This window comes from Podarcis muralis, chromosome 1 (assembly GCF_964188315.1).
Source record: "Podarcis muralis chromosome 1, rPodMur119.hap1.1, whole genome shotgun sequence".
Lineage (NCBI taxonomy): Eukaryota > Metazoa > Chordata > Lepidosauria > Squamata > Lacertidae > Podarcis > Podarcis muralis.
In genome coordinates this window covers 78999983-79135734 of record NC_135655.1, presented here as the reverse complement: position 1 = coordinate 79135734, position 135752 = coordinate 78999983, and the positions used below count along the sequence as shown (strand labels likewise).

The following is a 135752-nucleotide window of genomic DNA, read 5'->3' as shown; positions in this document are numbered from 1 at the left end:
ATTGAACATGCACAAGTGATGTCTTGTGAAAGCTCAAAATGGAAAAGGTTTGTGGCTCAGAGCTTGTGTGTGTGTCCCTTTACTCTGCCAATTCTGCTCAAATTGGATCTGTTCCTGCAGCCCTTTCCTTTTGGTTGCTATCATCCTCACTAACCATCTCTTTGTTTTCACGCTAGGCTTTTATGTCACCTTAGTGGTGTCTCGATGGTGGGGACAGTACGAGAGCATCCCATGGCCTGACCGCATCATGAACCTGGTCTCAAGTAGCGTGGATGGGAAGGACGAGTACGGCCGCCTCCTTCGGCGCACGCTCATGCGCTACATCAATCTGCTGGGTGTGCTGATCTTGCGCTCGGTCAGCACTGCTGTCTTCAAGCGATTTCCCAGCATCGAACATATTGTGACAGCAGGTACTATCCATCGCAGTGATGACCAACTAAGACAAAATGTGCTTACAGTGATTCCCATCCTACGTGCCACAAATGAAGACGTCCAGGGGGACCCTTTTTGAGATGCTAAGAGTTGGTTAGAGGAGGGAGGGAGGCAATCTTGCTTGTTAATTACATTTATATCCTGCTTTTTTTTCCTCCAAGGAAACTAATAGGCAGCGTACAGGGTTATCTCTGTTGCTTTTTATTCCTACAACAGTCATGTGAGGTAGGTTGGATTGAGAGACAGTGACTGGCCCACGATGACTCAGTGAGCTTTAGGACTGAGCATTGATTTGAACTTGGGTCTCCCCACTTCTAGATTTAATCTCCCACACTACACTGGCTCTCAATCTTTGATGCCTTCAGCCTATCAAATCTAAGGGTTCAGAACAACTGGGCAAGTTATAATTGTTATGGGACCCACTCTGAAGCTACTGTTAAGCTCTTCCCACATCTCCAAGTGGTTAGCAGTTCTGGGGGTACAGCACATATCCAGGTTTGGTTTCCTTTGGAAGGTGGTCATTGGAAGCTTTTGGTGTTTTGTACGGTATTGGCCCAAATATACGCCACACTTTTTTTTCTCCAAATTCTGACCATGAAAAGTTAAACTGCGGCTTAAATTTGTGACTTTACAAAAAATGGGTTTTACGATATTGCTGCTGAAACAGACATACGGTAAAATGGAACAGGTGTGAGTGCCTGCAGAATTTTAAGGGAGAGGCTTATATTCAAGTATTGTCTCTTTTTTCTTCCCCACCCCCCTTGAATTTTAAAGGTGCGGCTTATATTCGGGTACAGCTTATATTTGGGCTGATATGGTAATTTCTGTGTTTATTTACAAATACATATTTGAATTTGTGCTGTCCATTGTGTTATTAATTTTTACTGTTTATTTTTAAGGCGCTTCAATATTTTGAGGTCCCAAAAATTGTTTTTGAGATCAACAGGTTTATTTCCTCTCCAAAATACAACCTGCGTGATGGGATTTGTGTAAACTGTCCTCCTTCTCTCCTCCATCTTCTTGTCTGCATAGGCCTGATGACTCCAGAAGAACACAAGAAATTTGACAGTTTAAATTCACCCCATAACAAGTTCTGGATCCCCTGCGTGTGGTTCTCAAACCTGGCAGTGAAGGCACGTAATGATGGAAGGATCCGTGACAGTGTGCTCCTGCAAGGCATCTTGAATGTGAGTTCATGATATGCAAGTGGGTGTCAGCCAACCATGCTGTAGTTTCCTGAACAGAGAACATCAGGTCTCTCTCCAGGAAGGAGCAGAGGCAGAATACAGTGGTACCTCGGGTTAAGTACTTAATTCGTTCCGGAGGTCCGTACTTAACCTGAAACTGTTCTTAACCTGAAGCACCACTTTAGCTAATGGGGTCTCCTGCTGCTGCTGCGCCGCCGGAGCACGATTTTTGTTCTCATCCTGAAGCAAAGTTCTTAACCTGAAGCACTATTTCTGGGTTAGCGGAGTCTGTAACCCGAAGCATATGTAACCTGAAGTGTATGTAACCCGAGGTACCACTGTAATTGCTGCAGGCCATCAAGGATGGGATATGACGATAGGCAGCTTAAGACCAGACAGGACAGTGGTATGCGGGGAGCTGCGGACCCAAAACCTTCTGTGTCCCTACTGACAAATAACAAAACAATATTGCAATTGGCAGTGCTCACTTTGGGCTCAGAGAAGGCAAGTCAATGGAAAAGATCAAGCAGGGTCATGTGAGTCTGTGATGTGCTTCAAGGACCACAAGGAGGAACCCCTCGCAAAGAGCGGAAGGATGAGAAAAGGAGGGAGAACTGCTTCCCTGGGTGCTTCCACACAGCAGCCGATTGTGACTCAGTGCTGCTCATGAACGCAAGTTTTTCACAGTGTCCACACAATTTCATCCTCGTTAAAACACCACCCCAGCCTCCCCATTTAATCTGGATTTACCAGTTCTGGATTTATTTATTTTTAACTTAATGGGTTTTCCATAGAAACAATAAAGCCTGATTAAATGGGAAAATACAGTGGGATGGCAATTTGATGAGGACATTGTGAGAGAGACACTCTTAATATTTTTGCATTCTCCCAAGTTTCCTCTTATGTCTACAAAAACAGGACTTTTCGTGTTGCGGCATCTGCCCTCTGGAATGTGCTCCCAGTAATCATCAGACAGGTGCATATAGTACTAGCATTTAAGCATCTCCTTAAAACGCATTTGTTCATCCAGGCTTTCCATGAGAGGCAATCCAGTTAAGCCGAGTTATTAATCTGATTCATTGATGCATTATTTGTAATTTGATTTTATTTATCATTTTATGTTGTTCACCGCCTCAATATGTTTTAAATGTTTGGCAGTATACAAATATTTGCAAAGAAACAAATAATAAAGGAAAAATGGGGAGGGGACCTCTCTGGCGGATCATCTGTACTTTTATCAGTACTTCTCCTTCCCTCCAACAGGAAATGAACACTTTGCGCAGTCAGTGTGGGAGACTCTATGGGTATGATTGGATCAGCATTCCATTGGTCTACACACAGGTGAGAACTGGTATATATTCTCCAGACAAAATTAAATGAGTCTTGGTCCCACTTAAAATCAAGCTAGCTCACTTAACACTCATTTATTTCAGTGGGATTTAAAATAATCAAACTTGCTATCAAAATGCAAAGCAAGCTGGAGCAAGTCCTGTACAAGGAAGCGTAACAACATTTGGGGCTTTTTAGTTTAGGGGAAAAAAGGTGAGTTGAGGAGAGGGCAGTGGTGGAGCTTCATGCTCCGGCATGGGGGCGGGGTGGAGAGCAGGTGGGGGCGGGGCTGGTGTGCGTCCCCAGGGTGTGGCGCGCCGCCCGCTGGGGTGTGGCACATGTCCTGGAGGTGTGGCACTCTGCCTGCGGGGGGCATGGCAGCCGGGATGGCACCCCACCGGGATCGCACTGCCAGGGGTGGTACGCTCCCCCCGTACTCCTCTTCCTCCGCCAGTGGGAGAGGGGACATGAATAGAGTGGGTCCCCCCCTTTTTTCTCCTAATATTAGAATATCTGGGGTTACGCCAAAAAGCTAGATGATTGGAGTTTCGGAGCAGACAAAAGGATGTATTTCTTCGCACAGTGCACTATGGAATTTGCTCCCACCAGATGTGGTGAAGGCCACCGACGTAAAGTGGGATATGAAAAATTCATGTAGGATAAGGCTGTCAGTGGCTGCTGCTGGTCATGGTGGCTGTTGCTACATCCAGGAGCAGAGACAGCATGCTTCAGAATACCAGTCACTTGGCAATGGCTGCAGTAGAAGGCTGTTTCCACATGCCCTGCTTGTGAGCATAGGCATCTGGTTCACCACTGTGGGAAGTGCAGTGCTGGGCTAGATCAGCCTTTGGTCTGACCCAACCGGGCTCTTCTATTATTAGCCTCAGAATACATCCAAAGTCCTCGTGTACAAATAAGTACCTGCCCTTAAACCCCTTCCACTTGAATCTCCAAGTGGGAGGGGAGGTTATTGGTTTGTGGTTGTTTCCTTTGCTCTCATTTTTATTGTGTGTTTTGTGTTTTTATCTTGTATTCTTTATGTTGTGAACCGCCCTAGAATCTACAGATGAGGGCTGGTATACAAATTGAAGAAATAAATAAAATTGTTAGCTTTCCCCACCACAACCACAGATATGCATACTGCGCTCATGATCTTCTGTAGCCTTCACACCCATTCCTTGCATCACCTTCTCATGTAACCTTTGTTATGAATCCCATACACACAACTCTAGTGTGCCAGACGTTGTATGCTCAAGTCACAACGTCTTATGCGGTTGCAGTCAAACACATAGCACATAATAACTCCCCATACAATGACAGGGAATTTTCATGGCTAATGAGTTTGGGTCCTTATTTTCTCTGAGTACATGCTCTTTTTCTCCTTGAGCATATCAAAACTTGCCCTACTGGCTCACTCCCATCCACTGAATCATGTTTTTGCCTGAGCCCTACAAACACAGCTTCACAGCTCTTGGCATGCTGTTCCTGCCCTCTGTGCAAAAGGAAGGCTGTTATCTACATTAGACACCAGGCATGTTAACTGCTCACCACCGCCCAAACTGCAGCCTCAGGGTAGACGTTATGGTGCCAGCTTCCTCGCATGTCTTATGCAACCCTGTTGCTTAAATAGTGCACTCTGCCAGACTCTGTTGTGCCGAGAAAAAGGATTTCAGGTTAATGGAAGGTATATATCGAACCCTGCAAGCCAGGATGAAAGGCAGATCAAGGCAGATCAAGGCTGTACATGCACAGTCTGTTTCCAGGAATTTGTTTTCTGCATAGCCATAGGGACTTAAATAATGACAGGTGGCATTCTGAGCCAGATTTTGGATTGCAAATGATGTAGAAATGATATGGGACAATAACCATGGTGCCTTTAGCGGTCCCGTATATTGGAAAGATCAAATAGTGAATTGTAAAACTCAAAAAAGCTAAAGAATTAGTAGAGAATTTAGAGCCAGAGTAGTTCTTTTGAGGCAAAAGGGACGAGGAAGTGAGACAATAACTGAGTTCTTCAAAATCTTTGGGGCTTTCCAGACAAAGGTCCTTTTTCATGGAAATATATCCATGCTTTCACCTAGGGCTTTTCTAATACTAGCCACATTTTAAAAATCCCCATAGATCTTCCCAGTGTGGAAGCAAATGGGCCTGAACTTGCTGCAAGAAGATAACATGGTTTGTTGTTTTTTTGTATTGAAACTGTACGAGGGATTCACTCAAGTACTGGAAGATGTGGAAGAAGAAAAAAAGGAATGAAAAGAACCAATGGAAGGGGTTTAGAACGGTGGTGCTTACCCATGTGGTAGGCAGGTGGGTGAGGGGCAGGTGATGTGTCTTGCAGCAGTCTCATAGGCATTTCAGACCCCATGGGTACATGTGGCATCAGTGAAAGGACAGCAAAAGAGACAGAACACAGTTGTGCTTGTTGAGGGCAAGAAGCTTGCTTTCTTGGGTTAGTGACTTTAGTCTGGGTCATAATGATACTACCCCTGCAGAAGCACTTCCTTTTGTGAACCATAGCTCAGTAATGGCTGTGCAACCCCCACCCCAATAAGCCACGGTGTCTTAAAAGGCCCTAACACACTCTGTCTCTTTCTCCAAGGTGGTCACAGTGGCTGTTTACAGCTTTTTCCTGGCTTGTTTAATTGGTCGACAGTTCCTGGACCCTGCAAAGGCATATCCTGGCCACGAGATGGATCTCTTTGTGCCCATCTTCACCTTCCTGCAGTTTTTCTTCTATGCTGGCTGGCTAAAGGTCAGTTCAAAGGAGAGGGTGTGGATTCCCCCAGGAACTTCTGCCCATCAGGATAGAACTTCCGAAGTTCTTTTTTAAGTAGCTGAGACACACCCTGAAGCCACTTTAGACAGAGGCAAATCCAGGTTTTATAGAGTGGCCAAAAGTCCACGTGATGGCGGCAGACCTAGATCTTCAAACATAGGTCTGCCCATCCATGGGTAACTGGAAGATGGTGGATGATTTAAAGGACCAAAGGGGCATGCAAATACGAGGTGCTGTGCCTTCTGTTCCAACCACCACTCTTACCTCTGCAGGCCATCCCATCAAGAGGTTTTATTTCTAGTGAGCTACCTTAAAAAATATATTATTAAGCTGCTGGAGCTGGCAAGGTCTTCTTCAAATGAAATTGTATTGGTAAGGCAGTGCATAGCAAGCAAATACATCAGCATCTTACTTTCTTTTTTTCTTTTTTTTTACAAAGTGCCAGATCCTTTTGGTCTGTTAACCTTGCCTTTTAATCCTGCTGACTGGACAAGATAAAATTGTCTTAAATATAATAGTGAAGCCCATTTTTAAAAGCAATCTGGACCATCCTTAGTTCCACAACTAAGGAGCTATTTTCATTTCAATTCATTTAATTTAAAAGCATTTCTAAACCGCATAATATGTAACAATCTCTAACCAGTATATAAGAGTACAAAACAAAAGCAATTAAACGTTATTGTAAAGCTAAAAATACAACATATATACCAGTAAAACAGCATTATGAAAACATAAACAGGATTTCAGCAATAACAGACCAACCTTCTGAGTCAAGGAAAGCCTAGGCTAACAGGTATGGGTGGTATTCAGCTAAGTTTTACTTGACTTAGTCATGTCCATTAATTTCAGTGGGTGTACTCTGAGTAAAGCTTCATTACCTACCAACCTATGTCTTCACAAGACATCTGAAACAACTGATGGATGAAATTTCATGTCCAGTGCTGATCAGCAATGCTTTCATTGCACACATTTCACAGGTAGCTGAACAGCTCATTAATCCATTTGGGGAGGATGACGACGACTTTGAAACCAACTGGCTCATTGATAGGAATCTGCAGGTGAGTCTGAGGCCTGGCTATTACAGAACTCAGGGAAGGTCTTTCTTACGCTTCCCACAGGGCAGCTCTTTCCCCTTTGAGGCTCAACATTCCTTCTCAGCGATTCATTAGACATCCAGCATTCAATAAGATGAAATCATGGCTCTGAGAAAAAGCTTCATATAGCATTAGCAGGTCTCTGAGCCAAGCATGACTTTCTTGGTGTGTGGCTTTGTTATCAGAAGGCCTAGTGTGCGTCTAACTTAATGTATGACATTTCCAGATGTTTCTATATCAAAATTTGGAAGGAGGCTTCCTATACTCGCCCCTCCTTGAGCTTTCACTCTTTATTGTACCTTTGATCATTTGCCTGCTACTCATGATCTCATGCTGCTTCCTGTACATCAAAGGCAGCTCATAATCAACCTTTCCTCCTAGGCAGGCCCACACAACTTGTGGTCCACCAAGCTGAGCATAGCCCCACTCAGCCATGAGCTGAGCCTACTACAGACGCCATAAACCTCCAGCTTTTTTTTTTTTGTCTGCCTGGGACTCGCCCACTCAAAAAAGGAGAGGGTTATCAAGACTCCAGCAAGCCACAATAACATAGTTATCTTAGTGAGCTGCTCTATTATCATAAGCTCTCCAGCACTCTCAACTGAACACAGTCATCGCCTCAGCCATTCTTAAATTGCAACCGCCCCCAAATTATTAGAAATGGATGTTTTCTCAGAAATGGAAGAATAAGAGCAAATGCATTCACAGTGCCATTGAGTTTTGACCCCATTGGGCCTGACATATATGTCTTGTCTATGCAGGTCTCCCTTATGGCAGTGGATGAAATGCACCAGGACCTGCCCACCCTGCAGAAGGACCCATATTGGAACGAACCAGACCCACAGCCACCCTACACAGCAGCAACTGCGGATTATAAGCGGACATCTTTCCTGGGCTCGACCTTTGACATCAGGCAAGTGAAGCTACCTAAAGCAACCCTTTCCTGACCCAGGAGATGAAGTAGGCGTTTGCCTATGGAAGCTCATGACATTATACACGTGTTTGTCGTTATAGTTCCACAAGAGTTTTGAGAATTACTAGCAGAAAACCCAAGGAGGAGATAAAATAACATGTTGCAGTGGGGAGTGCTCCTGTTCAGGGTTCCAGCCAGCCAGCCATGCCCTCTTCCTGCACACAAAGTATTAAACAAGAAGAGGACAGTGTTCAACAGAACATATTAAAAAAAAGCTTAAAACATTTTGTACTTCCGCAAGCCTGCTCTTGTGCATGGATGATGCCATTTGGGCTACGTAAGGAGAATGAGTTTGCAGTTAGCATATAATTTGACATTCCTCCAATGCTCACACCACTCTTTTTACATCAGCTTCTACCAGAATGTGTCATTTGGCTGTTTTGAGGTGCTGTGGAGCTTGTTTTTGCTGTTGCTGTGGCTCCAAGCAGAACCTCAGTCACCCAAACCACAAATAGCCAAATTCTTTGTGATATGTTGCCAAGACTCACCTCTTTAGCTCTGCCACACCTCACCTTGTGGCCTGCAGGTAATCAAGTGAATACCACTGGCCAAAGTAATCAAGGTGCAGACTGCCAAATAAGCTGTTTATGAACATCTTCCTCCTCTGAGGTGTTTGAATAAATAGGACTGTGCTATATGTCATGCCTGAGCAACTTGTAACATAGGTCAGCTTCTCCTGGTGCAGGATTTTCATATTTTTGTTTTGTAAGCACACATAGAGCCGGCCCTATCATTGGGCAGAGTGAGGCAGCCACCCCAGGCAGCTGATTTTAGATATCATAAGAAGGCAGCAAATTGTTAGTGATTTATTATTGTTTGTTTTTTTTACTGCCAAGGAGTGGGGAGAGCTGGTTGTGGAATTTTTTTTTGCCTCAGGTGCCAAACTAACTTGATCAGCTTTGGATATGGCACCCCTTGACGAGGAGGAATTTTGCAGCAAAATGTCTTGGGCCAAACCTGGAAGTAAAAAACAAGCATGAGTAGACATGCTAGTACAAACACAGAAGTATTCCTACTGGGCACAAGAATCGTTGGCTGGCATGGTCAAGCACCTACCAAGTCCCATACGTCAATAGTTGAGAGCCCCCTGGTCCCACCCCTTCTCCTCTTCCTTGCTGCTGCTGCCCACTTGCTCACCTCTTCTCTCTCTCTCTCTCTCTCTCTCTCTCTCTCTCTCTCCCACAAAGGGGGTGAGCAAGTGAAGAGCCATGTTAGTGAGGAGCAGCAATCTGTGCCACATTTGCTTACTCACTGGTTCTTCTCTGACTGGTGAACACTGAACAGGTGACAGCAATAGTCAGGGGAAGCAGCAGCAACAGGGGCTGGAAGTGGGACCCCTGACGTAAGTTGGAGAGAGGTGGTAAAGGGGCACTGAGGCTGTTTTCTCTCCAAGGGCTCTCCAGAACATGGAGATGGCACTGTTCAGAGTGCACCCAACATAGGAGTTTAGAGCCACCCTACATGTTCTAATCTCTCCAGTCACTGTGTGCAACTGCCTGTTTCCCTTCTCCAGCATGCAGAAAGAAGAGATGGAATTCCAACCCCTGGAACAGATTAAAGAGAACGAGGAAGCAAACCACTCCACCCCATTGCTGGGCCACATCAGCCGCTTCCTGAACGTCCAGTCCCCCACTTTCCCCAGGTCGTCCAGAATGAACCTGATGCGCCGGAGGAATGACAGTGTGCCTTCTTCCCCTTATTACGCCTACCCAGATGTGGGCAAACCCGGCAGCCCAACCAGTATCAACCAGCAAAGGGGAGACTGCTCCCCGGCAAGCTTCACCTCCCAGGACCAATGGGACAAGGCGGCCAGCAAGCTGAGAGAATTTGACGCCTTCATGTCCACTCCGTTCTACGAGAGGCCTGGCTTCTACAGCGCCCCACAGACGCCCATCAGCTCCATCCCCATGATCTTCCCATCCAGACGTCAAGGCCGCAAGAAGCCGCCTGCTCTCTCCAGCATCGCCGCCTGCTCCTCTTCTTTAAGGGACAACTCCACCAGCCAATCCCCTGGCAGAGCCAGCGACATGGACAGAAGTGAGAACTCTCTTGGATCGGGAACTAGAGAAACTTTTGTTTGGCCAACGGAGAAAGGCCAGGCTTCAGACTCCTTGGCGGTGACCATTGAAGAGGTGGCAAAAAAACTGACCAATGGATCGAAGGAGATTGCCCCTTTGGGAAGCCCAGGAGGGCCTCTGTCCTCAGCGAGCTCGGCAAGTCCCAAGTTTCCTTTCTTTGCGGAGTCCCCAGATCCTGAGATGCAAGCAAACGTCAAGGGTCTGAAAGGCCACCGGCAGCCCTGGTTTACACCAGACCACTCAGCAACTCCAAACCCAGACTACCCCACCTACCTCCACTCCTACGGTATCAAGACCCCTAGCAGCAATGGCCCTCCCACCTGCTTTCCCTTCACACCCTTGACATCCCCAGTGCTTGAGAGATCCCGTCTGGGCAAAGCAAACGCTGCTGTTGGCTCTGCCTCGGCGGCTTCTCCTGGAGGCATGGAGCAGGATTCGCCAACAGCGCCAGGGGCTGCCAGAGATGCAGGAAGTGGAGTCACCAACACTTTTCATACCAAGGATCAGAGAAAGGCAGCCAGCTCTTCTCCCAATGACTCGGGCATCTCCCTAGCAGAAGGAGACTTTGTCGGGCTGATGGAAGTGATCATGGAAACCAGCGAGAGCACAGCTGATGAAGGGAAGGAAGCAGAGATAACTAAATGAAATGGGCTCACAGATGCGTTTCAACTAGGATGGCATGATTTTTAAAAAATGAAGCTTCATGGGTGCGCAGCCTCTTAAGAGACACTGGAATCACATACAATGAGCTACAGAACAGCTGAGAAGGCAAAAACATTGGGTTGAACAGATCACACCATAGATAATGCATAGGCTTTTGCTTACATGCTGGTTAAGAGTCATTCAGGGCACTTGAGCACCACACGATTATGAAACCAGTTCTCATTCCAGCAAGCCAAGGAGAGTGTGGGAGTCCCAGAAATATCCCAGTTGCTCCCAAAGCACAATCCCATCCTTGAGCGGAGGATCAGCAAGCATCAGACAGCAGTACTAATTGGTCAGTCCCACCATTGCAAGGAAGAGGCCTGCCCAATGTTCTGAGACAATATAGACTGATAGAATCTTTTTGAGAATGAGAGTGAAGTTTGCTTCCACTTCTAACACTGCAGGAAAAATTTGGTCTCAAAAATTTGGGCAGCACACACACAACAGCACTTATGGATAGAAAGATTAAGGCTGTGGTTAAAAACCACTTGCTTGATAAGCATTAAGAGTTTTTTGCTGGCTGCCTAAGTCAACTGTAGGACAGATAATGAAGAAGCAGTTTCGCTGAGTGGCCATAGCTTGATTACACTGTCTTTTGCGCTATATCCCTTTACAGTGGTGCCTCGCAAGATGAAAAGAATCCGTTCCGCGATTCTTTTCGTCTAGCGGTTTTTTCGTCTTGCGAAGCAACCCCATTAGCGGCTAAGCGGATTAGCGCTATTAGCGATTTAGCGCTATTAGCAGCTTAGCGGGCTTGGCGGCTAAGCTGTTAAAAGGCTACTAACGGCTTAGCGGCTTTGAAAAAGGGGGGGGGAAGCGGGGGGGAAATGGCGAGACTCGCAAGACGTTTTCATCTTGCGAAGCAAGCCCATAGGGAAATTTGTCTTGCGAAGCGTCTCCGCAACGGAAACCCTTTCGTCTTGCGGGTTTTTCGTCTTGCGAGGCATTCGTCTTGCGGGGCACCACTGTACTAAACACACATTAGCAATAGACAGCATCACAGCTTTTATTTGCCTACAATCTATTTCTAAAAAGCAGGTGACAAGTCAACTGAAGAAAAAGTTTCAGTTCCTTGTAGCTTTAAATAGCACGAACAGAAAGCACAGCTAGACAATGCCCCTGTTAAATTACAGAGAGTTGGATGTTTTGATCTGGCTATGTTTTAACACAGGATCTTGAGCCATTTACAGGTCCAACAAACGGCTCCTGTCAGGATATAGCAATTGCTGTAGCAACATTCACGGGGGCAGGAAGAGAATCACTTACAATTTTGGGTGTCAGCATTTGCAGAATCTCATGCTCACTAAACTGGAAACCTTGAAAAACACCTACAGTTCTCAGGGTATCAAATGAGGACCACCTCCACTTTTTATTTTCTGCTACTGCTCTGCTGTTGTGGTCTAGCACACCACAAACACTGGAAACCCATTTGGGGTCATTACTGAAAGTTCCAAGGAAGAAATCCCTTCATTCGATCTAATCCATTGGTTTTGGCATCCGCCTGTCTCGGTAGACAGTAGGAGAGTGCGCCTTCGAGGGTGAAGTCAAACGGTTGGAGTTGCATCACCTGTTGTGGTTGCAGAGACTGATAATGGAAGGGACATGTTTTGTTGCAGCTGGGGCAGATGGAAGGCATCTGGTTTAGTTACTTACAGGTGCACCATGGGGTTTCTTTCTGCACTTCTCCCAGCAGTCATTCATCCTCTCGTAGACACACAATCTAATCCACAGATAGGGAAACTGTGGTTTTCCAGATTAAGAGTCTCACGCTGTACCGACTGCTCGTATGAGTCACAGCCAAGATGGCCAGTGGTCAGACATGACTGCAGCCCAACATCTGGAGGGCCCCAGGTTCCTCATCCCTGATTTAATCTGTTCTCTGAGGAAGATTAACCTTTTTTCCAGTTTACAGGAGGGATTAAGATGGGTCAGAAACATACCAACTGTAAAAGCAGTTATTAGTAAAGCAACGGACTTCAAAGAGTGTAATTTCTTTCCATTAAGGGTGGAGAGGCTTCAGGCATGCTTTAGGTATAAGCAAGGCTGCCTATATTCCACACAAGAAAGATTTCAACATAACCTGACATCAGCTATCATTAAAGGAAAGAGGGAAAAACCAAGTTTCTAAACCTTTTGGATAGGAACCTCTCCCAAATATTGTACTGAGGACACAAGATTAAGACAGAAAATCCCAAACAGGGTTCTGTCGTGGACATGAATCAAGTTCCTCAAACTTCCCCCATAACTAGCACAAATCCAATGGTTGTTAACTGTTTCCCTCCAGATATGCTTAACTACACCTGCATCATTCTTAACCTTTGACATGAGTCTAGAATTTAACAACTCAGAGCTGCCCATCAAAGGTATGGAGTGCATGAAACAAACGGCAAAACTACTCTGGAATGAACCATTGTTTCAAAAATTCATTGTGGAAAGGTACATTTCATGGCAGCTATCAATCCTTTATCCAGAACTGCTCCAAGGAGAAAGTTAAGATCCAAACTAATTCATTAGCTGTGACATGATTTCAAAGGATCTTAGGAGAGTGGCTAGAGCAGATCTTGTGATTTCTATATAGTTTATTGGAGTGCTTTAAACAGTTTATAGTTCCTAAAGCATGAGTTCACATCCTTCACTGAACTTACTGGAAAAGGAATGGGCTTGAAAATGGCTGACAGGAGCAGGACACATCCAATTGGAGTTGTGTGGCAATTTTGTACCAGAGACATTCATGTATGTATGCATATGCATATTTTGAGGGCCAAGGCCCAGAAATACCATACTAACAATATCCGCAGTGGGGTCTTATCCCACCCTTCCTTAGCATTCCCAACCGTCTTCATTATAAGGTGGCAGAGTAGCATTTCATGTAGTGATTAACTTGCCAAGCCTCACTGAAGAATCAATTTTTAGAAAATAATTTACCCAGACATGTCGCCAGGTTCATAGTTCAACACTCCTCCATGAACTTTAAAAACAAACAAACATCCCACTTGTTAAAATTGACCCTGCCCCCTTATGAAAACGTAGCTCATTTCCACAATGGCATGACTTTGAAAGATTTAAGCTACATGTATAATTTAATTTCTCTGAGGTAGAGGTCATATTTAAGTGCTTTTATATGGAAGACACAGGATGAGAGTCCAGCAGAGAACAGAACATTCAAGAAGTCTGAAAACATGCACAGCATGTCTACTCAGAAGTACCACTGAGTTAAATGGAGCATACTCTTCACACGATATTCCTGTATCCCAGGGGGTTGGGCTAGATGACCCTTGGGGTTTTCAAACTTTATAATTTTATGAGAGCATATAGGATTGCAGGGTTGTACAAGTCCCAGTGTGGGCAATGGAGCAATTTCTAGAAGTTTAAGCCCCTCCGCCTCACTTAAAAGGCCAGTGGGATAAATGTGAAGGCCTTGTGGTGGATCTTGGGGGCGAGAACTGGGTGGTATTCCTAAAAAAGAAGGTATAAAAGATTTATTAAGTTTGGAAGAAACTCTGCTTTCACTACTTTGTCAACACTTGACCTATATACATACTATAGGACAACTGAAATTTAGTGGAACCAAATCACTTTTATTGGGCATTTGAGTTACAACACAAAAAGAACAATAGATGGTTTTATACAGTTATGGACAATAGTATGGATAAACAAAAAACAAACAAACATGCACAGCTGAGTAAGAAGGTAAGAGTCCCTGCTGAAGCATTCACGGGAGGTTTAGTTTTCACTGTCACTTTCTCCCAGGGTGTGCTTGTCAAAGAGATACTCTGCCATTCCAGATTTTGGTGCCCCCATCTTGCGCAAGTTGGTCACATGGTCACCCAGTTCTTTGATGGATTTGACTTGCTCATCCAAGTAGTGGGTCTCAATGAAGTCACATAGCTGGAAAATAAAACAATGTATTAGGCACACCACACTATTGATCCTGCCAGCAAAGCAAAGCAGTCCTCAAAACTATCATCAAGAAGTCAAGGTTTCCTGATGAAACCATGAGCAAAGTCAGCAGTCAAGGTACTGCCAGTAGTTTAAGCCTGGTTTGACCTTAAAATGCAGCTCTGCCTTCAGAGTCTCTTTGAACAGATGTAGCACACAAGTAGCGTGTGGGGTTTTTGTTTTTACGAACTCCCATTAAAGGAGAGCAGCTCAAGAATTAGAGCACAATCTACTACTTGATCCAGGCAGAGATGCACTCCACGCTAAAAATGAAAAATCTGTATCAATGAAGACCAAATTCTGTTGCATGTATAGACTACGCAGATTTTGCAATCTGTCCTGCAGTTTTTGCTAGGTACTAAAGAAGTAAGGACTCTGAAGCCCCACCCCAGCCTCTAAAACAAAAGAAAAATATCTGAAAGCTTCTCACTTCTGCAATCTTAGTATGCAGTGCAAAAATATACCTGGAAATGTGTGGGCAGGCATAAAGGCTAGAAACAGTCTCTTTAAATAAAAATGGCAAAAAATCTCATCGTGTCGAGTTCTCTACCCACACGAACACATTCTGTAGTCCCACAGCTTCTCTGAACACACAGTTCCACCTACCAGCGTGGAATTCCAATACAGCTCAGTTCTTTTACTGTTTCAAATTTCATTTACTTCTTGCTTTCTTTCAATCGCAGCAAGTATTTGAGCATATCATTTACACAGACAAACATGCTATTTCCATTAATTTCCAACTTACATGGGGGTCATTTTTGTCAGTTGCCAGCTTGTGCAGTTCCAAAAGTGACTGGTTCACATTCTTTTCCAAGTGCAAAGCACACTCCATTGCTGTCAATCCACTCTCCCAGTCATCACGATCTGGTTTCTAATAAAAGCAAAGGAAACCACTCTCAAAGCTGAACCACTGGAATAACAAGGATTATTAGTACAACATACGCCTAACAGAATAACTGGCAGGTATTTACAGGACAAATTTAGGGCCCTTTATCTATGAATACACTTTAGATTAAATACTTCATTACAGGGCATGTTCCAACGCAAAATGTGTCTATTGCAATGTCCTCCAGCTCCTGAAACTAACTGGCTGCTTCTAACCCGGCTCCAGGCACTGCCAGATTCCATCTACCTCTCCTCTCATCCCTAATAGGAAGGAAAGAGCAACAAAAACTACAGCAGCTAGCTAAACACGCCCATAAACACCCAAATGCTCTGAAAGAGCCAAGCGCTGATTTAAACTGCTCTTGGTCACACCTCAAGTTTCTTGTGATTAGACTTTCCCCTTACTTCCCCTGCCCCCCCGGTCAATACTTTTTCCTTTGACACAAGTCACTTGCTTTATCACCGAATACTGAAGTTATATGGAACACCATGTATTTATCTGCAGATTAGAGCTGTTCCCTGTTTATTACATAATCACCAGAAGATTGGTTGATGTTGCAGTTTCCATGGCAACTAAATTCTCAAGCTGTATTTTCACTGCAGAATGAAGGGCATGTTCCATTTTGCACATATCTTTTAGCCAAGCACTGGTAACTCAAGACACCTCAAGCCACTTTAAGCTTGAAGGAACTTTTTCCTGGTCAGCTTGGCCAGCAAGACCACCTGCAAGTTGCAAAGGACTATAGGAAATCCTAGGTAGCTAACACTTCATAGTGTACAGGCTAGGCCTGGTGGGACCCACTTTTGGCCTGTGTGAACTGACCCTAACGTTCCTTTTTCATGCAGAGGTGGTAAAGCTGTATTTCAGAAAAGCTGGCCCTACAGTTAGAATTTAGCGGAGAAGGCACCACAATAACCACCCTATGGCTCCTTGCCACACAGTCCGAAAACCACTACTTCAAAGCAAGACATGATCAGCAACTACACATAGTGCTGCAGATTATCTACTGCTGGACTGTACCACTTCCTGTGCCAATCGGTCATGGGGAGGAAATCCAGTTTTGAATCGCCCTCATAACTCCATGCATAATTAAAATGTGAATGTTGGTGAGGGTGTTTAGTTTCAAATTACCTCAAAGTAGTTTTGTACAGGCAGCAAGGAATTTGTTTACACAAAGGGATATTTCCCCTCCCTCAACCCCACCGTGGTGTACAGGTATAATCTAGCAATGCTACATCCTATGAGGTCAGTTATTCATGAACTCTTCTTAAGCAGATTTAGTTTCTGTAACCTCTAGACTAGCTGTGGATTTTGCATTTAATGATACATTCAGTCTTTGGAAAGCACATTTTAGCTCTTTTCATAATTTTAATCTGGATCCCAGTCCAGGAAGCAACAGTGCTGTATTTACCACACTTTTACAACTCACTTTGATGTCCTGCAAGAAGATGCGGCCGCCTCTCTGGTTCTGCAACTTCATAAGTTTCTCTGCATGCTCACGCTCCTCGTGGGACTGGTGAAGGAAGTACTTGGCAAAGTTCTTCAGGGCCACATCATCACGGTCAAAATAGTAGGACTGAAAATAAAGTTCAGATTCATTAATTTGAATCAGGGAACCATGTATTTCAACCATCAATGTCCATATCACTTGACATATGCAGGCGGAAACTTGCTGCTACTGGTTGGCAAATTTATTTTCCTACATGGCAGTTCTTGAAACTACTGATCAACTAATCTATCAAACTTGGCCACATTAAAGGTTTCCATTACTGTATTACTTGTTTCTGGTATACCACACATAGGCTCAAGAGTCTAGAAGCACTGGAGCTCCAGCCTCAGTCAAGCCACAACAAACTAAAGTGACCTCAATGTGGAAAATCTAGTTGACTTTATTATTTAGCAGTAGTGGTGAAAAACTGGCCCTTAACAGAACAATGGTGCTTGCTGAACACTTAAAATGATTAACATGGTCTAGGAGTAGGAAAATAACTATCAAAGTGAAAATTATTGATAAGGCTAGTTATGAAATAAATCATGACACTCCAAAGCAGGATCGGAAACCTGTGGCTTCTTTGACACCATGTTGTCTCAAGAATCCAGCCCTTTATAGTCAGTTTTGAGAGCCCAAGTCTAATCCCTCTAATACACTTGTAAAACATAGTCCAGGTGAATAAATTAGTTTTAACAGGACTGTGGAAGCTCCAACAGCAACTTTATAGGTTCTAACTTGCTCAATTGTGTAATTTAGTTGTTTAAAGCACTACTATTCATTTGCTTACAAACTAGTTGTATGTTCCGTTCTACTTTCCAACTAACGCTGATAAAAGCTCTAGGGTTGAAGGAGTCATCCTAGTCCTTTAGTGGAGTTTGTAATATGGCAGCCTGCTTTAATTAATGCAAATTGAACCGTTAATGCATGTTGAAATAGGCAGGCCAATCTGTTATTTGCTTATTAGATGCTGCCAGACAAATAATCAAGCTTGTTTTACTATACCAAGCAACGAGCAGTAGATTGCTCACACGTGGTCCACTTATCAAAGTTCTCAGCACATTACAGTACAAAACAGTGGGCACCAAGTGAGAGTCAAACATTTTCAAGTTAGGGTCAGAGAAATGGCTTGTAACTACACCTACACCGGAAATGACATACTGTTTTAAGCTTCATTGAAGATTCTTGGCATTAACAAGCCCACGAGTCCCACCCACCCGCCCTCCTCCTGGCAAGTTTAAGATAGCCATCTTGAAGTCCTACTGTTCTCCACCTTCACACAGGCTAGTACAAACATTACAGTGGAAGCCTGTTTATACCAAATGCGTATGTGGAAGGACTGGTTAAAGATTAACTTTTAAAATGCAATCCCCTTTTATTCAGAGGCAAGCATACAACCAGCTGCTTATTTGTGAGTCCATCCCATGTTGCCTCCTACCAGGGCTGTGTCAAAAGGTGCCCCCCCCCCAAGCTGCTTTCTGTCCTCCTCGCCGGTCCCAGCAGCGCAGTGCCCAAATGTTTGCCAAACCCCAGCGGGCCCGGCCTGCCAACAGGGCCGCCCCCCCCCCCGAGCCAGTGGCGCAGAAGCTGCATTGACCTTTAAGCCGAGCACGGAGCATCACGGAAGGCCCCGCTGGGCGCTCGGCAGGGCGCACCGCGATGCGCTTCTCGCTCCCGCCGCAGGTGTGCGCAGCAAAACTGCCGCTCGGCAGGAACGGAGAACCTAGAAAACCGCTACAGCGCAGCGGGAGCGGATCAAACCTCCCGTCTCAGCACTGGGCTCCCAGCAGCAGCCAATGAAACAGCATAGAAATACTAGCTTCTAGGATCTTTTTTTATGGCGGTTCTTCGACTCCCGAGTCGATTCATGCTCGGAACGCGTTGCGCAAGAGGCTGGCTGCTCCAAGGGGAGAAAAAAGGAAGAAGGAACGGAGCGCCTTGCGGCTCCTCGGAAAAAAACAAACCACCAGATTTATTACGACATGAGTAGCGAAGTAGCCCGCGGCTGAAAAAAACCTGTTGGGCCTTTTAAGGCGTCACAAGACGTTGCCGTTTTATGCTCCAACGGGCAGAGGGCAAGCCTCTCTGCACCGTCTGCAGAAGGGCAGCGGAGCGGCTCGAAGGGCGCCGCGATCTCCTCGGGAAAGGAAACCGCTCGGTTGTTTACAGCGAGGAATCCCGAAGGGATCCGCCTGCAGGAGCTCGCAGGCCTCGCTCGCCCTCCAAGGACAAGCCAATGCACGGCTAGTAAACAGAGACGGAGGCGGCGCCCCCGGGGAGGGGAGGGGAGGGAGCTCCAGCCGCCGCCGCCGCCGCCGCCTGCATTTCCTTCGCCCCCGCCTCCAACAAGGCACCATTCCCTGCTCCAGTTCAGGACCCCCGCCCTCGCCCGCCTGCCCAGGTCGGAGCTCACCATGCTGAGATACACGTAGGAGGCGTAGAGCTCCAGGTTGATCTGCCGGTTGATGGCGGCTTCGCAGTCCTGGTGGTAGTTCTGGCGCACCTGGGAGGGAGACGAAGCCATGGCAGCGCGGCTGGAGGTGGTGCAGCTGGGTCGGACAGGCGGAGGCGCGGAGGTCGGGTGGGCCCGAGCAGGGGTGGGTTCCGTCCAATCACTGTTGAAGCAGGAACCTCCTCGGCCGGGTCTGGAGGAACGTTCTAAAGCCCTGCGCCTTACGTAGCTGCCGTATATACCCGGACCCCGAGGCTGCGTCACAATCGGAGGCGGGAAAAGCCACGCCCACCGCCGCGCGAGGAGCGGGGCGGAGGGAAGGAAGGGGAGCTGCGCTCCGATCTCGCGCCTGAAGAGTAAGCGTGACGCAGCAGTTTCTCGGGCGGCGAGGGGGAAGGCGGCGGGAATGAGAAGAGCGCTCCAGCTCCGGGGAGAAATCGCTGACTCGTGGTGTTATTCGAAATTCAAATAAAAGTTGCATGCTGAAATATGGGAATGAAAGACCCGAAGGCGGTGGTATCCTATAGAGAAGGAAGCCAGTTAACGCATAACCCAAAACAGTGCATACGTGAGCGCGCGCACATATACTTCTGGGAGTGTAACATCCATAGGAGCCAATTTCTAGGTGCCCCCCCCCAACAAAAATTTTGAGGGAACCATTCAGATAGTGTGTGTGCGCCGCATCATGTGATCGATTATGCAGGGCGGGGCGGGTAGGTAAGCCCCGCCCCCCAATATTTTATTCCAAGTTGGCATCCGCAGTAACATCAAGTGATGAACTGCTACCCAGAGACTGGAAAAATAGTGACGCAAAAACTTCATCTCTTCTGAGAGAAGAATCATTGTGATGTAGTGCAATGGTTCTAAAAGTGGGTTGCAAGCCAGTGTTGGCAGTGCAAAGATCATCTCCAACCTTCTCTGGGTGGTGGGCATCTTACCAGCTTGAAAGCAGAGTACCCAAGCAACTAGCTGTTGAATCAGTGCGTTATTTCAATGCAAAGGGAGGTAGAGGGGCAACTGCCTTTTTGCAATTAATTTTTTAAAATTTATAAATGTTTTTAATCCTACTCTTCAGAAGAAGAGTGGGAGAAGGGGGGAAAGGAAACTCAAGACACCAGTTCTTAAAGTTACAGTTCTTTTAACAGGTCAATTATAACAAGTCTGGTAGCCTGAAGGAATGGCTATTGCTAGGTGACCCATGAGGGAGAAGACTAGCCAAAGGTAGCTGGTCTCCCAGCAGAGCGGCTGAAATAGCCCTGTTGCCTTTTCTTTCTCACTACTGTAACCTGATGGAACAGGCAAGGCTGTTCAGGATGCTGTTCAGAGAGAGCCCAGAGACAACTGGTCTCTCAGAGCAGCTGATGGCCAGGTCACAGCTTCCAGAGAGAGAAAACACTTATTCTTCTGTTTTAATGTGTATTCACAGTTCCTGTAAATGTAGCACCTTCTTTTACAGCAGTGCTTTTTAGGGGTTCCTCAATCAAAAAGAGAGTTGGAAAAAACTGCTTTATAGCACTGTATACATTGCACACATACTTCACTCTTTGACAGGAGAAAATATAGCTGTGTACATACACAGTGCTCATTGTACATAAAATAGGCGTCAAGCCAAAATCAATAAGGCTCTTCTGTGAGGTCTGGTGATATGTTCTGCCAAATGATTTTTTAACAAACAAACCTCCAAGTATACATTTTCTTGAATGCGCCAGGAAACACCTTTTCACAATGATGCACTATATATCTGTACTTCTTCTTTTTTTTATCGTCACGTCATCTTCAGCATCCTTCACATTTTCAGAATTTCAAAACACTGGCAGAATTGTGAAATTTAGTTCCCAAGTGAGAAAGTCTTGAACAACAACAACATACTAGTGGGAAGGGAAGCTGCAGAATCAGGTATGAATTCAGAGACGATTCGGAGAGTAGAAAAACACTGTGCACTGATTATAAAATAGATGCCCTTAGTGGCTGTGGATTCCCTTTAAACTCTTATACTGTATTACCAGGGAGCATTGTCAAAGGCCTATTGTTTCAGCTCATAACTTGTAGACTGAAAGCCAGAAAGAAGCAGCAGACTTCAAACTGGTACAAATTAAAAAGGTTTATTCTTGTCAAAGAGAGTAACAGGATAACTAAAGGATTTCAATAGCCGCTTGGTCAGGGTGATGCGATTTGATATTCCAAAAAGGGAAGCAACTCGCAACATGCTGAGTACAAACGATGATGATGATGATTAAAATTTGTATACTGTACCACCATCTGAAGATCACAGGGCAGTTAAATATTGATTGATTGTTTAGAAATGTTGTGGCACCTAACATGTTTCAAGCTACAGCTCTTCCTTGGGGGCAATAATTAGCATGCACTTTCAACATGCAACACTATTATGTATATTTGGTTTATAGCTGCTGGTTTTATTTGTATGTTGATAAATTTTATATTTGTGTTTAGCACTTGATTCTAAATCAATTATTTTGCATTGTAAACTGCTCAGAGGTTTTTGTTAGTTAAGTAATATATAAATATGCTCAAATAATATATCCCAGGAGATTCCTCCATCCTCAAAGATAGCCCATCAAAAAAAGAAGAAAGTAGAACCAATAGGCAGCCAAGCTAAGAGAGCCAGGAAAGGAGGGGAGATAGTGGAAGGAACTTTATAGGACAGTGTCCGCAGTGGGTTAAGAGACAAAACAACAACAACAATGGAGAGATTAGGTAAAGGAGGCAGAGACCTCAAAGAAAGGCAAATAAGAGACAAAATCCCTCATGGGCTTCCATTCACTGAGAAGCTCTATATGTATTCATCAGTTTGCACGAAGGGCTCCTTCTCACATATGGGGAGGAGCGGCTACAGGCATGGCAAATGGGACAAGCTAGTATGTGCAGCCGCATGGTCCTCTTACTCCTTTTGAATATGTGACACACAGACTAGTCCCACATGGGACCCCCTTCTACAACAGCTCTAAGTAAAGGTAAAGGTACCCCTGCCCATACGGGCCAGTCTTGCCAGACTCTAGGGTTGTGCGCCCATCTCACTCAAGAGGCCGGGGGCCAGCGCTGTCCGGAGACACTTCCGGGTCACGTGGCCAGCGTGACAAGCTGCATCTGGCGAGCCAGAGCCGCACACGGAAACGCCGTTTACCTTCCCGCTAGAAAGCGGTCCCTATTTATCTACTTCCACCCGGGGGTGCTTTCGAACTGCTAGGTGGGCAGGCACTGGGACCGAGCAACGGGAGCGCACCCCGCCGCGGGAATTCGAACCGCCGACCTTTCGATCGGCAAGCCCTAGGCGCTGAGGCTTTTACCCACAGCGCCACCCGCGTCCCTAACAACAGCTCTACTGGCTAGCTATTTCCAGGCTCAATTCAAAGTGCTGGTTATGACCTATAAAGCCCTACATGGCTTAAAAGGGTAAAGGTAAAGGGACCCCTGACCATTAGGTCCAGTCACGGATGACTCTGGGGTTGCGGCGCTCATCTCGCTTTACTGACTGAGGGAGCCAGTGTACAGCTTCCGGGTCATGTGGCCAGCATGACTAAGCCGCTTCTGGCGAACCAGAGCAGCACACGGAAACGCTGTTTACTTTCCCGCCAGAGTGGTACCTATTTATCTACTTGCACTTCGTGCTTTCGAACTGCTAGGTTGGCAGGAGCAGGGACCAAGCAACGGAAGCTCGAGGGGATTCGAACAGCTGACCTTCTGATCTGCAAGCCCTAGGCTGTGGTTTAACCCACAGCGCCATGTATTTGAAAGTCTTATTCCCTCATACGAAGCTCCCTATGGCTTTTGCCCCTAGGATGCGTCAAGGAAAGAGTTAAAAATGGGTGTGATGTGATTGGCCAGTGATAATGCAAGGGGGGAGTAAAAGATAAGAGTTGATTCCTGCACGTAAAAATAAACTTGATTATTTGTTTATGTTAACAACTGTCTGGACTCCGTGTGTCCCCGTGAGAAGCGGGGTGGTGGCAACGAAGAAAGCAACTGCAGTGGTGGCACAGGGTCAATAGACTGTGAAACGTCCAGGGGCCGTGTGTGATCGCTACACTCCCCAGCGTTTGAGATCTTCAGGGAAGGCCCTTCTATTGATCTCGCCACCCTCACAGGATCACTTGTGGACAGAGCCTTCTCGGTGGCTGCCCCCAGGTTTTGGAACTCCTTCCCTAGAGAAGCTAGACTGGCTCTCTCTCCTTGTTGCCCTTCCGCAGGCAGTTGAAGCAGTTCTTGTTCCAACAGGCTTTGAGGAATTGATTGCTTTTAATGAAAGGGCTGGTGCTATGCTGTTTTTATTGTAATCGTCTGTTTGTTTTAAATGGATTTTATATATGTATATAGTTTTGTTTTTTCTGTCTTTTTAGCCATTATTATTTTTAATTGTAAGCCACTTTGAGTTGCATCAGGGGAAAAGGTGAGGTATAAATACAACAACAACAACAGCAACAACAACAACTTTAAAGCCATGCCCCCTTGCTGTAGTATCTGCCATCCATACAATTCACTAGTATATCACTTTGTCTGCCCTCCTGACAAGTGGGAGTTCTAGACATTTGGTACACTTGTAGGAGCTCTCCTTATATGCACCAAATGCACAGCTGGCAAGCGATGCAGTCCGGGCATCTGTCAGCAGCAGATGGCCCTGCTTACCTGGTGACACCCTGGCCTCCTGCTCAACATGTGGGAAGGGTGTTTGTAAGAATTCTTCTAAAAGGAGAGGCCAATGGATGGCAGGAAGGGATAAGTAAGCAAAAGAGCTTTGGGTGCTAAGGGGCTGTGGTAAGAGATGCCAGAGTAATTGTTTGAATTAGCCACCCATACGTTTGTCTGCAGTTCTCACAGAATAGCTTTGATCCAGCAGAGCACTTTATGGATCTGACCTTACAGTGTGTTTTGAGAAGAAGCTTTTAGGCGGAGTAACTTTTTTTTAGTTTATTTAACTGTTTGTTTTGAATCTGACATGTCACCCAGACAGGAAATGAGTGTAAAAGTTCCATTGGGTAACTACCGGGGCTGTCACTTGTAGAAACCCAATTACGTCAGGCAAACTGTGCAATGCCCTGTAAGGAACTTTGTGCAACAATGAGGAAAAACAAACTACAGAAATATCACCTTGTGGTGAGTCTACAAAGTACTTAAGAGATTAGGAGAGCATTAGCTGGGTTTTGAAAACGCCTTTAAGAAAGCCAAATCACAGTAAAATGCTATGTCATGTTAAAGCCAATCAGAGTATTAAATATTAAGAAAGCAGAGCTACACAATGCAGAATTCAAACCACAGTGGGAAGTGCCACAGAACCCCACTGGAAGATGAACCAAGTAGCGTTGGTCAATTACTCATCGTACATGACTCACAGGGGTGCTGGTAATAATTTGTACATTTCCTTGCACCAGTCCCTTTGACATGGGTCAGAATTAGGAAAGGTAATGCCTGCCACTGCCCTGTACTGTGAATGAGAAGCTATTGCTGCTACTCCATAAACCCTAATACATAAGCTGCTGTATACAGTGGTCAAGGTACTGTACTGCTGAGAAATACTGGGCCACTTGTTGGAAGTGTCTATAATGTCCAAAACCTGTATTGATTTGCCGATGCGTTTTTTGTTCTCCAGGCCACAGATGCCGCTGGAGATGCTGACACTCTTATTTGCCAGAATGCAAGAGCCTTTCTAGTCCAGGATGCTGTTCTCACACCAGCCAGCTTGAGCCACTGCCTCCTTTTGTTGTTCTTCTACCAGTTCCCTTAGCCTCCTGGGCTGTCTGCAGGCAGGGAGATTGGAAAGCAGTCACCTTGGTGCTGATTTGCTGCCTCAAAAGTATTTCAACGTATGTAGGCACCACCTCACAAGGACCAGACCACCCTACACAACAGAGAGAACATTGTTGAGGGTTCAGTCCCAAGACGAGAAGCAGATGTCCCTCAACTGAGCTGAGGTGTCAGAGGAAAAAATTCCAGAAGCTAAACACAAGAACTCGGCAAATGAGGGGGAAAGATATCTCTGTTGAAATGCCATTACGGAGACTTTCCACTCCCTATAACCACTTCAGCCCCCTTCCAGCTACTGTGCAAACACAACTGGTAAACAATGAGGCTGACTGGTAGGTCTGATGGCTGTGGAAATCTAGCCCTGCCCTTCGCTGCAAGTTAGTGAGAGAGCGCTGCTTGTTTTTAAACAGGGGCCGAACTAGGCAGTGTCATTAAATACCGTATGTCTCTGCCCTTCCTGTGTAATTTATTATGATTTTTAAATGTAAGCTGCAGCAGGGCTGGGGAATTGTCCAGATTGCAGAAGGCAGAAGTAGGGAGCTTTTCCCCTCCCTTCATGAAGTCCTTTGAAGCTATTTGCATAGGGAGGAAAACACCCCCCTCCTTTGGCGCCAGAAGCAGGGGCATGTAACCTCAGGTCTAGTTAAATATCAGCAGTTCCAAAAGACAAGCAGAGACAATAAAAACAGCCGGGAGTCCTCCTCCTACTCAATCGTTTCCTAATCCCCATCCATGTCCCTTCTCCTGCCCCCAATCCCTCGTGTGTGCTGTCAGTCCCTATTTTGTACTACAACCCTGCCCAAAAGCTGAGCTCACAGTGGCCATTCCACATTTCTACTTATTCAGGAATCCACACTTACGCTCTTCATGTGATGAGGGGAAAGCCAGCATGCTGCAACTTGGGCATGTGGGATTTTTTTTTATAAAAAAAGTTACACAAATGGGACTGAAACTGCTGTAGAATATGCAACGGGGTGGGGGAGAACCAGCATCAGCTGAGCAGAAAAAGCCCCCACATATCAGGAGAAAAGAGAAACACACTTCTTGGAAACAAAATCTACCCTTTTTCCCTTATGGGGTATCCAAGAGCCCGTAGAAAGTCCTTACATGGGTTCCCTACTGGTAGGAGAAAATAACTGAGGCCAACCAGAGAATATTGAGAAGCAAAGCAGCTAGTAAGCCTGATCTTTATTGATCTGTTGCAACAGGGTTGCAGGAAAGGAGGAGGACTCAGAACCAAAGTGTGCCTGCCCTTATATAGAGATTTTAAATTCCCTGCCCTGGAGCTCAAGACCACCTCTCCATACATCATACATACATCACAGAAGGGGTGTAACCCAAGACCACCCCTCACAAACATCATACCTACAACACAGCAAAGGTGGTCTACAACAGAAATTTGAATGTTGTTGTTTTTCCTTGTCTGTCAGGTTATCTGATAATGCCTTATCTGATTGCCTTTCCTGGTAGTCTGCCCATTCCTTTGAGGTGGTGATTTCCCAATTCCTGAGACAATGGGAAGGCTCCCTGACCTCCTCCCTCCTTGCAGAGAAAACATTTGGTCAGTTTGGGAGTCAAAATGGTTTCAGGTCAGTCTTCCTGTGCTGATCTATGTATGTGCTTGGTTGGTACATTTATGAACATTTATTATATATATAAGACCTTAAATTTTATTATTACACACTCTTCACAAGGCAGAGTCTAGATAGCTTCGTCACACCAAACAGCACAATTTGGTTAACAGAGCTCAAATCTATATTAAAAAAAGTCTGGGTCTCACATGCAAAAAAAGTAACAGAGTTCTTTGTCCCTTTATTTTGGCATAAGCTGTCATGCAGGAATCGCCAACGGCATGCCCTTCAGATGTTGCTCAGCCACAGCTCTCAACCGTGTGGACAATGCTCAGGGATAAGGAGAGTTGTAAGTTCAGCAACATCTGGAGAGCAGGAGCCATTTTTTGTTTTGCTTTGGCTGTTTATGGGAAGATTGCCAGCAGTCCTCTTTGGGAAGGGGTGGGGCAAAGTGAGGAGGAGAAAAGGGACATCATCACTCCTCACTGAAATGTAAAGTTGTGTGCTAAATCCAAGTTAATTTTTGGTGTATAGACTGAAGACAACTAGATTTCTAGTAAGGAATTAAAGGACATTTCTTTAGTAGCTGATTGATAGGGGCCCAGACTACAGGACATTCTAGCAAGACCTATTTATTCAGTTTGCTCTAGGTTTGACATACTTAACAAAACAAAGTTTTACTCTCACGAAAAGCCTTTACGCTGCAACGTTTTAGAACTCCCCTGGTGGTAGGGCTCTTGCGCTGGATTATCTCCTCATAACGCTAACTCTGTCAGAATAGAGTCTATTGATGAATCTTGTTTCACCATTTTGAAAACACCGTTCCACATAATATACCCAATACCACATACAATTGCCAGAAGGCCCTTGGAACTGGACATCAGTGTCCTGGCTGAACTATGGGAATGGAAACGCTCCTTCAGGTATACAGGGCCAAGGCTTGAACAAGCTTTCAAGTCCCCTAGCTTGGAACACTTTGTTAAGCTAGATGATACACAAAAGCAGGGGTGGGAGATGAGAAGAACAAAAAGTACTAGACTTACGGCAGGCAATCTACTGCATTTGCAGCACCCTTTCTTCCTTAGTCTATCCGCTGAGAGACTTGGGTGCCTTGTCCTTAAAGCCCTTACATATTGTCGAGTCCCCTAACTTTTGGAGTCAGGGGGCAATTTGGAATCTAATAAACTGTCGAGGGCACAAGAAGATACCCACTTTGCAGAAGAAAAACTGGTGATGTTCAGAACTCCTATTTAGCAGACAAAACACCTACACATCCAAAGCAAGTAAGAGACAAAAGAGAGAGAGACAACCCCCCAACAAACATGTAACCTCCCCAAACAAAAACAGACACAACGCTGTTCATAAATAACTGGGAGGATTGAAGACCCCAGTTATAGAGGGTTCAACAGAGTGGAACTATAGCATGGAACTTCAACTGGTGCCACGCAGTTTGATCATATTACATCAATTTTGCATCAGACACTTTAGTTACTCATTCCCAGGCTCAACTGAAAGGACTGGTACTGGCCTCTAAATCCCTGAATGGTGTGGGACCAGGTTAGCTGAAGGACTACCAACACCAGGGATGGGGAACCTCCATTCACAGCACAATGCAAGCCCCAAGGATCCACTGATACTTGGGTTTGAGTGTTTTGCACATAGAGCTATACAAGCCCCACAAATCAGCTGATGGTCAGAGATCCCCCCCCCAAAAAAGTTTTTTTTATTAGATTTCTTATTTGCTCTTCACTGTATGGTTCCAGGGTGGGTAACAGCAGTACATTCATGCAAACAAGTAAAACAGTTTATATAATATTATAAAAACCAAATAAAACGATTTCAAGCAAAAGCAATAAGCTTCAGAAAAATGTCAAGGGACCTAGGAATAGAGTTAGAAAGCCACTACTCTCTATCTTTCACCAAAAATCATTATTCCACTCTTAGGCATATTCCAAATAGTAGCTTTACTAGCTTTCACAGGAGGATACAGTAGGGAATTCAAATCTGACTTATTGCACACTTGGCCAGTTTGTAATGAGAGAGCTTCTGGGTAGTTGCACTAGGCCCCTTAGGGACTGACTGTTCCATCTGTGTGCACCTTCATACGCATTTCTGAACATGTCAGCATATATTACAAACTTTAGCTAGGTATAAAATCATTTTTTATCAGGTGATATTAGTCATTCATTAAATTATGGAGCCAACAGACAAAGAGTAATTACCATCTTGCCAAGGCCTTCTTAGGCTGGCAGGCATTCATGCTGTAGCACTTCCTGAAGTCATGTGCACAGAAGCAATACTAACCCTCTGTAATTATCACTAGGAGACAGAATCACAGAGGAGCGCAGCTTGGGAGAACAAGAGCTGCAAATTCAGTCATCACAGTTTAGCAAGCGGTTGCTGATGGAAGGAGCTACATCTTACTCTTCAGAAACTCATTTGAGTGAGCGGCAGATCCTTCATGACTGGGTTGGTGCAAGGCACACACACACACATACACATACACCAGTCCAGGGGGTAAACGGTAGAATCATTACAGAGTTCTTTGGAAATGCAAAGGTTGGCAAAAGGATACTCAGTGCTCAGGAAGCAGTGCTCCTGTAGAGAATTGCTGTGCACATCCTTTCAAAGCAGCTCTAGGAAAAAAAGCAAAGCACCTTCAATCCTGTGCCATTACCAATGACTTCCAAAAGAGCCAGTATTTCAATTGCATTACAACTGAGCACTTGTTATTCACCCAAAATTGTGTAAGTAGTAGAGAATAAGGAAACACATTCCATCAACAGCCTTGACTCAACATCTGCAGTCTTAATGCAGATTAAGTACAAATTACATGGGAGCCTCTGTGGTCCAATTTATGCAGACAAAAGGAATGAAAGGTTTTTGTTTTGTTTTGTTGATGTCAAAGGAGATTCATGGGATTAAAAAAAACCACATTGTACAAAAAATATGTTTCCAGTCATCTGACAAAGGGCCGTTCTTTCAAAATCCATAGCGACTGATTCAACTTTTTCCTTCCTGCTCTTCTGGCTATGTCATTACGCCAATTCGGATTTCAGCTGACAGGACAAGATTCCTCTGACACAAGACATGAACATTACTTTGACAAACAAGGAATTGTTATGAATGAGTGGGTTGTTGCTCCAAGGCCAATTTGATAGCCATACCTTCAATTTTCTAAGTCCACATGCAGATACAGAGTGTAGCAAATTGAGGAGCTGGAAAAAGGAAGATCTCTTCTTTGGGTTGAGACCACCTGTTCTTCAAAACACCAAAAATCTGCTCCGGGACAGGGGTGTACATGTGTACATTTCCCTATGCCAGCAGATATCCCTGGTAGCATTGGGTGGCTTGCAAGCATTTGCCCCGGAGGGAGATATAAGTATGTTTGCCAATGCAACACAAGAACCACCTGGCTCCTTTTGCCTACTAGTATCACACAGTTGCTAGTGCAAGAGGAGTCTGTGACAGGCAGCAACCACAATCTGCACAGTAGGCTACTGGTTTTTTAGGCAAAGGTGAGGCATGCATAATAGAGAATGCTGGAGAACTTACAATTCCAATAGACTCCCCTACTTCCAAAACAAATAAATCAAGGAAATTACTGTATTTTTCGCTCCACAAGACACACTTTTTCCCTCCTAAAAAGTAAGGGGAAATGTGTGTGCATCTTATGGAGCGAATGCAGGCGGGAGGCTCTGCTCAGTGCTCCCTTTAAAGAGCTGTGTGGAGCGTGTGTGCGGCTCTTGGGGGTTTTTCCCCGAGGAGGAAGAAGGGCAGCTCTGCTCAGAGCTCCCTTTAAAGAATTTTTTTTTCTTGCATTCCCCCTCTAAAAACTAGGTGCGTCTTATGGTCAGATGCCTCTTATGGAGCGAAAAATACAGTAGCTACCAACTGATTGATTAATCTCAAGGCTCACTTTTATAGCATGACCAGTAATATGATATTAGTCTGGATTCACAACTTTTCATCAAGGTTTGCCTAGCAACACAAATTGTGTTTAGCTACCTTCTGTGCCTAATTGCTGTTTTGGACATTGAAACTGAACACGCCTGCTAGGACAGCTCTGGGCTTGTCTCTTCCAAGGAAACGGCCTTGGCATCCTCATGTCGGATATTCTTTGCTACCAAGACAAGGGCATTACTTCTTGATACAGCAGTCCCCAGAGGCAGTTTCAAATAAGAAAAAAAAAAAACATTTGTTGCAATTATCACTTTAAAACCCTAAAGCTAGCTACCTCCATGTAAATAAAGCCAAGGTCACTGCAATACTCCCATTAGATGGAGCCATGAAAAGTGAGTTTATATACTGCCTTTGTCAAGATGACACATTTCCTCCTCAAAATTTCAGAAATAACCATGTGAGCTGTAACATCCCTTGGTTTTACTGCCTTTCTAGGATAGTCATCAAAATATTTGTCTTTTATTTACTTGACTGCAAATGCATGTAACCTTTGTATGTCACACTGAAATCTAACTTTCTGAAGAAGTGAATCTGCGTTCTGATCTGGGCAGGTAAAAAAGGCTTGTCCCCAAGCTACTGAAAATCTGAGAGGATAACATTTGGGAACTGTGTGCTAAAACTAAAGGCTGGTAGCACTTACATAAGACCAAACTCACTTTTTTTTAGAAAGGCAGAGGAAGTCCCATAAAGTATTAATATAGTTTCGTCTGGCAATGATCCATTTGGTTCATACTGAGCAAGAATTTAGTTCACATCATTCTTGCCAATTTGTTTACTTGTTCAGTTATTCCTACTGTCAGTTTGTTTTTTCAACTGCCCTCTTTCTCTCTCACCATTAGCTTGGAAGAACCATTTGTGCTGGTGTGAAGTAAGAAACAGTTATAAACAGTGTATTGGGACCTGAAGGCACAATGGGAAGAGATAAACCTAGCAGTATTGAAGTCTACTACAACCTCTTTCTTCATCTTAGTTGGAAGATTCGGTAAACACCTGCATCCAAAATAAGCAAAGCAAAATTGCCCTGGTTATTTGGTGTTTTTTAAAAAAAAGTTATTGACAGTTTCAGCATTTAAACCTTTATTGCACAAGATATAAAACATTAAAATACCTTACAGATGCATTTTACATAGACATGACAGACAAAAAACAGCTGAGCGCCATAAGTGGTTCTACACAGCTTCAGTGCTTCTTCATACTGTTAGAGGCACGCAATGCTGCTTTGGTACCTGGAAGAGGTGGAGACTGCCAAACAGCTGAACTTGTGCGCTTGAAATACCTTGGCTTACTTTTGTAGAAGATAGCTTCTAGTTTAGGACTTAAGATTACTCCAAAGAACTTGTTGATGTCTGGAGGGTTGTAGTATTGGTATGTAACAGCTTCATTAAGCTGAAGACCTGAGGAAACAAGCAGTTATTCTGTGAGTAATCCTTCAAGTAGCAACACATCTCCACTTGAAGCACTTCTACGTAGGGGGAAAAATGTGAAACCCAATCTATGAGTGGACTCTAGCCAGCAGCTCAATTCAGCTGCAGCACTCACCGGATCTAGGTATGGCTCGGCCTACATACGGAATACCCCACTGTAATTATCCAATAGTCTCCACCACACAAGCAGACTTATCATTTTGATTCAAAAAAACCCCAAAGGAATTAAAAAGCAAGTTTGTCAGATGACCAAATAGAGGCAGGCCTGTAGAACAGAAATTATATTTCAAGCTGGGCCAGTTGGCTACACGATGAATCCACCCCCACCCCCCCCCACCCCGGTAAGATTTTATTAAAGCTTTTTCACAATACAAGAAACTAAATAAAAACAAAAACAAGAGGAAGAAAGAAGAAAGTGCAGAGTCCTCTCCCAAAGGTAGTTCTTAACCCTTGCCACACACAGAAAGCGGGGGACTCTCCCAGCTCTCACCTGGGGCTTGCCTTTCTTCTCCCAGTCTCTCACCCCAGGAGATCTTCCCTTTTTTTGCATCTCACTCAGGGTCCTTCCACCAACCATCAGAAAGAGCATCTCATAGAGAGCAATGAAGCCTACATTGACTTTGCTCTCTCCGTAAGGTTTTGTAGAGGCTCTTGTGTTACCATCAGGGTCTTGTAGCAGAACTGAGCTCTGAGAGATTTGTTTATGTATTTATGTATTAGGGCAGATCCAGCAAAAACCTAGAGGACCGTCAGAATCTGAAGCAAGAACCCTGTAATTTCAGTGATACCATTTTGTGGCCACTGAAAACTCACTCTTACCAGTGGCCCACGCAGGGATGGGTTTCCTGGGCTCGCTTTCGTCATCCGTGGAGTCATCGCTATTCAAGTCCATTCCATAGTCATTGTGGTTGACTTTGAGGGACTTGGTACCTTTCAGACCTTGGGGGCTCATTTGACTAGAGCGGGCAGCAGATTTCTGTAATAAAGACGAGACCTGAATGGATTGGTTAATGTTACAGGTGCAGCAATTTGCCAACAGGGCTCTTTGGCTATACATCTTCCAGTTCCAATGTTTCGACCGGTGCCTTTTAAAGTTTCTTATTATGCAAGCACCTCAAATGACACTGTGGGTATGTCCTCTGGGATCATTAATCACTATGGAAAGCTTATGATTACCATACCTAGAATATTTAATGTGGAAGATGGATGCTCTAATGTGCTTGAAGTTTTTTATTTTATTTTCTGTAATGTGTGTATATTATTATTGTTTATTAAATTTATATACTGCCCTTTATCCAAAGATCTCAAGGGGGTTCACAAGATAAAAAGACAGATTACAATCACAAATAAATAGTTAGAAGCAAAGCAAAACAAAACAAAAACACCCATCCCAAATACATTTAAAAGGCCATAGAATATTAACCAGCCCAAGGCCTTGTTGAAGAGAAACATTTTTGTCTGGAACCTAAAGATATATAATGACAGAGCCAGGTGAGCTTCCCTGGAGGAAGCATTCCGCAAGCAGGGAGCCACTACAGAAAAGGCCTGTTCTTGTGTTGCCACCCTCCAGACCTCTTGCAGAGGAGGCACACAAAAAAAGAGAAGAGAAGAAGAGTTTGGGATTTGATATCCCGCTTTATCACTACCCTAAGGAGTCTCAAAGCGGCTAACAATCTCCTTTCCCTTCTTCCCCCACAACAAACACTCTGTGAGGTGAGTGAGGCTGAGAGACTTCAGAGACGTGGGACTAGCCCAAGGTCACCCAGCAGCTGCATGTGGAAGAGCGGAGAGATGCGAACCCGGTTCCCCAGATTACGAGTCTACCGCTCTTAACCACTACACCACACTGGGCCTCAGATGATGATTGCAGAGGCCAGGTTGGTCTATAAAGGGAGAGGCGGTCCTTGAGCTATTGCAGGCCTGAGCCATTGGTGGTACACTCCAAAAGATAAATAGCTAGGGAGATGCTGGTGACTGCGCCACAGTACTAAAAGGCACCAGCTATGTAAGTTCCTAAAAATTAAGGCCTGAGATTAGTAGTTCCAGTTTGTCTATCACAATATGCCACTAGGGAGTGGCTACTTCAAGAATGAATACATGAATGTACATAATGCAAAAGCAGCCAGTTACATTATACATCAGAACTGAGCTTGTTCCAACATGCTGACACTTTGAAACACCACGAAGTCTAGGACTTCATAGACACACAAGGGCATTGCTATATATAGCGCTCACAGCTTCCTCCTTAACTGGCTGAAAGAAAATAACTCCAGGTCTAACCAGAACAATGCTGAACTGCATATTTGCTGGCTTCTAGTAATCAATCCTTCTCCTGCGCTTTTGTGAGTTATTGGAGCTGCAGACCAGATACTCACAAGGCAACATGGGGGATTATGAAGCTTCACCTCCCTCATTCTGGTTGCTGCCAGGCTAAATGGAATAGCATACCGGTAAGTGTGTGTGTAGGGTGCGAGACACCATTGCTCCAAAGTAACCCCCTCAGTATTAAGAAGTACTGCTTCTTCTAAGTCCTTCCTATGGTGGTGCTACAGCTGGTACTTTTTTCCTTAAAAAATGTTTAGGGGTTCTCTCATTTTGACTCAAGAAAATCACCATTTTATAGTTCAAATTGGGAAAAATAAATACAGTAAATGGACAAAAGTACAAAGATTCACAAAAGGTTAGGGGTATGTGTCCCCCCAGAAAAAAGCACTGGCAACAGCCATGGAGGGGCTGCCCTTTACAGCCAGTCTTCCCAGTCTTCTTTGATAACAGCAGTCAAAGAGCTTAGTTTATCATATTCTCATGCCCCCTTGTGCTCATTTGTTAGAACTGCAGCACCGTTAGAATTCAAAAACAGCTGTAGGTTTCTTCCAATATGTATTCAAAAGAGTGTTATTTTTGATGCCTTGTCTCCTTCAAAGAGGAAGGAAGTGTACAGCCTCAGGAAATGCTTAATGCAGCATCTGGGTCACAAAACTCACTCAAAACCCTATGCCAGTGATTGCCAAGCGGCTGTGCTAGAAGGTGTTGGTAGGGTGAGGGAAGAAGAGAAATAAAAGGTCCCCAAGTTGGAGGCATTTAACATTCAGCAATATACCACCTGGCTGTTCTTGATCTGCTTTAATCACAGTGTAGGCCCCACTGATGCTTTGAGGTACACCACACAGCAAGGACAACTGCAGGACAACTGCTTGCTCTATAGCCAGCAAGTGAGGGGAACTGCAGAAACAGACACTGCCCCATCCCCAAGTGCTTACTTAACAGGCAAAGGGAAGGGAGGGGCAACAGAAGGCAATTTTGGACTGCGTCTGCCCACTGCTCAGGGCATAGGCAGAGTGAATATATCTCCGAGCATAAAATGGAGGACTGCTTTTAATTTCAGTTACTGAAAAGGTATCACAAGTTTGTGAAATACCAACGGACATCCGAGTCACTTTCCAATTCAAAGCCCAAGTATCTGACCACAGGCCTCAACTATCTATCGCTTACCTGGGCAGTTATATTCAACCATTTATTAGCAGCAGGAACTGTGTCCACCTGCACAGCTTTCTTTTCTTGCTGCAGCTCGTCTAGGCGGGTAGAATTCTGTTCATCCTATTGGCAAGATCAGATTTATTAGCTGACCATTCTACAATGGTCTTGGATTCCATTCACTTCAGCCAGACTGCATTGAAATTTAGTTGGGTAGCCTCTTCACTAGAAGACACCAGCAGCTATTTTTTGTAAAGATGCAAAGGGTCTTCAAAAAACAAGTTTATTTTCAGAAAAATCCATTAAGATGCTCCACTAATAAGTCCGTTAACTCTTCCCACCTGCTCCCCCATCATCAGTGAAGCATAATTATGATTGCTACCTTTCCCCTGGGTGACTCCCCAGACACCCATCCCATTCCCTGAAGAACAAATATAAGTGTAAACTCAGTTCTCTTGTAGAGCATATCGTGCAAAAAATGTGCACAAACTTACAGTCTGGTTCAGTATGGTGGGAACATAGCTGCACAAGATTAACACAGCACTTTACAGAATTTAAATGGTGTCAGACAAGTAAATGCTCAATTCAAGCAGTTCCCATCAGCAGTACAAGGGACAAGTTGATGTCCTGCATTTTGAAAATGCATCTGCTAAAATTAGAGGGATTTGTTTACATAGCTGCTGGCAAGTGGGGCTTTATATGCCCACCCCCACTTCAAATCCTGGCTTTCCAATTCCTTGGCGTACCTTCAGATTTTCTTCCTCTTCTGTAACTACTGCTAGCTCCTGGGGTCTCACCAATTTCTCTTTATCATGCTGTCCATGGTGTCTAAAAAGTGAAAGGAGAGCATACATAAACATGCTTACTTATGACTGGATTACTAGCAAGTGTGTGTTAGGCCTGCAGCTTTAAGCAGTTTCCCTTAATTACAGAATGCATATATTACCCCAAAGAAAGCCATATGGTTTTAGAACTGGCCCTTTTACACACAATTTTGGGAAGTCATCAGAATTGCATCTACACTATTCCATCAAGTGTTCCTAGGGTCATCCAACCTTGTAACTGAGGAAGCAAAGTCCTCACCCTTTCCCCTGTTTTGTGCAATTGTGCTCCAGCATTTTCTTAATTTCTCCAACGGTCTTCCACTCTCGATTTTTGTGCCCTTCTTCCTGAAACAAGGAGTACAGAATCAGCACCCACCACAAACACGAAGAGCAGGCAGGGAAATGCCAAATCCCTGTAGTGAAGTGTTTCAACCTTGGGTCCCCAGATGTTGTTGGACTACAACTCCCATCATCCCTGAGCTGTGGCCTTGCTAGCTAGGGATGATGGGAGTTGTAGTTCAACAACATCTGGGGACCCAATGTTGAGAAAGGCTGCTGTAGTACAACGAAGAGAACTCTGCCCCATTATATTTAACTGCTCCTTATGTACACAACAGGAATTGTATTAAGAGAGGTTTTATTGTAACAACGTTTATTAAAAAACTAAATAGCCAAGCAGAATGCCTTAGAAACAAACCAAGCAGTTCAGACAATACTTCTCAATTCTCACCCATACGTGCAACAAAAACCACAGTGGGACGGGTGCTTTTTTCATGGCTCCCCAGGAGATACAGAAGGTAATGCCTGAGCTAGAGGATTTTGCATTTAATATCTCTGAGGGTGTGTGGCAATGGTATTACCTCTTACCCACATGAATGCTAGGAAGCTAGATGCAAAGACATTGGGGTAGGTTTTAAAAACCTACATATTCTCACCACCAAGAGTCCCTCCATATTTTGCTCACTCCTCACCCCTTCTGACAACTCCTTATGGCCTGGCTTTGTTAATAGGAACCAACAGGTAAGCGGAGATTTAAATGCATCTTCCTCTTTCCAAGGGTTTGATACTTCAGGCAACGGCAAATGCACTTTTCAGGATTACAATAAGACGTTGCTCAGGAGTTTGACTATTTCAGTCTCCGGCATGCAGGGCTTAATCCTCCGCCTCAGTTTCATTCTCTTCTGTACACCCTTTCACTTGACATTCAATACAGTGCTCACCATCTGAAGCACCTTCTGTTTTCGCGCTTCTGCTTCCCCCATTTTCTTAGTAGATATTCTTTTCTTGGTCTTTTCCTCTGCTACTTTCTCTTCCCGCACCTGTGTGAAAGATCCTTTCGTATTTTAGTTTTCATATTTCAGACCTCAAGACCATACTGAATAACAATTCATATAGTATCTGGGGGGGGGGGGGGAGAGAACAGAATCCAGTTAAGAATTGTCAACCCTACATGCCTGTGAAGTACAGATTTGAGTTTATGATCTCAGTGCCAAGTACCAAGTGCGATCCTGTAGTCAGTGCCAGACCAGAACTGAAGAGACCCAGATTCAAATCCCCACTGGGTGTATCTCATGAGGTGACCTTGAGCTAGTTGTAGCCTCTCAGCCTCCCTGGCCTCACAGGATTGCCAGGAGCAAGGCTAGGGAACCAAGTGCCCTCCATATGTTCTTGGACTCCCATCATCATTACCTTGGGTCACACAGGCTGGGGCTGATGTGAGTCAGAGTCCAGCAACATCTGGGCGAAAGTTCTTCAGCTCTTGTTAAGAGGCCAAACCAAGAGTAGCCAATGTGGTGCTTTCTGGATATTGTTGGACTACAACTCCCATCAGCCTCAGTCAGCATGGCCAATAGTCAGAGATAATGGGAGCTGTATTCCAGCAACATCTGGAGGATACCACATTAGTGACCCCTGGATTACATATACTGTATACAAAGAATTAACGTTGGGATTGGTAGCCTATTTAATAAAACAAAACCACATCTCTCAGAATGGATGACACAACATACCAATAGGAATCCGCTTACATGCTCTGACCACTGTCATTAAAAGGCTAGGAAGAAAATGGGACCATCTCCCACCTTCTCGCTCCTTTCTTCATGTTGAGATAACTTCTGCTCCATTCTTCTTCTCTTTTCTTCCCCCATCTGCTCCACCCGTTCTCGAGCTTGCAGGGTCTTTCTTAGCCGTTCTTCCCGCTTTCTGTGAGATACAGAGAAACAGGTGTGTTTATAGTAGAGGGTGGAGAACCTTAGGCCTGGCACAAAGCCCCAATTTGGCAAGCAATGCTGCTTCCCCCAAACCACGTCCACCAGGCCCATACCTGACATGTGGTATCAGGTATGGGGCAGGCAGGGAACGCGCCACAGGGAACCTTAACATGCACTCCCAATTGTTCATTAGCAAGGAAGGCTTGCTATCATGGCCATTCAGCCCGCTAGAAGTGGCTGCAGTACAGAGCTCCCCATGGGGAACTTGGTAGTGCTGCCAATCCTTGTAGAAAGCAGGGCTTGAACCAGTTGATTAGTGGTAATTTTATTATTATTACTATTACTATTATTATTATTTACTTATATCCTGCCCATCTGACTGGATTGCCCCAGCCACTCTGGGCAGCTTCCAACATAATTCAAAAACGCAGCAAGCCTTGCTTGACTTCAATTTTCCTTTGTTAGCATGCTGTACCACCAAGGAAAAATGGTTCATCTGACGACATAGCGATCTCAAGTGATTGACAGTTCCCCCCACCCCAACAAATATAGATGAAATATATTTTCAGTGCTATGAAGAGTTTACACCAGTACGTCCTGCCATATTTGAAGAGAGTTCTCTCTTCCTTTGGCATGACCTCCCCCCACAGGCCACCTATGGTCCGCCTGCCCATCACCTGGTGCCACCAGGCTGCTAATTCTTCCCTAGCTTGCATTCAAGCTGGCGATGCAAAGGAAGAATCAGGTCCTCGCTGAGAGTGCACTCCTGAGTTGCCTTCATCCTTTTAGCTGCAACATGAACTTCCCCATGAAGGACATCATATGCCAGGCTTGGGAAAGGTGGTGTAATTTGTATAAATGGCCTGCCATGCCTAGTTTAGACTGCAGGCTGGACTTATCTAGGTGACTGGCCCACAGTTATCCAAACGGGACTGAGGGTGAACAGCTACCTACAGCCTGATCTCTTCTAGTCGCCGCTTTTTTTCTTCCTCAACTTTCTGCTTCCTCTGCTGCTCAGCTTCTTGCTTTTTCCGCAAACTCTCAAGACGCTGTCGCTCCTTTTCCTATGATGTGTAGAAAGTTTAGACTACTTCCGGTTGTGGCAACCATTTATTATTATTATTATTATTATTAGTAGTAGTAGTAGTAGTAGTAGTAGTAGTAGTATTAATTGACCCACTAACCAAGAAAAACAATGTTTTCTCCAACCTCACTACCACGAGTTAAAGCCAGATGAGTACGTGTAGCAGTACTTAGGTACGTAAAACACCAAAACCTTCCAAAAAGATCCATATGCAGCTAAAATGGGTAGCGCATTTAGGGCAGTTAAGTCTTTTTTTAAAAAACAATTCCCAGGCCACAAAATGAGAAAAATAGTTACTTACAACAAACTCTCCCTTTGGTAGGATGAATATGAAAAGGAAAAGAAAGACAAGTTACTTAGTTTCCAAGTCTAAATGCTAACTAACCAGTTCATTAGAGTGATTCAATAGCAGTTCCTTCTGCCTTAGTAAAGGAAAGGCTTGTGAGAAGATGCAAAATGGCCCCGGGGCCCAGCAAATAACCTCTTTACCTTATCAGTAATAACAGAGGAGAGATGAGGCAAATAAATCCCAATTTGCTGCCTTAAAGCTATCAAAGATCCCAAGTTCCACAGCAGGAATGGGAATTAAATTAAACCAAACCAAAGCTGGGAAGTCCAACAAGCTTAATTTTGAAGAGACTTCAGCCATGCTTCAGATAGGACAAAGGGCAGAAGATGATGGCTTGGTCTGACCGGTGACCTCCCAAATTGGTTTCCCCAAGAGTAAGGCAGACCGATCGAACCAACATGCACAAGTGGAGGAAGAAACTTCTCTTGCTGGTATGCGCTGGAAATTTCCCACGAGGCCACTTACAAAGTCCTAACCTTGCATAAGCCCACACTATTAGTTCACCAAACCCAATCCAGCTGGCAGCAGTTCTGCAAGGTCTCATGCAGAGGTCCCTTAGCCCTGCTACGCAAGGTAACTGCAGCTGCCAGGAGCTCAGTGTGTAGCAGACTTTTAACTTGAGCAGCATCCTTGACACTTACCTTGGAGGTAGGCTTACTGGGGGTGCCACGTTTGATGAGATTTTTCATGACACTATTGTGGCCTGCAGACCCTGGGGATTTGAGTAGCTGGCTCTTCTGTATTGTCTGGAAGAAGTTTTTGAAAGGCCGTGCGATCTGTTGGAAGAGTATGGATGTTCTTAGTAGCTGGCCGGTGCTGTGGCATCAGAAAAGGGCCATTATGTTGTCCTTGGCGTTTACTTACCTTGCCTGGGCCAGATAAGGGCTTGTTTGCAGGAGATGTGGGTTTGTGACTAGGAAGAGAAGTGCCTTCATCCTGTGTGTGCTGGGCAGCAGGCAGTTCATCCATTGCTTGTTTATAACTCTGGCTCCTGAAAAGAGCATTAAGTGTATACATAGCAATCCCAATTACATAAATTATCCTTGCTGTCAGAGATCTGAAGACTCCCAACGATTCAGCATGATCAAAAGGTTTTGGGCCTCTTACTCATAGAGGTCAAGGTGCCCTATAAGCTCTCCAGTGAAGCTCAAAAAAAACAGGGGAGGGGGAGAGGGATTACAGAGGAAACCACAAAAACAAAACAAAAACCTAGCAAGCACAAGAAACAAAAAACCTTCTATATATTTTTGAATCCAAAATTTCGGACTCTTCAGATTAGAGTAAAATAACACCTTGATATAGTAACATGTTCAAGAATATACAGTTGTTCTTGGAAGTAAAACAGAATCCGTTCCAGAAATCCGTTCCAACTTCCAAAACGTTCGGAAACCAAAGCATGGCTTCTGATTGGCTGCAGGAAGCTCCTGCAGCCAACTGGAAGCTGCGGAAGCCCCTCAGGCGTTTGGGTTCCAAAGAACATTCACAAACTGGAACACTCACTTCTGGATTTTCAGTGTTCAGGAGCCAAAACATCCAAGTACCAAGGCATTCGGGATCCAAGGTACGACTGTATACTGTTATGCCACATGGTTTCATGATAGCCAATTTTGCCTGACACTTCTAATTCTGAGTCAATGTACATGTACATGTATTAAGCTTACCCATATATCCAAATTTCCTCTGATCTGTTATACTAGGAGATGTTCATTATGGAGCTTTTACCAGTAAAGATAATGGACTGCATACTATTTCTAAGTCCACCCAACTGCCACCGGTGACCCACTGAGTGGAGGGATGGGGTGGGGGGGATAAGAAAAGAGAGAAGAATCTGGCTCACTGGAACTCATCTCCCAGAACAAAGATAAGCTTTCATCAGATATATTTGTGTAACCAATCCCTAACACAAGGCATCATGATACCTTCCAGGAGAACTCTTTCTACCTGAAACAACTTTTGGTAACTGCATTGACTGGAAACTGAGGTGGATTAAATCAAAGCTGAAAAGAAAAAAGAGAGGCCACAGCAGATTATGCTCTCAAAAGAAAACATACCGTATATTCTGCAATTGCTCACGGGGACAGTTCTGGGCTGAATAGTCAGCTCCACAAACCTGGGTTTCAGTAATTTTAGTTTCAGCTGTTTCTGTGGAGAAGGCACAATTAGTTCAATGAAGGGTATTTTCCTGAAACAGTATCACAAAAGCCACCCTCAACTGATGGCAGCTAAGGTTAGGTGGAAATCGTACCATGGGCGCAACGTGTACTCTAGACAATGCTACCCTAGGCATAGTAACAGTATGCCAAGATTCAGGTCTCTTGTGCCTCAATCCTTTCCATTGGAAGGACAAGATGCTAAGCATTTATGCAGTTTAACTTATATGACAGTTCCCCTTTATTCTAAACTTGGAAACACAACCCATATAATTAAAATTCTAAAGAAACAAAAATAGATTTTTTAAAATAAAAAGGAAATGATGCATAACGACGCTATAGTGGGTTGATGGCAAATTCTACCTTTATTTGTTTCACAAAGTTCTATGCTGCGCAGGCAGCTTTGATTGCATGAAGCTGTTTACCTTTATTGCATGATTCCCCTTGCTGCACCTCAAGCGGAACTGGACTTTGCAGAGTGCAACAAATATTCAGACTAGGTGCACCCAGAGCACAAGTCATATTTTGTAGTGTGTTCAAAACCTAAAGGAAAAAATAATGTTTTAACACTAGAGCGACAGTCCTTCCACAAGGTTGAGCAAGCTGAATCCTAGATGAAGCACATGCATAACTTTTATTAAAAGGTAAAGGACCCCTGACAGCTAAATCCAGTCACGAATGACTCTGGGGTTGTGGTGCTCATCTCGCTTTACAGGCCAAGGGAGCCGGCGATGGTCCGCAGACAGGTTTTTTCCAGGTCATGTGGCCAGCATGACTAAGCAGCTTCTGGCACAATGGAACACCGAAACCAGAGCAACTCACACAAACAGTAAAATAAGCACATGCCATTTTTCACGAAGAAAGATGAAAGAGAGAGAAATATTAAAAGACTATTTCCAAGAAAGCAGCTATATAGCACCCAGTGAGGGAACCCAACCAAAGTCAAGGAAATATTCAAACACCAGAAGCAGGAGTCTTGGGATCAGTTTATACTATTAGGAGATCAAATAAAACTTTCTTAGACTAGCACTACAGGCAGTGGTGTCATGGGGGAGTAAGGAGAGAAGGCATGCTTATTCAATTGCTCGCCTAAACAAAGCCTTCCTCCACATAAAAGCTAAAATATCTGGGCAAAGGGTTCAGTGTGGTCATGTAGGTTGGGACTACCTGGCTTAGAAAAGTGGCTGGTGGCAAATAAAAACTTCTTCCCAAGACCACACACGTGTTAAGACTCGGAACCTCCAAGAGGCTCACATCTAAGGCCCTAATTTACTTCTCTACTCAACAGATACAACACTTAGTTTTCCTCTGCATTTTGCACAAGTCTCCAAGTTTTGTTTGGATGCCCTTTAACACAGAGCATCTATCACTAGCCATCCTGACAGAACTAACTGACCGGTCCTCTGATCCAACCGACAGATTCGTACAAGATTATGAGGGAAAGTGACCTGAACTAAAGCAGGTGCAAAGAAAGAGAAGGCAATTCACCAAGTGTAACCCAGTGGATAGCTTATCAATACCTTACCTCACTGGTTTCAGCATTCTGTGCCAAAAAAGGCCTAAGGAGAGGCATTTTGACAAAGCGTTACCCATCCCAACAGAGATCAAAACAATGGCTGCATGAGCAGATTAAAACCTTAAGGCACTTCCAAAGAACAATTGAACAGAAGTTGAATCTTCTGATAAAACAAAGCTGAAAGAACAGCATATTGTGTCCCCAGGTCTAGCAGTTTACTTTTTTTATGCCCTTCAGGGTGCAACTTCAGAAGTTTAAACTGAACATAAGACTCCAAGGAAAGGTAAAGACTTTTTGCAGAGCCACTGGTCTTAAAGTGGACAGTAGAAAACAGGAATGGAGAGCTTGTAGACCTCCACATGTTGTTGGACTCTGGCTCCCATCATCCTTGACCACTGGCAATGCTGGTTGCAATTGATGTTGCAATGACATTAGGAGGCCCACAGGTTCCCCAGTCCTGACGTAAAATGACTTTAAGCTATAGGTTTATTAGGAGCCTCAGATCTGCCAAGGGAGCAATGACCAATCCTTTAGTCAAGTGTGCCAGAAAGACATCCAAAGTGTTAAATAAGCACCATTTAAGCATATATCACAACACATATGTATGCAATGAACCTCTTTATACCCTGGGGACATTTTACCAGTATATTCCAGAGCTAAGGAGCAGATCGCCACATAAATCTGGAAAGGCAAGGAGTATAGGCCAGACAACTAGGGCTTTCTTGTCAATTAGGGCCAAATGCACCCTCTGCCACTTGTGACCTTAGTCAAGAACCAAAGTGCAACAGAGCCTTGAGACTGAGGCTACTCCCAGTCTTTGCTCTTCCACTGTAAACTACAGACAGAACCGCAACTCATTTTCCACATTATGAGTATTTTTCTTCAGTGTACATTCCACTAGGATCCATCCACACAAGAGGGCATGACATAGATGCTGTGGGTAGGGTGTCTGATGCTCAACACACATTAGCAAAACACTTGTAATAGGTGCCATTTTATGACCCTGTTTGTTTGTTTTGTTTTAACTGCCACTAAGACAATTTTCCAGGTAGGGGTGATTTTGGGTTTGGTATTTTTTTATAATGAAAGAGATAAGTGCTAACACATCACTATGCTATAATGTTAACATTTAAAAGGAATTAAAAGGAAAACATATTTCTCTTATTTCCATTTTAGCAACCTTTATAATGGCACTGGTCAGAATTTTTTAAAAAAAACTTTTTTAAAAAATTTAAAGTTAAAGTTATAGCAGAATCTTCCAAAGGGCTTTGATTTCTGTCTGTTTGCCAAAGCTTGCTCACCTAGGTTTGCTGGTTTCATCATCCATGAATATATCAATGGAATTGTGGCCTGGAGAATAAAGAAGTTAAAGAAAACCATTAGTTGAACAAATGCTTGAAGGGTAAAAGTGTGGTTTGCTTCTCTCCCTCCCATTAGCAACTCTGTCAGTCTAAGAGGCAGAACTTTAAACATATCAACAAGTTCTGCTACAGTGAAGGGTGTATGTGTGTGTCTCTCTGGTGTATGCACGTACACATGGACAGAATTAACATACCAGCCCATTTGCTACTTGTCTTCATTCAGCACTTTCACTGTGCATGACAAAGAGCATAGTATGCCACAGGTTTTATTAAATCAGTGTTAGTTAAGGGGAGATGTGAGGCGTGAACTATTAAGGAATACCAGTGTACTTTCAGAGTAGTTCCTAGCCTGCAAAAAGAAGGCAATTACACTGCGTGTACCAGGGTGAGATATCAAGTTTTGAAGGCCCTCCAATTAGGAAGTGACCTCACACTTTCTATATAAGCAGCATATTGGAGATGCCAATTTCTTTCCCATATATCACAAACTTAAAGCTACATATTGACAGCTTGTAGAGCCTTACATCCCAGAAGTGAACAGAATTGTCTTTACTTACAGCTTACTTGGCTAGAGGTAGATGAGGAGTCCCAAACTGCTTTCTTCTGAGCAACGCTCTTGTGGATGGATTTCCGAATCATGCTTTTCCTTTTGTTGGCTAGTGAGTATTTCTCCGCGAGTGACACCCGCCTGCTCTTGCGAGGTCTATTTGGAGGGAGGTGGCCTGACTGAGAGTCTGCAGAAGTTCCAGTGTTGTTCTTTAACCCTCGGGAAAACTCTCCCTCGGGCACCATATTAGTAACTAGTTCTTGGGCAGGAAAGTCTTCACTTTCACACATTGCTTTTTCATTCAAAGATGTGTTTGGAGTGGATGTACGCATTGATCCGACTGCATCTTTTTCTGCGTTTCCCGGATCAGTTGTGTCTGTCAGCACCAGCGCAGAGCTATTTGCTACACCTGCAGCCTCTGTAGCCCCAGGCCTAGCAACTGAACAGCCACTAGAACCCACAGTGATGATTTCAGGGTCTCCATTCATCTCCTCATTCAGTTTTCCTGATAATTCACTATTTTGGCTACAGTCAGTACCAAGTGCTCCACCGCCTGCTGGATACATAGTCAACTTGTCACACTGTACTTCTGAAGTTGGTTTAGCAACAGAGCAGGCTGCAAAACCAGACATGGATCTTGCCATCCCCACATCAATTTTTTTCAGTTTCTCTTCACATGGGGACAGACACTGAGAAGGTACTATCTTTACACTGCTTCGTCTTCTAGACAGTCTTAAAAGAGAAACAAGCAAATAAACTTATTGTTAAAAAAAATTTAAATCTAAAAAAAATGTTTATTCTGTGTTAAGCCACAGGGTGGCACCAGATACTGGGATACAAATTTCAGATATTCCACAGAGCTTTTTTCCACTATAATTGAGTGTGACCACACCAAATCCCTCCATTTTCTTTGTAGTGTTATAGACAGGATAAACCTAGAAATTAATGAATGCTAGGATTTTGGTTATTTGCGGTATGAAGGGAGAATGCAAGCTGCAAATGAATTCCTGGGCTGGCTTATGCAAACCAGCCTGGCTGGCTGGGAGAAGAGGAGACCTGCTAGCATTACAAAAAGGTGTTGAGGGGCCACAGAAGGATCCTTTGGTCTGGGGAGTCAGATGTCACAATGGTTGCCAGGGTAACTGTGTGTTTGAGGGGCCAGGAAAGGGGAGTTTTGAAACAGGGGCTTCTGGGCAGAAGGAGGAGGAAGTAAGGCTGAGGTCCATCTTAGAGAAGGGGACGAAAGGTAGCCTGCAATGCCGTGGGCCATGCTGTACGATCTAGATTCCCTCTATGCAGGCTGAAGGTGTAAATAGGCAAATAAACCCTATTTCTTAAAGCATGTCAGTGTCTGCCATGTCTTCCATTCTCCAAAGGGACACAGACCTTGCATGTGTGCCTGTGGCCCCATGCGCTCTTGCCACTGCTTGGCAGAGAGAGGGGCAGGCACTGGGCTTTTGTAACAATAGGTTACTCCACTGAATAGTCATTGTCCTTATTAGGTGCCCAGCGCAGGGTAAAACTAAGGCTTGATTTAAGCACTGTATGGTGCTGGCTGACAAGTATAATCTAGAAACAGAGAGAGGAACATGATATCAGCAAAACCTGGGAACAACCAATTTAGCAAGTTATAATTCAGTCCTAGGCAAGTACAGAATTGATATAGCTGTTTTAAATACACATAGATGAACATCTAAAAATATTATATCTCTGTGACCTCTGACTGCAATACCTTTTTCTAGTTAGTTCCTTATATTCATCCTTAAAAGTTGAAGATCGTTTCTTCTTCCGATACTTCTTTTGAGAAGGCGTTCTGGGCATCAGCTCAGGCTCAGCACTGAAGTTGCTATTAAAAACAATCTACTGAATAATTGAACTGAACCAAAATCAAAAATAAAGATTGCAAGTTGCATTCAATGTTTGGCATATTCAGAGGAAACCCACTGAAATTAATGGACATTACTAATCCATTGCTCCCAATAGGTCTAGTCTAGCCTCAGCAAAGTATAGTTGGATTCAATACCATACGCTGGTCCCTGTTTCAGAAGAAAATCTTAACTATTATACTGCCATTCTAGCAGGCCAGAACATGTTGCAATACCAGCCAGTTGATAGCAAAAGAACAATATATTCATATGTACCGTATTTTTCGCTCCATAAGACGCACCTAGTTTTTAGAGGGGGAATGCAAGAAAAAAATATTCTTTAAAGGGAACGCTGAGCAGAGTCTGAATGCATCCCAGGCTCTGCTCAGCACTCCCTTTCACGAGCCACGTGGAGCGTGTGTGTGGCGCTTGCGGGCTTTTCCCCGAGGAGGAACAAGGGTAGCCCGTCACTGACGGGTTGCCCTTCTCCCTCCTTGGGGAAAAGCCCCCGAGACGCACACACACTCTGTGCGGCTCTTTAAAGGGAGCGTGGCTCTTGCGGGCTTTTCCGGAGGGTGGGGGAAGGGACAGAGCGTGGCTAAGCCAGAAGCTAGAACAGCGAGAGGGAGCACAGCGATCCCTCTTGCTGTTCTGGCTTCTGGGATAGCTGCACAGCCTGCATTCGCTCCATAAGATGCACACACATTTCCCTTTACTTTTTAGGAGGGAAAAAGTGTGTTTTATAGAGCGAAAAATATGGTATTTATCACAGCGACAGCCACTGAATCCACATGCAGAAAAGCCCCTCAGTCAGTCCTAAACTTCTGATGCAAATACCCAACTTATGCCAGGAGCAGAATAAAGCAAAAAACAAAAACAAAACCCACATGCCAGAGAGACAGCCTTGATTTCCATCAGACTGGTACTCTGCATTTTTTTAAATCTCTTAAGCATAGTGCAGAAATTATGGCACTGGTGGAAAAAGTCATATTCCTCTTTTATAAGATGCCTGGGATTCAAGGGTCAAAGCCTAAGCCTACCTATCAAACATCTTCAGGGCTTCGTCCTCGATTTCCCGCAACCACACCAAGCATTTATGTTCAGCATTGAACAAGAATTCTGTGAACTTCCGACTACAAACATCTAGAAGATGAGTGGGGCCTCCTGCCTCTGCCATGGCACTGGTTAAAACAGGAGAAAAATACATTAATCATTGCATTCTGCATTTGATTGCATAGTGATTTCCTCCTAGCAGCAGATAATATTGACAGCCAACCAATTTTCTTACAATTTTCTTACAAATGTGCTTGTCTGAGTCTACTACGGAAACTGAAGTTGAGCGAGAAAGCTAACAAACCAGCAAGACAAATGAAGAGTAACCATCAACTTATACATATGTAATGTTAAACAACTTACATCATGCAAAATCAGTAACAGGGAGAAACTAGGAAGCGAACGCTGCCCAGGTAATTCAATACGGTTAGGAACGGTTACTTTCAACTAGCCTGATTAGGTTTTGTTTTTAGAATAGTTAGATTAAGCGCCATTACGTTTGCAAATTGTTTAACTCCTTTGCTGCTTGCCAGGGGGCTGAATGGGGAGAGAGCTTCCTGGTTAATATAAGGAAGGGAAAAGAGGATGAGCGCAAGCCGCTCCCTCCCTCCCAAGATAAAGGAGTCGAGCAAAGCTAGAGGAAAATGCTCAAAACCTGTTCAATTCCTTGGATTAGCAAATCCAAGGAAACAAATTTAAGTTCTCCTTTAACTTAAGTTCTCCGTCGGTTGCCCAGGAAGAGGCAAACTGAAAACCCTGCACCCTGCAGGGAGCACACCTAAGACTTGCACGGTTAAGTGCCTGAATTCTTAAAAACAACACAGCAGAACGCCCTCCGCCCGCGCGCGCCTCGGCGTTCGAAGCGAGCGCCCGCCCCCTCGCGCGCCTTCTCACCCCTTCTGCCGCGCAGCTACATCGCGGCTCACGCGCAGAGAGGGCGGGTTATACGGATAGACGACGCCTATTGGCTGCAGCCTTTGTAAGTTAAATTTTAAAGAGGACGTTGCATCCCCACCCCTTTGAACATCAGCCGGACCGAGATGAACAGGGAGACGGGCTCTTTCCTAGTCTGTCAAGCCCCGAACTCAGATTTTTAAAAATAGTAGAGACTGACCATTCCTTTGTTCGATGACGGGGCCATTTGCTTATTTTTGAATTTTGATGCGGGGGGCGGGGGAGGAATGAGGGCACAGCTATTATTGGAGACAAAGGAGAAGTGTGGGACTTTATGGGAGCTGGGACTGGGCAGCTGGACCAGCAAAGAAAGGAGGTCGGGCTCTTGTAAGCTCACATTAGTGTCCGTGCGCGATGGAAAGGAAACGAGAACGTTGTCCTACCAGTGCAAACGTAAATATGTCGGGGCTGTTAAAGCCCTTTTAAAGTGCAGCGGTGAAGGCTTTCTTCCCAGACCTGCCCCAGTTTTTGTTATTTTCTGCTGAAAATTCTCCAAAAGCCAACAGCCTCAGGCTGCAGCGAGCACGAACGGCTACCTCCGGTTTACCCGCGCTGATGTTTAAACCCCCCCAAGTTTGAACGCGCCATTCACCTCCGCCCGCCCTCTCCCTCCCTCCCTCCAGCACTAAGCGGAAACTCAGAGCCAGGCAGTGAGCCGGCGGAAAGACTTACGAGCCCTTCCCCTCCTCTGTCTCGCCCAGTGGCGTCTGAGCCAATAGCAGGCACCGCTCTGAAAAACCGCGCTTCCCATTGGAGCGCGGCGGCGGTGACGCTCTTTGAAAATAGGAGCGGGCGGCGTGCCTGACGTACCGAACCCTGGGCGGTTTTTCTCGTTTGGCGTGAGGGGCTCTCCGGCTCGTGCGGCGGCCGGACAAACGGGACTTGCGGCGGAGCGACGGGGGCCCAGCCCAAGTGAGTTTACAAGCCGTGGAGGGGGGGGGGGAAGGGGGCGCGAGGGGAGGCTTTCGGAGGTCGGTCTCTTGGGGACACCGGCCGTTGCTCGGCCGGCTGCGGCAGAGAGCCGGGGAGAGGATGTAGGTGGCGTCTCGGCGGGCGTGGTGGGTGTCTGGAGCGGAGGGGCGCCTGAGGAGCCTTACAGAGCTTTGCACGGGGGGGGGGGTTCAAATGCGGCCCTCCAGGTATATCTACCCGACCCTCCAGGCGTCATCCATTCTGCCCCTCTCACTAACTCTCGTCCATGGCCTTTATGCCTAACACCAGTGTGCTACTGACCAGGGCTTGTGTTTGGGAATGGACAGGAGCTTACAAAAACCTGTTCTTTTTGCATGGCTCGAATGCAAATTGGTGCGCGAAGAGGTCGTGGCTGCTGGTGGTACTCCGCCTCCTTTTTCCTCTGCTCGCTGCAGGATGCTCTCCTTGGGCTTCAGAAGCTTTCCTCTCCCCCCCCCCCCCGCGCAACCTCTTTATAGGACGTGGTGTTTCCCCAGAGGGGGCTGGCAAGGCAGAAGCATCAAGTGGTTATCCGCTTTGAGATTTTCTAAAAATATATAAAGCGGTATAGAAATATAATAATAATAAAAATAATAAAAATATGTCTACTCAGAAGTAAGCTCCACCCAGTGCTCATGGGTATGCGGGTCTTTTATAGGGCTGCAGCCTGGGAACTACTTGGAGGGGATGCCAGGCTGCTTGGCGACTCCAGGAGCTGGTGGGTTGAGGGTCAGACCAAGCTGCAGGGAGGTATTGTAAGCATACACAAGTTCAGGGGTATTTACTCTCCATCAGCTCGTTCTCAGTAACAAGAGTGTCTCTTAGTTTCCGTATTCGGCTGCCAGGTTTGAATTTAGCAGGGCAAGCCCGAACAGGAGGAATGGGAGGAGAATGGGAGCTACAGCAGTTAACTATAGCATAGTTCACCACTCCTGCTCAGGCTGCACAGCAAAAGCATTTTGGTTCCTGAAATTCATTCTGATTGTGCGGGTAAAATATAACTGATAGAATTCTATAGGATGTGGTATTAGTGTGTGGAAACAGTCAAGATCCAATGATCCCCAGACATGCAGCTCCAGATGGTGGCAGTGTCAGGTGCCATCCTGGCATCTAGGCATCTTCACTTGGTCGCAAGTGGCCGATAGGTGCAAAATGCTCAGCACCTGGCTAATTTTGAACACTGTAAATTTGTGTCTAACTTGGAGCAAGACCCATTTTACTTTGTGGCATTTAGGGACATGGGATTGCAGTCTCAGGGCTGTGTCACACATTACAGAAGTAGGCGTTCCTCCTGTCCCAATGCATACGTGACAACATGTATTTTTTTTAAATAAAAAATGGTGTATAGTTGGGTGCCTACCCGTCTCTCTGCCAAATGGTGGCAAGAGTCCATGGGGCTCCAGGCACTCACCCAGTGTCTGTGTTCCTTTGGAAAATTGAGACACGGCAGAGGCTGTTGTAGCTTTAAGAAATATGGTTTATTCACCTATTTACACTTTTAGTCTGCATGGAGGGATTCCAGACCTTACAACATGGTCATTTCAAAAGGAACTTGTACCCCACAGCAGTGCAGCCCTGGAGTCCAAGGCATCTCTCCAACCCAACTCTGCAGATAGCCCACCCAAAGATAGATCCTAGCCCTCTTCCTGCTGCTTCTTCCCAGTACCCATTGCTACCAGGTTCCCTTTTCCTGTTGCCTCAAACACAGTTACCATGGCAACCTTCCAAATACCTGTCTCTGTTTGCACCTGTGGACAGGTGTGTTTTTTTTAGTAGCCCTAGCTTGGCCAGGTCATTTTGCATAGGCTAGCTCAGGAATTTCTCTGCAGCTTATATTTCTCCCTTCACATTCCAGTAATCAAAATCCAACCATTTAATAATTTCTAGGGTATAGTTTCCCCCCACCACTATAACAATATTTAATGGGAACATGTGAGAGGTTGCAGCAGTTGAGACACTGGCTGTCTGATTATATTTTTTGCAAGAGATGTGTAGTGAAAGCCACAGACCCTGCTGCCTTTTGCTCACTTCTGTTTTTAAGATGTAGAGTGGCCTTGAGGTACAGGAGGCAGGCAGAAGGTTGAGAAAACTATTTGAGTTTTGCAACATGATGCTGTTTTACATTGTAGCAATATGCTTCCTACCATTTTGTGGGGAGATCAATGGATTTTTGTTTTTTTGTGCCTTGAGCAAGAAGTCTCTTTCATTTTTGCAGGCCAAGCCATGTGGAAGATGGGGAACCCAGTGATGCCGGAAGAACGTGCAAGGAAGAAACTTGCTGAATTTCTACAAAATATTGACAACAATGACTGTGTGTGGATGGATGAGATTATTGAAGAGGCTAAAAAGATGTTTACGAGGTATGAGCGAGAGATCTAGAAATGGTGCCCCAAAGCATGAGTTTTTTGTTCTATGAATCCATTGAAATCACAACAGCCCATAAGCTGTGTATATACAATAGGTTAAGACTAGGTTTGTCACCCATGCTAGATTAATTTTAAATCAAGGCAACGGTAAATATGCAAGGAAAAGATATTTACTTACAGCATATCTAAAAACATAATCAAACATCACATATTAAAAACTTCCCAATACAGTGCTGCCTTCAGATGTCTTCTAAAAGTTGTGTAGTTTTTTATCTTTACATCTGAAGGGAGGGCATTTCACAGGGACTACCGAGCAGGCCCTCTGCCTGTTTCCCTGTAACTTCGCTTCTCGCAGTGAAGGAACCAGCAGCAGGACTTTGGTGTCTGGACTGAGCCATGGGGGTAGAAATGTTTCAGGTATACTGAACCACCCTGAGACTCTTGGGTATAGGGCGGTATATAAATTCAAATTATTAATAATAATAATAATAATAATAATAATAATAATACTGGGACAAGGCCATTTAGGGCTTTAAAGGTCAGCACCAACACTTTGAATTGTGCTTGGAAACGTACTGGGAACCAGTGAAGATCCTTTAGGACCAGTGTTATATGGTCCCCGGCAGCCACTCCCAGTCACCATTCTAGCTGCCGCATTCTGGATTGGTTGTAGTTTCCAAGTCACCTTCAAAGGTAGCCCCACGTAGAGCACATTGCAGTAGTCCAAGCGGGAAATAACCAGAGCCTACACTACTCTGGCAAGACAGTCTCCAGAGAATGCTTCTGGTTGGATGTTACAAACTTTTTTCAAAAAGATTTGATGAAGTGAAGCACCGTGAGGGCCGAGCAAAGTTGTTGACCTTTTCTTTTTTAGGATTGAAGCTGTTGAGCTTTTTGGGGGATTTTACCCCAAAGCGAGATTACATGCTTGGAAGCTAAAGCTACAATTGTAGGGCATATAATTCTCATATGCTATATTATTAGAGAATATGTTACAGTATTAATGTGTTTTCTCATGTGGGAGTATACAACAAAGTGATTACTCCATCAGATGTAGTACAGTACAGAATTTTATTGTATCAGGCTACCATCTTATTCAGTGTCATTAGTCTCTGGGTTTCAGGAAGTTTGATGCTGTGCCAGGGTCAGAAACCAGACTGGCTTTGGTAAAAGAATCCCAAGCTGCAAACAATATCCTGAACTTCAATGTTTTTTCCTAGTCTTTACCAAAACGAGAACTTGAAAGATGAACTTTGAATGAAAGTGGGATATCTGCAATTTTAACCTGTCATCAAGCCATTGCTTCTGAGGAAAATGTTGACATTCTCGGTCTCCAATAGCTTGACCTCTGTAGGAATCGATACCTTGATTGTTCCAATCCTACAGCATGAATTGTGTGAATTGGTCTGAAATAAGAAATTGCCATTCAGTGAGTAGTTGGCAATATTCCTAGGTAAAGGCACTTGGCAGACCAGAATTTAAACTGCTGCTCTTATCTCAAAATAGTGGCTCCAGTGATGAACCTGAGCTGATGCCAAAAACACCATCACAGAAGAGTCATAGGAAAAAGAAGCGTTTTTCTTCTGTTAAGAATGATCACTTTGCTACAAAGAGGTAGGGAATGTATTTGTGGGCTAAGTAGCAGGGAATAATCTGGAAGATAATGTTTAAAATTCCTAGTTCTTACTTCAGGAAAATGTCTAGATTGGGTTGCAATGTTTACGGTATTTGATTAGCTAAATATGTTTTGAAGATTTTAAAATGTGTCCTTTTGTGCTTTTGTAATGAGGGATGGATTGTAAATGTTTATTAAAATTAAAAATAATTACCGCCAGGAGATCTCCACACACTACCTCACAAAGCACATCACAACAAGGATAGGACTTTCCTAATTCCATCTACCAGGTGTCCCAGGATGCAAATCTGAAAGGAATCCCTCTCTCTGTCCCTGTCCATCAGCCAGTCTCTTAGTCTGTTGTCTGTTGTAAGCAACATAGTTACCCTGAATCAAAAGACAAGGTATAAATCTTTAAAATAAATATTGATTCACAGTAATTTCATCAGCCCAAGATTTGAATGATATATAAGTGGTAAATTGTTGATGTAACATTTCTCACTCAGTTTGTCTAGGATTTTTCAGTTCAGCTACGCTATTGTCCCTTGCAACACCAAATTGGTTTTATAACTCCATTTCTGCCAGCTTTGGCACGCAGTCAGCTTAGTCCCCATTGCTTTCCTTACAATGTGTTTCTTTTATCAGGTTGTCAAGAAGAGAGAGTACTCGGTTATTTTCCAAACGGATTACCCGAAGTCGGAAAAACTTGGAAATTAATGTAGAGAATGCCTCCCCTTGTCATCGTGTTACTAGATCTCGGGCTGCCTCATCTGCCAGAGTCTCAGATGCTTCTCTTAAGAAACTATCTTTCAATTTAGCCAAAGATCGGTTACCACTAGTAGTAATCAGTGCTAATGAGAGGCGTAGTGCAGAACTGCAGGCAAAAAAAGTGCTACCTCAGACAGATACAGCTGATTTGATTCTTAAATTATCTGAGGAGGGGTCTCCTATAAAGAGATCACCTTTGACCAAAACTTGCCTTGTGGCGAAAGAAACTCCTGAAGCCGAAATAAAAGAGGGACGGGGAATATGCAAGATGAAAATAGCAGAAGTACCCGGTGCCGCTGAAAACAAAGAATCCAGTACTCAGAACCAAGAACCAAGTGCCCAGAACCAAGAGGACAGCTGGGCTTCTGAATCAGAGGCTGCTCAGAAGTTAAAACAGAGCTCACAAGCACCCACTACTTCAAAAGCAAACCGTCGCTCAGTCCGCCTAAGCAGGACCTCCAGAGCCTCTATGGCTGAGAGATACTCACTCAGTACTAAAAGGGAAAGAATGATCCGGAGATCTAGTCGGAAGTCTTTGTCAAAGCGGAAAACATCCCAGCAGTCATTATCTGCTAGGCATGAAAGTTGTAAGTTTCAATAATGTGAGATAAGAGTACAAAAAAAAGTGTTGCTGCTTTTACCTTGTAGCAGGCTAGCTTGATATGAACTGCAAAATGCTTCCAATATTTAAGATTTATTTCTTTATTTATTATTTTGGTTAGGCTTCTTTCCACTCTCTTGATAACTTACTTTGTAGTTTCCAATAACTCAAGGCAAAAGTAAGGTTTAAAATTGAAGGTGATGTATTGGAATAATTTTACTCTATACTCAAGTGAGACTTTGTCTTGAAACATCTGCTTCCTATTTTTTAAATCTATCCTAAGTAATGTGGTGCAGGCCTTAAGTACATCTAGGGGAAACCTACTGCTATCATTTAGCTTTGGGGGCACTTAGCAATAGTTGGATCTTGGGATAGGTGGATGCTGCCAAAATGTCCCATACTTGCTGCCCATCAGTTGCCAGCTGAGAAGGTAGGTCTTCTGCCAGTTTTGGGCGTTGTATCACCTTTGTATCTCAGAGGAAAGTGATCCAGAGACATGAAGCTGCTGTGGAACAGTCACTGTTAGGTGCTTACATAAATTGTGCATAGCCAGAGGCTCCAATGAGAAGAGGCATGGTCATAAAATGTTTGGGATGCCTGCCAGTGATGCGTGTAGATTTGTGTTCATTTGTAACCTGCTTTCAAATTGGCATGTGCAGTGAATAATGGGCAGTAAACATTTTAAATAAAAGAAAAACAGTGGCCACCAGGAGATCTGTATACACTGCCTCACAAAGCACATCACAACATCCTACTCTCATCCTCCAGCTACAAAAGGAGCAGCTGCATCCAGCTTATTGCTTGCTGACAATTTTGTGATGTAGGGAAGCTAATGCATTCTGTATATGCTACAGAAAGTAGTCCTGGAGTATAAATTAACCATGGTTAGGTGTCTGTCTTAGAATGTGTTTCAGACTCCTTACCAGGCGGAATTAGCAAAAACGTTTCCAGTCACATCAAATTATTTGTCCAGTACTGAAGATTTTAAAATTTGAACACTTGTCCCTTAGCCCATGGTAGACCCCAGTGGTGCTTAAGGAGGTCCAGGATGCTGTTATATATTGTGAGGTGCAGTGTAAGAGCCAGGATGCTTCTGCGGATGTTTGACTTTGTTGGAGATGTAACCTCATGTCTCTTCTCATTCAGGTCATGTTGCTGTGGCTGAAGAAATTACTGAATCTGGGTGAGTTGGAATTAGAATCTTAGATTATTATTTTTTAAAGTGATAATTTAGGAGACGTGGCTAACTGAGGAGCTAAATGGTAGCTTAACTACCACAAGAAGATAAACAGATCAAGTGGGCTTTAAAAAGCGATTTAAAATACAGCTGTCAGGGGCTCAGGAGCAGAGGCACAGGGGAGAGAGGAAATGGAGAGCGAAGGGGAAGAATCTGAGGGCAGCGGAGGGGAGAATGACAGTGACCTGAGAGATTCCATGAGCCTCTCCAGCGAATCAGAAGATTCCCAGAAGGGGGCGCCGATGGTCAGGGCAAGAGGGGTCCCAGGGGGGACGCACCAGAAGCAAGGGGCCAGCGGGGACTCCCAAAGCAGCAGCGGGAGATCAGGACCAGCTTCCCCACCAGAGCGTAGCGGGGGGGAAGAGTCCCATGTGTCAGGGCCAGCGTCTCCTCCAGCAGGGAGAGAAGATGAGTCAGGACTGACCACGCCTCTATCGGAGAGTGGGGGAACGGAGGGGAGGTCAGATCCAGCTAGCCTCCGCAAAGGGGGAAGCAGTGACAAGAGCAGTGTAACGGTCAGGAGGAAGGTGACCGGCTGGGCGCGCGCGCCAAGTTCGAATGTACAGGCGCGCAGGACAGCAGAAAACCCGGATTGGGAACCAGGTCCTAAAGCCCGTCGGAGGCAGGGGAAAGACTCAGGGGACTCAGCGTCAGAAGAGTCTAGGAAGGGGAAGACCCCAGCGGACAGGCGGACCCAGAGGAGGAAAGAGCAAAGGAAGAGGTGGAGCAAGGCTAGAGTCTTAAACTGGTGTCTGGGGGGAGGAGACTCAGACGGAGCTTCGGCGGTCTAGAGTTTGAGATGTAGAGCTGCGCGCCACGGCTGTGAAAGCGAAACTGAGCTTCAATAAAGACTGTTTTATATAACAACGAACTGGCGTTGGTCCTTTGTGAGCTGGGACCTAGGGCAGCTCTGACAACAGCAATTTACAGCTCCAATAAGGTAATGCTCCGGGGACTACAAAGTCCAAAAAGCAAAATGCTAAAACTTGATTTAAGGGAGGAAACATCTGTTCTGAGGACTTGGACAAGGCCTCAGACTCTGAAATGGCACATCAACAAAAAGGCAGGAGCTCAGCTTTCTAAATGTGGGATGATAGAGAGTCATATGCTTACATAACCTAAATCCAGCAAGAGCTAGCTTCAGACTGGGCAACTACTCTAGCCCCCTTTGAAAGATGGTTTGACACACTATCAGGAACCGTAAAGAAATTTCCAAAACAGCTAATGAAGCTGTGAATACAGCCCTTGAAAACCAGTCTGAAATTCAATTGCTCCAAATGACAACTGATTATGTAGCACTTAGGCTAGAAGAATTACCTGAAAAAGAGGGAGGGGGAGGTACGGATGCATTTATAATCAACAGGACCATGAATCTCTCTGCCTCCAGTGGATTTAGAGTGGGCTCATAGACTCCTGAGCAGGTGAAACTCCAAGAGACAGTTTGATCACTACAGGCTCAAGGATAGTCTTCAAAGTCATTGGGAATATCTGGAATATAAAATATAATGATTCCACGAATAAAATCTGATTAATTAGCCCTGCCATGCTCAGAAGAGCCTTTCATGTACAGTATATGTAACTGCTCTGAAAGCAGCAGGCATATCATAAGCTTATTGTTCCTCACAAAGGAAGAGCGTGGATTGTAAGCACATACAGCAGGCTGATAATATGCTTAAAATGCTTCAGCTCCAGCTTCCAGAAAACACTAAACACTGCCCAAATGAGAATGAAACATACCCTGGTTCACCAAAGGGGGAAGAACAAACAATACATTGCATGCCCTATAGTTTTCTATGGCCACTCAAGTCTTTTTGCTACAGCCTTACTACAGCCATGATTCTGACAGTCCTGTGGCAGGAAGGGAGGACAGGGAGATATTGTAACAGCCCCCTTTTGCTCCCACCTAAGCCCAGATTGCATGGAGCAGCTCTCCACTGCCTCCATGACTACCTGCTGGTTGAAGCCTGTATTCTTGGCAAATTATGTTTACAGAGTTCACTGTTTTATTTATAGATCTGGTCAAAGTCTAGGTACTTATTCTGACAGTACAAGTCTTGCTATTCTCGACCCTATTAACAGTCCTTCATGGTAGTTCTGTCTTTTCCTTCCTTTCCTTTTCTTTTTTTTGCCCTACTATATGCTGAACTTCCCTCCACATTATGGTAGAAACTTGTAGATTGGTGAAAGCGCGATCGCTTAATGTAAAGGATTTAGTGCTGCTGTTAAAAGAGCAGAAGTAGACTCTATCTTGCAAAAGGAAGGAATGGACATTATGCTTTAAGAAACTCTGAAGCTGGGTAAAGATTCCACAAAAGTGGACTTGTACAGACCAATAGCACTTATAAATGTGGATGCTAAGCTTTTCGCTGCCATTATAGTGAAGCACTTGAATGTTTTTATAACCTCCTACATCTCCCCTGACCGGACATGCTTCATGCCATTTTGAAGCATTGCAGGATCGGTAAGAAGGGTTCTTGATATAATTTATGAATTGCAGTCTAAAGAAATGTCAGTATTGTTACTTTCCCTGGATGCCTTTAAGGCCTTCAATAGAACATACCCATCTCTCTTAACTGTTCCTCATAAGGCTTGGTTTCCAGACCATTTATCATCTTGGCCACTCCTCTGCACAGGTTTCAAGTTGTCAGTGACACCACATACACAATGTATTTTTTGTGGAAATTGTATTAAATAACTAGACTTGTACCCAGACAGAAAAGAAAGGAAATGGTGAATCTATTTTTGAAAGCATGGCAGCAGTGAGGTGTTGTATGGGCTTTCTGTAGTCTAGTATGAGCTGAGGCTAGAGTTCAGCTGATAGGTTGATAACTTCATTTCATTACTTCAATGCATTTAAAGATACAATGAAATGATAAGACCAATTAAAACTCATGCTGCAAGATAGGAGCATGAAAGGAATTTGCAAAGTTTTTACTATTAAAAATATGCATACCTTTTCTCTCTTAGACTGATGATAGAGCCACCATCTCAGAAGGTAAGTTCTAAAGAAGACTAAAAGAAGCTTAAGGCCACAATCCATTTACCCAGCAGTAAGCCCCACTGCGGGACGCAGGTGGCGCTGTTGGTAAAACCTCAGCGCCTAGGACTTGCCGATCGCATGGTCGGCGGTTCGAATCCCCGCGGGGGGGGGGTGCGCTCCTGTCGTTCGGTCCCAGCGCCTGCCAACCTAGCAGTTCGCAAGCACCCCCGGGTGCAAGTAGATAAATAGGGACTGCTTACCAGCGGGAAGGTAAACGGCGTTTCCGTGTGCTGCGCTGGCTCGCCAGATGCAGCTTGTCACGCTGGCCACGTGACCTGGAAGTTTCTCCGGACAGCGACCTATAGAGTGAGATGAGCGCACAACCCTAGAGTCTGTCAAGACTGGCCCGTACGGGCAGGGGTACCTTTACCTTTACCTTAAGCCCCACTCAACTCTATGTGACTCATTTTTGGGTAGAACTGTGTGATTAGCAACCATCCAGACTCAAGCAGGGGGGAGTGTAATGTGCATGGAAGAGTTGGATGACATTCCATGGTGCATCTTCAGGGTACATCTGTCCTGCCTCCAGACCTGCTCAACACTGACATGCTGGATGAGATGTTTTGACAGAAACTGCACGTTCAGAGTTAAACACACACAGACTTAATCTGCAGTCAATCCTTTGAAGTTCATGATTGCATCATTTGAGCCTGTGCATGTTGGATTCCACATTAGTGAACCTGAGTGCTGTCCTAGAATGCCTTCTTTCCTATGGCTCTCACTGAAGTGCCAACATAATTTTTAGAGATACTCGAAGGGGCTTAGTCTGCCTAACATTATTTGTGCTAAATCGTTAAAGGACCCACTTAGTTGTCTAGTGATTACACATCTATGGGAGGGGCTTGTACTGAGAAGGAATTTGCCTTTGCTGCAGGTTGATGAGAACCCTCGCATGTCCCTTCGTTCTCACAAGGCCAGTATGCAAGCAGTTATCAAACCTGTGGAACAAGATGGAGATGACAAAGGTCAGTATACTCCTTGGCTAAGTAGCAGTAGAAGGTAAACGGTGAGTTGGATAGAATGTATTTTGAGGAAAGGCAAGTTTACAAGCCTATTTGCAAGATGCTCAGTTGCTCAAGCAAAAATAATGACTTGACTGGCCAATGTGGTATAGTAGATGGTGTATTAGTGTTTGACTGAGAAGTCCAGGTTCAAATCCTAGTTTGGCTATGAAGTTAATGAGGTGAGCTTCAGCCAGTTTTCTCTTGAACTAATCTACATTGAAAAATTGTTGTGAGGAAGCACTGTATGCTGCCATGAGGTCTTGGAAAGGAAGGGTCCTATAAAAATTCATAGCAAATTTGGCTATGTCACATACACAGGCATTCAGCTGGATCTTTCCTCCACTTACGTTTGAGTTGTTCCCCAGCTTGTTTCCTTGCCCTAAGCTCTGGAGTATACTAAGGAGCCAAACGAGCTCCATGAAGTGGCGCTCAGGGGTGGTCATGTTAACAGCCTGAGCCATTCAGATTTCCAGAGGTCAGCCAGAGCTTTGACAGGAGCACACATCATATCAGCCAGAAAATCCCTCAGAGCAACCTGGAAACCTACTGGATCCATCAGCTTCCAAGGCCAAACCATCCTCATAAATCTCAACCGGAAGTGATCTGACCATGACAAGGGACTAATGTCAATATGCCCAACTTTCAGATTAACCTCTTCCTGCCCAACTGAAAAAGGGTCTTGCGTATGTTGGAAGATGCCTGCCTGCTAGGCAGGTGCCAGGTCCCAAGAGACTCACAGAATGTATTCCTGCATATTTGCTGAATAAGGATGAAATCTCATCATGTATTGGCAATATGCTTAGTCTAAAGTAGGTTTCACCTCTTGCTGTTCAGTATAAACTTGGAAAGCACTGGCTAGTCCTATTGTGTTGTATGAGTTTTAGTTGGTAAAGCTTGAGGATGTGGACAAGGTGCTTGGATTGGTCAGGGTGACCATTAGGGCTCTTAGCCTTGCCCCTCTTGGCTTGTTAAAAACTAGTGGGGAGGGGAAAGCTGGCTGGGCCAGGGAGGTGATTAATGCCTCCTTGCGAGAGGGGGCTAGTCCCTGCCTACTTGAAGGAGGCAGTGATGAAACCACTCCTTAACAAATCCTCCCTGGATTTGGAAAATCTAAGTAACTACCAACCAGTTGTTTGTGTCTCTTTCCTGGATCAGATCCAGGCGCTTATGCAGGAAACTTATTTTCTATATCTATTGGAGGTTTAGGCCCAATTTTGGCACAGAAACTGCTTTGGTTGCCCTGTGTGAGGACCACTGTCAGGCGAAATGTTGTCCCTGTTAATTTTCTTTGACTTCTCAGTGGCTTTCAATGCTATCAACCATGGTATCATTTTGGTGCAGCTGCCCAAGCTATGGGTGGGTGGCACCACTTTGCAGAGTTTTTGGTCCTACTTGGATGGTTGTTCCCAGAGGGCGTTGCTTTGGGAGTGTTCTTCAGTTCCATGGAGCCTTCAATGTGGGGGAGCCTTCTCAAGGTTTGATTTTATCCCCTGTGCTGTTCAACATCTACATGAAACCACTGAGTGGAGTTATCCAGAGGGTTGGAGTACATTGTCAGCAATATCCTGGTGACACACAGCTCTACTTCTCCTTTACATCTGCAGGAGAGGTAGTGGATGTGCTGGACTGTTGTCTTGCCTTAGTAATGGACTAGATTAGAGGCAACAAACTGAAGCTCAATCCAAATAAGACTGAGACACTGCTAGTGGGCAGTTCCCTAGATCAGATGACTAGGAAGTTGCCTGCTCTTGATGGGGTTACACTTCCTTTGAAGGAGTGGGTATGGCTCTTGAGGGTGCTTCTGGAACCATTGCTATCTCTTGAGACTCAGTTGGCCTTAGTGATGCGGAGTGCCTTCCATAAGCTTCTGCTGGTGGCCCAGCTGTGCCCCTATCTGGACAGGGACAGCCTAACTACTGTTGTCTATGCTCTGGTACATCTCTAGATTAGATTATTGCAGTGCTGGACTGCCTCTGAAGATGGTTCGGAAACTTCAGCTAATGCAGAATTCAGCGGCATTGGCTGCCATTTAGTTTCTGGGCCCCATTCAAAGTGCTGGTTTTGACCTATAAAGCCTTCAGCAGCTCAGAACAGCAATACCCCAAGGACCGCCTGTCTCCATATGAACCTACCTAGACCCTCATCCTCTGAGGCCCTTCTTTGTGTGCCTCCACAAGAGGTCCAGAAGGTTACAACATGAGAATGGTCCTTTTCTACAGAACTGTACTCCCCATTTGTGAAATGTTCTCCCCAAGGAGGTACAGCTGGCACCTTCATTATACACCTTTAGGTGCCAGGCGAAAAATGTTTCTCTTTAACCTGGCCTTTGGCTGACTACCATCTGATTCCCTTTTAAATGTTTTGTGGAAGGGGGGTGGGTTTATTGGTTTGTTTCTGTTCTTATTTTTATTATGTATTTTGCCTTTTTTATATTGTAACTTAATGGTGTGAACTGCCCTGAGATCTATGGTATAGGGCTAATAATAATATCAACTCTGCCCTGACAACTAGAAGTATTCATCCATTTGTTGACTAAACAACTTTGGCTTCAGGTCTTTGCTACATAAAATACTTCCACCATCACTAATTGTAGCTCTCTTTCTCTGTATGCAGGGGGAAGTTCTGAAAAGAGTGATGAGGTGCAAAAGCAGCCCCAGAGTGCTAGGTATGTTTTCTTCGGACAAAACCTCCATGGAGCAAAACAAGATGATGATATCTGAGGATTAGGTGCTTAATTGTTCTATTTGGTTGACACCTGTATGCAGGTTGAAGGTGCTAGGATCTAAACAGTGGAAGAATGGAAGGAGAGGAAGTGAAGGGAAGATACAAGATGGGTATTCTTACAGTTTTTTTCTCCTGTGCGGAGAGAGAGGATTTTCAGAGAAGACTGCAAGCATCATGAGAATAGGAGAGCAGGTCCATTGGCTGGTTGATGGGTAGCTCCTATGTGAGAGGATAGTTAATTAAAATACTTAACTGAGCAGCTATATTTCTTCTGGCCTCAAAGGACCCTAAGCAACAGAGAATGGAGCCAGAGTCCTGTACTTCCCCTGGTAATTCTGAGACAAGGAGGTGGTTGACTTCTCTGCTGGTGCATCCTATGAAATGAACCCTGTATTAATATTTAATATTTACAGGAGGAAGCCAAGCTATAAAAGAGCAGTTTATGAGGAAGATGAAGCACAGCACTCAGAGGAGGACTTCTCCCCTGCAAGGAAAAGGCCTGTATCTCCACAGTGCCCTGCCAGCAAAGTAAGTCGAGAATTCCATCTTTGGGAGCGAACCAGGTCCCATCATTTGCCTTCCAGGGCCTGATCACTTCCTGTATTTTTCAGGTTGTCCGTCCTTTCAAGACATTCTTGCATACAGTGCATAAGAACCGAGTGCTCATGATGACCCCTGGCTCTTTGAGTCGAAGTGCAACCATGAAATCATTCATCAAACAAAACACTCCTATCCAAGCCACTCCCCAGGTAGAGTGAAGTCCTTTTTTAAAAAAAATCCATGTATACCACCTTGAGTTCCTAGGATGAAAGGATGGATGTAAATGTAAGAAATAAATTGCACAAAAACTTCACATGGGCTTAAGGGAAGGAGGAGCTTTAAGAGTAAGAGGGCTTAAGAGACTGAAAGGACTGACATTGGATTGGATGAGAGCAACATTTCTCCTTTGCGTTGAGCTAACCAGCTTATGTCTTTGACTGCAGGTTATGAATTACTCCATCCCCACTCCATAGCTTAGCTTTTTAGTGATCTTTTAGCATAAGTTTATTGCATGCCATTTGGTTAAATCCATTATTTCTTCTTGGGTTAAACAGGGCTTGACTGGTGAAGCATGGCAGATTGCTGTCATTTGGTGAAGAGAGTTGAATAGGGCAAATCCTATATCAACTAGTGGTCTAGTTCTTTTGTATTGTTGGCAATGAAATACTGATAATTTGGGTGCTAACTTCCAAAGGGATTAATTATGTCTCAATCTTCTCTTCGTACAGCGGGGGTTTGTTGTAAGTAACAACATTTGGTCTCACAGTAGCTGTATTTGTATATCATTAACATGTTGTGTTATCTAATGGCATTCTTAACCTGCATAGTGACTTAACATTGCTTCCTCTTTTTAAGATGGAATTCTAGCATTTTATTTAGTGCTTATTAGGGTAATCTTACTAAAAAGTAGATAATGGGTAAGCATTGTGCTATTTTGTTCCCTGTAGTAAGAAAGCCACAACCATTTCAAAACACAATAATCAATAACTGCCATTTCTTCTCTTGAATGTCTTAACATTTTTTCTGTTTAATTATTTTAAGTTTAGAATAAAGTGCAAAAAAGAAACTAAATGCATTCTTAAGGTCTTGGTTCAGTTTGCATTGGTGGATTTGGCCTTGGCTCTGGTGGTCCAGAGCTTTTTCACTTCCATTATGCACACTTACATGGTATGATCATTGAATTCAGGAAGACTTCCTTCTAAATAGGGATGCCTATTTTCCTCCTTCCTTACGTTTGTTAGAAAGTAACTACATAGCTTATTTTGGGCAGATTAAAAGGCTAAGGTTACCTATCAGCTTCATTTTTTTCATCTAAGGCAGTAGATAAAACCCTTTTTTTTTTTTACCATGAGCTAGCCCAATCATATTGGCTGCTGCATTTTTATACTCCTTACAAGTTCTATTCATGCATGGATATTGACAGAAGTACCCAAAATGAAAGAATTTTTGCAGGTGTGTTGCTTCTGTCAATATTGTGTGATGGTGATAGTGGAAATAGCATCTGTTTCTATGTAACTGAAGGCAAAGGAGCCCTGTCTTGTGCTGGATCTACCTGTCAAATCACTTGATGTCTTGTCTGAGGTCTGGGCATTTCTAGACTGCATGTGTATCAGGAAGTGTAGGGTGCAATACTTCAAGAAGGTAGACAGAAATTACCAGCGTGTTGTTGCTATGTGATTCTTCCTACCCAATCCACCATAAGGTGCATCAAAGCCTTTCTGAAATAAGTAAAAGATGCATGCTCTAGGTTTAACAATGCATTCAAGTACTATAGAGAGTGTTGTCTAATCACTAACTGTTTGCTGTGATTTAGCTGGGGGGGGGGGAGGAGTGTAGAACAGGCATTGTGAGGGATTGAGCAGTTCTTGCCTATCTTGCTCTTGGGGAAAATTGGTGGCTAAATTTGTGCTCTCTTTTTGTAGCTACTACACTTTCACGGCAAAGGATGTTTTCACTGTTAGGAACATTTGCCACAGTGGAGAGAATAGTTCCTTCCAGTTCTGTTGCCTGTCTTCTACCGGGGGTGGGTTTCCATATTACAGTAATTTAACAGACACATCATTTTATTCATGTGTGCTAATGAACTTCCTTCCCTACCTAGCAAAAGGAAAGAGAACGGTTAGAGTCCCAAAGAAAGAGGGAGGAAGCAGAACAACTAAGGAGGCAGAAACTGGAGGAGGGGAAAAAGCAGCGGCTGGAGGAGATAAAGCGGTATGCATACATAGACATCCTTCCAGTTACTCCTTTCCTGGTTTTGCCTTGGAGCTTTTTCTAACTGAACTCCTGTGTGCCATCAGGAAGCGCGAAGATCGCCTTCGCAAGGTGTTGCAGGCTCGGGAACGGGTAGAGCAGATGGAAGAAGAGAAGAGAAGGCGGCTTGAGCAAAAGCTTGCTCAGCATGAGGAGAAAAATGAGAAGGTGAACATGAATATGGCCAGAGAGCATTTTGGAAACATGTGTTCTTCAGAGTTTAATTATCTCTTTGGAAATCCTAACCACTCTCATCAGGGGAATATGCCCCATTGTATTCAGTAGGACTTAGTTTCTGAGTAGACCTGGTTAGGATTGTGCTGATAGCCTTATCAACCCAATAAGTCCCTCCCTCCATGTGTTTGTCTTGTTAAAGCAGTGAAGGGCTTAGAGTGTTTGGTACGTTATAAAGGACATATCTCTTACATTACTGTCTTAGGCTTATCTTGTTTTTAAAAGAAACATGACCTGTATAATGGCAAGATATACACAACCTATTGTAGGTGCGTGAGGAAAAACTGGCAGAGGACAAAGTTAAGAAGAAGGTAGCCGCCAAGAAGTTGGAAGAACTTGAAGCCCGGCGGAAACAAGAAGAAGATGCCCGTAAAAAAAGAGCTCTGCAGCTGGTAAGGGCAGGGGTGTGGGGATGGCTGGCCATGTAGGACAGTAGGCGCACCCCTGTTGAGGCTAAATTCAAAGCCATGTAGCTGCAGGATTTGAAGAGGCTACGCTTTCAAGTATTTCTATGTCTTTCATGGTCACCGAATCTGTAGTGATTTTTAAGGTAATTGCTACTTTAGCATAGTATATAGCTCCAGTTAAGGATCTTTTAAAAAAATAATAATGTCTGCCTCTTCATCAAGCTTCAGAGGTTGACAACCTGAAGGGGAAACTTTACTAGAAATCTAAGTCTAATTTATAAGTTTGTCTTGCCTGAAGTATTCACTGTTGCTATTCACCTATGTTTCATAGGTGAATAGCAATTGAATACTTCAGGGTAGTTGTCCCAGGTGGAGTTGAGGATTTGATTCATGCCATGCAGATGTTTATGCATAATCTATATGACTTCACTACAGCTCTTTAGGTCATTATACTAAGAGGAGTTGGCAAAAGTTTTTTGTTTTATAAGGAGGGCCCTGCTGGGTCAGATCAAAGGCCTGTCTAATCCAGTATCCTTTCGTCCCAGTGGCCAGCCAGATGGGCGGGGTATAAATAAATTTATTTTTTAAAATTATTATTATTATTAGTCCCAAAGCAGGGCATGAGTGCAATAGCACTAGCCTGCTGTGTTTATCTTTTCAGGAGGAAGAGCGAAGGCACAAGGAGCAAATGCAGAAAAAACGGGAAGAAGAGGAACAAGAAAAGGCTAGAAAGATTGCAGAGCAGCATCAGTTGGAACTAGAAAGGGAGAGAAAGCTGTGTGCTGAGAGAGAACTAGAGAAGAGGCGAGAACAGGAGAGGCTCCAAGCACAGCGGTAAGAACAGAATGACTGAGCAACCCACTTGAGAAGGCTTCCAGTCACTCAGCACAGCCAGTCTATATAGGGCAGAGTGAAAACTTGCTCCTCCTGGTCTGCTGCTGATACCCTGCCCCCTTCAAAGGCTAATACTGGCCAGTTTAAATTTCTAAAAATGGCAGACAATCCCATCATCCCCCACTGCCAGTCATAGCTGAAGCCAGCAGCTAGCACCAAAGGGAGGATGGGGCTGCTCTCCCACCCCCGAGGGAGCTGGGCCAGGCCGCAACAGTCGCCCACCCCAGGAAAGGGTAGGTGTTCTGTTCACCAATCTAAAAAATATGGCTGTGGATGAAGCTGTGAGGGGGGAATGATGTGAGCCCCAAGGTGTATTCCACAGGCTGTTGGGAGTGCTGCTCAAGCTAATGCTGTGTGTACAGGTCATGCTTAAGGTCATGATCCCCTTCTTTCTTTGGATGGTAATGAAGTGTCTTTTGTCTGCAAGGGAGCATGAGCAGAAAGAGAAGGAGAAGGCTGCTCGGCTGCATAAAGAGGTTTTAGCAGCAGCCAAAGAGAAGGAGCGACTCAGAAAAGAGTTAGAGGAAAAGGAGAGGAAATTGGTAAGTGGCTCTCATGTTTCTATCACATTAATATATTCCTTATACTAAAAGGTATGTTTTCAGCTCCCCAAATCTGGGTCCGGTTGCTTTAGGGGAAATTTAAATTGACAGACCCTGTATGCTTCTTCCTGGAGTGCACTGTGTCATCAAGTGTAGGGTGGGAGCAGTGACCTATCAACAGCACTGTGTGGCCTTTTTGTGTTTTAGCAGGAACAGCGGCAACAAGAAGAGAAGAGAGAGAAAGCTGCTTCTGAGGCTGAGGCCAAGGCTTCCAGCAAACAGCTGAATACAACAGTGGTTATCGAGGTGAGCTACAAACCACAGATCAGGCATTGAAAGGAGTAATGATGGCCCTGTTGACTTGCTCTATAAGAGAGCATGTGCTGCAATGCACAGGCTTACCCACAGAGGCACATTACCTTCACTGTGCCTTGAGGCCACTTAATAAAGGCTTTGAACACATGTTGTTCTGACCCAGTTATTTCCAAGTCTGCCTTCTGCAACCTGGAGCACTAGATTGACTGCAGCTCCCATGATAGGAGTTGTAGTCCAAACACCTGGAGGGCACAAGATTGGGGAAGGCTGCTCTTAAGTGAACAGCTACATTAAATGGAGCAATATATCTTAAACCCTGAAAAGGGCAGCATGCCAAAATCATATACTTTTCTGTAAACTTTTATTGCAAAATATTGAAGTGCTGCTTCCCACTTTGTATGTGTGTGTGGGGGGGGGGGTCTTTTGTTGCTGACCCTATTTCCCCTTCTTGGTTAACTTACTTCATACATGTGAGAATTTTGAGAATCTTACCATCTCTTCTCCCTCACCCCCTTGGATTTCGTAGGCAGAGACATAACTTGAAAGTGCAGTGGCAGAATTTAAAACATACACTCCAATTAAAGGAGGTAGTTGTGAATGAGGAAGAATATTTAGACGCATGTTACACATTGGAGAATACGTACAGATCTGTTGGCAAGTGGGGTTTGCTATAGTTGGTGTGAAAAATAAACTGTTAATGATAACTGGAATTTGGAATTTTTGCTTTGGACCGTCAGCTTCTTGCTGGTTGACAGATGGTTATCTCAAAGGAGAACGCTGTACTGTATAAAAGAAGGCACCTTTAAAAAATATTGATGTGGCCATTGTAAGAAAAGTTGTGCTTCTTTAACTTTGAAAAGAGATTTGTTGCTGGTGGAACGAGAGGTCAGAGGGCCTAGGGCATGATTGGTTTCAGTGTGTTTTAATTGAGGGGGGGCATGCTGCTGGGTGAAGTTAGCCATATTGACTCGTAGTTTGTCAGGTGTTGGTGATTCATCATGCTCTTCTGATAGAATAAGTTCTTTCCTAAAAGGCTGTATTGAGATTCTAGCGCCGAGCAACAACACTAAGTTGGTAAAGCATGAGACTCTTAATCTCAAGGTTGTGGGTTCAAGCTCCATGTTGGGCAAAAGATTCCTGCATTGCAGGGGTTTGGACTAGATGACCCTTGTGGGTCCTTCCAACTCTACAATTCTGTGATTGTAACTTTGCCAGCAAAATCTGGTTCTATACCCAGTGACTTAGCTCTCCCCTCATCTTCTTTCCAGAACTCTACTAGCTGTAATTCCTACCCGATGACACCACAAGGCCCTAAACAGCCCAAGATTGATGTGAATAATTATGGAATGGATTTGAACAGTGATGATTCAACAGATGATGAGAGTCAACCCCGCAAACCCATACCTGCTTGGGCTACTGGTTTGTTTGAATCCTTTATAGTTGAACTTTCCTTATATTACTGTATGGAATGGGCTGCTTCAAGGTGTGATGGTGAAGGTGCAAAGACCACTAGCTTTTCCTCCATGAATTTGTCTATCTGCTGCTATTAGTCATGATAGCGGAATGGAACTTGTGTGTTCAGAAGCAGCATGCCCCTGAATACTAGGTTTAAAGGAGGAAGAGGCATTTAGCTGGCCACTGGATGCTGGGATAGACAAACCTTTAGTCTGACCAAGCTTGCAATGCTGTCTACTTAATGTTTATGCTCAAGTACTTGAGTGTTTATTAATATCTTTGTTCTCGGGGGGGGGGGGGGGAATAGCTTTTTTCTGACTTCCAGCCTGCAACTTAGGAAAGTGCTAGGAATCAGGTGTTGGTACTTCCAAGTCGTTTGAGAATATATAGTACATCATTGTCTTACTTACTTACTTACTTACTTACTTACTTACTTACTTACTTACCTTTTTATTATAACAGTAAGCTCACCACTTATGCACATTTAACTTAAGTGCATTCAGCTTTATACGCATCACAATTTAAAAAAATTAGAAAGGGGGCAGGGTTCTAGGGAAATGACACTGGCAATCCCACCCAGGATTTAACCTAATGTGTTTTGACTAGATGCAATTTTGGCTTTAGGGATGTAACGTTCGCATAAGTTGTGGGCTTACTGTATAGAACACATAAAAATTACATCCCTGTATTGATGCCCAGTATTTCTGTTCTGTAAAGCCGAGTCTGGGATATAATGAAACGGCACCTTTCTTTTTAAAAAAAAAAAAAAAAAAGACTGTTCAGTCCATGCTCGCCTTTTTTTAAAAAATGGACTGTGCTAATGGAAAGTCTTTCACAAGAGCAGTGGAACGTCCCCAGTTGCAAGAAACCATAGTGCTTGAATCCTATTTGCTGGTTTCCCTTAGGCATCTGTTCACTGTGAGAACAAAATGTTGGACAAGATGGGCCATTAGCCTGATCCAGCAGGCTCTTAGGTTCATTGGATGCAACCTACTATCTTTGAGTTGAGTGCTTCATGAGCATTATTAATGGCACATAAAACTTGGTTAATTGGCTTCAACTGACTGTACGCTGTTCTTCTTTCCCTTAGGAAATCTACTAAGCCAGGCAATCATACATCAGTATTACAAACCACTTGACACCACTGCCCTCTTTGGAGTTGTGAAGAGCCCTAAACTAGAAGAAATATTCAAGAAGAGCAAGCCGCGTTACTTCAAACGCACCAGTTCTGCAGTGTGGAACTCTCCACCATTCCCAGGTGGCAGAAATGTACCATATGCTTTAAAGATATGATGTTTTCTAGATCTCATGGATGTGTGGTATTTTTGTTCAAGAAGTTTATTTCTGTTTTAAATGTTGAGTCCCTTTTTTCTTGTTTATATTAATAAATGTTGCACTTCTAAGGGCAGTTTTTGTCTCTGTGATGGGGAGAAGAGAGTACAGATTGCCAGCTGAAATTGGCAAGGATGAGTGAAAATCATTTGGCCTATATTTAACTAACTGAACTGCTAGGAAGAGTCTACGTACTATAGTAGTTAATATGTCATGCTGAGAGTGAGGAATTATAGGTTCAGATCTCTGAATGCCAGTTTATAATTTAAAGGAAACTCCTAAGTCTAGTGGCCCAAGCTAGATAGAATCAAGCTGCTGATACCATGATAGATGATGCTCTGAGGCATTTCCCAAAGGAGATTATTATCTACATAAGTTCCACTTGACAAATTTTGACAGTTATTATTGCATTCTGTGCAAGGCCTTGTTACTATTTTAGAAGAACCTGTAAAAGTAAAAAAATTAAAAGGTGGAATGAAGAACAGGTTATCTTATCAGAAGAAATTGATGTGGAATTGACGTGCATTCTAGATGTACTCCTTTTTAGCTTTCCTGTGTCACAATTTAATTACACCTTTTTGTAAGTATGATCACACTTATGTATTTAATGATAATTGGGGTTTTCTTGCTGCATGAGGCTAAAGATGGAGAAGACAACAAACTGGAAAGGAGAATTCTGTTTGTCACCAGCAGCAATGAAAAAGCTGCTTTTTTCTTTTAGGGAACAAGGTTGAAGAAATGTGAACATGTGCCCATATACTAATCATAAATCTCTAAACAAAATTTAAATCAAATACAGATAATCAAACTACCATTTTAACAGATTAGACAACCACTAATTAACTTTATTAGAAAAAAGCAAACCCACCTTCCCCATGTTGTAAGCCTATAAGCTTATTTGTATTCTAAAGTTATACTGCTTCAATTTTCTAATCCTGCTTCGTTTATCAGCTTCCAGGTACCTCTTCAAATCATCGTTATTTTGTAGATCAAGCTCTCGCAGAGACTGGTTTGTTTTGAGAGCTGCCAAAAAGGCTTCCCAGCATGCCTCTGTCAGTCCACATGAATCCAACCTAGATAAAAGTTCATAAGGAAAGGGTTGCTGTAAATGAAAACCACCAAGGTCAAAATCTATTGCAAATAACTCTCAGAAGGACAGTTGTCCTAGATGACTTTGCATTCTTCTAACTGAAGTTTTGACTGATTTGCTTATATTGTAAGGAAGCTTCTCATAAGCTATTGGCCTATTGTTTTCAGTCCACCTTTGCTATCTAAATGTGAGACCCTCCCCCTCCCCCAAAATGTCTGCAAATATATCCAAGATGATCGCTCTTCCCACTATAATGGTTTCCTTGAAACTAGTCACTTAAAAATCAAGTGTTAAAAACAAATGGACATAAAATGCAGTAACAGAATCAGTTAAGGAATAACAATAAAAATACATGTTAAAACCCTTCAAGAAAATGGTTCCGAACTCTTGAGGGTTTCATATACTTATAATCTGCCCCAGTAATAAAGTAGCAGCCAGTGCAGCACTCCAAACAGAGATGTAATATGATGACAGGGTGTCATTCTTGTTAGTGCAGAATGCAGCAGTAGTAGTAATTTTATTATTTATACCCTGCCCATCTGGCTGGGTTGCCCCAGCCATCCTGGGAGGCTGCCAACACATATAAAAGCATAATAGCCCGATTGCTAACTGCAGTTTGATGAATGACACTCCAAGCCACAGAAACCATGTGGCCTCTAGTGAAAAATGTTGATCCAGAAGTACACCAGATTATATCTGCTTGTTTAGGGAGAGTGCAGCTTTGTCCAAGGCAATTGGTCTACTTTTTCAGACACAAACCATTCACTCACAGCCCCTCCATTCAAGCTTGGTTTCTTTTCTCCCGTTCAGACCACCACAGTGTCCAAACATGGCAGGGATCTGCATTGTTCTCCTGATACTATGGATAAATAGACCTGGGTGCTTTAGCATACTGATGGCACCATGCCCCAAATCTTCTAAAATCTGTTGGAAGCAATTCTCATCCAAACTTGGTGTACAGCTGATAATCAATATCTTATTCCCAATGTAGTTATGAACCACTTTGTCAAAGGTTCCCATCACTGTTCAATTTGCTTTTAACATCCCTATGATATTTCAAATACTTTAAAACAAGTACCTTAGCGAAACTATTTTGCAATTTGGATGTTGAAGGCCTTCGCATAAGAGCTGCACGCCAGCCTCTCCCATTTCTTCATTATGGCCTAGAGACAGCTCTAGCAGGGACTGGTTTTTACAGAGAACAGAAGCAAGATTCACACAGCAAGCAGCAGTGAGATTGCAACCAAGCAAGCTGTTCAAAGAGATGAAAAATCCATTACAAAGTTATTTACATGGAAGAAGCTTAACAGGCTTTAAGTCCAGCGGCAGAATATTTTTACAATATCTGCCTTTACATGGTCTATAACTTATTGCAACGAAAATAAAATGAGTCCTGTAGAAAAAAGGTCACTTTATGTACTCATTGAGGACACCCCCCCACCCAAGATTTGAGACTTTGCATCCAATTTGCCTATGATTGCAATAAGCCATTGGTCACTTACCTGAGTACCTGCAGTTGGCAGTCTGGATGCATCAACATTTGGCAGAGCTCTATTAGTCCAGCATCCCCTATATTGTTAAAGTCCAAATAAAGCATTCTCAGGTTCTGGTTTTTAGGAACAATAGAGGCTAGTTTCTCACATGACTTGGGGCTGAGGTTACAGCAACGTATTCTGAAAGGGTTAAGTGTTCAAGAGGAATTAATAATGACAATGTATTCAGTAAGTTGACTGTGTTTCAAATATAGGTCACATTTTTTAAAAAAAACACAAAGTAGAAGTCCCATTATCTTTGGCATTTTCCTTATCCATAGTGCTTTGTTTCCTTTGTCCTCAGAAAGTGCATTAGAGATGGGCTGACTAGCACAGTGAGCAATATTCTAGATGTGGTTGCTATGCCAAATACTTATATAACAGTATAGATATTTACTAATGTGTTTTAATTTATTTCTTATTCCAACCACTGAGTTTGCCATCACATTGACTATCCACTTATCCTCCAGTGACTCAGAAATATAGATCAGTGGCATGGAGATTTGCAGTGTCAGGACTCGGGGCAGAGCATCACAGACTAAAACTATGTCTTCCAACCAGGCTGGGTATCCTTTGGCACAAGAAGGCCATTTTGGATAGCATCCCTCGCAAGTGTAACCCAGGTTCTGCCCTTACGATTTTGATGAAAGGCACCTATGAGCACTCACCTCAGTGTCTGCAGTTTGCAGTTGGGATGCTTGAGTGCTTGACAGAGTTTGATCACTCCCACTTCTCCTAGGTCGCTTTGCTGTAAGTTGAATTCTCTGATGTGTTGATTCATGGTGAGGACAGAGGTAAGAATCTCAAAGGAAGCAGCTCTGAGATTACATCGCTTAAAACTGAGAAAGAAATAGGGAGTCAGTCTTCCCTTTCCCAACTCTTTGCAACTTCTTTAGGATAAGCTTTTAGACTGTAGGAGCCAGAGAGAAGAAACACCATGGTGCATCTGCAGCAGCGCAACCGGATGCCTTCATCTGCTGCAACAAAGCACGTCTCTTCTGCATTGGTCTCTCCACAGCAGGCACTGCAACCATCCAACAGCTTGACCTCACCCCCAAAAGTACACTCCTCCATTGTCTCCCGAGACAGATGGGTGCCAACAGGAAGTGAATCATACTAAGGCCCATGCCTATACATTGGTACCTTGCAAGACGAATGCCTCGCAAGACAAAAAACTCGCTAGACGAAAGGGTTTTTTGTTTTTTGAGCTGCTTCGCAAGACGATTTTCCCTATGGGCTTGCTTCGCAAGACGGAAACGTCTTGCAAGTTTGTTTCCTTTTTCTTAACACCGTTAATACAGTTGCGACTTGACTTCGAGGAGCAACTCATAGAAGGCGGTGTGGTAGCCTTTTTTGAGGTTTTTAAAGACTTTGGTGATTTTTGAAGCTTTTCCAAAACTTTCCCGACACCGTGCTTCGCAAGACGAAAAAAATCGCAAGACGACAAAACTCGCGGAACGAATTAATTTCGTCTTGCGAGGCACCACTGTACTTTTGACTTTTAACTAGTTTGACATGGATTGGCAGCCCCTGATAACAGACTTCTCCTTTTTTAAATCAGCTTTGGAAATGCAGTCTACTCATTTCAGTAGTGACTTTAACTATTCATGTGATCATCAACAGAATCTCCTTGCACATCAAGGGAAAAGGCCAGGCTGCATAGCCCTATCCATTAGCCAGAGATGGGGCAGCTGCAGGGAGCTGGCTTTCCCCCTCCCTCCTCAAAAGACTTTTCTACTCCAACTTCCCACTACCTTCATATACCAAAATGTCACACCTTCCAGTCCTCTAGATTTGACTTGCTGCACATTTGTCCAAAAAGTTGGCTGCTGCTATCTCCAAACAATAAAAAGGCATTTACAATGGATGCTACTTTAAATAACCTAAAGCTGCAAACCTAAGAAAAACTATTCCTATCCAAGGTAACAGTTGCCTACAGCAACCCTAGACTTCTATATGGTCTCATATATATTATTTTTTAAATTGCATTTATTTCCTGCCTTAATGGTGTAAAATAGAGAGCCATGTACACCACCTTCAATGCCTCCCTCCACTCTCAGACTCTGTCCGTTGAAGATGAAGGGCTGAAGGGACATTCCAATTGCATTCAGCAGAACATACTGAAAGGTGGGAACCCTACTAATACAAGCTTCCAGATCCTGAGGACGCTTCCAGCTGAACAGGCTTAGAATCTCCATACAGTCCTGTGGAGAGATGCTGGGGTGGGAGAAGTGTGCACAGCTCTCCCAGTCCCTACCCAGTTTGTGCCCTCGGGCATTTGGCTGAGCCCCCAACAGGGCTGAGGGCATCTGGGCCCTGGGCATGCCAATGGAAAGCTGCGTGAGATGAACTAAGGCAGAGTTGCACAGGACATGAAAGAACAAAAGTATCATTGCCAGCTACCTACCAGATCTCTCTTACGTTACACCTTGGATCCTTCAGTCCTTCAAATAGGAGAGGCAGGTTTTCATCCACTCTTCCATTAAAATATAAGCTAAACAAAATAGAAAACTGTGTGTTGGATATGCTATGCAATTGGATCATACAGCCGCAACAGACAACGTTGCATCATGACCTGTGAAGTTGTAGGGTGTGTTTTACACAACTCCTCCAGGGCACAGAGACAAGATTGTTGACCAAGAGTAATTTTTAGCCCTAGAGGATAAATGTTGACATATGTGCTCATTCTGGGTGAAATCACTTCTGAAAGAGGTTGGCATAGCCATAAGCAACAGGAAGGCACATTTTCGAATATGAAAAGTCAAATTCACATTGAGCGAAACTTTCCCTTGATAACCAAAACTAGGACTCTTTCATGAAGTATGCACCAGCAAAGCTGGGTTTGCCACCAAGTATATGCTCAAAAGGGAGTGATGGCCATGAATGAACATGTACAATATAAATGTTTGCAAATACGTGTTTGTTGCATTCAGTTTGAGCTTTAGCAACTAAAATTTTATGTGCTCTGGCTTAACAAAATGGGCTCTTTGGAAAAATCTGTGCCCTAGATCCACTGCTACCCATGCTCTAGTACCCTTGAACATACCTACATACAACATAGAATCTTAGATCTGGAACATTATTTGGCTTTCAGAGAATTACACCTTTTCTTAATATTTTTTTTAAACCACCTATATATTTAATCATAATCTAACAATGAGGTTGCCATTGCATGGGCCACAGTGGTCAGAATATCCCAGGAAAGGGCATAATTAAATGGACCAAAGGTTTGGTTTGCACTTTAGCTAAAAACAAAAAAACAAAAACCCTGAACTGATCTGAACAGTGACTTCTGATGGGTTCACATACCTTGACAAAAAAAGTAGATATCCAAGATGGAAGGACTGTTCTTTACGACAGTGTCTCAGGCAAAATGAAATAACCAGAGAGTTGAATGCGTTCCCTAGGCAGTTATCATACAGCTTAATCTCAGGGATACAATCCATTGCTCTTCCCACAAACTCTTCTTCTTGAATTTCATATAAGCAACAGAATATCTCAGATTGCTTTTGACAGCTCTTTGATGCCACCTCAGCTTCGATCCAGTCCAAAAGCACTTGTTTCGTTTCTGAACAAATTTTACAGCCTAAACTTTTCTCTATTGTTTTCTTCCTTTTCTCATTTAAAAGACCAAACAGAAAGCGGACTGTCAACACTAAGTACTCATTTCCACCCTCTCCAAAATCTTTTAGCAACTTTCTCACGTCTTCATAACCACAATCTGATTTGTTGGCCATTTCTGGTATTTCCTCTAGGACGTAGGACAAGGCTGCAAAAAACTCTTGGAAACTTAAGTGGATGAAGCTGTAGGCAGATTGGCAATCAATATCTTGCTGGAAGAGTTTCTTGTGAAGGAAGAGTGACCGGATGTCAGCCTCCTTTAAGCCATGTTTTTGGAGGTCATCATCCTCAAAGAGTATTTTCCTTGTCAAGACTCCTTCTCTGGCTAAGAGACAAAGGTTTTGGAAATGTTTCTGTTTACCTCTTTCCAACACTGGACTGTGATCTCTGAGTAAGCTAGTTAAATAAAACATGTATACACAGGTAGTTGTTTTTGAAGTCTGCACGAGATCTTCTCCTCTATCCATCTGCTGCTTCATCACAGTGCAGATGATCCAACACACAATGGGGACAAAGCACATGGTGAAGAGCATCTCATTTGCTTTCACAACCCCAAAAGCTTGTACCGCTTGCCTCTCATTCCCAAAATACTTGTGGAAATACTCTTCCCTGTCCTTCTCAGAAAACCCCAGGATCTCTATGTAGCGGGGATACTTCAGACACTTCTGTAGTTGCTCCAGAGCAATTGGCCTTGTAGTGATGATTAAATAGGATTTGGGAAGAATGCTTTTCCTGACTAAACTTCTCAGTACAACTTTCACCGGCATCTTTTGAGTAGGATCGAAACACAGATGTTCCTCATTGGATTCTAAGGGAAATTTCAGTTCATCAAGACCGTCGATTATGAACAGGAGCCTCTCTGGGCTTGCAAAAATATCTTCCAAGGGAGCATTTCTCTCAGGACAGTTCCAAAAGATTAAATCAACCAGACTCTGCTGCTCAGTCATCAAGTTAATTTCTCTGCAGTTTATGTAGAATGCATAATCAAACTTGCCTTGGTAGAGTTTGCCAACTGCCCAGTCCAACATAATCTTCCTCGCTGTCATTGTTTTTCCAATCCCAGCAGGCCCTTGGAGCACAACAGTTCTAGGGTTCACTCTGTTATCATCGGGATCAAATAAAGCCGCAATACTACCTGGACTCGCTTGCTTGCCCATCATGTTGGCATGTTTCCTTCCTGTGGACATAATTTCATGCTGCTTCTCTTCCAGCAGGCAATGTTTCTGAACGATCAAAAGTTGGGTGTATCTTCTGTTTAGGTTCACCCATTGACCAAGGAGGGCATTTTTGTCTTGAATTACTTGATATTCTTCCCATACATATTCTCTGTATTTAATCCTGTAATCTAATAACAAGAAATAAAGCACTGGGGGAGAGTACATGAAACAATGCAAACGAAACGTTTAATGATATAGTTCTCAGGAGTAGACTTTTGATCTTGGTTTGGGCTTCCCGCAAATGGATTCCCCCCCCCCCCCCGCAGACACAGACATCCACAGAGGTAAAATGCTCCATTTGGATGAAGTGGTTTGAATTAAAACAGATTTCGAAGAGCTTCCCTGTAATCACAGATGAGCTACTCAGGAACGTCAGCAACTCAGGAACATTAAGTTCTTGATTATTCATCTGTGCCTGTCCCACACCTGACATCACATGGAAAACAAATTGGGACCCTACTGAGGCTCGTGGATGCTGGGCTAGATACTGGACTCAGATCCAAGACGCTTGTGCGCTCAAGCCCTAACAAAGAAACTGCCAACATATTACCTTCCTGATGCTGTTGCCAGCACAGTTAATTGTCAGGGATGATGGGAATTGTGATCCATCATCTGGAGGGCTACAGATTCTCCACTCCAGCCCTAATACCTTACTGTGGCTGGAGTCTCTGTACAGGGCTGGAAGGTGGGGTTAGATGCCTAGAAGGTGGGGTTAGATGCCTTGTTTACCTGGATTGCAGTGGCAGGCAGGCAAGTCCTGAGAGGCTGCATGTAGGTGTGGCCAGGGTGTGACCAATTATTGAAATGGACTGCTGGACTAGGTGGGCTTTTGCTTTGGTTCAGAGAAGGCCTGCCCTGCCCTTATATTTCTATGGTCTGCTTGTACACAGGGAGGAAGGCCTCAGCACTCTACCCTCCATATGCAAACAGGACTCTAGATCATTTCCATAGAAAGGAGTGCTGCTGCCCTGTATATATATATTGTGCAAGACCATGTTCACCACTTTAATGGAATAGCAACTGTTAAGTTGTGGGCGAACATATCAGATGACACAGCGATTCTTCCAAAGCAGCTCTTTATTTGTAAGCTGGAACAGAACTAACTGAGGAGCTCAGTCAGCCTGCTTATATAGAGCTCCAGAACAATTGTAACTGTTGCAACTTTCTAAAACTATCCAATCACAGAACGTCACTTTTCGATCCTTCATTTGCATACAAACTGTCCAATCACAGAACGTTACTTTTGATCCTTCATTTGCATAACTATCTACAGTATCCCCCTGCTGGCCCAGGGTGAGAACATCAGTACATAACAGCAACCACCCAGATCCAACACCCAAAATCATGTGCATTCAGCAGCTCTCTCAAAATACTTTCAAGTGAATCAGATTTGCTAAGGTGTTAAACCCAAACTTCTAAGGCTTTGATAAGAGGAATGACCTGCTGTGGGTTTTATGTACCTTTTGGTGATATCTCCAGTGCTTTCTGACCCGACACCAAACCTGAAAGGAGAATTGAAATTGTTCTTAGAATACCTGTTTAGTTTAGTGTAATCTGACACATGTATATTATTCACAGAGGGACACCTGATGGCCCAAAGAAGGATTATCTCAAAATGCATTGGGCTTGAAATAAATCTTTCTTCAAGCATCTGGAGTTTCTTCCTTTCTCTGCCCCCTAGCTTAGGCTAAAAGACAATGTATTCCCCAAAGCTATCTGGTAAATGTAATAGTTGAGTCCAACTGAGTTTCTCACATACAAATTCAATGTTGCAACCATTGCAGTGGTGTGCTATAGTAGATAATTCTGAGCAAGTTTGCCAGACTCGATAAGTGTAAACTCTTTGTACATAATCATTTCATAACTCTTTTCTAGAAGACACTTGCACTCTGGACAGAAGTGGTAAGTAGAGCTAGTTGGATCACCTGTGTTAAGCACAGCTTGTTCATGGCTGCTTTTTGTTCCATCTGGAGATGCATGGAGGGAAATGAGTCGCAGGTTTTCTCAGAGTCCCTTACCTTTCTCTTTCTCTTTTCTGAGTTTAGCAGCAGACTGTTTCTGATTAATATCCGAGAGGACTTGTATGGTTACATCTATTGCATCATCTCCATCATAAAACTTGAGCAGGAGATTCTTGGTATCTACCCTGTCCGCATTCTCTAGCCGACTTCGGGGAATTATGAAACGCTTTCCTTTGAGGTCTGAATAGGAGAGCTTGTCTTTAAACCTTTTGAAGTCTTCCTGAGAAAGGTCATCGAGCACAAGTAAGAGCAGGTCACTGATTCGGCTGCTCTTGTTTCCCATTGTTAAGCATCAAAGAACTAAACTGAAATATAAAGAAGAAGCAAAGTACAACTTTAATTACATAATTTAAAAGGGAAATTTAAAATAAAAATGGTGGATGCGATTAGTTGCCTACAGAAAGGAAAATAAATGCCTGCATATCCAGGTCGCTTGACTATGGCAAGTGCTATACTCTCAGACTGGGGAAACTCACTCTATACTAATGTGTGCATGTATACTTGTGTATGTGTGCATTGTCTCTGTTAGTTTTGAGAGATCAGAGTTATTTTTTGGAATGTTTATTTTAATATGAATCAGTTTATAAAATGCAGTGCTCACAAACTGCTCCAAAGTTGCATACCTATGCCTTGAACGCTGCTACTACTACAACTAATGAGGATTATGGTGTTTGAAAATGCGTTAAACACTGCAAGGAAGTGAAAGGGGCTACAATGAAGGCTCTACCCAACTCTGACACAATGCATTTTTTTTTAATGTTTAAAAATAGGATAGAAACAGGAAATTTAAAGGAAGATGTTTTAACTAAGAACATCAGCAGGACAGTGATGCAAGAAAAACTGCTTACAGTCTTCAAGCAGTAGCGGTAGTTGTGGCCACCAGAGTGCTAGGGTGCTTAGGATCAGCTGCACAGCTGGCTGACGTCAGTGGCCTTAGAGGTTTCAGTTCACATCACGAGTCAATGGTGGTCACTCCTCGTAGCCCTCCATGGGCTGCGAGGAGGTTCAGGCAGGGGAAAACCAGGATTTATGAGGTATAAGCCCTGCTGGCAATGTTCCCCAGTGCGGTCTGGGGAGTTTACTGCATCCCACTGTAAGCCCATTTCTGCCAACTTGAAAGGCAGAGCAGGTGTGACCTGGCAGTGTGTCCCTGCCATGGACGAACCTCCGTCTTCGGCATGGCTTGTGGTTGGTTCCTCTATAATTAGGACAACTGGCATTAATCAAGAGGCGCTCCTGGCCCGCCAATTTCAATCCTAATTCAGTGTCTTTCTTTACTGCATTTATACTTCCCACCCCCCTCCTCACTCCCCAGTGGCCTCCAACCTGCTGCACACGAGTCCGCAACGCAGAGACAAAACGAGACAAGCAACAACCCCCTGCTGAAAGCAAAGTATAATTAAACAATGGAAACATAAAAATAAAGAGCCATGACTGTTAAGTATATGAAACATAATGAGAACATTGTAGAACACTATAGGGTGGCTCATAACTCAATGGGAAAGTGAGCTAGGTACTATAAACGACATTCAGATGACTCAGGTGCTCAGTGCCTACTTTCGCAATATCTGAGCTGCGCCCTCACCCTCTCAAGATGGGGCATCTGACAGTGGTACTTTCAGGGCAGCACAGAGGTCCAGGGCTTGTTTAAAAGTGTGGCACTTACTATAACAGCTACAGTGGTACCAGGTTACAGACACTTCAGGTTACAGACTCCGTTAACCCAGAAATAGTACCTCGGGTTAAGAACTTTGCTTCAGGATGAGAACAGAAATCACGCGGTGGCAGCAGGAGGCCCCATTAGCTAAAGTGGTACCTCAGGTTAAGAATGGACCTCTGGAATGAATTAAGTTCTTAACCCGAGGTACCACTGTACATGATGAGTACCTGCAACTTTTCTTCTAGAATAAAAGCACTGCTCCCAAGTATTCTGGAGAGATTTGACCCACTTTGCCTTTCAACTTCCTCAGCAATTGTCCAGTAATTGGTTCAGTTACACTTATGTCTTGCATCAGGTCCTGGGTGTTACCCCACTGGGGCCCAGAGTCATTGCCCCTCTGGCCAGTTTCATGACCAATTGTCTAGGGCAGCGGTTCCCAATTGCGTAATCCACCCAAGGGCTCTGTGGCACCATTCACATAACAAAAAGTACCATAGAGATATCAACATTTTCAAAAGGCGTCCATGGCTTGGCTTTTGAAAAATGGGGGGGGGGGGCACAGTACTTAGCTAATTGGGAACCACTGGTCTAAGGCACAGTCATTTCTGATATCTAGAAATGTTATATCTTTGTCATTACTGGAACTCACACCTACCCAGTCTGTGTGGGAGTAACTGAAGTCACCCATTCCTACAGCCAGTGCTCCCCCACCCCCCAAAAAATGTTTAGGGGTACTCTCATTTTCCTACTCATGTTGAAATACTGCCCCTCAATGAGGCCAAACTTCACAAAATGTTTAGGGATATGCGTACCCCCAGAAAAAAGCACTGCCTACAGCACTTCCTCCATTAGATGCCTCCCTAATTTCATTCTCCATCTCACAATCACCCTGGGGATTTTGGACAGGCAGACAATAGTACACCCCTAGTCCTAAATTACTCTTGTGGCCTGATATCAACACCCACAAGGATTCCATGGGGGAATCTACCCTTTTTGAGATTTCTAACATGGTGGATTCTATGTTGTCTTTGACCTACAGTGTGAAACCACTCCCAGTATGCCCTTTCTGGTCCCTCCTGTGGAGTTTGTCTTTAGAGAGATAACCATGTCCCACTGGTTCTCTTCCTTCCACCAAGTTTCCATTATGCCTACTATATCTGTGTTCTTTACTTTTCCAGAAACTGTCTCACCTAGACAAAATCTAATGACAATGTGAGGCAATAGAATATTTATTGATACTTAACTTTAATACTTAACCTTGAACATCTGTAAATCTAAATCTATAGGCGTTTATCAGTGTTCAATCCCATTCAGGATATTTTGCCAAAGTAGCTGTTCCATTTAAAAACAAAACAACAGCAAAACTTTTCACCAGAGTTAGGACTTCATATGCAAAAGCCCCATTGAAATATATGGGAATTGAGTTATAGGTACAGCTCATTCTTAAGGCGCTTGTGAAGAAGTTTCCAAATAGCAAACTTCATAGATGACAGTTGGCCTTTCATCAACACTATGATTAAAACCGGCAAATACTGAAAGATAATAAAGAAAATTATGTACTTACCATTAGTTAGCAAGGATAATGCTGTGAGTAAGAAATCTTGCTATGCCTTGGATCCACTTGGATCCACTTTCTGAGTGTTCAGAGGAGATTCCTACCTTAGACCCCCTGAAGAGGAACTAGGAAACATTTACATCATACTTGATTGTTGCAAAACTGTCAAACCCAAATCTTTCCTGTTTTCTGAACTGCCCTAAATGCCGTCTGACTGATATAAAAGGGAATGTGTGTCTTGTTTAGCATTGTTTCAGTGTGTGCTCAGTTTCAGTAAAAAGAAAATACTTCTCTATTCTGTGAATTTTACTTCTTCGACTTAGCAATTGCTTAATGGAGTGTGTTCCCACGGTGCCTGTTGTCTCCTCAATTATTACTCTCTTGGCTTCTGAAAGTTCCAGGAACCTGAGGTCCTTTGTGGGCATGCACACAGATGCATGTGTTTTGTCTGTGAAATTGCACAGCGATACATCTTACCAAAGCAAACCTTTCAAAAATGTCCCATAAAGAGCCAAATGTTCATTAAAAAATAATAATTCTTTCTATATTTACCACTTTTGCATAAAAAAGAAGTTTCAAGAGCCGCTAAATTCTTCCAGCTCTGTTCTTTTCTGGCCAGGTTGCTGTTAACTGCTTCACCGTTTACATCATCAGGCAAGTCCTGCTGTGTGGGAGTCATAAAGCCATGGCAGAGGTTTGTAAATACTGCAGGGTGCCCCCTGACATTCCCCTGGGCAATGATTACCTTACAAGGGGAGGGGAGTGTCAAGCTTGACCGGATGAGGTAACGTGAGACATTGGAATGCAGCCATGTGGCTGGACAGAACAAAGGATAATAAAAAGGATCGGAGAGGAGAAGAGGTCTCAATGAGCTGCTCTCTCTCTTATTATGGAATATTACTCGCTCTCTATGTCTTTATTTTATACTAAAGAAGTGCCACTTGTAAGGCTGGCTCCAACACTGCTGCTCGTGCCCGGAGAGCTTTCCTAGGCAAAAAAGGAGCGGGGGGGGGGGGGGCGGCTAAAGAAACGGGGAGATTCTTTTTCCACTATCCACGTGTGCAGCACAGGGATCCCCCCCATCAAATAATCCATGGATTCAGGAAATCCAAATTAATTAGGCAGAAATTTCAGGCTTCCACCTGGATGTTGTGTTTAGAACATGTCAAACATGCACACACAAAACGCATCAAATCCACTTTAGACTGCCATGTGTGTACACCCTAAGAGGAAAAGAACAGCATAAAACCACATGCCACTCAAGTGTGGACACACTGCGGGTGGGGGATGGTTGTTTTAATGTGTGTAGTGACATTTTGCTGGGTGGCACCTGTGCTTCTATTTGCTCGTCACCCAAGCACAACCAAGCCATCTTGTTTCCACCAGCTCAAACTGATGTTGCGCAAAACAGCTGTATTAAAACTCGAACTCAAATTGGTCCTTGCTGGGCTACGAGGCAGGAAAGGGGGAAGGAAAACAGTGTGTTTCCAAATCCTTTACCCCAAATTGCTGCCTGCCTCTTGCCTTTACTGCTTATGTTCTTCTCCAAACAGCCCTCTGGCTCTCCATGTGTGGAAGTCTGGATTTCAGCTCCTCCACACACACATGGGAGGTTGATGGCAAACCCAAGGCAAGGCAGTATCCTGGGTTAGTCACTGATGACCCCTTTTCCTCTCCTAAATAACAGCAAAGAAAGAGATTTCTAGAAAATGGGCAGAGGGGACCTCTCAGGTTTCACAACTCTGAAGTCAGCGGAATAGTACAGCCCCTCAACAGGATTTCCTTCTTCCATTCAGTCATGCCTTCAGTTTTGCCTGAAATCAGAGGAATATTGCAAGCCTTGTAGAAGGCATGCCAGTTATTTTCAGCCCAGAACAGCTGGTTCTCTTCTGGCACCTTATCAGCAAAAGTAAAGCTGCACCGCACACTTTTACTGAAAGCTCTGAGTCTGAGGCCCCTGCTTGGGGGCACCAATGAAGGCCTTTGTGGGTGCCCAGGCATCCATAAGCACAGCATTGGGTGACTCCTGTCAGTTCATTTGAGGCCAGTTCATATATTTACTCAGCCTATCTGTCCTCTTTGCTTGAGGGAAGAGTGGGTTGGGTAAGTACATGAACCAGACCATAAAATCTTTTCTGCATACTTCCTAATTCTCAGGTGGATACTGTTGCATTATAGGGGGCAAGGTTTACTCCATTGTTCATTTCAGTAGATTTCCCTGTCAATATTTGTTAAAATAAGAAGATAAATGTTGCAGAAAGTTATTGAACCAAGACTGTTTATGATTTGGCGGGAAGTCAAAACCAAATGTTAAAAGGGCAGGTCATTTTGCTGCCAACACCGTCACTAAGTGCTAAGCTCTTATACCGTTAGGAATTAGCACTGAACAAGTGCCAATAAATTATTTGTTTAAAGTCATCTTAGTTTCCCTTTAATGGTGGGAGTAGTCCACTAGAACAGTATTAATAATTTCATAATTACTGAAAACATGATTTATTGGTTAGAAATGAACTGGTCAAATTCCTATTAAGAACAATGTAACCTTTCAAATCAGGACGCGGGTGGCGCTGTGGGTTAAACCACAGAGCCTAGGACTTGCTGATCGGATGGTCGGCAGTTCGAATCCCCGTGATGGGGTGAGCTCCCGTTGCTCGGTCCCTGCTCCTGCCCACCTAGCAGTTCGAAAGCACGTCAAAGTGCAAGTAGATAAATAGGGACCGCTCTCCGGCGGGAAGGTAAACGGCGTTTCCGTGTGCTGCTCTGGTTCACCAGAAGCGGCTTAGTCATGCTGGCCACATGACCCGGAAGCTGTCTGCGGACAAGTGCTGGCTCCCAGCCTCTTGAGCGAGATGAGCACGCAACCCCAGAGTCGGTCACGACTGGACCTTACGGTCAGGGGTACCTTTACCTTTAACCTTTCAAATGAAGAAATTTGAGTTTGACAGAGCTAGAAATGTCAATTTATAACCCCAAAGGTTTATTGCCAGGTTCACTTAACCTAACAATAGTAATAATGTTTCTGGCTAGTAACTGTCAGTACTTTAACAACTTAGCCTAATTTTTTAATAACAGCCGTGTTTATTGTACCCTGGAATGCTCACCATTTTGGCTGATTCAAAAGTGACTGCTGAAGTCTGTCCCCAGGTCATTCTTTTAATGGATAAAACCACAATTTAAGGTTTTTATATATTTAATAGAAAGTCACCTGCTTCTATTTGGGACACGGGTGGCACTGTGGGTTAAACCACAGAGCCTAGGACTTGCCGATCAGAAGGTCGGCGGTTTGTTTTTGGTTTTTTTTAAAGATATTTATTGAAATTTTTGAACAATTAAACAGATTTCACAGACATAAGAAATGCAAAAGAAAATACATAAAAGTACAAAAGAAAAGAAAAGAAAAACATAAAGATCCTGTTTCTAATTTGTTACCTTCATAGCCCTCTTTCCTGACTTCCTCACATCTCCCTTTTCTGTGTTCTCTTTTACAGAATCATATTCAGCAATATCTTACCCTCTTTTAAATCTTATTATATGTTATACATTTCAACTATTATGTCACCAATTTTTCCCTTCATGTCCTTTCGTTTAATTCTGACATAATGTTATTCTAACTTTTTCACCCTTATTTCTTATAAAGTATTTTTACATATTCCTTTCAGCTTTGTCACTAAGCTGAAAGGTCGGCGGTTTGAATCCCCGTGATGGGGTGCGCTCCCGTTGCTTGGTCCCTGCTCCTGCCAACCTAGCACTCTGAAAGCACGTCAAAGTGCAAGTAGATAAACAGGTACCGCTCCGGCGGGAAGGTAAACAGCATTTCCGTGTGCTGCTCAGGTTCACCAGAAGCGGCTTAGTCATGCTGGCCACATGACCCAGAAGCTGTAAACCAGCTCCCTCGGCCAGTAAAGCGAGATGAGCACTGCCACCCCAGAGTCGGCCATGATTGGACCTAATGGTCAGGGGTCCCTTTACCTTTTTACACCTGCTTCTCCAAAATTGCCCAAACCAATTTTGTTGTTTTATAGCTTCTTCAGCTGTCACTACTGACAAATTTTATCTAAAACAGAGATTAAGGCTTGTTTCTGTGTTATTGGTCATACCTGAACTGGACATGAACTTCTTTGGCACTAATAAGCTTTTCAGTTCCTTTTACATTTTAATGTGATCCTACATAATTCATTCTTCTTGAAACCACATGCTTCACTTCTCCAGTTTGCAAAATATCCTTTATCGTTTTGCATTTGTGCATAGCAGGAACAAGTGGCTTCTATGGGCCACTTCATTCTCACGGGAACAAGATCAAAGAACTATAGTTGTACTTTCCCCTCGCTCCTGCTCTGGAAACCTACTTCATGAACAAAGATGGCTTGAATTACATTTCTGAAGAATTTTTTTCTGTAATTTGGCACAAATTCAGCTGGGTGGAAAACCAGCAGTCTCCTATATATATTTAAGCTTGGTCCTTAACTTTCCAAAGGAAGTCCATTGCCTGTTGCCATCTGGTACGCAATAGACAACCATCTCCACCATGAAGCTGACAACTGTATTTCTCCTGGGCACTCTGTTGGTTTGCTGTTATTCGGGTGAGTTGCTTAGTCCATTATAACAAGACATTTTAGTCTCAATGGACCTTTAGTCTCAATAGACCTCAATGGACATTTTAGTCTCAATGGGTAAGTATGGATGCTTCCACAGGAAAGAGTTTCATACTGGACAATTTCATACTAAACAGTTTTCCTTAAATACCTAAAATTTGTAAGTCATTGTTATCCTGCTGCTCAAATTAGTTTTCAGTAGCAGTATAAAGTTGCCTAGCTGTCAGGCTTCAGGGAATCCGATCCCCCACCCTCCTGGCTGACAATCAGAAATGGGAAAACAAGAAGTTCTTACCATGGTATTTTATTCAATACTGACAGAGAGGGACGGAGGATGCTGCCTCTCAGATAATGGCGTTGCTCCGAGTAAAGTCCCACCCCTTCCGTCTCTCCTATTATACATCATCCCTGCGCCGGCTGATCTGCGCTTTCTGCCTCTGTGCTTTCTGTTGTCCTACTCTCAATGCACGCCGGGTCCTGGGAGAGGAGGAGTCAGGAATGCTGTCTAAAGACACTGAGTCTGTGAGCTGTCTCTCCCCTCAGCCCACTGTCTCTCCCCACAGACACTGAGTCTGTGAGCTGTCTCTCCCTCTTCCTGCTTCTCTCCCAATATTTCCCAGCTTCTCCCCTCTCCAGCCTCTGAACTATGACCTTCTGCAAACCACTATTCTAAATCTATACTGTCCTCCTCTTCTCGGGAAGGTTCAGGAAGAGGGTGGGGCAGTCCCCACCATTCCTCCTCAGTCCAGTCCCTGACACTACCCCCAAATGCATTTCATGGGCCAGTCTCTCTCTCTCTCTCTCTCTCTCTCTCTCTCTCTCTCTCTCTCTCTCTCTGATGTCCGTATGGTTGGATGGAGCCACCCTCCAAAGTCAGCTTTGCTGCAGCTTACCCTGATAGCTCTGTGGCAGGATGGGTGCACCAGCAGAGCCAATCCAGAGCTTCCATTGGCATACCCATGCGGCTCTGACCTTGCCGCTCCCTACGCTACCTCATCCTAGACTCGCCCAGCTAGAATGCAGTGACACCTGTGTTAGGAGGATGGCTCTGCCCCACTCACAATTCACAATTGCTTATTAGCATCCGGTGTTGTGAGTAAATGGATCTGGGCTTATGTGCTTATTTTTGCTCGTACAGCTTTCTTTGGACATATGTGGGGGGAAAGTATTTCTCCCCGCAGGTATTCTGGGTAAGACTGTTATGTTTATATGCAAAGGCTAGCCTGCACCAGCTGCTTAGTACTGGAGTTATTTAGAAGACAACTTGGTCAAAACACAGAGAGTGTCTTGCAGAGCTGTAAATAGCTCCAGTCTTTTGTTATCATTACAGTGAATCTACCTGAGAGAGAGAAAGCTAGAAGTCTCCTACCCCAAGGGTGACCCCAAAAGATAGGGTTGGGAAAGAATAAGGATGCACACAGATGTAGTCTTTGAAACCACACAGGGGTTGGTTTTTTTGTACACAGCAGTTTCCAATTGTACATACCTTAATGCAATAACATCATACAAAGCTGCAGCTACTACCCCTGTTGTCTGTACACACAGGTGGGCTTGTTTTCAAACTTGTGTGCAATGACGTTCTCTATTTCGCTCAGTGTTGGAACAGACCATATACCGTATATACTCGAGTATAAGCAGACCCGAATATAAGCCGAGGCACCTAATTTTACCACAAAAAACTGGGAAAACTTATTGATTCGAGTGTAAGTCATTTCACCACACCAGAGGCTGGTGGCAGCAGTGGCTGAGGAAAAACAAGCAGCCTGAAAGGGCTGCTTTCGGGCTGCTCGTTCCTCCTCCTCTGCCGCCAACAGCGGCAAAGGCGGAGGAGGAGGAAGGAGCAGCCCGAAAGGACCCTCACTTGAGTATAAGCTGAGGGGGGCTTTTTCAGCATAAAAAATGTGCTGAAAATGTCGGCTTATACTCGAGTATATACAGTATACACATAATAGCCTTTCAAAAGAGGGGATGGAAACCAGTGTGTTGATATGCTGTGGATATATTCTAGTATACAGAGGAGGCTAAATGACTGCACTGTTTCTTATTTTGCCTATTTCATTCAAAGACAAGTTAAATATGATGAGGGCTAGTGGCACAGCCCTGCAATGTCCATAGGGCTTCCCCAATAGGAGGAGGAGACCTGAGAAAGTGCTCTCTGTGTATGCATGTAGGCAGCAAGCACTTGAGAAGTGCATTATCGGTGCAGAACGGATTATAACTGTTCCAGCAGAATGTGTTTTAGATCAATGAATAATTTGGGACAGGGATGACATGACACCTGTATCCAGCACTGAATGTACATATTCATGCCATGTGTGCACACCCAAAAAAGAATAGGCGAATTCTGTGTGAGAGTCTCAAGAGGATTTTGGTGGTATGGTGAGGAGGTTAAGAAGACTGGTGCCTGGATCTATTTCTGGAACTATTTCTGGAACTATTTCTGGAACTATTTCTGGAATAGAAGATCAAATGTCTCCTGGACACCCAGCCTCCCACCCCAAGTTCCAATTTATGGACATGACTGAAATAATAAAATCCTTGTCATTCAGGGTCATGGAATCTGGCATGCTGTTTCATTTACTACCCTAGGAAGCCAGTTAGCAGGTGAGAAAGTGGAAAGCTGAGACAGGTTCACAAAAGTAACAGATTAATTAAAAATATTTTTATCTGTTATATATTTGGTTTTTATCATGCACTCATAGTTTCTGCTTAACTTGAATACCCTAGTTAAATCTACACTACCTGCTTTTTGCCATGTGATATTTAACTGGTTCAAAGCCTGCTAACTTTTATCACAATTCAGATTTCCTCACTCAAAATCTAATTTTCAAGCATTTTCCATTCCTTTCCAGCTACTGCTATCAAAACTTGCCCCGTTCTTGTTGATACTCTCACAAACTTCCTTTTCGCCTCGCATGATGACTACATGAAAGCAATTGATCGCTTTGCCACCACCGAAGAAATGAAGAAAGCTGCTTCTGTGCTTAAACAATGTGCAGTTGGGCTTCCGGAATCCGTTCTAATTGCAAAAAGCCAAGTGCTGGTAATTATTTTCACACACATATACCCAACACTTAAATCACAGTTTGGGGCAAATTCACAAATGCACATTCATTATTTGAGGACTTGAAGGTCTAAAACTGATATGACAGATTGCCTCAAGTCACCACAGACACAATATGTTTCAGTGGAAGTAGGTTCTGAGGCCTTGTTCAGATATGGCTGTTTATCACATCATGACTCCAGCATAAGCTGGCTGGGTGTCTGTATGAGTTAACTGTATTGTTTATTTTTCATTCAATAATAAATACTAAGGTCAGATAATAAAAAAGAACTACAAAGAGAAAGTTTAATTAGATAGCAAAAAAGGCTGTAATAAAAGCAGAGAAACACAGAGTTAAAGAAATCCATTAAAAGTTCAGAAGATCCAAACTGTCTTCATCTGTTGCCTAAAAATTAGAAAATTGGCACCAAAAGTGTATCTCTGCTAGGAAAGAATATTTTACAACCAATGAGCATAGCTGTCAATGTTTCCCCTTTTTAAAGGGAAATTCCCTTATTCCGAATAAGGTAAAGGGGACCCCTGACCATTAGGTCCAGTCGTGACCGACTCTGGGGTTGCGGCACTCATCTCGCTTTATTGGCCGAGGGAGCCGGCATACAGCTTCCGGGTCATGTGGCCAGCATGACTAAGCCGCTTCTGGCAAACCAGAGCAGCGTACGGAAACATCGTTTACCTTCCCACCGGAGCGGTACCTATTTATCTATTTGCACTTTGACGTGCTTTTTAACTGCTAGGTTGGCAGGAGCAGGGACCAAGCAATGGGAGCTCACCCCGTTGCGGGGATTCGAACCGCCGACCTTCTGATCGGCAAGTCCTAGGCTCTGTGGTTTAAACCACAGCGCCACCCGCGTCCCTTATTCCGAATAGGTAAAGGGAAAAGTTGACAGCTATGCCAATGAGGGTTTCCACCCCCTGGGGATTGGTAGTGAAGGGCAAAAGCTCCCACATTAAAGAAGCACATTCAATCTCTGAGATTAGGGCAGGAGTTGTCAACCTTTCTGGGCTAGAGGACACATTTAGAATTTTGAGAAAGCACAGGGCTCTAGTTATAAAATGGCTGCCACATGTAGAAGAGCAGAAAAAGAGACAGGACACAAAATGGTGCAGACCTCCTCCCCATCAGCCATCTCCATCAGTGGAGGAGGAAGAATCACCTATATTCGCCCCTACTGCACTCGCTCACAGAGAGAAGCTCTTTGCACCTCTCCCCTGTTCAGCACAGATGGGAGGGTGTGTGTCTAATCCTGGCCTTCACTGAAATGTAGCATGTTTAAAGGGGCACGCATGGTCCATCTTGGAGAGGCTGAGTAAGTGCAAACAGGAACTGTGCAGGAAAAGCAATCAGTCTCTCATGCGTTGTAGATTTTTGAGGGGCTATTTACTGAGACCTTTTGCAGGCACCACAAGAGGTACTGGTGCCCTCAAGCGCCATGTTGGCTAACCCTGGATTAGGACAGCCTAGACACGACCTACCATATCAGAGACAGATATGATTATATGATTGGGTTTTATCCTATTCTCCATGTGAATTACAGCATACCTTTCTATTGGCAATCTTTGTTCCAGTTAAATATCCTGCATGAATGTGAAAAGCCACAACTGCTGCAAAACTGAAGCTTTGAGGAATTCTCCTGGTCCACCAGCCCCAGCCAGGACAGGAACCCATGATGATCATGCTAGCTGTTGATTGTGATTCCCTTTCATCCTGCTGAAACATATATTTGCTTCAAGAGCCGTTCTTCTCTCAAATGATCCCGCTCTTCAAGATTGCGCATCTTCACAGGCTTCTTTCTAGTCACTTCTTTCCTTAATAAACAAAAAGCATACCAGTGGCGTAGTTTGGAGGTTTGTTTTTTTTAAAAAAAGAAACAACTGATAACAGCTCATCTCTTCCAGGGTTTCTACCCCAGTCTGTATCCATAGTGCACGCTAACAATTCATTAAGTTTAATAACTTTGATTTTCTAATTTAGGTTCATACGTTGTGCTTTGTGTTGCCCCCCCATAATAGACAAAGCCTTTCTTGCCTGAAAATCATTTTGTTATTTTTTCCCCAACTTGTCTCTAGCCAACCCCACTCCCCATCCACCTTCCTTTCATTCAGCAACCTGCCATGTCTACCCATCCTTCCCTCTCACACTTTCCAAGTGCAGCCAATCCCAGCAAGCCATTGTTACCAAGGCGACACATGGCCCAGATCATGCATTAGTCACACTTCAACTTTACAGGCACATTAAATCTTTATGAATACACATTACCATGGATGCATGTTATTTTCAAGATCATGGGCCCAGAGTTGTGATATGCCACAGGGATGTTGCATTGTGCTATAGTCTCCAGGGCAGTCACCAACGCATTGCTGAATTGGTTTATTGTTACAAAACACCAAAATGCTATCAGAGAGAAAAAGGGACATGAGAGTGAAACTGTCAAAACAATAACAGGAAAAATGGAGTGAAACTTGGGCAGATAATTCAAAAACACCACACTGCCTGGACCAGCAGCTTACTTGCTCGTTTCTGTGACAGAGCCAAAGGATTACCCTTGATGGCACAAGTGAAATAGTAGCACCTTTCTTTCTACTTTCCTTCAAAAATATAGTTAAAATATATGCAATATGTGATATTTTATGAGACAAGCAGCAAAAGCAAGCAGAAGTATAACAGAATGGCAGAAAAGTTCTCATTTTAGCTATGGTCTAAATCAGAGACAGTGCCTGGCTGAAGCTAAGCAGGTTGGCCAGACCTGGCCTTGCCTCGTAGCCAGATGACCTGCCTCAGGTGGGACCATGAGGGATGGGGCAATGAATATATGAAACTGCTCTCCATGGTTTCAGGCAGGAGCTTTTCCCAGCTGCACCCGGAGACACCAGGGATTGAACCTGACACCTTCTTCATGCAATGTAGATGAGCTGTGGTCCTTCCCCAATGAATGCAGGCACTGATGCCTTAATGGGTGAGCCAACTATTGCATATTCACCTTAGCTACAGCAGAGGTAGTTCTAGGCTAGGCTTTAGGAAACAAAAGAGTAATGAGTAAGCACTTGGTTTGGAATTTTCAGTGTATTGATGGGAGATTGATTGGGACCCATTTGTAGAAACAAATACATTGAGATGTGAAGATGTTATTGGACAGCATGCAGACCTCCACACCAATGGCAAAGTGCTGCTGGACTCACTGATCATGGCATCACTTCATAGGAAATAGCAGCTCAGGGCAATGGTCCTCAGAAGAGCACAGAGAGTTTGCCTTGGCAGGATAATCCCCTAGAGAATGCCTGAGGAAGGTGGCTCTATTTTCACTCTCCCACTTCAGATGCAAGCCCTTCATCAAAGTGCTCAAAAGCAAATATTTGTTTTAAAGCACTGGAGTTTGATCTCTTAATAACATGCAGTGTGTACATAAAACATTACTAATTAGTTTTCAAAGCACCCCATCAAATAATGAACATGCCAGAGCCCGAATCAGTACCCAAAGTAGAAAAGTCAATATATACAAAACAAGTCCCCTAATTTAGGCAATTCCTTAATAACCACAATGGCTTAGAAACAGAATTCATATTAGTTATTCTTGCCAGATATTTTTTTCTGTTTAGAAAACCTGCGGCCATACTGATCATTTGGATACGAAGGCAATTTAGCCTGCCCTAGAATTACCTGCCCTTTCTTCTTTGTAGCCTGAAAAACTTATGGCCAGTGGTCATTGCAAATACAATTCTGTAGTAGATTTATCAACTACAAATCATGTGCATTAAGTACAACCAGTGCTTTCTTCCTTTAAGAAAATGTTTAGGGGCACTCTCATTTTGACTCAAGAAAATCACCATTTTATAGTACAAATTGGGAAAAATAAATACAGTAAACAGACAAAAGTACAAAGATTCACAAATGGTTTAGGGGTATAAGTACCCCTTCATCCCCCCAGAAAAAACCACTGTGTACAACATATAACATGGATATATTTCATTATTATTTTTTGTACGTTTTGTATCCTGTCTTTTACTTCCCCAAGAAACTGATAGTGACACTCTAGCCTCACAATAATCGTGTGAGATGGTCTGTGCTGAGTGCAGTTTCTCCAGAGATACCTAGGGAGCTTAATATGGGCGGAACCAGGGATTCATTCTACATGTCCAAACTCAGTCCTCAAGCCATGGCATTCCATCTTACCTTTAAGCAAAAATCCACATGCATTGTCCATACAAGCCCACAGGGAACCAGGTTTGTTCTTAAACCCCTGCAATGTAGAGCCTTACTCCTTTGTGCAAGGGGAGCGTGCTAAACTCCTTCTAGCTCAGGGTTTTCCACAACCAAACACTGTCACAGCTATGCCCTGCTCTCTCAACAACCCCCCAGCCTATATACATAGTCATTTACTTCATCTGCTTTTCCTGGGTGGGTTCTGGCCAGCACAGAACAGGGCTGCTGCAATTTCTTGCGGCTCATCCTCCTTCAGAGCCACACACGCACCAGGTGAATCATCTAGAAATTGCCTCCAGTGAGCGTATTCTTGTGAACGCTCAGGTTCTCCCTGTTTTTCATTGGAATTGGTTAAAATATGTGTCCAGGGGACTCAGCTACATTAGTCAAAAAACCACGATTTGAATGCGTTATAAATATGCAGCATCAGGTGGCGTCAGAGAGCAAGAAAAAATTCTATGTGATTTTTACATAGCTTCTCCCCCTTTTGTTATAATGATTTAATTTCTGACTTATTTATAGCATGTTTTTTTCCTGCGTGTAGATCTACCCCAGTAAAATGGTTTTTGGAGCATTTTTAATGTTATTTTTGCAATATGCATTTTAATGCACATTCTAACCTTCCATCCCTAGACACCCTCCAAGTAATCCTGATGTAGCACCTTTCTGCTGGCACCCCCTCTGCCTGTGCACCAAAGGAAAAGGCTGCACACAATCAGTGACTCTGCTAGCCGCAGCTTCTTCATGCACAGGGTGTGATATGCACACATGGGGGCGGCAGCTGGGGGGGGATGATGTTAGTCTGATCTGGTGAGAGAAGGGGTTACAGGAGATGAGTTAGAGGAGTCTGTGGGAGCCGGTATGGGACTCTGTAGGTGAATGCACAAGATGCTTTGAGGCTGAGGAGATAGGTCCTCAGTTATAGATTTAGACGGAGAAATAAAGATTTCTTGCCATGCAAAACCAAAAAACCAAAACCAAGTGAGAGGAACAGAAACCACAGAGAATGCAGAAATTAAAAACATCCTCTCAAACGTGCCAGCTAATTTATATTGATCGCAGCTACATGCATTTGAGAATATAGGTTCCTTCTATAGGAGCAATTGTAAACTTTCACATTTTGTATATCAGCTATGTAGAGGTAAAGGTATCCCTGACCATTAGGTCCAGTCGTGACTGACTCTGGGGTTGTGGCGCTCATCTCACTTTATTGGCTGAGGGAGCCGGCGTACAGCTTCTGGGTCATGTGGTGAAACCAGAGCAGCGCACGGAAACGCTGTTTACCTTCCCGCCGGAGCGGTACCTATTTATCTACTTGCACTTTGACGTGCTTTTGAACTGCTAGGTTGGCAGGAGCAGGGACCAAACAACGGGAGCTCACCCCGTCGCGGGGATTCGAACCGCCGACCTTCTGATCGACAAGTCCTAGGCTCTGTGGTTTAACCCACAGCGCCACCCATGTCCCTTAGAGTAGCTATGTAGCGGGTGCCAATCCTGCTGCCTGTTAGGCATCACGAGGAATGACATCACCTCTGGTAGGATGCTGCGGAGGTGGGTGACCAATGGCAGCAGCCGTGGACCCAAGTCACATTGCAGGCAAAGGTGGTAGTGGAAGGGAAGAGAACAGGGCTCTGTCCACCTTCTCTGTCTTTGTGGGGCAAAGTGACAGACTGTATTAACTTGCATGGGGAAGAGGGGAGAATGTCTGCACCCTCAGAAATGGCTGGTGGGTTGGGGGAAATCTCACCCATCCACCAAATTCTCCATTATTCTGCCTCACCAGCTCTAATGGGTAGGCATCACCACTGAATAAAATTGGTTTAAAAAGTTTTTCATTCAAGCTTATCACTAACAGAGCTAACCAAAGTGACCCACCTGGTGCCAACTAATTTGAGAATGTCTGAAGCATCTCTTTGTCTCCCTCAGATTCAATTTTTGAAGAGAAACAAACCAATGGGACAATTCCTCTCTCATCCACCTAATTCCTCCCTCAGGGTATAATGAAGAGAACAAACATGACAAAGGCCAAGTGTCCTCCTATGTCCCGTTGTGGGTGGTGTTGCTCTTGCTACCTCCTGTATATATATCCACACCTGCACTGTGCAGCTCACCATCAGAGACGATTTCCCTGGTAAGGCAATCCATACACAGAGCGTTCTCCATAATCATGAAGTTGGCACTTGTCGTCCTCTTCATCACCCTGGCATGTTGCTGCACCTCTGGTAAGCATCACTCATGATTAGCATTGCTATTGTTGCACTTTTATTGTCGTAAACTGCTTTGGGATTTGTTTTTAAATGAAAAGCGGTATGAAATGCTTTTAAACAAACAAACAAAAAAATAATGCTCTTTTTTCCTCAACACACTGAAGAAGCACAAATGACCTCATTCAGCACAGTGTTTTCAGAGATGGCATTTGCAAATGAAGTACAGTAGGGGAAAAGAACTAAAAAATCTGGGCTTTAGGCATCTGACTTAGGTGTGTACTCTGAATGTAATATGTGGAAAGGGGGCAATTGTGGATACGGGGGGGGGCAATTGTGGACACCGCTGGCAGATGTTAATGTGACTTCAGTGGAACATTTTCCAGCCACTGTGATTGTGGAAATTCCTGGCTCCGTCATTGCCAGCCTCAGGTAGGCTTCACTTGCTATGTCAATGTGAGGGATTGCTTCTGTACTGAAGGAAATGTTTGGTGAAAACTGATCCCCAGAGATGCAAACTCACCATTTTGTTGACTAAGTCTCAGTAAATCAAAGTTCTGATGCCCAACAGCTTGCGAAGGTTGCTCAGTATTTGCTAGCTGCTTGGAAGAACAGTTAGGCTCCAAGGAAGCACTGGAGAGGGGCATGTGGGATTTCCTGCTTCATGGGTCAAAATAATGTAACAAACCTTGAACAACATCCACCCTTGAGTCTGTGAAGGTATCATTTACCACTCCAACTCAGGTTAAAAACAACAACAACCCAACAATATCTCAAGGGAAGAACTTTCAAAATTGTTACTATTAATATTTTTGAATTATGAACAACAACAGACCAAGTCTGTGGTGGTAGTTCCACACAACTGGGAAGTGGGGCCTGGTGCCTTGTAAATATTTAGGATTATATAGTCTGAGTAAATGGCATCCAGTTTAGATCAGAGCTAGTGCATTCTTAGGTGAGTCCTTTTCCTTCTAGACAGCTATCACACAAGGTTTTTTATGTAAAGAGTTTTTAAACATTCATTTAATTTATTGAAAAATCCATTTTGATTTTTTGTTTTGCTTTTTTCTAGTTTCTGCTGATATGTGTGATCCTGTTGACGAGTTTCTGCAAGCAATGCTGAATAAATCAGATGAAGAATTTAAGGAGGTAGCTGAAAATTATGCCGAGGACGACCATGGGGTAGAAGCCGCAATGAAGTTAAAAAAGTGTGCAGATAAACTGTCAAGCGAGGAAAATCCTGCTTACTTTAAAGTGGCGGTAATTATCAGTTTTGCCATTTTCTTTTCTTGCTTTTTGCAGCACAAGCCAACAAGCAGATTCAGGATTTGCAATCAATCTTTGTTTTCCTCTCTGTTTAAAAAAGTTATATTAACACACAGATCAAAGGTCATAAGATATAATATCCTGGTCCAAAAAGCACTCATAAACCTTGTCCTGCCTTCTTCCTCACAGAGAACTGTATCTCAATTGTTATGCTGTTGTACCTGAATATGGTTACAATATAAATAAAATTTGAAGCAAGCAAGCCAGTCAGGTCAGGCCAGCTGACCTAAATTCAACTATGAGCCAGTTTTCTCCCGTTCAATTGCTTACATGCCATTGGGCCATCTGCTCCTAGTACACCTGAATCACCCAAAAGTAACCAGAGCTGCACTGTGTACCCATAACCCCCTGCTTCTTTGTCCTGCAACACTCTGTACTGACCTGGATTTCATTTCATTTCAGAAAAATGTAATGGCCAAATGCAAAGAAAGCTGGAAGGAGGATTGATCCATGGATGAATCCAAGCTGATTCCACAGGCTGACTACTAGCATCAGTTGCTGCAAAGCAACACTCATTGATCCATTCTTCTACTTCTTCTGTACTGTCACTATTCCATCCTGAGATTTCTCTCTCAATCTGGATACTATTCAACAAATACTATCGAGAACCTAGAGAAATCTCACCTGTTGTTCTTGAATCATTCATAATCAATAAACTCTCTGCCTTGCATTTCTGTGCTCAAGATTAATTTTTGAGTGTGTATTACCTTTTGTCACAGTTAATCCAGAGACTTCATTGGGGATCTAGAATTCTAGAAGGGTGACATAACTTTTGTCAATAAAGGATCACTAAAGTTTCAACATTGCTATATTAAAGAATACCATGTTGGTTAGAGGTGGGGGAGTTGTATTATACCTCTCTGAATATTCAGAGCAGACTCTGAATAGTCGGTCTGCTGCAACATTCAGGCACATATGAAAAGGACTTTGGGGTTTTAACAGACCACAAGAGTCAGCTGTGTGATATGGCAGCTAAAAAAAGCCAATGAAATTTCTAGGCTGCATCAACAGAAGTGTAGTGTCCAATTGCAATAAATCATGGTACCACTGCATTTTGCTTCGGTCAGACCTCAGCCTGGAATACTGCGTCCAGTTCAGGGAACTGGAGTTAAAGGAGAATATTGTTGCACGCCACCCCAATCTCCAAGCGGTACAAGATTCCAGGGGTTTCAAGCACTTACCCAGGGTTCGTGTTTTCTTTTGGAATGAGGCACAGTGGAGACTGCGGTGTCTTTAGGCTATAAGGTTTATTTACACATACATACAGCCTGATCCTATGATGGAGGCATTCGCAGCATCAATACCCCAAAAGGGACTTGTTTCTCCCATGGCAACAGCCTTGGATCCAAGCAAAGATCCGGCATGGCGCTCTCTCTCTCTGCTTGCTGCATTGCTCACAACACAGCCCTGAAAACTCTACTCCAAACATTGGCTTTGTCTTTTGCAAGAGGAGCCCCCACCTTTGGAACTAGGGTCATCCAATGAAGCAGAATGGTAGAAGATTCAGAAAAGACAAGAACTACTGCTTCACAGAATTGAATTCATTGATGAAAATGAAGCAGAGACGGTTACTAATTTAGACAGCAGGCGATCAATAGTGACTAATGTTGGCTGAACACAACTTTCTGTACCAGATTCAATATGCTTCTGCATACCCACCAGGTCTCCCCATTGGAGCCATGAGGCCATTTCAGCAAGCCACACAGACATTAAAGTACAAGCGTGTCCATAAATTCAAAAATGGCAGAAGCCAACCTTTTAACAAACACAGAATTATTTCAATATTACAAAAAAACACACACACACACAAACCACAATTTAGATTTAAGTTACTGTCTTTTTGGCGATGATTGAAGATCCTCCTTTTCTAATAAGGACCATTATACACTGGTCAGTTAAAACATTTAAAATGCATTATAAAAATGAGACATGAGAGGGCACCATAGAGCACTGATCCGTTGTCAATGTAAAATTGCATTCAGAGCTATATTATGAGGGTTTTTTAAAGCGTTTTTACAAATCAGTGTAGATCCAGCCTAAATCTCTGAAGTAGATTTTTTTATCCCAATCTGTATCTGTATTGGATTTGAAATTTTTGTAGTAGTAGTAGTAGTAATAGTTATTCATATTTATTTGATTTCTTACCAGCCCTTCATCACAATGTCCCAGGATACAATTTAAAAACATAATGTTAAACACAGTCTTTAAAAAATAGTCACAAGAATAAAAGTAAAAGTAAAAGAGCCCTGGATGATTAAGTCCAGTCAAAGGCGACTATGGGGTGAGGTGCTCATCTCGCTTCAATAGGGTGGGTCAAAAACACTTTCCGGTTTTATGACAATCAAGTCGTATTTAAATCATGTGAAATAAATAAATTTGTGTGTGTGTGTTGTAACAAATGAGATGCTGTGGGTGGCAGTACAAAATGGCTGCCATGAACAGCAAAAAGTTGGTGACAGTACTCCATATCAGTGAGTACCAAAAAAACAACAAAAAAACAGCTGTATGTGTGTGTAGTATCAAAGGTCAGGAAAACTGATGTGTCTTCAGCATATGACTGAAACTACACAACGAAGGTGTTAGGCATATATCTACAGGAAGAAAATCACAACAATTAAGAATTCATAATTAAAAACAGTTAAAATCAAACCACAGTCGCAGGAATAGGGTGAGCCCAGAAAACATACATAGCAAATGTCAAAAGGGTAAAGAGATGTGTTGTTAGCATTCACCAAAAATTGTACATGTAGGTCCCACTATCCAAACACAAAGTGTTCTTAGGAAGCGCTGGATGGTCACTTGAGGGTGCCATATTGTTCGATGGCTGAGGAAGGAGCTTTGGTCCCTATCCAATGGTGCTGTTCCACTAGCACAGCAGCGCTTTCCTCTCCTCTCCCCTGCAGCCCACCGCCATCATAAGCTGCTCCAGAGGGTTGAAAGATCCTCTAGAGCAGATATTGAAGGTGCACAGGTTAATGAAAGGGAAGTCCTGCTCTGTGAGTAGAACCTGGGTTGCCATATTTCAAAAGGAAAAACCAGGAACTACTTCTTCTTCTTTTTTACATAAACACTGAAAAAACGCGAATTTTCAATTGACTTGCCTAAGATCCAGGACAAAGTGCCACCTTTCGGATGTCAATTCCGCCTTTGAAATCCCAGTAATGTCCGGGGAAATCCGGACATTTGGCAGCCCTAGTAGAACTCCATGCATGCAGCATTGGATATAACCCTTTATCTCCCCCACCCCCGCGCCCACTCCTAATACAGGTCCTTCATTCAACTGACAACCTTAATAACACAGAGATATCGCCAACTAGTTTTCAAAGCATGCCATCCAAGCATGAAGAAGGGAAAACATGCCTGAATCCAAATCAATCCCAAAATCAGAAAAGTCAATAGATACAAAGAGATCCTATATGGTAGGTAATCCCTTAATGACCTAAATTATTTAGAAGTAGCATTTATATTAGTGATTTCTGCCAAAGACGTTTTTGACCGTTAATAAAGCCCAAGGCTATGCTGGTCATTTGGAATTTAGCCTGCTATGGAATAGCCTGCTTTTTCCTTCCTACACCCCTCCTTACCGCACAACAACCATCTGCTGTTTGGATGCCTTGAAAATATTTTGGTCACTAATATTTGCAGATTCCATGATGGTGTCCTGCAATTCTTAACAAAAAATGCTCCCTGATCCAGCAGGATTTTTCGCACCACTTGTTTATTTTCAAGCATGTCCGTTGCCTTCAAATTTCATTTGTGATATCACCCAATCACCCATTATCCATTTGGAACATTGCTATCTTTAGAGACAGTTTTTGAGAAAATCTAATCCAAGAGAGGGTGGGAGAGTGGAAAAAAACCAAAACGGTTGTTCTGGATTGATATTAAAAGAAACCTTGGCGAAATTTCAAACCACAATTTCAACCTGAATCCCATAGCTATTTTTAAAGGAAATTTCATACAAGTAGTACCACCTCAAGGACTTCCTCTCCACATATGGACTGACCAGACCCTGCAGTCATTATCTGAGGCCCTTCACATGCCTCCTCTATGAGTGGCCCAAAAGCGGCAACACAAGAACAGGCCTTTTCTGTGTTGGCTCCCCGTTTGTGGAATGCTCTCCTCAGGGAGACTCAACTGGCAGCTTTGTTACATATCTTTAGGCACCAGGCAAAAACATTTCTCTTTTCCCAGGCCTTTGGCTAATTAAACAATCTGTGTGTGGGAGGGTAATTATTTTGTTGTTGTTGTTCTGGTATGCATTTTTGTGTTTCCATATTGTAAACTGCCCTGTGATCTTAGGATGAAGGGTGGTATAGAAATTTAAGAAATAATCATAATTGTTGTTGTTTAGTCGTTTAGTCGTGTCCGACTCTTCGTGACCCCATGGACCAGAGCACGCCAGGCACTCCTGTCTTCCACTGCCTCCCGCAGTTTGGTCAAATTCATGCTGGTAGCTTCGAGAACACTATCCAGCGTCATAACTTTTATATGCCTGTTGTCTTTGTCCATGGAGTTTTCTTGGCAGGGATACTGGAGTGGGTTGCCGGTTCCTCCTCCAGGTGGATCATGTTTGGTCAAAACTCTCCACTATGACCTGTTCATCTTGGGTGCCCTGCTCGGCATAGTTGCTCGGCATGGTTGACCACAAACTTGACATGAGCCAACAGTGTGACGCGGCAGCTAAAAAAGCCAATGCAATTCTGGGCTGCATCAATAGGAGTATAGCATCTAGATCAAGGGAAGTAATAGTGCCACTGTATTCTGCTCTGGTCAGACCTCACCTGGAGTACTGTGTCCAGTTCTGGGAACCACAGTTCAAGAAGGACACTGACAAACTGGAACGTGTCCAGAGGAGGGCAACCAAAATGGTCAAAGGCCTGGAAACGATGCCTTATGAGGAACGGCTAAGGGAGCTGGGCATGTTTAGCCTGGAGAAGAGGAGGTTAAGGGGTGATATGATAGCCATGTTCAAATATATAAAAGGATGTCATATAGAGGAGGGAGAAAGGTTGTTTTCTGCTGCTCCAGAGAAGCGGACACGGAGCAATGGATCCAAACTACAAGAAAGAAGATTCCACCTAAACATTAGGAAGAACTTCCTGACAGTAAGAGCTGTTCGACAGTGGAATTTGCTGCCAAGGAGTGTGGTGGAGTCTCCTTCTTTGGAGGTCTTTAAGCAGAGGCTTGACAACCATATGTCAGGAGTGCTCTGATGGTGTTTCCTGCTTGGCAGGGGGTTGGACTCGATGGCCCTTGTGGTCTCTGCCAACTCTATGATTCTATGATTCTATGAGTTCATAGCTTCTCTGAGTTCTTCAAGCCCCTTCGCCACAGCAAGGCACCATGAAGGGGATAATCATAATACCAACGTGCTATAAAATAGTGGAAAGTTTACCAATTATAAATAGCAAAGCACTGGGATGGGAGGTGGGAACACACACACACACACACACACACACACACACACACACAATCTGGCACAGGATACAAGGGAACAAAATATCCTGTGAATAATTGTGGGAAGGTACAGTAAATATGATCAACTGAAAATCTGGTATAAATTTATTTCATCCTGGAACAGTGAACTCAATCCAATAATACTGGTAATTCATGTTGAGAATGTAAGCAGAAATGTGAGGCAAGGATAACTATAGAGAACTATAAATGTGGTAGATCCTTCTCTTTTACGTAATATTTCAACAAGAAACTCTTTGGAATGGATAAATATGATTCTTGATGACTAAAGTATACAATTTATGCTTCCTGGTAAAATGAAATGTGTTATATTTTGTCCCTTAAATATATACATATTTTTAAAGACACTGAGTGCAAGTCTCAGGGCATCTGAAATAGAGGTAGCAGCTACACACCTTGTATGTAAGAATTACTTCCGAAAGGGATCTGTTGTGAGGTTTTTTTTTCCACATTTGCCTCCTGTCCTTCACCCAAGTAACTCAGAGCCACTTTCTAGTTTCACAATAGGTTAGCTATGCCAAAAGGGTGATTTCCCCAGGACTGTCCTGCGAACTTCATATGTCAATAGCAATTTTGCACATCCAATCTCAATATTCCAGCTGCCTTGCTTTTTCAAAATTCTTATGTACAGCATACCCTCCAACGTTTATCCGATGAAAATAGGAATGTCCCATTCCATGATAATTTTACTTTTTATGCCCCACACATCTTACTGGGTTGCCCCAGCTACTCTGGGCAGCTTCCAACATATATAAAAACATAATAAAACATTAAACATTTTTTTTAAAAAATCCCTATACAGGATTGCCTTCAGATGACTCAGGAGTCAAATAACTCCATATCCCCCAACATTTCTCCAATGAAAATAAGGACATCCTAAGGAAAAGTGGGACATTCTGGGATCAAATCAGAAACTGGGTTGGTTTCTCTAAATCAGGGATGCCCCTGGAAAGTAGGGACACTTGGAGGGTCTGTATACAGTGTGCATATATTCCTACAAGGAGCTGACCTGGGCTAGGCCCCTGCAGTTCACAGAAGTGGTCAAAAACCTGCTTCTCTCTTGCAAGGAAGTCCCTTATTGGGCACATCACAGCAGCCCATACTCTGGCCACTAATTTTTCAGTTTGTGAAGCCACTCCTTCAGATCTGATTCTAGGACTGAAATGTTCCAAGAGACACTAATCAGTAAGAGAATTCCTCTCTTGTCTATATTTTCTCTCCCACAGAAGATAGTTTTTAATGTAAAATGCTCAGAGAACTTTGGTTATTGGGCAGTATAGAAACATAGCTGTCAACTTTTCCCTTTTCTTGTGAGGAATCCTATTCGGGAATAAGGGAATTTCCCTTTAAAAAAAGGAAACATTGACAGCTATGTATAGAAATGTGCAAGGATGGCTGCAATGCTAACTCCACTTACCTGGGATTTGGGAGTAAGCACCATTGAATTCAGTAGGACTTACTTATGAGAGAACATGGTTAGGTTGCCCCATCAGTAAATATATTAAGTAAGTAAATACCAGGAGAAATGTAAATAAGGTCATGTGTGCTCCTGTGTCATGTTGTGGGCGGAGTGGTTCTTGCTACCTCCTCTGTGTGTATAAATAAACACACACCCCAAACAGTTTTGCTGCGTATTGGAACCCATACTGGGATTTCTTCTCCACCATGAAGCTGACACTTGTCCTTCTGCTCCTTGCTCTGGCATGCTGCTCCTTGGATGCGCATCACCATGGTAAGCATCACTCCTCTGGTAACTATCACTATGATGGCTCTTTGCCTTAAGAAACAAAAATAATCCAGTCTAATGTCTTCAGATATGGCATCTACAAATGAGATGCAGGAGAACTTCAGCAAAATCGTGAATGCCCGTACCTGACACTTCAGGCATACTCTCCTGAGGTAGTTGCAGTGGCAACCAGGGGCCCAGGATAAAAGATAGTCTTTGGGAACCCTCCACCAATGCAACCCCCTCCCCTAATGCTGTCTGTAGTGAACATAGTATATTTGGGTAAATGGAATATCAGCACAATACCAGGGACGCGGGTGGCACTGTGGTCTAAACCACAGAGCCTAGGGCTTGCCGATCAGAAGGCCGGTGGTTCAAATCCCCGCGACGGGGTGAGCTCCTGTCACTCTGTCCCTGCTCCTGCCAACCTAGCAGTTTGAAAGCACGTCAAAGTGCAAGTAGATAAATAGGTACCACTCCAGCGGGAAGATAAACGGCATTTCCGTGCGCTGTTCTGGTTTGCCAGAAGCGGCTTAGTCATGCTGGCCACATGACCCAGAAGCTGTCTGCGGACAAACATCTTCTCCCTCGGCCAGTAAAGCGAGATGAGCATTGCAACCCCAGAGTCATTCGCAACTGGACTTAACGGTCAGGGGTCCCTTTACCTTTACCTATATGCATTGTAAACTTTAAAATGTAGTATTTAATGCTGGTCATTAAATTAATAAAATTAAATAAATAATAACCATGAATATTGACTCACTAGCCTAGTGATGTTCATGGGTATCCATGAATGTATCTATCTAGCCTACTTTAATAGAGCTCAGAAGCAGTTCCTTCCAATCTAGGAAATTACGAATCATCAGAATAGCTGTACATTTTTACAGTCATTAAAATTAAGAGCAGAAATGATAACCTATTCTTATAATTCAAGCAAAACATCATTTTTTGCAAGAATTAACAAGACATCTGATTCTTAAACAAGTAGCCAAGTTAGATGACTTGCTTCTAGTTTGGTGAAAGAAATTTCTCAAAAGAGATTTGCCTAGCTAGCTTACTTTCTTCTGAGAGCATAAGATAGGGGTCAAGCCTATCTTGCCCCTTGGTAAATCTTGGGTGCTCCTTTGTCAGAGGGGGCGAGGGAAGGATAAGGAAGCCCTGTCCATAAGTCAGATCCAGCCCACAGCTGAATTTCATATGGAGGCCACTCAGTATTCTCCCCAAGAAAGTCCTGGGTGGACATGAGCATTGGGTGCCACTGCCTGAAAGCACATGCTCACTTCCATCCCGCCTTCTCTATTCATCTGGTAGGTGCAGAGGCAGAGAAAACCAGCATGCCTCTCCACTGTCCCCAGGTGGGCTGGAGGGAGATGATGGAAACACTTCCTCCTGTCTCTCATTTCATAGATTTGCATCTGCCTGCCTGTCCACTAATGTAGGAGTGTCCACATTACACTCTCTCCATTTCAGGGTTGTCCCACATCTTTCCTCCTTTTAATGTGGGGTGTTTTTTTTTTTCAATCCTTGGAAAGCCCAAAGAGGCCAGGATTGAAAAACCTTGCAATAATGAAGAAACAGGAAAGTGCAAATCCATGCTTTGCTCCAGTGTGGACAAGCTCATAGCATCTGCTGGTGTAAGTGCCTCTGTCTCGCAGTCTTCTTCTCTGGCATCCCAGCTGGATCCTGGGCAGGGCAGACTGAAGTGGGCTATCATGGTTGCAGCCAGTTATCACTTAGTTTTTATTTACTTTTTAAAGATGATACTAAAGAAGAGTATGTGTGTGTAGATTTAAAGTGTTTTTAACAGCCTGTTTGGGTTTTCATTTCCCTTCTTCCTAGATGCCCACAAAACATGCAAACCTATGGAGAAATTTCTAGGTGCAAAGTTTTCGGGATCAGATTCTGAGTATATGGAAGAACTTGAACGTTATTCTGACAATGAAGACGGCATCCAAGCTGCAATGGAAGTAAAAGATCTTATTGAAACATTTTCGGAAGAGAAACGTTCGGAATACTTGAAACTTCTGGTAATTTTAAGCATTGTCCTTTTTCTTGCTGGCTTTTTGTGCTTCTAACTCATAACAAGAGACAGGGGGAGGAATATGATATTGTGATTGCCAAACAGAATGATCTCCTCTCTCCTCCTGCCACATTCTGTTCTGGGGGTTTTCCTGGCGCCCCAGAAGGGATTGGGGGGGTAGAAGGGGAGTCATATTGCACTAGTGGGAGCCTGTGCACTGACTTCTGCTAGCACACTGGGTTAATTGAATCCAAACCAGGATGTATATGTCCCCCCCCATCTAATTTTTTAATTTCATTTTTATTTATGAATTTATAAGAGTACAAAATACAGAACTGAAAAATAAAAGAAAAAGTGAAAGAAAAGGAAGGGGGGAAGGGGGGAGAGATACATTACATCAATCCATAATTCTATTTCATCAACTTCCCATCCATCCTTCCATGGTTCCCTAAAGTTTCCCTTTCCTGCTGCATATTCTATTTTTTCTAACTATTTAAACATTCAAATACTTCCCAGTATAAACTATAACTGCTGAGCTTACTCCAAACCGACTGAAGTTCTAACATTTTTACAATGGTTTTTTAGGTAGTCTACAAATGGCTTCCGTCCAAGGAATGTATATGTTCTCACCTATCCCACAAATTACAGTCTTTTGGTTTTAAGAGAGTGTTTTACCCTGCAGATTGAAAGTCATATGACAAAATCTGATGCTCTAAACTGGTTTTAAATACGTTGCCTGACCCCAGCACTCTCCACATACTAATTTACATCCACAGCACACGTATCTGTATTCTCTTTTCATCCCAGATAAAGGTTTGCGTGCCCAGGCAGAGAGCCCTGACCCCAAGAGCCATGAATGACTCATGAATGTCTCATGACAACGTGTTATGGGATTAAATTGGCCACAACTTTATTTAAACTTTCAGATGTAGGAAGACCTTAGCTTAGGCATTGGGTGTGTATCCCTCCCAGTCCCCAGCTGGGGATCTGGAGCACATCAGGGTAATCAGGTCTGTCTGGGAAGTGGGCTGGCTCTGGAAGACATTTGTTTACGCAGTGTCCACCGCCATTTCACCACAACACTGGGGAGTGCACTGACAACTTTTCAGCTTATGGCCCTTTAATGGGGAACCCTGGGATCGCCGCCGCAGGGGGGGAGCATCACCGCTTCACGCCCCCCCCCCATATAGGGAAGATGGACTTAAGGATTCCGCCCAAGGCCTAAAACTGCCAATGTTGCCAATCTGCTACGGGGAAGGCGAAACTTGCCAATGCAGGGAAATTCCTTCCCGGTCCCTTAACAGCAACCATCCTAAGACTGTAGCAGCGCCTGAATACCTGTAAAAGAAGTTAACCTGTAATAAAAGAGCATTAAACAAAGGGAGGATAGGGAAGGTGAAGCTCTGGAGCTGACTGGGTGCTGTCAGGTAGGCTGCACCCCTTTTAACTACGCGAAGAGCTCCGCCTCCCCCCCCCCCACAGATAGGTTTATTAGAACTGAGGTTTGGTGGGAACCTCAAAGGGCTGTGACGTGGGGAGGTGGACCAGGAACTTCTGCCATTGTCTCAGGGATCAGGGTACTGCGTGCAGCCACGCAATGGGCACCCTCCAGTTGATGGGAAAGCGGTCATTACACAGGTTGCCTATGCCATACATGCGAACCGAGGTACAGAGAGGAGGCAAATATACCACCCCATGAGGCAATCTCCTACTGTTTGAGAAGCAGGCTGATGCTTAAATCCAAGACACAAATACTTTTTCTTCCAACACCCTTGAGTTGGCTCAACTAGAACTCCCTCAAGCCCTGTCTACCTCACCCCTTCCCTTCCTTCTCATTCATAAGGATCCCTGAAGCCTCATGGCCAATAGCTGTGCCTCTCCCAGCTTTACATTACCTTTCTAATCTCCCAGACATTCTTCACCAGCAAGCCCTGCTGACAAGGAGAAAGGCAGTGGTATGGCCCTTGGTGGTCCTTCAGATTCACCCTACTTTCAGCCCTCTTTTCTTTCTTTCTTTCTTTCTTTCTTTCTTTCTTTCTTTCTTTCTTTCTTTCTTTCTTTCTTTCCCTCCTGTATAATAAAAAATATCTAAGTGATGAACAAGAGTATATGAAAATATGTACATAAAGCCACTGGAGCTACATTGCATAGCTGTGATTTCTTTCTTCTTTGTCATTTAGCACTCTGTACTCATCCGGATTTCATTTAATTTCAGAAAAACTTAATGCACAAATGCAAAAAAGACTGGAAGAACTAATCTTTGGATGATGCTACATTGATTCCACAAGCTGACTACCAATTCCTGAAATATCATATGATTGATCCATTCTTCGATTTCGCTTGTACTGTCCTTGTTCAAAGAAACTCCCTGTGGGGAAATAATCATTATGCGACAGAAAACCTAGAGAAATCTCATGTGCTGTTCTGCAATCAGTCATATTCAAATCGTTATTAAACTTACTGCCTTGCATTCCTTTGCTCAAGTTTCATTCCTGTAGGCTGTTAAATGTGTGCCATTTGCACTGATCTCTTGAGATTTGCTAGAGCCAGCCAGAGACTATGTTAGAGCAGAACAAGGAATGTTCTGAACAGCGAGTTGCTGGCCCAGCCCTTCTCTACAACTTAGAGAGAGGGCCCTTGTGTTGCTAGTTTGAGAGGCAGGCAGTTGTGCTTCCCTAACTTCCAAACCTTTTTTGTGGGGGGGTGGGGAGAGTGGCTAGTACTAGGGACAAAGTGCCATAATGATCAGTCAGATACATGGATTCCAGAAAGTCATGGAAGCAGGTGGTAGAGTTTATGGGCCCCAACTCTGATCCCAGCAACAGGAATGCAGCTGATAGAATTGATATGCTCACCTGTGAATAAATGTCTACACACGCACGCACACACACCCCACAAATGTGAGTAAATGCACTCGCACATCCTGATACTGACGTGTGCTAGACAGTCAGGAGCTTATATTACAAGGTTAAAGGAAGGCAGCGAAGATAAGCTAGAGGAAACCATTCATTTGTCCACTTTTTCAAAATAGACAAGACCTTTCTGCAGGCAATATGATTAGCCCAGGGATGATGAACAAAACATTTCAATAAGGAACAAAGACTGCCAAATGCATCATGTGACTCTAGTCAGTGGCCTCATCTGCACAATACAATTATAGCACTATCATAACACTTTAACCGTTGTGGCTTCTCCCAAAGAATTCTGGGAAATTATTAAGGTGCTGGGCACTCCTTCCTCCAAGCAGCCCCCCATCTCTAGACCTTCTTTCTTGCCAAACCACTGTAATTGGATATTGCAGGAAAATGGATTCAGTTTAGTCCCACAAGGCTTGCACTCTTGTTTAAGAAGTCTTACTGCAGCATCTTGCACTTCTCTGAACCTGGTAGGACTCTTAACATAACGTAAGAATATAAGATGATCCTGCTGTATCAGACCAATGGCCCATCTAGTCCAGCTTGCTGTTCTCACAGGGGTCAACCAGGTGCCTACGGGAAGCCTGCAAGTTGGACAACAGCACTCTGCTCACCTGAAACTCCCAGCAACTGGGATTCAGATGCATGTTGGCGCCCAAGGTAGGACAAGGGTATCATTGCTAGTAGCCACTGGTGGTCTTATCCCCCATGGATTTGTCTAATCCTTTTGGAAAGCCATTCAAGTTGGTGGCCATCACAGCCTCTTGAGGGATCAAGTTCCATAGTTTAACTATCTGCCCTGAATCTTCCAGCATTCCGCTTCATTGGATGCCCATGAGTTCTAATGTTATGGAAGAATCAGAAAAACACTTTCTCCATGTCATGCATAATTTCTGTCACATCACCTTTTTTCTCTGAACTAAAAAGTCAAAAATTCTGCAGCGTTTCCTCACAGAGAAATTACTCCACCTTCTTGATAGATTTGTCTAATGGTGTTTTAAATTCCTTTTCTAGGGATCTTCTGTTGTGGAGGTGGGGGGGGGGTGATTAAGAAAATCAATCCTCCTGGCAATATCTGGGAATCACGCAGTTTAGGACATTCCACACCTTTCCTCAGCAGAGTTTCTTGTTCACTGAGAAAAATAAAGCTCGCGTATATGTAAACTCAGCTTTAATAATAAAGAAAACTGTAACAAGATAACATAATGAAAGAAACTAAATAAGACGACATGAGGCATGTTTGAGGCACGAAACAAGAAGAGACAGTTGGTCCCTCCTAACTGAAACTTAACAGAACACACTGAAGGGAGGGGCTGATTCTGGAGCAGAACACACAAGCCCCTCCCACCAGATACCTGGCACTCTACTATTCAAATTAGGCCCTAGTGTTTTTGTTACATCTTCAGCATGGGATTTGCCCTTTCCACAGCTGCTACACCCTGGGTCAAATATTCCTTCAGCTACTACCCCAAGGTCTCAGTCCTGATCAGTCACTGCCAGTTCAGACCCTATGAGTGTATATGTAAAATTAAGATTATTTTTCACCACAATATGCATCACTTTACACTTGTTTAGCCTGAATTGCATTTCCCATTTACTGCCCATTCCCTCAATTTGGAGAGGGCTTTTTGGAGCCCTTTGCAAAATCTTTTCATGCTAATGACTCTGAACAATCTATTATCTTCCACAAACTTGGCTACCTCACTGCTTACCCCTAACTCTAGATCACTTTCGAACAAGCCAAAGATCACAAGTCCCAATACCAATCCTTGTGGGATTCCACTTTCCACATGTCTCCATTTGGAGGACTGTCCGTTGATTCCTGTTCTCTGTTTTCTTAACCAATATCTGACCCACAAGAAGACTTCGCATCTTATTCCATGACTGCTAACCTTACTAAACTTTCATGAGGTACCCTGTTAAAGGTTTTTGAAAGCCCAGGTACACTACACCACTGGATCAGTTCTATCTATATGCTTGTTGACACTCCAAAATAAATCTAATAGCTTCGTCAGAAAGCCATGCAGAAGCCATGCTGGCTCTGCTTCTTGATGATGTACAAACAGCCTGCCTATCTCTCATAAGAGTACATAAAAAAGCAGTGCCTATCCCCAGGGAGGCGGAATACCCTCCAAGCAGCAGCATTGGGGTAAAGTGGCTGTATCCACCTCGTATATTACTGATCTACTCAGTTAGCATGACCAACAGCCAGGGGATAGGAATGTTGTATTCCAGAAACATCTGGAGAGCCATAAGTTCCTTATCCTTGACAACATCTCCTGAAAAGGTTTTAAGGGTTAATCAATCCATTAATCCACCTGACAGCATGCTTGTGAGCACTCCTCTTCTACAGCACACGGAGGTGCAAAATTTGCCTCAGACACTTAATAACAAACACACAAAGTTGCCTTGCACAGGCTCAGACCATTTCCCATCTAGGCCACACAGACGTATTAGCGTAAGCACTAGATTGGCTCTGCACAGCCCTGACCTCACCACCACCTTCCCCTTCCAGTACATGGAAGTGATGCTACCTCTGTCAAATGTTGTTGTTGCAGCTCCACCCAACCAGGTGAGCTGCTCTTGATCTCTCGCAATAGTATACAGCATTTTTAAAATGGGTCAGATTTCTTTTCATGGTAAGTCTCGTGATTATTTTTTTTTAAAATCTTTGGCCCTTTTCACTTTGTTTTTAGCTAAGGAATCTTTCTGCCCCTGTCAGACTTTTCGTCCACAGAAAGTTATAGTACATTCCTCCACACAAGGAAAAGATAACAAGGAAAGAAAAGGAGAAGGATATCAGAAGAAACCTAGCTGGTTAGTAAAGATATTATTGTCTATACTGTCTGCTTATGAAATGAATGAATGAAGATGATCTGGAAAATTGGGGGGAGTGCATAGTAAAGATATTATTGTCTATACTGTCTGCTTATGAAATGAATGAATGAAGATGATCTGGAAAATTGGGGGGAGTGCATGAATTCAAAGCAGAATTCATAGCCTAGTCCAAAGACAATAGGTGGTATCCAATGAAGTAGTTCCATCAGTGGCAGAGCTTGGGGTCTCAAATTTCAGTGGAGCCCTGCGCAACTTCAAAATTCAGCACCCTCCCCCTTTCGTGCTCCATTCTAAATCATAGTTGTGGTGTCCCCAGCGTTGCCACTCCCCTAAATCCGTTCCATTAGGACATGAATAAGAGGAAGCACACAGGCCTGGGCATAAATCAATACGCAAAGGAGAAATGTCAATATATACACATCCTTCAATTTAGGTAATCCCATAATGACCTAAAGAATTTAAAAGCAACATTCATATTAGCAATACTTGGCAAAGTCAAGATAGTTTGGACTGTTTATAAAACCTCAGGCTATATGGATCATTTGCATTTACCTTAAAGGTAAGGTAAAGGTACCCCTGCCCGTACGGGCCAGTCTTGACAGACTCTAGGGTTGTGCGCCCATCTCACTTAAGAGGCCGGGGGCCAGCGCTGTCCGGAGACACTTCCGGGTCACGTGGCCAGCGTGACAAAGCTGCATCTGGCGAGCCAGCACAGCACACGGAAACGCCGTTTACCTTCCCGCCAGTAAGCGGTCCCTATTTATCTACTTGCACCCGGGGGTGCTTTCGAACTGCTAGGTTGGCAGGCGCTGGGACCAAGCAACGGGAGCGCACCCCGCCGCGGGGATTCGAACCGCCGACCTTTTGATCGACAAGCCCTAGGCGCTGAGGCTTTTACCCACAGCGCCACCTGCGTCCCTGCATTTACCTTACCATGGAACAACTTGCCCTTTCCTTTTTGCCTCCATCAGCCATTTGCTCTCTATAACCTTGAAAATCTTACAGCCACTGATCTTTTGTCCTGCAGTTTCATTTGCATATAATTGAATGCACATTTGGAAGGTTACTATATATTTATAAAGTGGTTGGGGTGCGGGAATCAAATCAAAGACACAGAATGAAAACCTGAGTGTATTTGTAATTGATTTAGCAACTGCACACAGGGACTATTAAGTATAACACATGAGAGAGAGAGAGATTTTGTTTTGTTACGTTCTCGTCCCCAGAAACTCAGTGTGGCACTTGAGCCTCACAATACCCCTTTGAAGTACGCTATACCAAGAAAGAGTGATTTTCCCAGGGCTACCCAGTGAGCTTCATATGGGAGCAGGGATTTGATGCATCGAAACTCAAGAGTACAGCCATAACTCTCTCTTGGCTCTCTTGTCTTCTTAAATCCTACGTACATTCTGCATATAGGTCATTGGAAGCCACACCTGACCCTCCTTGTGCTGTAGGAATTGATCTTGGTCTCTTCATCTTGCCAACCTTAAATTTAGTTCACCCCTTTTCCACAGCATTTTTCTTTTCTTTTAAAAGCTGCCACAAAAATTCAGGTAGATGATGTTCTGTATCAGTTTGCTGACAGACTGGCTCTTTCCCCGATCTTCAGTGCATACAAATAGTCAAAAATTTGATTTTGTCCCCTCAAGGAGCTCTCTAATAGGGCACACCGCAGTAACCAACCCAGTGCATGCTGAATTTTAAATGCACGCAGCAGCTCTCCATCTCCTTTGGATTTGATCAGAAATGAGGAGGAGAACAATGTGAATAAGGGCATGGGTTGTGTTGTAGGCGGAGCAGCTCGTGGGCACATAGAGCTATATATAGAGATGCCTGAGCTGCGCAGCTCAGGATCCCAGATAGTTTTGCTGTGTGCTGCAACCCGTCTAAGAATTTTTCTCCATCATGAAGCTGACACTCATCCTGCTCATCGCCCTAGCATGCTACTGCTCTACAGGTAAGCATCACTAATGAGACTTCTGGCTCTCGGTTTCAATAGATTCAAGAAGCAAACATTTAGTAGTATGGCATAACATTTCCAGAGATGCCATTTGTAAATGAAATACAGTAGAATCTCAGTGAAATAAACTCCAAGAGCTGGACGTTTTAGGCAATGAGACGTCCTGGACCAGCTCCACAGGGCCTCCACTCAAGTGCAGCACAATGCAAAGCAGGCTTTCTCAAAAGTAAGTCCTGTTGTGCCCAATGGGGCTTTCTCCCCAGTATGCTTTCTTTAAGATTGCACAGGCCACAGTTAGGGATACTGGAGAATTCTGATGGAAATGGAAGCAGAAATCCCCACTGTTCACTTATTCGTTCCACGTCTGGAATGAAAATCAGTCAATTGGATGCAATCGGTATTAGCTGTTATCACTTTCAGTCTGGAAATGATACATGATTGATGAGTCGTCGCCCCCCCCCCCTGCATTTGCCCCGTGTTTCCATTACATAGAAATGAATGAGGTTGAATAATGCAATGGCAATGTAATTACATAATTTACATAATTATGTAAAATTTGTCACATCGGACAGTGAGACGAGTAACATAGTTTCTTACATCCCTAGTGACAGTACTGAGCTCTAAAAAATCATTATGGCAACCAGATGCGATAAATAAATAAATAAATAATAAGGACAAGGTTCCTGTAGCTTTTAAAATTTCAGCAGGTATAGTTTGGCATGGGAGGTGCATCTGCAGAAATCTCCTCTTTTACACAGCTGTTAAAAGGTGCAAGAGCCCTGTCCCTTTTTTTGAACCTGGGCACCCTAAAAATCACTGAAGATGATAGTGAGTTTAAGTGGACTACAACAGGACTCAGTTTGATCTAGGGACATGTGCATTTTATGGTAAGTTAAGATGTCATATTTATGGCCTCCAATTTAGAAATTACTCAGCTGTGAAAAGGCCAGTGCTACACAGAGGAAGTATAGTAGTTTCCCCCCTGCATCTACAGACCCCAGGAAACATGGCACCATCTGGTCAGGGCTGTGTGTCCCTGACATACAAACATGGTAAGGAAAGAACATTCAAACCATCCTCATGTGGTGTCAGCACAAGAAAGTGCTTTTCTCGTGGAGATTTCTTGCAGAGAAATGGGCCTCCAAGCTGGAGCTGAGCTGGGCCCTCTCAGCTGAATCATATTATTTCCATCCAGTTATCAAGTGATTATTTCTTTTTTCTAAGATGACAATAAAGAATTTAAATAAAACATGTATAAAGTATTATAAATTCAGTTTTCGTTTTCGTTTTGTTTCCTCCCCCCCCCCCCAGTTTATTCTGAGCTATGTCCTTCTGTCGAGAATTCAGTGACTGCATTCCTTTCTGGAACAGCGGATGACTTAAAAGAGGAGCTTAAAAAACACGTACCTCATTCAAAGTATGGGATAACCAATGCACAGAAGGTGCAAAGTTGTACCCAGGATGAATTTACAGAAAAGGAAAAAGAGGGGTTATATGATCTTGTGGTAATTATTTATTTTGCCATTTTTTTTCTTGCCTGTGTTTGGGTATTTATTATACCTTGTCTTTCATCCCGTCAAACTTTATCTGCAGTCTGCTATTTAAAAACATTATTTTAGCATGCATATCAAAGGCCACAAGTTAATATCTGATAATCTAAAAAAGATCTAAATTCTTTGTCCTGCCATCTATATTACCAGAGCCTTATCCATATGTCAGAGACTAATTCAGGTCATACAATAATAACTCTAGTTTAATATGCATACAGCAGGCCTGTGCCATCATATGGAAGACCCATCTTTTCCAACCCTAAAGCTGCCCAATTGTTCTGATGGTTGAGCCAAGTGAATCAAGGCACAGATAGAAGGCAAAGTTGCCTTTTATTGACTTTCAGTCATTTGCACCATGGCATGATCTTCTACTGTTCAGGAAGCAGGCTGTTGAGTAATGCTCGCCAAGAACCAGCTAGTCCCAACCTTCCTCATTTCCTTTATCGCCTGTACTTACATTTGTTTCATTTCATTTCAGAAAAAGATGGTTGACAAATGCAGCAGCGACGAGTAATTCTGATCTATGGAAGAAGTCAATCAAATTCCACAAGCTGACTACTGATATTGGTTGCTGGAAAATATTGATGCATTCTTCTATTTCTTTGATCCTGTCATTGACGTCGGAGCTCCTGCCTCCCTTTGAAGCAATAATCATATGCTGCAGAAAAGCTAGAGAAATCTCCTGCCATGTTCTTCAATCATTCCTACTTGAATCATTATTAAAACCCGTGATTTGCATTTCTGTGCTGAAGATTCATTTTTCAGTGTGTATGATAAATGTCACAGTTAATCCAGAGACTACTTGAAGGATCTAGAGAACAATTCTAGAAAGGGAATTTAATTTTTGTTGATATTTATTTATAAAAATATTTATATACCGCCAACTCAAAGCAGGGTAGAACAAAAGATAAAATGAAATGAAATAGTTTATTGTCACTTGTACAACTTGTATACAGTGAGATTACACGAGCACCCCCCACTCAGCTCTCTTAGTCTTAATTCCCCTCGTTTACTGACGCACACCCACCAAACCCCAAACCCAAAAGTCAGTTGCCCTGTTGTTATCTTTTCATTCAGCAGCCTAACAGTCCACGGATAGAAGCTGTTCTTTATCCTGTTGGTGCGACTAATCATGCTTCTATATCTTCTGCCCGATATTCTTGCTGATATTAAGGTGCAAGTGGTTCCCTAGGCACCATATAGATATTTTTTGGACCTCCCCTCTATACACTGATTCGTCTCCACCTCTTATTAAACCCATTATGGTGGTGTCATCTGCAAACTTAATAATTGCAGTAGATGGGTCAGATGATAAAAGGACACTAAAGGATTGTTGGGGTCTGCTAATCGGGCCCAAGCTGCCTTGGTCACTGAAAGGCCAATAAATGCCATAGACAGAGTCCCATAATTACTTGTTTATTCAGCTGAGTAAAACAGAGCGGGCGAGCCACACTCACCAGTGTGATGGTGAAGCCATGCCTAAATAGCCTTTGTTCAGACTTTTTATAGGCATCCCCCCTGCCTTTCCCCCTTTTGAGGTTCCTAGCGCTGATCAAAACAGGACACCCTGCCTGGAGACCTTGAAGGGAAAAGCTTCCTGGCAGAGGGAAGTTTTCTGGAAAATTGCCTAGCAATGTTATCTGGTCTTCACATATTTGTGGCTCACCCTCCGAAATTATAAAGCAGGCAGTTTTTTTACAGAAGCAAAATGGCATCAGTTAGTCTAACCAAAAAACAGACAAGAACAGGCCTCTGTGGCTTTTCCTGAGACCCCACAGGATAAAATACAATAAAAACAATAAATGGCAAAGGGCTAGCATTGCTGTATCAAAGGATTCTGACTGAATGTGGTGCACAACTCTAATACAGTTAATAACAATATTCAGACTTATGCATCCTGCAAATGACCTGCTTATCAAGCATTCATTCTGGTTTGCTTACATAAGCAACAGCACCCTCTACAGCGCAGCTCATGGTTGGCACAGAAAGTGGGAGCATAGCAAACAACCTAGTTCAGCCCACTCTGTGGAATGAAAAGATGAAGCATGTTTGGGGGGGGGGGGGGAGAAGAAGGAGGGAAGATGCACACTCTCCCACCATCACCCTGCCTTCTCACCATCCAAAGACACATTCAGTCAGTAAAAAAACAAAAACCTCAAGGAGGCTGCAAAGCAAAACTGGAGGTGGGTGATCTGAGCCCCAACAGAGAGGCTTGGATGGCTGTATCTGGTCCCCAGAGCCCAATATTCCCTATCTATGCACCCTTAACAAAATACAGTTCCCAGGGAGCTGATATTTTCTGCTTCACCTCAAGCAGCAAATTGTCTCGGAGGGCACATCTGGAGGGCACCATGCTGGCGACTCCTGATCGATTGGATTCGCTGGGTTTAATTGTTTTAGTTGTTGTGTTCTATGCTGAAGTTAGTTATTTTTTTATTGGGCTTCTTTACTTTCTGATTTATTTTAAGGTTTCTAATAATAGTATAAATGCAGTGTAAAAATGCAGGCTAAACCAGCTTCCTGGCCAGGAATCACCTGGGGAACCATGTGGCTCTGAGAAGTGGACAGAGACAGGAGAATTGGCAGGTTTTAAAAACTGGGCTTGGAATGCCTGAGGCAGAAGGGGAGGTGCTGCGTTTTCCAGGGACTTGGGGGGGGGGGTGAGAAAGGAGGGGTCAGAACTTCATGTAGGAGCTGAAAGGCAGAACTATCTTGGCTGCATCCCAGAGGCTGAGGAAGATGGCTGGCTGCTCTGGACTCAAGATGGCTGAAGCTGTGAGAGAAGCAAGGAGAGACACTCTGGAGATGTAATGCTATGTACTCCTCCATCCTAGGCTCAGGTTGTAAATAGGTGTTATTAAACCATATTTCTTAAAGACACTTGCCATCTCTGTGCCTTGATCTGCCCAGTGCAAACACAACCCTGGGTAACTGCCTGGAACCCTGGAATCTGTGAAGACTAGGGTAGTGTGTAACAGTATTTTATATCAAAATAAGGTGGCTAAGTTCCATTAGCAATAGTGTCTGTTTTTACCGGAAACCCGAGGACACCTCTGACTCTGTACTATAGCATATCACAAATTATAATCTCCACGTGTTTCTAATTACTCCTACATTTTACAACACATGAAGTGAAGCTGTTTCACATATTGCAAAACCAGGTGGTAAGTGAATTTATCTTGCCCCTGAAATTAGGGAAGTCCAGCAACTATTCTGATCTATTTCGACTTCTTTGTTTTGGGTTAGTATAACCCCTTGCATTGGGCCAATGATCTGCAGAATTATTTCAGATTGAAGATGAAACTCTTACAAATATCACCAGCCATGTAGTGTGGCATATTACAAACACCCAAGTGACTGCTACAAAGTCAGCTTTGCAACCAAAATGTTTGTGCCCTTCCCAGCAGTTCAGCTGGTGAGCAAAGAGCACTTGTCATCAAGAATACACAAAGCAGAGTTTGAATGCAAGGCAATGAGTTTAATGAAACAGGGAGTCTGAGTGATTTAGAAATATTATAGGAGGTTTCTTCAAGTTTTGTAGATCATGATGGATGCACTCTAAAGGAAAGATGGGGCTTCTTGATCAGCGAGAAGGAAGTGATGCAACTTGCAATTGGCTTTGTCTGGCTATTGACCTGTAGCGTTGCTGTAGATTTCTTTTGAAAACTGAAGCTACTGGATTGAGTCGCAGTTCTTCATCACTTTCCTCTGAAATTGAAAGAACAGATGAAAGGTCAGCATAAAGTGCCAGTGTCATCCCAACCTAACAATATGGGCTATATATTGTCTGGAAAGGTGATTAAGTTTTTATAAAAGTTTTTACATCCTTACTATACTGGTGCTAGCCTTGATCTGAGTGGTATAGGAGCACCGTGCCTCTTCTTTATATACTAGAAACCAGAATACTACTCACACTGATATCCACCTGTTACTTTTCAATGGAATTCTGTTTGTGCAGCAGGGCTTCCCCTCCCCCTCCCAGCCCACTCTCAAAATCTCTTCTGAAGGATCCTCCAATCCTCTGGAGAAGATTTTGAAGGCACGTGCATGGTGGACTACAGGGGAGAGGAGGGAAGGGGGAAGTTTTGTTGCACAAGTGGAAGTCTTCTGCACTGGCTGAACAGCAGCTTAGATACAACCCAAAGACTCATGGGTATTCACTGGCGTTATACCAAACAAGGGAGTCAATAGGCTGGTCAGTTGGGAAAGAGGACGGGACTCCTGTACCTTTAACAGTTGTGTAGTAGAATTTCTGCAGGTGTAGCAAGTGACAACTGCTGGAATTCCTTCATCTAAACAATTATTACAGGAGCAGGAGCCACTATCCTGTTTTTCACCTGCTGGCCACCCTAGTTACACCTCATGAGCACCACTTTGTCCATTGAATTAGACGAAGGTAGGACCTTCAGTCATAACTAATTCAATATTGGTATCTTTGTTTAGCTCAGTGGTTATCAAACTTTTGGGTCGCACACACACCCCCGGTCCCATGAACTCATTCCCAGCATCCCCTACCCTAGAAAAAGCATCATTCAGAATAGTGGTTTGCACAACCCACTAAGGAAGATAAGAATGCAATAAAATTCAAAACAGTGACAATTAATTGCACAATTATTCGAAACAGACCGCTCCCTGCTGAAAGGCCCATTTCCACCTGGCCTAGGGGGTGGGGCCCACACTCACCCTGGGGCACTGCTGGGACAACTCTTGGGTTGGGGCAACTGGCTAAAATGTTTTAAATGGTTCTAATTTTGGTTGCTGTGCTTCATTTTTGTTGGTTAAATGTTTAGTTGTTTTTTAATGTTTGATATTTTGTTGTGTTTTATATGTTGTAAGCCACCCAGAGTGGCTGGGGAAACACAGCCAGATGAGTAGGATATAAATTAAAAATATTATTGTTGTTATTGTTATTATTATTATTATTACTGAAATCCAGTTAAAACTATTTAGTTGAATTAATTCAACAGTGGAACCTCTGGCTTAGCCAGTTATCTCATGGATACACAATTATGCTGTACAAGTAGTCCACCACCTGAAATATGAAGGTAGAAATGTGATTTTAAAAGTTAAAGGATTGCATGCATGCGTGCAAAGGCGTACCTAGGCTCCCTTGCACCCTTGGCAAGGAGCTATATCGGTAACTCCCCATCCCCACCACCAAATCCTTTCCACCTTTGGCAAGGAGATGCATCAGCACCTCTGAAGCCAGGAGAGAAAATGAACCACGAACTCAAAAGATTTGCTTTTTGTTGCCTTTCACCCTCCACCACTGACTTCCTCCATGAACATCGAGGTTAGGGTGTGTCTGCTGTGCCTCCCTTCCTCCTCCTCCTCCTCCATCTGTCTGTCTGCCTCCCTCCCCACCTCAGCTTCCCATGGTAGAGAGTGGGAACAAAACTATTTCTCCTTCTCCCCCACTCCCCACAAATGACTTAGCTTAATTTTCTAGATAGTTGTAGCAAAATATAATTACCACCACAGGAAGCAGAGTTGCTTTTTGCAAAAGGCTTAATTCGCCGACACATTCTTTCAATTTAAATACAGCATTCTTGGTATCACTGTCCTCTGTGTACTTAGAAACTTCTTTCTCAACTTCATCATCTGATTTAAAAAGCACCGTTTTTACGAAAGACTTGACAGGCTCACAGAAGGAGAAAGCTGCATTAAAGCAAAACAAACAAACAAAACAAAAACACTAAAGAGCTGGCGATTTAAGAAATAACTTTTCACATACATTTTATTTCAGATTTTTGGAGTTTTAAATGTATAATGACAATAGTAAATGGGAAGAGTGTATGGCTTGATTATTTTTATTTATTCCTTTTTAGATTTATATACCGTCCTTCAAAAGATCTCAGGGCAGTTCACAAGATAAAAGCACTAGATAAAAGCACAAATAAATAGTTAACACAGAAACAACAAAACCTCCCACAAACACATTTAAAAGGCTGTAGAATATTATCAGGACCGGGGAATGAGAAGAGAGAAATATAAAAGAAAAAACCTTTTCCGCTTCTAGCTTCCTAATCAGCAAATTCTGCCTAAAATGCAGAGGCTGAGTTGCAATATCTCAGTAGGAACACAGGCAGCTGCGTTACACCAAATCAAGCCACTAACTAACTTAGCACAGTCTACCCTGACTGGCTGTAGCTCTGCAGAACTTCAGTCAAGGAGTCTTTGCCAGCCCTGCCTAGAGGGGCTGGAGACTGAAACTGAGACCTTCAGCGTGTAATGCAAATGTAGCAACGTCCAAAGATCAATTAGATATCAGTAGAGAATGGCGTCCATGATTGCCAGTCGGTTATGCTAAGCTCTGCGTCTCCCTGCCACCATTTTGCGACTGGTTCTGTCCCTGCAGCACCACTTTGTGACAGTAATTTTCAGCCATGTCAGGTGGGACTTGAGGGGTAGAAGGCTTGAGAAACCCTGCTCTGCAGTGTTCTCAGGCAGAGAGCCATGCATGGCATTACGGATGCTTACCAGAGTTGCAGCTACATGCCAGGATGAGGAGCAGAAAGAGAAGGGTTGGCTTCATAGCAGCAAGGACCGCTTCCTAGAAATAGCTGGAATGCTTTGTGACTTCCTTTGGAACCTAAGGCGCACAGCCGAGAAAGAAGGAGATATATAAGAGGCTACAAGACTGACTCCTCCCTCAACAGAGCATGGCAGGTCACCAGACTTCCTTCGCGCTTGTCTTCCTTGCGCATTTCCTTAGCAAGGACGCACAGGCAAATATGCCCTCCAGCCAGTTTCAGATATGCAAGCCTCTGTTCTGTTCTCCGAAGCTATGACACGTTGAAGAGGAAACCAAGCAGCCACAAGGACTGCCATTTGCACGGGCAACAGCCATGGCCAGATGTAGTTGCACACAGCATAGAACGTGTTGGAATTTTCCTAAGCCCATTTTAACAACAAGAGCTGTTTCAAATCCCCCAGTAGAAATAACAACACCAAGATCTGCTGAGTTGGGTTTTCTCTAGAATCCTTGTATCTGATATATTTCAATAAAATGTCATCCACTAACTCCATCAACAATAAAGCAGGAGCATAGAAAGGATAATGTTTTATTTCAAACAATTTCTTGGGAAAGTAATGGCAGAGGTGAAGAAATCAGTACTCTTACCCAATCATCTTTAAGGCATCTAGGACAATACCAAACCTTACACACATTCCGCTGATACTTAGTAGGCTTCATCCACTCAGAAGACTACTATGCCTGCAAATTTCATCCAGTTTTGACACATTAAACCCATTTGTTGATCTCTCCAGTATAGTTGATGGGGAGACATCTGAAGCTTTGGAAAACTAACCAAAGCAAGGCTCCTCTTCAGATCTTAAATTAAGTTTGAGGACATTACTAGGCTTCAGTCTGAGACTCCAAAGTGGGTTCTGAACCGAGTAATTTGTTTTTACAACCCTAATCTGTATGCAATGGGACATTTGTTGTTGTGACAGACACTACAGTTGTCACCTCTGTGTTCTTTTTCCTGGAACTGCCATCACTTGTTTACTCACTTTCTATGAGGATTCATACAAAGCGATTGTTGCGTTCTTATATTTTTTGCGGGGGTCTCCTATTATTTTTCAGACCTGGGCTTTTTTGGTGACAATTTGTGTTATAAAATACAATCACAGTAAGCAGCTTGTCTAATCTGAACAGAGAAAACACTTTCAAGGCTTTTAAACATTAGTGTGCCTTTAAACAAAAGCTTTCTGTCTGAAATCCAGGACACACGTTGATGGCACTGGTCCCAGCAGGTGACAGAGGCTTGCATATCCGCTTCAACAGACTCCATTACCACCTGTTATCAATGTTCTTAATGAAATAAAATACACCTATGGAAAGACCCACCAATACAGATTTTGTTTGGGATTTGTTTCTATCATTAAGGGATTTCCTTAGCTATTGACATTTCTTCTCTTGATATTGGCATGCGGTTTCTTTTCTGAAGGAGCAGTTAATTTGGCCACAGGCATGCTTTACTTTTATTCCTGGTTTTGGCATGCTTTGAAATTCAGTTGTTAATTGTGCCAAACTACCGCACCACTAGTTAGTTGGTTATTTACTATTATATTCCACCCTTCCTGCAAAGGAGTCCTAGGTGCTTGGAGTGTGTTTTAAGTTAAAGTGTTTTCCAACCATTGCAAATGCTTTTATTTCTAAGTATTTCAAAGAAAAGTTTGCATTGGGAGATACAAAGGTGAACAACATCCCACATGCAAATAGGTGTAATTGTGTTCTTATGGCCTGTAACTAACACACACAGAGAGAGAGAGAGAGAGAGAGAGAGAGAGCGAGAGAGAGAGAGAGCGCTGTTCTCTCCAGCATTTCCACCAACATGAAATTTCTTTCCATCTCCACCTTGTTGGCTATCTGCCTGCTACAGTAAAAGATGTGTAGAGTGTTGTTGGACTCACCCATCAGAAGGATCACCTAGTGGGGTGGGGCGAGAATCTTTGCATCTGTCCTATTGGTAGATGACTGGTGAAGAAGCTTTGTCTCTTAATTCCCCTCCTCCTTCAAATGCTACTCCATCATTGAAGTGCCCAGTCTGAAGCCCTTAATATCTCTCCTTCTCTCTCTCTCTCTCTCTCACACACACACACAATGAACAAAATGGAGGCAGCTAGTACCAGTTTAATTTTCTGTGGAGGACATAAAGCATAAATGAGTGAAAGCACACATGCCTCCGTCCAAATCAATTCCCAAAGAAGAAAAGTCCATGTATACAAACTAATCCTTTAATTTAGGTAATCACTTAATGACCTGAATAATTTAGAAGCAGCAGTTGTGCTATCAGTTCTTGCCAAAGTCAAGACATTTTTGACGGTTTACAATGCCTAGGATTATGCTGATCGTTTTCGATTTACCTTGCTATGGAATACCGTATTTTTCGCTCTATAACACGCACCAGACCATAACACGCACGTAGTTTTTAGAGGAGGAAAACAAGAAAAAAAAATTCTATTTTTTTTTTATAATGAATTTTTATTGGTTTTCCATAAGTAAAAAAGAAACAAAGCAAAAACATAAACATAAACAAACACAAAATCGACTTCCCCGTACCACCCCTTTTCTGCATTCTTGTTTCAAGATTTTTCAGCAACCCTCTCGTAATAAACTTGATTATATTTCATAAATTTAACTTCTATTAGTTATTAATACAACTGTAGTTCTTTATCTCTTATTACTCTGAGCCCCTAATTTTCCAAATTACAACAGTTTTTAAGATAAACTTTGAATTTGTTCCAATCTTCATCCACCGCCTCTTTCCCCCGGTCTCGAATTCTGCCAGTCATCTCTGCCAGTCCCATATAATCAATCACCTTCGTCTGCCATTCTTCCAACGTGGGTAAATCTTGCGTCTTCCAATACTTTGCTAGAAGAATTCTTGCTGCTGTTGTGGCATACATAAAAAATGTCCTATCCTTCTTTGGCACCATTTGGCCCACCATGCCCAAGAGAAAGGCTTCTGGTTTTTTAACAAAGGTTCTCTTCAGAACTTTTTTTATTTCATTATAGATCATTTCCCAGAAAGCCTTAATCTTCGGGCAGGTCCACCAAAGGTGATAGAAGGTTCCCTCCGTTTCATTACACTTCCAACACTTGTTGTTGGGCAAATGATAGATCTTTGCTAACTTAGCAGGAGTCATGTACCACCTGTAGATCATTTTCATAATGTTTTCTCTTAAGGCATTGCATGCCGTAAATTTAACACCAGTGGTCCATAACTGCTCCCAGTCAGCAAGCTCAATGTCATGCCCAATATCCTGTGCCCATTTGATCATACTGGATTTCACCGTTTCATCTTGAGTATTCCATTTCAACAGCAAGTTGTACATTCTTGACAAGTTTTTAGTATTGGGTTCTAGCAGTTCTGTTTCTAGTTTTGACTTCTCCACTTGGAAGCCTTTCTTTCTGTCCTGTTTGAATACTTCATTTATCTGTCGATAATGTAACCAATCTCTCACCTTAAACTTCAGTTTCTCGAAACTCTGCAATTTTACATTTTCACCATCTTGTTCTATAATTTCAGAATATTTAGGCCAATTAGAACCCATATTCAATTTTTTCACCTCTTTTGCTTCCATTGGTGACAGCCACCTGGGGGTTCTACTTTCAAACAGATCTTTATACCTTATCCAAACATTATACAAAGCTTTCCTCACCATATGGTTCTTAAAACCTTTATGCAATTTTACCTTGTCGTACCATATATATGCATGCCAACCAAATCTGTTATCAAATCCTTCAAGATCCAAAATGTCTGTATTCTCGAGGAGCAGCCAGTCTTTCAACCAGCAAAACGCTGCTGATTCATAGTAAAGTCTTAAGTCCGGCAGGGCAAAACCCCTCTATCTTTTACATCTGTTAATGTCTTAAATTTTATTCTTGGCTTTTTGCCCTGCCAAACAAACTTCGATATGTCTTTCTGCCACCTCTTGAAACAGTCCATCTTGTCTATTATTTGTAATGTCTGAAACAAAAATAACATTCTAGGCAATACATTCATTTTGATAACAGCAATTCTGCCTAACAAGGAAAGTTTCAGCCTTGACCATATGTCTAAATCTTTCTTGACTTCTGTCCAACATTTATCATAATTGTCTTTAAAAAGATTTACATTTTTCGCTGTCAAATTCACCCCCAAGTACTTCACTTTTTTTGCTATCTCCAAACCTGTTTCATTCTGGAATGTCTCTTTTTCTTCATATGTTAGATTTTTCTCCAAGACTTTAGTTTTTTGTTTGTTCAATTTAAATCCTGCAACTTGACCAAATATCTCAATCAGTTCTAAAACTCTTTTTGTACTAGTGTTTGGCTGCTGCAGAGTCAAAACTAGGTCATCTGCAAATGCCCTTAGTTTATACTCTCTCACTCCGACCTGAATTCCTTTAACCAACTGGTCCTTTCTAATCATATTTAACAAAACCTCCAGGACCAGTATGAAAAGTAGAGGGGAAATAGGACATCCCTGTCGTGTTCCTTTCTCTATAGCTATCTCTTCCGTTACCACATTATTCACAATTAGCTTTGCCTTCTGCTCAGAGTATATTGCACCTATACCATTTTCAAAACCTTGGCCTACCCCCATCCCTTGGAGATTCTTTTTCATAAAACTCCAACAAATATTGTCAAAGGCTTTCTCCGCGTCCACAAAAATCAAAACCGCTTTTCTGTTAATGTTCATTTCCAGCAGTTCCACAATGTCTATTATGTTCCTCACATTGTCAGACATGTGTCTTCCCGGGAGAAAGCCAGTTTGATCCTTATGAATCTCACCTATCAATACTTTCTTCAGTCTTTTTGCTAAAATGTCTGCAAAAATTTTGTAATCCACATTTAGTAATGATATCGGGCGGTAGTTCTTAACCTGATTCTTTTCAGTCTCAGTCTTTGGTATAAGTGAGATAAAAGCCTCTTTCCACGTTTCAGGTGCCTTTTTCCCCTCCAGTATTTCGTTGCAGACTTCTTTCAATGGTTGCACTAAACATTCTCTCAAAGCTTTATAATATCTGGCCGTCAATCCATCTGGTCCTGGAAAAAATATTCTAAACGAAATAGTGGATATATGATTTTTGTGGTTCATGCTGTGGCCACAGACATGTGATCTGACAGTGAGTTTGGAGTAGCCCAATGCAAAAATCCTGAGGATCCATGTGGATCCATGCTTTATAACCATGGAGGAGGGAAGGAAGGGGAACCATGGATCCTCTGCTCATGACTGCAGCAGATCCCCCCCGCCACCCGCAGGCATTCGCTCCATAACACGCACAGACATTTCCCCTTATTTTCTAGGAGGAAAAAAGTGAGTGTTATGGTGCCAAAAATACGGTAATCTGCCTTTGCCTCTTCCCCTGCCCAGTCCCCAACCATTTGCTCCTTGTAACTGTGAAAATCTTACAGCCACTGATCTTTGCAAACCTCATGATCCTGTTCACCAGTTCTTAACACAAATGCTTCCTTGCTATTTATACCCATTAGTTATCTTGGCAGGGGTGCCAACTTGAATAAAATATTGGAGGGTCCAGATAAGCCCTTCCTCTGCCCCTATCCACCTTAGGCTTCAAGCTTGGGCTTTTTTCACTCACCCTTGGTCACCTCCAACACAGGAGAAGGTTACTAGTAGGCTCTAGCTTGTCTGCCCCCTGTTGATTTCTGTTCCCCATCATCGTCATCGTCATCATCATCACCACTGCCACATCATAACCATGAAAACCTTATGGCTATTGATCTTTGCAAAATCTACCATCCTATTCTGCATTCAGGTAGGTAGCCATGTTGATCTGACGCAGTTGAAATAAAAAATAAAAAATTGTCCAGTAGCACCTTAGAGACCAACTAAGTTTGTTCTTGGTACAGTATAAGCTTTCGTGTGCATGCACCAGAACAAACTTAGTTGGTCTATAAGGTGCTACAGGACAATTTTTTTAAAAAAATATTTATACATCCTATTCTGCAGTTCTTAATGAGCACTAACTCTCCCTGAGCTCACTACCTTTCCAGCAACACTAACTTAAGTTCATTCATTCCTAATTTTCTATTGTCCTCATATTTTGTTTGTATGCCACCAAATACATATTCAGATAGTTATTTTCTTTATACAGAGTTTTGGAGGAAATCAGAGACATGGCGTGCAAGCCTGAGCGCATGTGAAACTGATACAGCGCTTGCAAGCCATGTACATGAAAAATGAAAACATGTCAGGTAGATATAGATATTGTTGCTTTTCTGACAGTTTTAGCTTGATTTATACATTAAGAAACTCGCAGGAGTTTCTAAGTGTTCCATCCTCACCATAACCCTATGAAGTAGATTATGCAAAGTTGTTTTCTCTGAGAGGCAAAGTGGTACAGTTAAGAAATGTTAGGCTTTGGACTTAGTGGTCCGACACCACCCCCTTTCGATGAGCACATGAACTACTTCAGTTGTGAAGCACACAGTTAACATTTATTTCCTCCATCTCCTCCTCCTCCTCCTCCTCCTCCTCCTCCACGACGACCACCACCACCACCAATTCCACACTTTAAAACTGTTTCTACATTCATGATAAATTTAAGCAAGTGAAAAAACAAACAAAAACTGTTTGTCAACCCTGATTTAAAAGAAAAAAACAACTATGAGCACCTGAAATTTCACATTTTAAAATCATTTAAAATCATAGCACTACCATGCCTACAAGAATGAAATGGAGTCTGTTGCCCTGCTGCTAAATACACATAAATGGGAATAAACACTATTTTGTTCTAAAAAAAAGAATAAGACATAGTTAGGGGGGGGAGTGTTAAAAATGAACATCTGTAGCCATGCTGCACATGCCTGGTTGGCTGGCTGCCCCCTAACTATAGAATGTATTGAAAAATAAGAAGGAAAAGATGTTAGCCTTGGTGGGCTCCAACATGCCCATGCTGACCCAAGTGCTGATGTGGGGCCTGTTTGCCTCTCCTTGCATCATCTGAACTGCTGCTGTGGTCTAAACCACAGAGCCTAGGGCTTGCAGATCGGAAGGTCAGCAGTTCAAATCCCCACAACGGGGTGAGCTCCTGTTGCTCGGTCCCTGCTCCTGCCAACCTGTCAGTTCGAAAGCACATCAAAGTGCAAGTAGATGAATAGGTACCGCTCTGGCAGGAAGGTAAACGGTGTTTCCATGCGCTGCTCTGGTTTCGCCAGAAGTGGCTTAATCATGCTGGCCACATGACCCAGAAGCTGTACGCCGGCTCCCTCGGCCAGTAAAGGTAAACGGTGTTTCCGTGCACTGCTCTGGTTTCGCCAGAAGTGGCTTAGTCATGCTGGCCACATGACCCGGAAAAACTGTCTGCAGACAAATGTGGGCTTCCTTGGCCAGTAAAGTGAGCCCTGCAACCCCAGAGTCGTTCATGACTGGACTTAACTGTCGGGGTCCTTTACCTTTACCTTTACCTTTACCTAAGGATGCAGGAACCTGGACTTTGACCCTGACATCCAGCCCTTATTAAATCACTGCTTAGAGGAAATGCATTACCAAAAATGAGGACAATAGAGAACATTGATTTGCATAAAACTGGCACATCTCAGCTTCTCAATAGCCTTGTGAAGTAGGCTATGCAAATAAAGATTGATATTTTTGCCCCAAACCTGCTGGTGAAGTCCATATGAGAATGGGATTTTCCATATCTAAACTCAGCATGTTGCTCACAAATTAGCAATGTTTAAAACAGCCCTCTGTCTTTGCTAGATTTGCTTTTCCAAACCAATGGAAGGTTTACTTATTATTATTATTATTATTTAAATAATTTTTACCTGCAGATTTCACAAAAAGGGGAAGGAAAAAGAACAGTGTAGGAAAAAATCAAAATAAGATGTGCTGATGGTTATTGTATCCATACTGTGAACTGATGATGTTTTTTTGTTAGTGCTGTTTATATATTCTTTTTCTTTCCTTCCTTTTATTGCCTTTATTTATTCGTCTTTTTCTTCCACCAATTGAAGGATTCCCCTCCCATCCATCTTCCCCCCACCTCAAGAAATAAGGAAGATAACAGATGTGAATAAGTTTATAGTGCCCTCCGTTTTCATGTGATGGGTAGAACATCTGTTACTATTTCCTGTTTCTGAACTATGCAATTAAATAAATTACATGCCCAGTTTTGCACCTCCTAAAGTGTCTCCCCCCTGCCCAGAAACTGACACTTGTCCTTCTGTTCATCACCCCAGCATGCTGCTACTTCTTTGGTAAGAATCACTTATGGATCTTTGCAGCAAGTCACTGAAAAAGCAAAAATAAAACAATTCAGTGCATGCTTTCAGAGACAGCATTTGTAAATGAAATACAGTGGTACCTCGGGTTAAGTACTTAATTTGTTCCGGAGGTCCGTTCTTAACCTGAAACTATTCTTAACCTGAAGCACCACTTTAGCTAATGGGGCCTCCTGCTGCTGCCACGCCGCCAGAGCACAATTTCTGTTCTCATCCTGATCAAAGTTCTTAACCTGAAGCACTATTTCTGGGTTAGCGGAGTCTGTAACCTGAAGCGTATGTAACCTGAAGCATATGTAACCCGAGGTACCACTGTACAGTAAAACAGGTTCCAAAATGAGGACATTTCAGACATCTGCCTCTCCATGTGCATAGTATCACCTCATTGGGACATGCACCTGTGTGGCTGAATGCAACATCTTCTCTTTAAGCTGCAAAATGTCACATGAAGGAAAACGTCCTTCATTTCTAGCATTAATATTTTGGCGTTGTGATGACCAGCCACCTTTCTTCAAGAGAATTTGACGGTTCTCCCATTGCCCAGAACAAGGTGTTATAGGAATTCTAAGGTCTCATATATAAAAATAATCCATTCATAAATGTACAAGGTAAACACATACCTAAGTATATGAGCCACGTATCTGAAATAGTGCTCTTGGATACCCCATAAGGCAGTGGTGTCCAAACTTTTTTCCAAAGAGGGCCATGAGGAGCCAACCAAAGTTGTTAACCTTTTTTTTAGGATTGAAGTTGTTGAGCTTTTTTTTACCCTGGGAAATAAACTGCCACAGCATTAAACTGACTGGCGGGCCAGCCAGATTAGGCCCCCGAAACGGACTTTGTACATGCCTGCCATAAGAGTATGTGTGTGCGGCTGCACTCAAGCGCAGCACAATCTGATGGAGATTTGCTCAGCTGTGGGTTCTGTTGTGTTCTGCAGGGCTTATTCCCTAATTCCCTTATTTTCTTTTGTGCATCTCACTGGCAAGCCACGAGATGGAGCTCTAAGAATCATTGAAGATGGTCAGTGTTACTTGAGGAGTTATTATTTGCTCCACAGTGACCATCTGGATCCTGTGGCAACTTATTGCACTTAGAGTAGATGTCACCCAAACCTTGTGGAGACCGTTGTAAGAAGAACCTTTGTTTGACCAGTGCTACACAGAGGAAGCACAATACATTAAAGTTCCTACTTTCCTGCCCAGCTCCAAGCAGGGCTGCATCACATGTCTTTGTCATGCAAATACATAAAGCACCAGAGTGGGTTTACCTGGCTTGAGCTGTGCTGCCTCCAGAGGCTGGGAGAGCTACGTGGCTGCCCAGCACATAACAGCAACACTGTCACTGTGCATGTGTCTGCTTGCATGCAAGGGGGAGGCAGAGGCTGTTGGCTGCACCCACAACAGCATCAAATGCTGGTGGGAACTGAGGAAGCAATTGCTGCTGTGGGATCTATCAAGGGCAGCCTGTTCTGGGCACCCAATACTCTGGAGCTGGGCTTGTGTCCTTTAGTATATCAATGTGAACCCATCGTCACTTACTATTAAGGGGCGGGGGGAATGTTGTCCTTCTAGATTTGTTCTCTAGACCCCCAAAAGTAGCCTCTGTGACAAAATGCATTCATCATACAAACTTAGAAATGAATCCTGAGCACAGGGTTACAAGGCAGTGATTCGAGCATGAAAGATTCAAGAACATGGCATAAAAATTCTCAAGGTTTTCTGTAGCATAATCAGGGTTTGATGTAAGGTTTGATGAGGCCCTAAGCTGCTGAAGGTAATGGGGCCCTTTATATGTCCAGCTGTCCTTTGTCAACAACAAATTGTCGCTGTTTTTGTGTGTGTTGAATATATGCTATATGGTAATTTATGGACCTCATAGGTACCTAAAGCCATTTGCACGTAACAAAATATGTATTTTATTAACGTAATTATTGAACTGAAATACAATTAAGAAGAAGTATATTAATAGTGAAATACAATTAAGAAGAAGTATATAATTTTTGGGGCCCCAAGAGAGTGGGGCCCTAAGCTATAGCTTGTTTAGCTTATACGTAAATCTGGCACTTTCTGTGACAAAATGCATTCATCATACAAATTTATAAATGAACCCTGAGCACAGGAATGCAAGGCAGTGATTTGAGCATGAAAGATTCAAGAACATGGCATAAAAATTCTCAAGGTTTTCTGTAGCATAATGATTATTGCCTCACAGGGGAAATGAAACTTCTTCATCAATGACAAAACAAGGGAGGAGGAAGAAAAGCATAGATTGATGAGGAGTATTTCTCCACAACTGATGCTGGCAGTCAGGATGTAGAATTATCTGGGCTTCATCCAAAGATCATAATTCTTAGAAGGCTTAGCATTTTTCCAGCACTTTTTCCTGAAATGAAATGTAGGTCAGTACAGGGTGCTGAAGTGTAAAAGAAGCAGGAGACAAAAGCACAGAGTACTTTTTGATGAACAAAAGTATTAATAAGCTTCCCCAAAAGTATGAGATTGCATCATGGCAGATAAGTGGAAATAATTAATATCTTTGCCTTCTCTTTGTGACTTGGGACACCTGCCTAAACTATTGGAACAGTTGGCCAGCTTTAGTGTGGGCAGACGTGGGTTTTCCTCATAATTTTATAGGCATACTGTGTAAATTGAGAGATTATGCATAGGAATTTGTGTATAGAGAGGGCTGTTTGACTTTTGATCTCTACCATAATGTTTTTTAC

General features: G+C 43.4%; 7 protein-coding genes and 2 long non-coding RNA genes across 12 annotated transcripts in view; 4 read left to right on the top strand and 5 right to left on the bottom strand.

Annotated features, from left to right (window-relative positions):
• BEST1 (bestrophin 1) overlaps positions 1-11904 on the top strand; it is a 19231-nt gene extending 7327 nt beyond the window's left edge. For both annotated transcript variants that reach the window (XM_077932349.1, XM_028736701.2), the window contains exons 4-10: positions 177-410; positions 1465-1619; positions 2883-2960; positions 5551-5703; positions 6705-6785; positions 7583-7734; positions 9308-11904. In XM_077932349.1, coding sequence (XP_077788475.1) covers positions 177-410; positions 1465-1619; positions 2883-2960; positions 5551-5703; positions 6705-6785; positions 7583-7734; positions 9308-10517 — 2063 coding nt within the window. In that variant the 3' untranslated portion in view covers positions 10518-11904. The remainder of the gene's footprint in view (positions 1-176; positions 411-1464; positions 1620-2882; positions 2961-5550; positions 5704-6704; positions 6786-7582; positions 7735-9307) is intronic.
• A 2230-nt stretch (positions 11905-14134) lies between these two features.
• On the bottom strand, positions 14135-19480 carry FTH1 (ferritin heavy chain 1). Its single transcript, XM_028736688.2, has 4 exons — positions 19305-19480; positions 16832-16978; positions 15262-15387; positions 14135-14465 (listed from the first exon to the last, which is right to left on the bottom strand). The coding sequence occupies exons 1-4, from the start codon at positions 19413-19415 to the stop codon at positions 14301-14303; spliced, it is 549 nt and encodes a 182-aa protein (XP_028592521.1). The 5' UTR covers positions 19416-19480; the 3' UTR covers positions 14135-14300.
• Positions 19481-31694: 12214 nt separating this feature from the next.
• LOC114600488 (inner centromere protein B-like) lies at positions 31695-49387 on the bottom strand. 2 transcript variants are annotated; one of them, XM_077932320.1, is made up of 19 exons: positions 48855-49387; positions 48479-48619; positions 47306-47419; positions 45584-46305; positions 44967-45015; positions 43675-43708; positions 42575-42692; positions 42051-42141; positions 40864-40990; positions 40641-40775; positions 39952-39963; positions 39521-39630; positions 38438-38558; positions 37577-37675; positions 36616-36701; positions 36279-36360; positions 35551-35655; positions 32878-33052; positions 31695-32028 (listed from the first exon to the last, which is right to left on the bottom strand). In XM_077932320.1, exons 1-19 carry the CDS (start codon positions 48857-48859, stop codon positions 31814-31816), a joined length of 2541 nt encoding a protein of 846 aa, XP_077788446.1. In that variant the 5' UTR covers positions 48860-49387; the 3' UTR covers positions 31695-31813. The 2 variants fall into 2 exon arrangements, with proteins under 2 accessions (XP_077788446.1, XP_077788454.1); XM_077932328.1 differs by having other exon boundaries at positions 48989-49387.
• A 764-nt stretch (positions 49388-50151) lies between these two features.
• Positions 50152-71791, top strand: INCENP (inner centromere protein). The gene is made up of 18 exons (XM_028736637.2): positions 50152-50357; positions 52612-52756; positions 54269-54376; positions 55023-55732; positions 56893-56929; positions 59951-59978; positions 60898-60988; positions 63641-63692; positions 64165-64279; positions 64363-64500; positions 66393-66502; positions 66589-66709; positions 67045-67167; positions 67844-68016; positions 68504-68618; positions 68826-68924; positions 70202-70352; positions 71479-71791. Exons 2-18 carry the CDS (start codon positions 52620-52622, stop codon positions 71679-71681), a joined length of 2511 nt encoding a protein of 836 aa, XP_028592470.2. The 5' UTR covers positions 50152-50357; positions 52612-52619; the 3' UTR covers positions 71682-71791.
• A 98-nt stretch (positions 71792-71889) lies between these two features.
• LOC114600470 (NACHT, LRR and PYD domains-containing protein 3) lies at positions 71890-85058 on the bottom strand. The gene is made up of 9 exons (XM_028736616.2): positions 84426-85058; positions 81199-81506; positions 80641-80682; positions 77652-79308; positions 76750-76836; positions 75011-75181; positions 74313-74483; positions 73889-74062; positions 71890-72793 (listed from the first exon to the last, which is right to left on the bottom strand). The coding sequence occupies exons 2-9, from the start codon at positions 81482-81484 to the stop codon at positions 72607-72609; spliced, it is 2775 nt and encodes a 924-aa protein (XP_028592449.2). The 5' UTR covers positions 81485-81506; positions 84426-85058; the 3' UTR covers positions 71890-72606.
• Positions 85059-88867: 3809 nt separating this feature from the next.
• LOC144327581 (secretoglobin family 1D member 2-like) lies at positions 88868-93909 on the top strand. Its single transcript, XM_077927887.1, has 3 exons — positions 88868-88996; positions 91861-92051; positions 93639-93909. Exons 1-3 carry the CDS (start codon positions 88942-88944, stop codon positions 93684-93686), a joined length of 294 nt encoding a protein of 97 aa, XP_077784013.1. The 5' UTR covers positions 88868-88941; the 3' UTR covers positions 93687-93909.
• Positions 93910-98402: 4493 nt separating this feature from the next.
• SCGB1A1 (secretoglobin family 1A member 1) lies at positions 98403-100470 on the top strand. Its single transcript, XM_028707474.2, has 3 exons — positions 98403-98492; positions 99547-99734; positions 100203-100470. The coding sequence occupies exons 1-3, from the start codon at positions 98438-98440 to the stop codon at positions 100245-100247; spliced, it is 288 nt and encodes a 95-aa protein (XP_028563307.1). The 5' UTR covers positions 98403-98437; the 3' UTR covers positions 100248-100470.
• A 21241-nt stretch (positions 100471-121711) lies between these two features.
• On the bottom strand, positions 121712-125087 carry LOC144327553 (uncharacterized). Its single transcript, XR_013392692.1, has 3 exons — positions 124771-125087; positions 123764-123948; positions 121712-121998 (listed from the first exon to the last, which is right to left on the bottom strand). It is a non-coding gene; the product is annotated as an uncharacterized LOC144327553 (long non-coding RNA).
• Positions 125088-134921: 9834 nt separating this feature from the next.
• The window catches only part of LOC114600458 (uncharacterized), a 4209-nt gene continuing 3378 nt past the window's right edge, over positions 134922-135752 (bottom strand). For both annotated transcript variants that reach the window (XR_013393780.1, XR_013393777.1), the window contains exon 3: positions 134922-135412. This is a non-coding gene — a long non-coding RNA (uncharacterized LOC114600458). The remainder of the gene's footprint in view (positions 135413-135752) is intronic.

Coding starts and splice junctions, on each gene's coding strand:
- FTH1 (XM_028736688.2), bottom strand. CDS start 19,415: ATGGCTTCGTCTCCCTCCCAGGTGCGCCAGAACTACCACCAGGACTGC. Junction 16,979..19,304: donor CCTACGTGTATCTCAGCATG/GTGAGCTCCGAC, acceptor CTTTATTTTCAG/TCCTACTATTTTGACCGTGA. Junction 15,388..16,831: donor TCTTCTTGCAGGACATCAAA/GTGAGTTGTAAA, acceptor TGCTTTTATTAG/AAACCAGATCGTGATGACTG.
- LOC114600470 (XM_028736616.2), bottom strand. CDS start 81,484: ATGGGAAACAAGAGCAGCCGAATCAGTGACCTGCTCTTACTTGTGCTC. Junction 74,484..75,010: donor TGCAAACTGCAGACACTGAG/GTGAGTGCTCAT, acceptor TAACCCTTTCAG/AATACGTTGCTGTAACCTCA. Junction 74,063..74,312: donor TGCCAACTGCAGGTACTCAG/GTAAGTGACCAA, acceptor CTCTTTGAACAG/CTTGCTTGGTTGCAATCTCA.
- LOC114600488 (XM_077932320.1), bottom strand. Junction 40,776..40,863: donor CCTTATCTGGCCCAGGCAAG/GTAAGTAAACGC, acceptor CTCTTCCAACAG/ATCGCACGGCCTTTCAAAAA. Junction 36,702..37,576: donor AACAGAAGGTGCTTCAGATG/GTGAGCACTGTA, acceptor TCCTTGTTTCAG/GAAGAAGGGCACAAAAATCG.
- LOC144327581 (XM_077927887.1), top strand. CDS start 88,942: ATGAAGCTGACAACTGTATTTCTCCTGGGCACTCTGTTGGTTTGCTGT. Junction 88,997..91,860: donor GTTGGTTTGCTGTTATTCGG/GTGAGTTGCTTA, acceptor ATTCCTTTCCAG/CTACTGCTATCAAAACTTGC. Junction 92,052..93,638: donor TTGCAAAAAGCCAAGTGCTG/GTAATTATTTTC, acceptor TCTTTGTTCCAG/TTAAATATCCTGCATGAATG.
- INCENP (XM_028736637.2), top strand. CDS start 52,620: ATGTGGAAGATGGGGAACCCAGTGATGCCGGAAGAACGTGCAAGGAAG. Junction 55,733..56,892: donor ATCTGCTAGGCATGAAAGTT/GTAAGTTTCAAT, acceptor CTTCTCATTCAG/GTCATGTTGCTGTGGCTGAA. Junction 64,501..66,392: donor CTATCCAAGCCACTCCCCAG/GTAGAGTGAAGT, acceptor TTCCCTACCTAG/CAAAAGGAAAGAGAACGGTT.
- SCGB1A1 (XM_028707474.2), top strand. CDS start 98,438: ATGAAGTTGGCACTTGTCGTCCTCTTCATCACCCTGGCATGTTGCTGC. Junction 98,493..99,546: donor GGCATGTTGCTGCACCTCTG/GTAAGCATCACT, acceptor GCTTTTTTCTAG/TTTCTGCTGATATGTGTGAT. Junction 99,735..100,202: donor CTGCTTACTTTAAAGTGGCG/GTAATTATCAGT, acceptor ATTTCATTTCAG/AAAAATGTAATGGCCAAATG.